Source organism: Mchenga conophoros, linkage group LG23 (assembly GCF_057382185.1).
Source record: "Mchenga conophoros isolate Kocher_MC1m ecotype Shallow Benthic linkage group LG23, M_conophoros_male_GT1.1, whole genome shotgun sequence".
NCBI lineage: Eukaryota > Metazoa > Chordata > Actinopteri > Cichliformes > Cichlidae > Mchenga > Mchenga conophoros.
In genome coordinates, this window is record NC_140547.1 from 50,889,050 (window position 1) to 51,033,228 (window position 144,179).

Here is a 144,179-nt window from a genome sequence, read left to right on the forward strand (position 1 = left end):
ACCATGTCACGGCGCTCAAATCATGTACGGCCTGCGCAGTCACCAGATCTCAATCCAGCAGAGCACCTTTGGGATGTGGTGGAACGGAAAGTTTGCTTCAAGTAAGAGCAGCTGACGAATCTGCAGCAACTGTGTGATGATGTAATTTCAATATGTCTTGAGAATCTTTGAGGAATGTTTTTAGCGCCTTGTTGTGCCACAAAAAATGAAGACATGTTTGATGGCTGAAGGTGGTCCAACTCGGTTCAAAGATGTACCTGATAAATGAGTCAGTGAGAGTATTTAAACTGCTGTAAGTGAAAATAAGAAGAAAAGAAATGAACAAATTACAAGAATAAAAAACACATAAGCAGGTCAATACAATGCTAACACAGTGCTGAATAACTGTGTCAGATAAAGAAACCAAAATGCATTTACCTTCCACAGTGACACTGATATGGACAATATATGTCCCTTCAGTGTTTGTACACTCACAGGTGAAGTTCCCACTATCAGCTGGTGTTAAACTGGTCAGCTCCAGAAAGGCAGTCTGATTTTCTTTTGTTATTGAGAACCTGGGGTCACATTCCTGAGTAACGTTCTCTCCGTGTCGATACAGCAGATGACACTCTCCTCCTGTGTCCCTCTGTCTTTTGATCTTACAGATAATCAAAACAATAGTAGTCTGACTTTCCTTGTTGCAAATCCGAGTGACATCGTGTTCTCTCCTGACTGTCTTCACAACAGTCTCTGTAAACAGGGACAGCAAAATACGGTAAATACAAGATTCAGCCTGTGTCAGAGAGGACTTTAGTTTCTATATTTTGTGAATGTTAAACCATCTTTTTAATCCCATAATAATGTGTTTAGTTTAAACTAAAAGCAAGGAGGTTATAAATTTAAAAATATTAATAATGCATAATGAAAATAGTTTCCTTGTATTACCTTCAGCATCATGGGACACAGCTAGTGGTAACAGCAAAATCAAGCAAAGTTTTGATACGTCCATGCTTGTTAACATGTCTGTGAGCCACCGACAGTGAAGAGGAAGATGTGCGGAAAGAAACAAGCTGAAGCTTTCCTGGCTAAGCAGACGTCAGACTGTTGCCCTTCACGGGGCAAGTGTGAAATGATGTAAAAAGGAAGTGTACTGACAGGACTTTCATATTAAAAGGCTGTAAAGTTGAAACACTGTGCGAGCTCCCACACAAAAAGAAAACAGGCTAGTTTTTCCTTTATCACAGAGGAATTATTACACTGCTAACTGTCATGTTCGCTGAAGCTGAAGGATGGATAATATTGTAAAAGTAACAACAAAACTACCATTTATCATAACATTATAAGCATTTTAAACTAAAATAGCGTGTTACGTCATCAAACCGCTTCATCCAATCACTCAGATACTTACAAAGTTTTGACTGCATTACCTTTAAAATTTGTACGAAGATGAGCATAAAATGAATAAAACTGACATGCTTGCATTTGTTGTGTAGTGCAACAGGTGTATGTGGCTGAGGGATTCCCATGATGCAATGCGTATTTCTCCTTCAGTCACCTTTCTCGCTCACTGTGTGTTAATGCAGCTCTCTGCATTGAATCATACCTGTTATTAACCTCTGTCTCTCTTCCACAGCGTGTCTTTATCCTGTCTTCCTTCTCTCATCCCAACCAGTCGCAGCAGATGGCCCCGCCCCTCCCTGAGCCTGGTTCTGCTGGAGGTTTCTTCCTGTTAAAAGGGAGTTTTTCCTTCCCACTGTCTCCAGACTGCTCACTCATAGGGAGTCATATGATTGTTGTGCTTTTTCTCTGTATGTATTATTGTAGGGTCTGCCTTACAATATAAAGCGTCTTGAGGCACTTTATATTGTTGTGATTTGTCGCTGTGCAAATAAAATTGAATTGAAAATTGAATTGTGAAGGCCACCCCAGAAGCCACACAATTGGGAAGTCAGTAACGTCAGACACCAGCATCTTTATTTTAATTTTAATGCACATTTCCACAAACATAAATAACGACACATGTCCCATAAACAATTTCTGGTTAAAGTTTTACTGGTGCTGGAGGTCTGTTGGACTGCTGAGGGTAACTGGAGAGAAAATGATGTGTTGTTTTCACTGGACGTTAAGGCGTCTGGGAAGGGATCTCAGACCATTTACATCCTGGGCCATCTGACCTCAGGAAATCACATGATAAGGTGGGGCCAGGTTTCACAATGAGCTCACCCGAAACCCTGGCTGATTAGGACCCACATCCGCTTTCACATCTTGGCTCGTGTGATTAGGTAGAGGATCATCAGGGGGTCCTTTGTCCCTCTTTGGGGGGAAACTCCCACTGGTTTTAAATCTGGGACTCCCCACCATTGACCCTTAGAACTGAAGAAGCTTCTCGAATGAGAGGTGAAACGTCTTCAAGCAACTCAAGAAGTCCAGACGCTTTTCCTTCCAAGCTCCTTAGACTACGATGACCTGGATGACTGAGAACCTTCACAGACTTAAGTATTAAATTAATAGTTGGTTTTCATTCTTTGTTTTTAGATATTTTATTTTCTATTCTTATCCCCTCGTGTATTTAACTGGCCAGTTCAGTCCAATTTACCGGTATCTGGTATAGGCCTCGATACCGCATTTTCTAAAGTACTCGTTAAAAGTTCCCCGATACCGAGGACTGATACCACGGTCTGAGACCTGTCTATATTTGAGCGGCATGTAAGGGGTTAATCACAGGCGCCGAGTGCCCGCCCCACAGGCCCCGGCTGCATCTCAGAGCTGGGAGAAGGCGAGGCGAGACAAGTCAGCCGTGTGGAACTATTTCAAAGTGAACGAAGACACGAAAACAAAGGCGGACTGCAAATTGTGCTCATCGAAATTGTCCAGAGGAGGCTCAAAAGGTAGCGCATTTAACACAAGTAATTTAATCAAGCACCTAAAATCCCAACACGACAACGAGTACAAAGAGTTTGCCCACGCTTATTTACCCACACTTATTAGCACAGAGGAGCATAGCTGATGCTAAAGCAGTGGGACGGAAAATAGTTGGGCATTTTAAACATTTTAAACGCCTTAGCCTACTCCCGCCTCGAGGACATTCAGGGACAGCTCAACCAGCCAATAAAGAGACTGCAGCAGGACATACAGACACGCTGGAAGAGCACGTATTACATGACATCAGTCCTATTTTTCCACATATTAATACATTTATGAATTTTGTGCAGGTATAAAGAGCGCTTCTTCTCCAACAACACTGCTCCAGAGGCCAAGCTGCACCTGAAGCAGGAGCTTCTAGAGGTGAGGCAGAGGGGAGTCGGGCAGAAGCTGCAGAACCTCCTGCTAAACTGTTCCTCAAGGCCCAGGCTGCCGCTGGCAGCAGGTGCTGCCATTGAGCTCGACACATACCTCGGAGAGGCCCCAAGCCCTCGTGAAGACAGTCCTCTGAAGTACTGGGGTGTCAACAAAATCAGGTTCCCCACTTTGGCTAAAATAGCCTGTAAATAGCTCTCAGCCCCATGTAGCAGTGTGGACAGTGAAAGGCTTTTTAGCTCAGTGTCACACATTATAGATGAAAACAGAAACAGTCTGACTGCTGATGATGCAGAAAAGCTACTTTTCTTAAAAAACCCTGCCACTCACTGTTTCTCTCCATTTAGTGAGTCATCTTAGACTTGATGTTAATACCTACCTCAGTTGCACTGACTGCCACAGTTCTATGTCAGTGGATGTTGTTAGTTTATTCACATATTGTGCACTAAATGGCAAAGATGTTTATTAATGCCCCTTGTGTTGTCCAAAGCGGCAGAGTTTAAAATAAACTGAAAAATACTTGAGTTGCACTGTCACTGTTTACATTTTTTTTATAATTATTTATTCTGTAATATGTTGCATACAACATGCTTTTCATTTTAAATAAATGTTCTTAATTCCAAACCAGTCCCTTGTTTGTTTGTTGTTAAATTATAGGACTAAAGCTGTTACCTGTAAATTTAAATCATGTTTTTATTAAGTACTCGGTATCGGCGAGTACTGAAATGCAAGTACTTGTACTCGTACTCGTTTCCAAAAAAGTGGTATCGGTGCATCCCTAATCTGAGGTAAACATTTTGCTTTTCATTTGACCCCTGACCTGTCTGCTGTAATGCAGGAGGCAGGTTTATGACCTATACTGCAGCCAGACACCACAGGAAGCCTTCCTCCATGTTTTCTTTACAGTAATTGATTCAGCCAGTTTAAGTCTCCTTTGTTTTTGTGCATTAGATCACTGTGTGGGTTGTGTTGAGTGCTTATGTATTTGTAAGTAGCCATTATGACTTGACTAGTGGTGTTTATCTCTTTTAAGGGTCTAGTATCATCAGTTAATTAGTTTTTACACTTTGCAGGCACTTTGCTGTAAATACAACAACACTGCTGAAAAGTCTAATTTAAATAATTACTACTGATGCACCTATCAAATAAACTAACATTTGCACAGGTGTTGAAATGCTGGACTCTTCCTCTCCTAAATCTGTGGCAGAGAAAAAATGCTGCAGGAGTGTTTTTTTTTACATGATATGTAAGAAAAATAAGAAAAAGAAAGAAACCCTGTGATTTTAATGTGAATGCATTACTGACATCTTATGCAAACACACATTGTGCACACCACTTTATCCCTTATTACAACTGCAGCTTTTATTAGTGCATGTTCACGGGACTTCTGATTCTATAGGGTCTTGACAAAAGTCTCTGCAATCAATTGATTACAATCAAGTGATTCAATTGAAACATGGAAATCAGCATTTCACCATTTTATACTATACATACATGTTTTGCTTTCAAGACTGGACAGGAGTGGCATGTGGGCGGCATTGTAGAGTGTGTTGACAGGAGGAAAACTTACACGCTCAGTAAATCACCCCCGTCACTACCTAAACCTCAAAGTCTCTAAACAGGAAGTGCATCTGCATGAAAGCTTCTGTTTTATATGCAGACAGATGACCTTTTGATGTAAAACCTTTCTCTGTATCTAGAGAAACACTTTAACTATATATTCAACTATATAGTTTAACATTTGGTCCGTAACTATCATTTAAAAACAATAAAAAGGTTTAAAAGAATATACATAGGCGGCTATAAAGACTGCAGGTCAAACATCGTGCAGATACAGAAGGACCTCCTGGGGTCCAAAATGTCGCACTATTACAGAGCAATGCTTACAATAGTCTTGCATGGTTAGCCAGTTAGACAGATGCAAATGTTAAAGTGCTAAAACAGACATGTAAATAAAATACAACATCATGTTAGCAGCTTATTGGTATTAATGTCTCTTAAAGCTCTCCATGACCTAGCTGCATCTTAACTCTCTGAGCTGCCACAGTCTTATAAACCCACCCGCTGTCTCAGGTCAGCTGATCAGCTGTTCCTGAATGTTCCCAGGACTGAGCGTAAACTTAGAGGACATCGTGCTTTTGCTGCAGCATCTCTGAAACTGTGACACGATCTGCCTTTAGAGATTAGACAGGCTTCTTCTCTGCCTGTTCTTAAATCACTCCTGAAAACTCATCTCTTCACCCTGACCTTTGACACCTTGTAAGATGTTGGTTTTTAGTTTGAGTTTTTTAGTTTATTTTTGCTGTTTTATCTTGTTTTGAAATATAGGGCTGTTTACATTTTTTATGTATTATGTGTTTTATTTTTTTACTGTTATGTTTTATTCTATTGTTCTTAACTCATTTACTGTACAGCACTTTGGTTTTGTCCTGGGTTTTTTAAAGTGCTTTCTCAATAAAGATGGATTGGATTGGACTGGAAGATAAACACTTTAGTTTGCAGTACTGTGGTGAGTTCACAGTAAAGCACTGTGTTGGACTGGCGCACAGTGACTGTGGCGTTCATGGTCAGTGTTAGGTTACCTCAAGTACAGTGGATTCATTTGCATTTAAGCTGATGATGCTTCGATTAAGTCATCAAATTTCACCTTTATATCAGCTCTATAAGCCAATTCTCAGGATACTGTTAGTGTAGGAAATTTAAAGACAACCAAGATATCTGTGAAACGTCTGCTTACATCTTGAATTCAGCTCCGGCGTATGTGGTAAGTTGTTAATGAGTGACTTTAATTTATTCTTTCTTCAGATGTGGCTATACACTCTACTGAGAATAAGCATACTGTCATGATATGAGTGGATCTTCAAAATAGACATCGAAATAGGTCATGGAGAAAATAAGTATAAAAAGTAAAGATCTTCTTAGGAATAATACTGTTTGGATAATTATAACCATCATAAGCAACCGAATCATCTCAACATGTATTTGCTCAAAAATGTATTTATTACCACAAACATGTATTTAATTATCAACAAAAGGAAAATCAACAGTTTCTAGAACTCCAACAGGGGCAGGACTTGGAGGTACTGGGATTTCAGGAGGCAGCAGAATGGTACACTGGTCAGTGTCATTATTATTGACCTGTGATGGTGGATGGCCTTGGAGGGAGCTGAGAGGTAACTCAGACCTCTTGTCTTCAGGACACATAAAGCAAACATACTCCTTCTCAGCAGCTGGAGACTTAGAGACATCCCAACTCATCAGTCTCATGCGTTTGGGCATCAAATGTTCCTCTTCATCATTAACAGAAAAAGCAGTAGAATACCTGCGCTTTCTGCAGAGACCTACCTCTGCAGTGGGTGGAGGTCTCGGAGGCAGAGGAACATCGCTAGGACACATGAAAAATGTCACTTCATCATCCAGGGATGAACGATCGTTTTTCAAATCTGGATTAATGATCTTGTCTGTGTCCTTTGCATGAAAGCTGGCATCAGCAGGTGGAGGATTTGAAGAAACTGGTACATCAGAACTCATCAGCCTCATGCGTTTGGGCATCAAATGTTCCTCTTCATCATTAACAGAAAAAGCAGTAGAATATCTGCGCTTTCTGCAGAGACCTACCTCTGCAGTGGGTGGAGGTCTCGGAGGCAGAGGAACATCGCTAGGACACATGAAAAATGTCACGTCATCATCCAGGGATGAACGATCATTTTTCAAATCTGGATGCATGATCTTGTCTGTGTCCTTTGACTGAAAGCTGGCATCAGCAGGTGGTGGACTTAGGAGCTCACATGCAGGTGCACTGATAGGTCGGAACATGAAAGCGGGAACTTCATTGTCCAGAGCACAACGGTCTGCACTGGATGAGCGTGGGAGCTTCTCCTTTGCCTGTGGAGGAGGCAGACTTTGACTTTGTGTTGCAGAGGAACATTTAAGTCATCTGACGTTTTGCTCTGTTACATATTATTATTGTTGTTGTTGGATTTTTCTTTAAAAATTCACACGATTTAATGTTTAGAAACAGACACAGTGAAGGGTAACTTACCACAGCTCGAGCCATTTTAGGCGTCTGTCAAGGCAAAGACGCAGGATTTGGTTTCTCTGTGTAAGATTACAGGACAGTTGTCAGTTTCATTTTCAAGTCAGTTGGATAAATTCATATCAAACTTCTCAAACTGTATCATTAAAGCATTGTTTAGGTGGACAAATATGAAAGATATGAAGATAAAAACAGTAACAGCTGGCAATCAAGGGAAAACAACCTTACGAAAAAGGTCTTAATCATTATTGTTTAAAAGTAAATCTTTCAGTCCTTACTTCAGTGATTGTTTGAAGTCTCTGTGCTTGTTGTCAGTCGCAGATTTGTGTAAAATATTTGCAGTTTGTGAATAAAGTTTGCAGGAGCTCCAAAGTTTGTCTGTTCAATACCAAAGTAATGAGGAGACTGAGTGCAGGTTTGGAATCCTCAGTGACAGAAGAATGCAGCAATGTTTGAATTTGAATTTGTTATTGTTTTATTAACAACAACTACCAGGATCATACCATAGCAACACAGTGATGCCCAATCAAATGTCAGGTACAAGGGATAGCCCACATACACATCCAACAGCACAGTAAAGCAATGGGCACCAATGCCACCAGTCAGGCCTTAAAAATACCTGAGTTATATAACAGCACACTGACAGTGTCTCATCCAAAAATATAAAATGTATAAATACAGTTAATATCATTTTCATTTAAATTTTATTTAATTCTCTTCATATAGTGCCAAACAGATGTCTCAAGTCGTCACTGTTACAACATAGATAAACATGAACATGAAATCCATTATTTAATTCTCTTCCATTCACTCCAGTTCAATTCAATAGCTATATAGATGGATAGACAGATACTGTATTATATACTATATTGATTCCAAATGGAGAATTAATGTGTTATATCACCAGGATAATGAATTCAAGTAGTACAATCTCCAATAAACAGACAACACAGTTCAAGTTCAAAGTGCAATATGTGCAGGATCCAGGCTTTATATTGTAAGATGCAAAATGTTTATATATACATAATATTGTTGAAAAACTAAAGAAAGTTAAAAATCAAAATAAGTTTATTGTCACTGTGGCTGATGTGATTGCAATATGAACCCGGAAGCAGACAAGGGAGAGATGGAACTGAATCTTAACAAAAAAACAAACCATTTATTAGGTTGAAAAACACGAACACAAAACAAGGCCCAGCAAACAGGGGCGGAAACTAAAACGAAAACCTATCCTGGGAATAACTCGGTATGACTATGACAACTATGACAAGAAAAACATGAACATGAATCCGAGGAGGTGCATGCGAGAAACTCTGATGAAAAAACATGAACATGAACATGGACCTAAACAGAATCAGGAGATAACCTGAAACCCGGAATAACGTGAACGGAGGAAAACGCACCAACACTGCCCAGAGGAAGACAGCGGACTTAAATACACAGAAGAGAAAGGAGGGAAGTGGAAACACAGCTGACACAAATGAACCTGACACCACAGGGGAAACAAAATGAAACACACTGAACATGGAAACACAACCCTTTCATAATAAAAGACGAAACAAGGAGAGACGTGGACGTGTGATGGGCTGAGTTGCCAAATGGCTGGTAGGCTTTTAGCTAGGCTTTAGCTTCAGCCAAGTGGAAGCTAAATTGGCTAGTCATTCATATGTAAATTAGGTTGTTACCTGAGAATTCTGGAGGGGAGTGGGGGTGTGTGAATGATTGCTGATTTCTAACTGCCAACTGCCTCTTTGTTTGTCTGGGGGGGAGCTGCTAAAAGCGGTGAACTTCCTTTTGTGTTCGTCTTGATGCATTCTCAATCATCCAGGAAATTAAATCTCCAAAAGTCACCAACTTGGAGTGGTTAGTTTCCTGAGCCACAAGGAAACTTGTGTTTCAGTTTGCCATCTTAGGGAGAAATCAACACACATGGGTGTATGTCCTTTGTTGCTGAGATTTATTGATAAAAACAGTACAAAAAAACCAACCATTTGTACACATATTTACAAATAATAATAAAAAGTGAGTGAGTACATTTCAACATTTTCAGCAATCACTCACAATCCTGGCACTGCCATGGTATCTGTAGTCTGCATTTACCACATGTGTATCTGTAGCAGTGAACACATCGCACAGTGGCATGATTGTTCTTGCATTTGTGTTTGACCTGACACATGGCTCTTTTTCCAGGGCTCGGTGTGGAGGGTTGTGTCCGAAGCAACTGTTCTTTTCTTGCCTTCTTCCCAGCTACATGAGAGTGAGCCAGCTCTCTTGCAAGCTCCACCAGGAAGTCCACCCGTCTTTCCTTCGTCCCGGTGCATGCTTGATACAGCACATCCTGCGGAGCTCCATAGGATAATTCTAAAAAATGCTTTAGTTCCTCACATTTTAATGCAACCCACTGAATTAAAGCTGAAACTACATCTGAGTTGTATCATTTCAAATTCATTGTTGTAATTTACAGAACCAAAGTTAGAGAAAGTTGTTTCTGTCCAAAGTCTTATAGACATAACTGTATGATTTTCAATGATTTCAAGGACAGCTGAAGATAAAAAGTATTCAACAAGGAGAGACCAGGAATTAGTGACGTGCAGAGTTTGAATAAGAAGCTGTAATTAGACTGAATGCAAGACGAGAGCAAAGCCATGGCAACAGCAGGAAGTGGAGCAGGACCTGCGTGTGTCCATGAAGCTCGATGTTTTTGTGCACAGATCACATGCAGTCTGAAATGTTGTGCAGTCCAGACTGTATATTTTGCTGAGTGAAATACAAAAGCTTCCTTCATGGATGGAAAAGAAACTGTTTCAGTGTCAAATGAAACACGTTCTGTTGATTTCAACTCCCAGAACTGAGTTCAGCTGAGCTCCACGGTGCAACAATTAGACTCCACTATGTTTTCTCTGCTTTGTAACAGCAACAGGCTGTTTAGGGCAAGATTTGCTAAAAGGCTCAAAACAGCGCTTACAGACATGGTTCGTTTTTTGGGCCAATTACAAAAGTTCTGCTGTTTTCTAAACACAGGAGATGTGAGTTCAAATGTATAAAACACAAAAATAAGACATGCTTATTTGTATTAAATATCTGGATAATGATCTGTAGATGTTAAAAACATTCATAACACAGTTTGAATGTCCAGAATTGGGTCTTCATCAGGGTCACAAAAATCTTTGAGATTCTGTCTCTGACACACAATCCTGTCGCTGCGCTCGATTTGTAAACACTAACAGCTCTTTGACTCCAGAACCCAGTTTGTGTTGGTGCGAGGCATTAGTGGATCTCTCTCTTAGAGTAGAGTTAGAGTTACTACAGTTTCTTAGGAAACTGAAGAAGGCCCGTCTCCCTCCTCCAGATTCCCGTGCAAATGTCAGACAATTCAAAATCCTGTTTGACTTTATAAAGGAGACACAAATGTGCAAAAATCTTGACAGAGTGCCACAGTGTCACAGACAGTTGCACTGCCTTTGATGAGAAACACTGAATGATAGTAAAACTAAACAATCACTGCAACACACTGATACAGGAGAAGTTGTGATTGTTCTTTTCATTTGTCCTGTTGTGTAGTTTGGCTGTAGTGTGCCCCCCACCCACCCCCCTTTCAAGAAGCCAGCTGTAGGATCGTCCACATTAAGAGAAGGAGTTAAAAGTGGGAGTCAAAACCTCCAACTTAAAGTGGAACATTAATGTCACACAAATGCAGACACAGACTCGGTGCCATTTTTATATTGTTAGATTCAGAGATTTTATTGAAGTTCTCAGTTATATTAGGGACATACAGAATGCTTTCTAATGGAATAAGAGGAGAGAGTGAAGCAACTGTGCCACCCTAAGGACCATGGAGTGGGATTAATGATGAGTTGTGCTCATTTGATACCAACTAATGTGTGTTGGGTGCATTGTGAGCGCCGTCCAGGAGCGAACCAAACCCCAAGACTGGCAATTGGGACATTGAATGTCACCTCTCTGGTGGGGAAGGAGGCTGAGTTAGTGCGTGAGGTTGAGAGGAACCGGCTAGATATAGTCAGGCTCACCTCAACACACGGCTTGGGCTCTGGAACCAGCCTCCTGGAGAGGGGCTGGACTCTGTCTCAGTCTGGAGTTGCCCCTGGTGAGAGGCGGCGGCCTGGGGTGGGTATCCTGGTGTCCCTTCAGCTTGCTGCCTGTATGTTGGGGTTTCTCCCAGTAGATGAAAGGGTTTGTTATCTGTGCCTCCGGGTTGGGGTTCAGAGTACCCAGCCTTCTTGGAGTCCCTGGGTGGGACACTGGAGGGTCCTACTGGGAGACTTAAATGCTCATGTGGGCAACAACAGTGAAACCTGGAGGGGCGTGATTGGGAGGAATGGACCCCAGGACCTGAACCCGAGTGGTGTTTTGTTATTGAACTTCTGTGCAAACCACAGCTTGGCCATAACGAACACCATGTTCGAACATAAGAGTGTCCATAAGTGCACGTGGCACCAGGACACTCTAGGCCACAGGTTGGTGATTTGTTGAGTCTTCTCAGTTTGTGCTAAATCATTGAGTTGATTCTCAGTACTGTTCATTAGAGTTCCTGACCTGTTCTTTCCTGTACCTAGATTTCCTGGACGCGTCCCTGACCCTGTGTGGATTGCCTGTTGCTGGATTGGCATGAGAGTGTAACGGTGTGAGGGTGAGTGGCTGAAGAGGAGTGAGCGTGCGAGCCTGGAAGAGGTGAGTGTAACACAGACGATGCGACGAGGAGCACAGGCAGACAGGAGGGGACACAGCTGGAACTAATGGGCATAACGAGACACAAACCTACAAAGTAAAACAGGAAACTCACAGGCTGTTTCACAATACCAACTTGGGGACACGAACAGAACACAGAGGAAAGACACAGGTAGGGACAATAGAAACACTAAACACACAACTCAAACCCTAAGAACAAATACAAAACAGCAGAAACTGGAAAATAATACCAACAAACTCAAAACACTGGGTCAATGACTCAGGACCACGACAGATCTGCCCTGTTTCACACTTAACACTTTGTGCCCACAGAAATTGGGCGCACCCACAGAAACGCAAAGCAGGAGATGAAGCATCGCTGAATATATGTCCAAACCAACTTCATTCTAAGCCAAAGACTAGAAAATATGGTGAAGCATATTTTACATGTAGTTGTTTTTTCCTGTGTAATAATATTCAACATTGCTATCAATACCTACCTCGGCACTTATGCAGGTGAAACCAAAGGGAAGATAATCACACCGTGACGCCTCTGCCTTTGTAAATGGAGGGACAGCAACTGCATGTGTGTAATGTAAGTGTGTAAAACCTGCAGATAGTCAGATTAACAGTATTTTGTCTCTATCTGCCATTCTGCAATTCATCTCATGTAAAAAAGAATGTGCGCACAGCGTGACGTGAAAAAAAGGCACATATCTTTGACGTTGCGTGACCAACTCTGTATTCCTCGTCCACACGTAAACGCAAAAAAGGAGTTTTAAAAAATCTCAGTTTTCGGTGATTCGAAACGCCGTTTACATGTGGACGAAAGGTCCAAACGCATAGAAACAGCTGCGTTTTCAAAAATCCCCGTGTAGATGTGGACGTAGCGTAAAAGAGTTAGTAGTTTATTTTCTTACTACCTGTAATTTATTGCAGATTATTTGTATTTGCTTAATTGTTTACTAAATGTTTGAGGTGTGAAATAAACCGCAATGGAGCAAAATATGGGCGTGTGTGGTTGGAGGTTGTGTTTGTGCGTGCGCGCGCGAGGGGGGGCGTGAACATTTATCTTGTAAAACAAGAGGGGCCCAGCAAAAAAAAGTTTGGGAACCATTGCTTTAGGGTTTCCTGACCGCCATGCGCCAGGAGACGACACGCTCCAACCTGTCCAGGGGCTGGGCCTTGGACATGGTCACCCTTAGCAACGATGTCACCAAGATGATGAGGGAGGTCGTCTAAGCTCTGATGTTCTGATATTTTCCATTTTTCTTCAGCACCAAACATGTTTGTAGGTTTTTAGTCTGTTAAATTTATGAAAATCAAAATGTTTCCACCGCTTCTCTCTGCAAGTCTCTAATAATAATAATAATAATAATAACATTAATGATCGTGTATGTGACCTCACACAGTAAAGCTGATGTGAGGATCATCACAGTTTTGGTGGTTGTATGAACTTAGAATGCATAAAATAATAATTTGTTTTAATTAAAAAACTTTCCCTCTGTCATTTCCTGAGTGTTTCAAAATAAAAGTCCTTTCTTTCATGTTTTGAATGTGAGGCTGTTCCTGTGATGCCTTCAAATCTGTTTCAGTCTGCAGTTTTTTACAGTTCAGACCCAAAGTGACTCAAACATTTACTTAAGAGGTTTTTGTTCGTCTGGGTTTTCCTGCTCAGCAGCTCTAAACAGGCAAAAGCAGAAAAACACAAACAGAAAGAAACAGGAAAATATGTGTTTCTGTGAACAATGCAGCAGCAAAATGAAAGACCAGGATTTATCTTTTAATGACTGACAAAAACATTAAATGATCATGTTTATTTTCACATAAATGTTCCATCGGTCCTTCTTTTACAATAAGTTTAGAAATTAAAAATACTAATAACACACCAGGAAAAAGGCAACAGCACGAGTCCTGAAAGGCTTAAAGAGAAAATAAACGCACAAAGAATGAAACAAAAAGGCACAAAACCTCAAAACAAGAGTGAATTAAATCTGAGCGACACACAAAGATGCTAAAAGCCCCAAACATGAACCTGTGAGGTCATTAATACCTGTGTGTGTGCATGTTTACATGTCTTTGTGGGGACCAAAATGCCCGTCCCCACAAGTTTGAAGACATTTGTGAGACTCAGAATGTGGTTTTAGTGTCAGGGACAGTCAGGTCAGGGTTAGGCATTCAGTCTTAATGGTTAGAGTAAAAGGCTGAGGAGAGCATGATGTCAAATAGATGTCCCCACAAGGATATGAAAACACAACCGTGTGTGTGTTACTGTGAGTTTGTGAGACAAGTGAAGATTTGAGAATCAGTGAGAAATGTTTCACTTCCTGTTGGTGAAGAAGAGCAGACTCCTCTTCAGCCACAGAAATGAAGAAGCTTTTATTTTGTCAGCCTGACAAACACGAGCTCAGCCACGAGCAGAGGCGACCCTGCAGAGGTGAAGGTCACAGTCAGAATCAGCGCCAGAGAACCGCACAAGGACGGCCTCATTGGTCACGGCTGAGTTCATTATGTGATGGTAACAAGCTGATTATTACAGAACAGGAAACACACGTCTGCTCATCAAACACCAGCTGCTGCTGCTTTTATCAGTCTGACAACAAAACCTCACAAGAAAGAAGTTTTTGTGAGTTTGCAGCGTTCCTCTAAACTGAAAACTAAAACAGCCTGAAAATGGGAACACGCACCCACACTCGAGAGTCAGGCAGCTTAAATGTGTTTGTCTTCATCTGTAGTTACGTTTCATTGGCTGGAAATGTGCTAACTGGAATCCTTCATGAGTCCAGATGAACAAAAACAAGTGTTTACTGCTCCACGCTGCACGAATCTGAATCAAAATCACTCAGACGCGCCCACGTAGGCATTCCACTAAAACCATGTGACCACCTTCACCTTTAAACCTGTCGTGAATATAAATTTAGACTTTTCACTTTATTTTGAAAGAACAGATTTGCAGGAAGTGCGGCTGCTGCAGAAACTCTTCACTTTTCACTGGCTTTAATCTTGAAGGTTTCTCCAGATGTGGAACTTTCATGCTAAACATTCAACATCTGACGACCGTCTCCGTGTAAAACACTGACAAACTCAAACTTTATACGGTAACTGACAGATTTATTCCTCCATTTTCAGGCATTTCACAATGAACTTGGATTAGTTTGATGATTTTATTCACGTTGGTGAATAAAACCAGCCAAGAGGCTGATTCCTGCAGAGGAGGAGGCAGAGTGGAGGAATCTGCAGGTTCTGTCTCTAACACACAACCAGAGCTTCAATCATAACGTGCACATAATAAAACCATGATCCCCCCTGATCGACTCTTTTAGCCTGTTTCCTCTGGATCGAACAGGATCTAACAAACCCCAGCTTCTGCTGGGACACTGGTCATCATGGGAGGAAAAAGATGGCTGCCGTGTTGCCGTTTCCTGTCTTACACCAGCGTTATACTTCCTGTATCTGTGGGTCTGAGTTTTTAATCAGAGGATGAACTTAAAGCTTTCAGTCTGCTCTACAACCCACCACCTATCCACACGTCTGCTAAGTGGACTGGAAATCAGTAAAACTTCTACCAGACTTTAGTAAATATTGCATTAAGATGAGCAGACAGATTTTAATCTCAGCATCGTGCACACAGATTTTTCAGGACACTGGAAGAGTTCCTGCCGTGGATTTAGATGTTAGTGTTGTGTGGATGATCCCATTCTGTGATCTTTGTGTTACTAACACTGATGACACCACCGTTATTGGACTCATCTCGGACGGGGATGAGTCTGCCTACAGGAGGGAGGTTGAACGTCTGGTGTCCTGGTGCAGCCACAACAACCTGGTGCTGAATGCCCAGAAGACAGTGGAGATTATTGTGGACTTCAGGACGCACACAGCTCCACTCCCCCCCATCATCCTGTCTGACACCCCCATCACCTCTGTGGACTCATTCCGCTTCCTGGGTACCACCATCATCCAGGACCTGAAGTGGGAGCCCACCATCACCTCCGTCATTAAGAAAGCCCAGCAGAGGATGTACTTCCTGAGGCAGCTGAAGAAATTCAACCTGCCAACACGGACGATGATGCAATTCTACACTGCAATCATCGAGTCCATCCTCACCTCCTCCATCACTGTGTAGTACGCTGGAGCCACTATCAGGGACAAACAGAGACTGCAGCGTGTTGTGCGCTCTGCTGAGAAGGTGATTGGCTGCAGACTCCCATCTCTGCAGGACCTGTACACCTCCAGGACACTGGGGCGTGCAGCTCGGATCTCAGCTGACCCTTCTCACCCTGGACACAGTCTGTTTGACCTGCTCCCCTCAGGCAGGAGGCTCCGGTCCATTCGCACCAGAACCTCTCGCCATAAGAACAGTTTCTTCCCCTCTGCTGTCGGACACATGAACAATAACCGTATGACTGTTCCCACCACTAACACCCTACGCTGTGTTCACTGCATCATTCCATGTTTGGCACTGATCACCACCTGCACTCATGTATATATCATGTATATATCTATCTACTTAGCACTTTTAATTCTTATTCTTATTTTTATTTTCGTGTCTATTTAAGCGTAATTTATGACAGTATGTTTGCACTGAAGCACCGCAGCAATTTCCTAATGTTGTAAACCTGCTCAACATTTGGCAATAAAACCCTTTCTGATTCTGATTCTGATGCTTTTACACTTTAGGACCCTCGAGACCTCTGCTGCTCAGCCGTCCTGATCGCTGCCTCCACTTTAACCAGAGGCTGTAACCTCTGATCATTTCACCTGCACCGGCAGTAAAACTCTTCTCCAGAACCAAACGTGCCATAAACCCATCACAGCTTCATCATCAGCTCAGTCTCAGCAACATGCAGACGACCGAGCAGCAGAAACTCTGCAGGGAACGTCTGAAGTCTGTTCTTCAGTTTTCCCAGCTCACTGTTTATTGAACATGAGACAGAAAAATAATTTCACCTTTAATGTGAAACTTTTATCGCCTGTGACATGTTTGCAGGAAGTTTACATGCTGTGATTTAGTGTCACAGCCATAAATATCACACAAGGTAAAAACTACAAGTCCCAGCATCCTCTGTGTTTAGGGAGGAGCAGTGAAAGTGAAAGTGTTGATCCTCCGTTCAGAGCAGCAGGAGGAGGAAGGTGGAGCTGATGCAGGCGAGTGTTAACATGAATATGTTTCTTCTTATGACATAAAATAATTCCACGCTGTTCGTGTCTGTGGGTGAAACGTGAGGCCGGTCGGCTCCTCTGAGCGCTGGTTTCCTGTAAGTAGAGAGGAAGTGAGTTTAGCTGAGAGAGCAGGAGGAGAGTGAGAGCTGTGCTGAGGCAGGTGAGTGTTAACACCGCTCTGACATTACTGTGTCTCTGTGGCGGGAACAACAGGCTCCGTCAGTGGAGGCAAAAATAATCAGACTTTGGTTTTTCAAAGGAAACTACTTTATGTTGGGAGAAGCCGCGCGCTCATTGGATAACGACTTGTCAATCTGAAGTTATTAGCCAATGAGCGCGCAGGTTCACAGTAAGACCCGCCCTTATCACGACAAAAAAATGGCGACAGAAACTCCTTTCAGGCTGACTTTAAACTGTTTGAGCCACTTCCTGTTCTCAGTCCCGGCGTCCTGATCACCGAGGTTTCTGTTGCTCTGATGTCTGATATTGATTATATCGGTAAACAGGCTGTAGGCAGAAACATCAGGTCTGATCTGAAAATCCCTTCAGAAACAAACTTTAAGAGTTTTATGTCCGTGTGAGGCCGCACGCTGATTGGATAACCACCTGTCAGTCTCAAGTTATTAGCCAATGAGCGCGCAGATTCACAGTAAGACCTTAACACAGCATTTTTTTTAAAACTAAAACATCAACAGTGAAACTGTAACGTGTCCTGTGATCCATAAACACTCTGTGATGAATAATCTGAAGTCATTTTGAGCCTGACAGTAGTTTCCTGTCACAGAGCAGAAGCTGCAGGCAGTTTTTGGCACCTTTATATTTAATTTATTCCAAAATAAATCAATAAAGGTAGAAAAGAACTCTCAGTGACATTAAAAATCTATTTTTAAAGACAGATGTGACCAAGTGCAACAAATATAAGATGAGATGTTTACAGATATTTGAAGTATTGATCATATGTAGAACACAGAGCAGGTCCAATAACAGAGTCATGCTGCTCACAAACAGCAGTTTGGTTTCATGAGCTCACTTCCTGCAGTGATCCTCAGCTTCTCTCCAAAGGAGCCGTAACATGTGGGCTCCTCACCATGATGATGATCCCAAACACACTGAGTTCCTTCATCCACCTGATCATGTACTTATTAAATAATGTGATGGTTTTGGTGTTTTTTAAAGACTTTGAGCCTCTAAAATAACTGGTTTGGACTTTAGGGCCAAAGCTCCAACATTAGAAAGCCGTCAGTGTGATGCTTCCAGTACAACAGCACCTCTGAGTGTGTGTGTTTACCTCTCAGACTAACTCCACCCTGACATCAAGAAGATGGAGGAAGAGGACGGAGCAGCATCCAGCTGTGTATCTGTGAGGAGTGACTGGTCCAGAGACAAACCTCCAGAGTTCAGTCATGAACCTGCAGCAACAATGTTCTTCAATCATGGAGCTCAGCTGACCATGTAAGAGAGCTGCTGACTCAGAGTTCAAAGGTTGTTTCTATAAATGTTCTGCCAGTGACATCATAACTTAACCTAACACTGGTCTGTGTATGAAGTATCATTTAGTGGCAGTTGTTAAAGTTGTATAATGATGATGCTAGTTTGGGGTGTATTTTCCTGCTGATGCAAATGCATCTACTTTGCCCTTTGTCTGGTGCTTTGGACAAAGACGTCCAATGAAACTCAGAACAACACAGTTTGCACCACCAGCAGGCAGAGGAAGTGGCTGACATCCAGAAATCCTACCAGCGGCTGAACAAAGCTGGACTGAAAGACAGCACAGAGGCACTAATCATGGCAGCACAGGAACAAGCTCCGAGCACAAGACCCATAGAGCCCGGGGTCTACATGGCTCTTTTTGGGGGGGTTGTGTGGTATTCATAGTGACTTTGTTTCTTTGGACCAAAATCTTTTGTTTTTTAGTTCAGTTGCAACATTGACTAACACTAATGCAGGGGTCGGCAACCTGCGGCTCTTTAGTCCTTACAGTGCGGCTCCTCGTGGTTTGGGAAAATAAATTAGAAGTATTTAGCTGAAGTGTATTTTATTTATGTTCTTTTTTAACTTGTAGTTCTAAATTGGAAGATTATTGTGATATTGAAATATAAAAATAAAATTATATTTTATTATTTTTTCATCGCTCAAATAAGCGTCACACTCGTGGAAGCCGGTGTACCCGCCGAAACGCCGTGCATTTATCGAGACTTTCAGCCCCAGGTAGGCCAATTATGGATCTTGGATCCACATTATGTCAGCAGCTGTTCTCCACCATGAACTACGTTAAAAACAAACACCGCTCACGCCTCACAGACGACAGCTTACAGTCCTGTAAAGATGAAAGTGACTTCGTACAGCCCCGACCTGCAGACGCTGTGCGCAGAGGTTCAGGAGCAGAAGTCCCGTTGTAAACATATCACGGCAGACCCGACGATGTTTGCATGAACACGCTTTTCAGCTTCTCTTTATTGACCACTTTTCACACACGGTTGCTGTACGCACACAGCCGGCTGTAGCTTTGCAGCTCACAGCCCGACACACACCAACACAACAGCACAGACGTTAAGGCGGCGAGGCGTGATTGCGGGTGCCGCTCAGGTGCGTCCGCCTCCCCTGCAGCGGCACTGCAGACCACGCCCCGCCACACACATTAACCAGGTAAAATACATATTTAGGCAGAATTTTGCAAATATCTATTTTTCATCTTTCAGCAGCATAGAGCTTTTTTTCCAATTATTTTTTAAAAGTCAGGTCAAGGCTCCAAAAGCCCAAAGGAGATATAAGGGTGGCGGCTCACAGCAGTTTTTGTTTGCTACATCATTTTAGTTCAGCTGGGTGTCTTTCCTTTTGTTATATTTCTTTAAGAGTTCAAATGTGTTCATTACATAAATAACATGTAATTTTCTCTGTAGCACTTCATGGATTTCATAAGCAGCACACCTTAGTTGTTCACACAAAGCATAAAGGTAAAAACAGTATATACAGTGTTATCTTCATTCTAGATGTCAAAAAGTATTTGTGGCTCCCAGTGTTTTCTTTTGCGTGGAAACTGGCTCCAAATGGCTCTTTGGGTCCTGAAGGTTGCTGACCCCTGACCTAATGGTATATTTTTTTAGCTGGATCGTTCTATAAAAACATGAATCAAATCTGAGAAAAGTTTCCACCTGACCTGTTGAATGTTATTGACGCCAGAAGTTTGCCTTCATACTGTGTTTCTTGCATGCCTTTTGTGGTGTACTAATTGATGTGAAATGAATGCAATGTGGTTGTGTTTGCAGAGGTCAGAGGTCACAGTCTCCAGCATCCAGCTGTGTGTCTGTGAGGAGTGACTGGTCCAAAGAATATCCTCCACAATTCAGTCATGAACCTGCACCAACAGTGAACTTCAATCATGGAGCTCAGCTGACCATGTAAGAGAGCTGCTGACTCAGAGTTCAAAGGTTGTTTCTATAAATGTTCTACCAGTGACATCATAAATGATTCCTAATGGTGGTCCGGGTACGATAATGCTAGTATCAATCGTAGTAGTAATGCAATCCAAGGTAATGATTTCTTCTCTGTTGCTGTGAACGTCTCTGCAGCCGTCTGTACTCTAATCTGAGACAACTATTACTGACAGAAACCATCACATCATCCAGTTTGTGTGTTTGCAGCTGCTTAAAAGATTTTAAACAGAGATTAATCAGTAATTCATGTGATGTGTTTGTGTTTGCAGAGGTCAGAGGTCACAGTCTCCAGCATCCAGCTGTGTGTCTGTGAGGAGTGACTGCTCCAAAGACATACTTCCTCCAGACTTCAGTCATGAACCTGCAGCAACAATGTTCTTCAATCATGGAGCTCAGCTGACCATGTAAGAGAGCTGCTGACTCATTTACTGGTGTTTGAAATTCTGTGACCACTTTGTAATTTTAGTTTATATTTTAAAGTGTTTTTATTTGTAGTTGCCTGTATTTTTATTACACTGTGTGTAACGTGGTGGTTTGTGCTGTTTGGGATTGTTTTGGTGTATTTGTGTCAGAACATCAGATAAATGATTTCATCACATTTTAAAAGAAAGTATCAGGATAATAATCTGAACTGAGTCATCAGAAATAGAAAGATGGTCTCAACAGGCCACTGAGCTGATCTCCAAAGAAATGCAGAAGATTGAAGAGTCCGAGGCTGTTTATTTGTCACAGGCATCGTCATACACGTACAACACAGTGAAATGTGCTGAGCTGCTCCTGTGACTGAACAAAACATTAGAAACAATCATTAAATGAAATAATGAAACATTGTGCAGATGTAATGTTAAAGTGCTTTGTGCCACATTAGCACAGCATGTACTGACAGAGCAGTGCAAGCAGAACAAAGCAAATGAGCAAAGTGATGTAAACAGAGTAACTGAACAGAGTGAGCAGAGTAATATCAGCAGTAATGAAGCAGCAGGATCAGTGTAGCAGCGTGTGACGTCATAATGAATCAGGTATGATCTGAAATATGACAGTGAGACAAGAACATGATGTAAGGTCCTGTTTAAACCCTGATGGTGATGCTATGAGGGGAGCATGTTCTGATTTAGGACTTGGATGGTCTGAGGATAGAAGCTCCTCTCTGTTTGTGTCCTGATGGTGCAGAAGCTTCTGCCTGATTGTAGAAGGAGCTGAAGCCAGCATCATCCCAGAGGTGAAGCTCCTCTGTGTGCAGACCTGAGGTCAGATTCCTCCAGGCTGATGTTCAGGATCTACAGAAACGTGTGGTTGTAGTTATTGCTGCACTGTGTGCTGACAGCAGATACTCAGAACAAAGCGCTGCACACGTGTTCTTTACAAACATCTGTACATAGAAAATATGGATCATGGCAGTGAATGAACACGTTTCTGTCATTTGTTTCATTGGCTTCTTTTTTCTGCCTGTGTTCATGTGATTAATGTCTAACACATAAACAGGTTTGTAATCAAACATCACATCATCAGGGAGGCATCATGAAACAAAGTTACTGCTGGAGGCTGAACTCAATTTGGTGGCAATGTTCAAAAATATCACTCAGATCATTTCAAAGCTTTTAGTTCTTCTTCTTCACTTCTGTAAAATAATAGAAAGGAAATCAGAACCCAGAAGTTCACTTCCTGATGACTGAACTCTTTCAAAATAAAGCTGAAAGCTCTGAATGTGACACCGCTGCTCCACCACAGTTTTTAGAGGAGGTCAAAGGTCAGTTCAGAGTGATGGATCCCAAACTTCCAGTACATCCAGTGAAGGACATAATCAGCTCTGTGATGAAGGCTTTTACTGTGGAGTTTGTAGGCTGATCACTCTGTGTTTAATAAGACAGGCAGGAACAGCAAAGGAAACTTGGATTCTGAACTCAAACACAAGTTTCTCCACTTTGACTTTTCTCTGTGACCATCAGAGCTTCTGCACAGTGTCATCAAATCTGGATGTTTGTCACTGACAGTCAATGATTTTAGTGATAAAGAAATGTGTTCACAGAGGGAGGAAGAGGAAGAGGAGTGGTGTCTGTGAGGAGGAGCAGCTGTCCTGCTGTGCTTTGTGTCAGGACGTCCTGAAGGATCCAGTCTCTACCAGCTGTGGACACTGGTTCTGCAGACAGTGCATCTCCTCATACTGGGACCAGTCTGCTTCATCAGGAGACTGGTCCTGTCCCCAGTGTGGAGAAAGATCCAGAAGCAGAGCTGGACTGCAGACAGCCAGTCAGAGCAGCTGTGTACAAAGTAAGACTGAACATCTGTCTGCTGATGGACTCATTTCTGAAAACTGGACTTCTTGTTGTTGTTCAGACATTGAAGAGTTTTCTGTCTGTTTTTCTTTCTTTCAGCAGATGTTGGTCTGCAGGAGGTTTTAGATGAACATAAGATCAGTCTGAGGAGGAGATGTGAACGTGTGACTGAAGGAAGTGATGAAACAGGAAGTAGAACCCTCCTCAACAGGATCTACACTGAGCTCTACATCACAGAGGGACAGAGTGAAGAGGTTCATAGCCAACATGAGGTGAGGCAGCTGGAGACAGCTTCCAAGATGGACGCCCTCCATGACACTCCAATCAGGTGCCAGGACATCTTTAAAGCCTTACCTGACCAACAGAGACCCATCAGAGTGGTTCTGACCAACGGCGTGGCTGGTGTTGGAAAAACCTTCTCAGTGCAGAAGTTCACTCTGGACTGGGCAGAGGGCTTGGAGAACCAACATGTCAGTGTGGTGGTTCTGCTTTCATTCAGGGAGCTGAACCTGATCAGAGAGGAGCAGTACAGTCTTCTGGAGCTGCTCCATGTTTTCCATCCAACACTACAGAAGGTCACAGCAGAGAAGCTGGCTGTCTCTCAGCTTTTGTTCATCTTTGACGGCCTGGATGAAAGCAGACTTTCATTGGATTTCACCAACAGGAAGCTGCTGTCTGATGTCACACAGAAGTCATCAGTCAGCCAGCTGCTGACAAACCTCATCCAGGGGAATCTGCTTCCCTCGGCTCTCGTCTGGATAACTTCCCGACCTGCAGCGGCCAATCAGATCCCTCCTACATGTGTTGACAGGCTAACAGAAGTACGAGGCTTCACTGACGCCCAGAAGGAGGAGTACTTCAGGAGGAGATTCAGTGATGAAGAGCTGTCCAGCAGAATCATCTCCCACATGAAGACATCCAGGAGCCTCCACATCATGTGTAGAATCCCAGTCTTCTGCTGGATCACTGCTACAGTTCTGGAGCACATGTTGACTACAGAGCAGAGAGGAGAGCTGCCCAAGACCCTGACTGACATGTACTCACACTTCCTGCTGGTTCAGACAAAGAGGAAGAAGAACAAGTACCACGAGGGACATGAGACGAGTCCACAGGAGCTGACGGAGGCTGACAGGGAAGTTCTTCTGAAGCTGGGGAGGCTGGCGTTTGAACATCTGGAGAAAGGAAACATCATGTTCTACCAAGAAGACCTGGAGCAGTGTGGTCTGGATGTGACAGAGGCCTCGGTGTACTCAGGAGTTTGTACAGAGATCTTCAAAAGAGAGTGTGTGATCTTCCAGAAACCAGTCTACTGCTTTGTTCATCTGAGCATCCAGGAGTTTCTGGCTGCAGTCTACATGTTCCACTGTTTCACCAACAGGAAGTCAGAGGTGCTGAAGGACTTCCTGGGAAAAAAATACAAAGAGTCATCTCTGGATGATTTTTTGATGGAAACACTAACAAAATCCTTCAGGAGTAAAAATGGTCGTCTGGACCTGTTTGTTCGCTTCCTTCATGGCCTCTGTCTGGAGTCCAACCAGAGACTCTTAGGAGGTCTGCTGGGTCAGACAGAGAACAGTCCAGAAACCATCCAGAGAGTCATCAAGAATCTAAAAGGAAGGAAGACAAAATCCTCTCCTGACAGAAGCATTAACATCTTCCACTGTCTGATGGAGATGAACGACATCTTATTATCTCAGGAGATCCAAGAGTTCCTGAAGTCAGAGAACAAATCAAAGGAACTCTCTGAGATCCACTGCTCAGCTCTGGCCTTCATGCTGCAGATGTCAGAGGAGGTTCTGGATGAGTTTGACCTGCAGAAGTACAAAACATCAGCAGAGGGACGACGTCGACTGATTGCAGCTGTGAGGAACTTCAGAAAGGCTCGGTGAGTCCAGATGTGATCATTAATATTATCAATTAGTGATAGTTTAGTTACTCAGTCACACAGTAATAAATTCTGCTTTATTTTGTGTTCACAGTGAAGAGTTGTTTTCATGCTTTTAAAAATGTTTTGGTTTTTATCAGAACACTACATTTGTATTATTCTGGCAGAGACCTTGGTAGGAGAGTGCACCTTCACATGTATGTGGGTGTGTAACTGTGAGCTTTTCACCACGTCGTCGGTTTTTAGTCTTACGCTGAGTTTGCAGTCTGACATGTTTTATCTGTGTGCTGTTTCCGCCTGGTCGTGTTAACACGGTGCAGCAGACAGTAATGAGACTGTTGCTCATGTCTGTGCTGCTGTTGGTCTGTTAGCATTGCTCCTTAGGAGAGAAGACTGAAGTGAGACTTTACAAAGAACGTGTTTGTAGTAAAGTGAAACTGTGTGAAACAGTGAAGATGGTCCAAAGCAGCCTCTGTTTGTGCTTCTGATCACTGCTCTTTCTGTCTGATGTTATTGTCTTTATCTGGGCTCTGATTGCACTTTCTTAATTTTTCCAACTAATTATTGAACGTGTGAACAATCACATTATCTGTGACATCATCACCATCAGCATATGTGCTTCAGTTCTTTAGTTTTTCTTTCCTCTGTACTAAAGAGCTGAGATGGACAGCAGTGTGCCAGCATACATCCAAAATTAGAGTCAAAGGTCACTGCAGGTCATTATTTTTATACTGTCACCACTCGTGACTCCGCCCCTTTACAACAAAAGTCCCACAAACAGCGTGTGAGGTCACGAACACACCACAGCATCACCAAGTCACAAGGACGAGGCTCTGACAGGGACGACTCACAGCAGGAAGAGGTCAGTCTGTGCCCGTTGGCAGAGTGTTGGGCGTGATCACGTCGTATCTGCATTATTTGGTACGATCATCATAGAAATGATCAGAAATCATCACCAGACGAGAAGCTGAGCTTTGATTACTTGATGCCAGCATCATCATCATCATCCCTGGTGGTTGGTGACGTGTAGCAGCAGTGAGTGGGCCAGAGTGATTTGTGTGTTTGTTTTTCTTAAAGTGGATTGTTGAGTCATTCTGGCTCGTTTTGGTTTCACAGCCATCCTCCTCACCTGGATGCTGACTTGCCACTTAGTGAGAGCTCTGTGGAGATCTTCAGGTTCGCCAGTATAGTCGAGAGTCACTTTTATTCTTTTGGGACCCGACGCTGGAGATGTGGAGCTCACAGGGGCCTTACTTGCCGAGTTCTTCAGCGTGATTTCTCCACGGTGAACAGGTTCAGGTTCAATTAGAGTCAAAGGTCACTGCAGGTCATGAACAGGTTCACCGTGGAGCACAAGAAAGCTGACCTTATTGCTTCGATGGAAACGGAGTAAGGCCGAGTTTTAGGACCACGGTAAGAAAAATATTCCCGATCATTTTAAGATAAAGTCGAGGTTAAAGTCAAAATTGTATTTGGAGAAAAAAGTTGAAATGTGGAGATTTGATGTTTCAAGACAAACTGCCAGGTTTGCTGTCCCCTCTACAAAACGCTTTGTTTAGATGAGTTAGTGAAACAAAGTGATCCACCGTCTTATGATAATAACTTTATTTCTAAAGCGCTTTCAAACAAAGTGCTGAACCAATATTTCATCATCCAGTTTTGCAGCATCCATCCTCTTTATTGTATGAAGGTGGAACCATCGATAACCTCGCATCCGTCCATTACAAGACATTTGATTTTGTACAAATCTTCCAGATTTGTGTTTTTCAGCTTTCTGCACCATCCTTTCAGCATCTTTATACTTTTCACCACACTGTGTTTATATAACACATGGATGTGTAACAGGAATCATTTCCCTTCTTTAGCTAACACCACTGCTGAAGTTTCACTGACTCAGAGAGTACAGCAGCTGTGGCACTTTGTCCTGAAACAGCAAATCTCCACATTTCTTCTTTATTCTCAAAGTCATTTTCACCTTTAATGTTGAAATTAAGGACATTATTTTTTCCTTAATGTGGCATGGGCCTTCTGTATAACAGAGACCCAGCAGTAACTAGTGAAGCCCAGTGTGAGGGTCTCTGTCTTTAAAATAATGAGAGCTGGTGATAAAGTGGTGGTGAGGGAATCACGGCTGAGACTGAACTTCGATCCGCCTCCCTGCATCCTTTTTACTTACCAAGAGAGTTTCCACAGATCCTTGTTACTGATGTGTACGTTCAACTGAGGGCGAATGTGGAAGTCGCCACTCAGACCACAGTAACGTCACACCAGACGCTCCCAGTTTATTTTGTCATTTTAATCAATGTACAGTTGGGAGGTCGCTCGCTGACGTTTGTTATGGCTCCATCAAGGAACCTAATAAATCTTTCTGTAGAGCTCTCTGTGGCATGTTTGACTGAAATGTGTTTTATTTGGTTCCCATCATGAAATCTGTCTTAAAGAGAACTAAACCTCAGTGCTGGTTCTGGTGTGGTCAGCGAGTCCATCCAGACCCTTCAAGACTGTTTTTCTTGGACTGATTAGGACTTATTTCAAAATGCTTGTGTGACTTGGATAAATTTACAGACTGTGCACATGTGCACTGGCTCCAGACGTGGGGTTGTCCTGCATAGTCAGTGGTGTCAGTAAATCATTAAGTAAAATAATATGTAACTAGATTCCTTTGAAAGAGCAACCATGGACGACAAAGCTGGGCGGAGTCTGCTCTAAGACACCAAATGAGCAAATGTTTGCTGACCTGTATCAGTGATCACCTTTTTGTTGGCCTGGTCCCCCAGTCCTCCCACTCCCCCTGGTCCTCTGTGGATGCTGTCACTTCCTCTGACACTGGCTCACCATTTATGTTGTGTCAAAAATCAAACGTGAAGATCTAATTTACTCTAAACTCTCTGACTGTTACTAATATAGTCATAAAATATGCAACAACCACTGGAGATGGAGATGAAGCTTCAACTTGCAGAAAATAGTTTATTAAAATCAGTTTGAATAAACCCAAGGCTCAGAGCAAAAGAGACAAAAGCGCCCCCAAGTGGTCAGACTGTAGACGAACAGAATAAACCCTATCAAAGACAAACACGCTGGAAGCATCTTTTCTAACACTCCAGTATTTATTAGCATTTATTATAAATTTATTGTGACTTTGAAGACGTTCAGTGTTTCCTTTGGTATAACGGAGGTCTGACTACAGTCCAGTAAACACACTGATTAGGATTATAGATTAAACTGCAGTAATACTTTCACAGTGTGCAGTGATGCACAGGTCCGAGTGGTTTTACACTGAAATTCTCAACAACAGGAAACTATAAGAATTTGTTACTCTAATAATAAACAAAGAAGAAGAAAAACATTTTTCATTTAGAGTTGATGAATATAAATGAATTTGAACTTTACAAACCAATCAAAGACAAACTGATCCATGTGAGTTTATAACAATATTCAAAGGCTGCTGCTGGACACAGACAGGTAACATCATTTTGACTTGCTGTCACCTGGATCTGGAGTCATAAACACTGAAGCGCTGAACATTAATACAAGTCTGTTTCTGCCAACTAGTGATAAACCTGCAGACTAATGGCTCAGAAAGCTAAAACGAGCCAATCATTTCTGTGTTTAGTTCCCCTGAAATCAGATGTGATATCAGCAGCTCTGAGTTCATTCATCATTATTGTCCAGTGATGAGATTTCTGCTCCGTTTGGTGACAGTCAGCAGATTTTTCCTGAGTGTGGACGTGAACAGTCGTACCTGACAGCAGCAGGTAGCAAACAGAGATCGTCTTTCCAGCTGGAACTCTTCACTGAGCTGAGCTCATTCAAAATGTTCTAGATTCAAGACAGGAAACAGTCCACATGTGTGTCTTCACTTTGACTCTGGATCAGATCTCAGTGACAGACTGTGGACATTATGGAAGCCTAAATGTGACGCCATCTTCCTCCTTCATCTGCAGATTAAAGCCAAACAAAGATTCTCATTAAAAGTCTGCAGGTCTGAGAGAGACTCAATCGTTGTGTCATGTCAAACACAGTAAGAGGAGCTGAAGCACAGATGTGAAGAGCAGATGTTCATCAGATTATGACCTCACTCTGTTTTGTCTTCATATACATTCAGTCTGTGTTTATAATGCAGACTTTCTGCTTTTATAATAACACATTTTATATTTTCTGTAATCTCAGACTGACTCAGTGTCGACTCTCAGGGACTCACTGTGAAGTTGTGGCCTCGGCTCTGAAGTCCATCCCCTCCCATCTGACAGAACTGGACATGAGTGAGAACAAGCTGCAGGATTCAGCAGTGAAGCTTCTGTGTGCTGGACTGGAGAGTCCAAACTGTCGACTGGAGACTCTGAGGTGAGTTCACTGACTGCAGCTGTTGTTGTTTTTCTATATTTCTGATCTTTGATATTTGAAACGTTCTTTAGTTCCTAAATGTTCAGGATGTGTCTGAAGACAAATGTGAAGACGTTTGAGTGCTTTCAGAAATGTTGTGTCTTTCCAAACGACTGAACAACAGTTTTTCCTCTTGGCTCCAAATAGAAGTGACAGACTTGAGCAGGGTTCATTTAAAGGCTGACAGAAGTGGAGTGGTGACGGGGAGATGTTTGTCAGGACAGCTTTTCAGCCTCCACAGGTTCATGTTGTGCTCCGTCAGTCAGTGAAGATGAAGTCAGTACTGGTGAGGCTGTAGAGTGTGTGAGGGATGTGAATGAGGCTGTTGGAGATCTGATGATAGCAGATAAAAACAGGCTGCAGAGACTTTGAGCTTGTGTGGAAACAGACAGAGAAAAGAAAGACATGAATGTCAAAGCTAATAAAGGTGAAGTTAGGAGCTGTGATGATGTTCATGTATCAGAAGCTGATCGGGCTGCTACAGAGACGACCCACACAGCTGCTGTGGTGAGGTTTGTGTTAAAGCAGAGGAACACAGGCCCAAACATGACAGCAAAGCAGGTTTCAGGCTCTGTGAGAGGATTTCAAACAGAAGCTGGAGAAGAGAAAGGACTACAGAAAGAAGGCAGCTGAGACCAGTCCAAGTGTTTCCATGGAGCCCAGTCTAACATTCATTTATACACTAACGTACAGAAGTGAACGGGAAAATGAATCCATAGTTTCAAATGTAGAAATAGTTCTCAGTTCATTTACAGAGTTTAATACAGTTCATGAGGAAATGTTCAAAACAGCAGCTGAGAAAAAATCTTCTTCACAAAGTTGGATCCAATTCCAATAGTTTGTGATGCACTTTAACGCAGCGTGAGCAGTTCACTGCCTAACCCCACAGAGACTGTCAGTCTGGACTTTTCTTTATTGCTATTGGCTGTCAGTGAGATTTCAGAGCAATCAGAGACTGTGGGTCTGTGTATGAAGTATAATTCATGTGCAGTTGTTGAAGTTGTAGAATGAGAAATAGCAGTTTGGGGTATTTCCTGCTTTCATTGTCCTGCTTGTGCTGATGAAAATGTTTATTGACGTGTGAATTCATTCTTCAACGCTCGATTCTGCCTGAACAACGAGAAACTTTGCTTATTTTTGTGTAACACAATTCAAAGTAGGGCTGGGTATCGTCACTGATTTCTAGAATCGATTCGATTCAATTCGATTGGAATCTGGGAAATGTTGCCTCAGACAGTCAGAAATATTATAATTCAGATCAGTATATTTACATATTTTTGTATCTATAAAAGGGAAGCTGGCACTTTCGCGACTTTATCAAAGGTGTGAGCATCACAGCAGAGGCCTTTGTGTCAAAGTAGCTGAAGATAAAACACAGAAAAACATGAAGCTGATTTTTCTGGGATTTTATAAAAATATTCTGCAGTAGATCAAAAACACATAAACATTACCTGATGCTGCTGAAGTGAAGCAGAGCAAAGTTACACCGTTTTTATTACAAACACAGCGTTTTGCAGTTTTGCATAATTTTAAAAAGTTTAAATTTGTTCAGTATTGAACGGCAGAAATGAGGCTTTCTTTTCGAAAGTAAGTAAAAGGAAAAAAACAGCGGCCGACAGCGCTGTAAACAACGGTAGACTTGTGCGTAACAAGCAAGCGAATAATGCAGAAAACAGATTTTTAGATGGGAAACTGTTCTTGAAGTACAGAGAGAGAGAGAGAGAGAGAGAGAGAGAGAGAGCGAGCTGTGCATGTAGTGTGATTTTATCCTGGTGGAAGCAAAACAGCAAAAGTCAGAGTGAGTTCATGACGATGTTTATGTGAAGCGTAGTTTGGATCTTCTTTTGCTGCTGGTTCAGTCAATATTGTTTGGAGAGAGATAAAACTAACAGCTTTAGAATCAGTGTAAAAAGGACGTAATAGAATAGAATAGAATAGAATAGCCTTTATTGTCATTGTACAGAGTACAACGAAATTGGAGTGCCACTCCCTTGGTGCAAGATTCAAAAATAAATATAAATGTAAAATATAAAAAGTACAATAAAACAATCGCAAGTATTCAAACAATAGTAAGTAAGATATATGCAGAATAGCAGCATTAATATAATTACAGTATGAATAGCAGCATAATATAATGGCAGTGACGGTATGGTATAGCTAAGCAGGTTCAAACAGGTTAAACACAAAGCTCGGAGCCGCTGAAACATCAGAATCAGCGAGCTGTCGGCTTTCAACCCCGACTGTGTCCGTGCCATCAGGTGAGAAAAGCGACATCTCACTGATTCTGATTCGCGGGTCGCGCTGTGTGTTTAAGTCTTTGTGCAGAATCCGTGTTCCTGCTCTCATTTACTGTCTTAGCTGTTGTTGAGATTTTGTGAGATTTCACCAGAAATTCTGGAATTTCAAGCAAAATAAATTTATATTAAAAAATAGATTCAGGATTTTAATTAATCGATTTTACGTTATCCAAGCCAGAATCGATTTTAATCGATAAATCGATTATAAGAACCCACCCCTAAAAGCAACCTATTAGACCCATTAAACACTAACATAGATGAATACTCAGATTTAAACCTTTATTGTTTCACAAAGGGTTAAAAAGGGAACGTCCACAGTTTAGTGTGCAGCAGATTTTATTAAAGCAGTTTGACAGGAGCAAAGCAAAAACACAAAGAATAAGTGTTTCACATATTAATACATATAACATAATAATAAAAGAAAAGCAAAATAATGATAAAAAAGAATGAAAAAGTTGTCCAGAGCAGCAGGATGTCTGAGGTCTGCAGAAACACAAAAACACAGCAGCTAAAAATAGTTGTTGAAAGAAAACGAGGTGGGAGCTGCTGATTCCTGAGCTTTGATACTGGATTAGCTTCAGTAGTTATTCCCATCACTGCTGTAGGAGCTACATTTAGTCACAGCTGATTGTCTCCTTTGACCAATCAGAAGACTACTGTTGTAAAAACAAGCAGACAAAGAACCAATGAGAGTGAAGAACAGGATAAAGAGCTCGTGTGATGGAGGCAAAGCAATAATCAGCAGACTGTAGCAGTTTCTATCTGGATGAAAGTAGAAGGAGCTCAGCGGAGCTCAGTCCCATATCTTTGGTTAGAAACAACATCAGTGATTTCCTGCTGCTCGAGATGATTCCAGCAGCTCTCATTCCAGCAGCTGATGAGAGAAACAGCTGATGGCTCACAGCTCGTGCACTGTTGGATCTCCAGATGTTCACGTGGCTGAAGTCTGTGAAGAAACTGTGGTCCACGTAGTTCACACGGCCTCAGATTGGACCGAGCTCCCTGGATCACTGCAGCATCCTCAGCTGGTACATGGACGTCTCTGCTCCTCAGTCTTGGAGCCCCTGCAGGTCCGTCCACACCACCAGGGTCTTCTCACTCACCTTTCCTTTGTCCTCGTCCTTCATCGGCCGTGCTGTGTCTTTGTTCCTGCGGTGTTGTTCCCACGATGCAGTGCTGATGTTCCCCCCTTGAATGCACAACAAGTACGGTGCTGGTCTTTCTCGGGTGAAGCAGAGACAGATTGAAGTCTTTCAGGCTTTAGTGCCGACTTCCCTGACAGAGGCTGGACTCCATGGTCTGCACAGGAGGCTTCTACACTGTGTGGAGGTGACTCCTGGACTTGAAGACAGGCTGCAGGTACATGTGTGATGAAGAGGAGCTACAGCAGTGTGATGGAGCTGCAGGTGTGAAGGAAGTCCTGCTGTCCTGTCCCACCCTCATCTTTGCTTCCTCTGTCTTCTCTGGACTTGTCCTCCTGTTTCAGAAACAGCACTGCTTCATGCCGAGGGTGGACGGGAGCGTTGGCTCTGATTCTTTTACCGTCCACCACAAGGAGACACTGATGCTGACCTCCTGATTCATCTGCATGTGTTCTGCTTCACACTGCTCACCTCCACCAAAGACTTCACAAACATCTTCTTTCTTTGAGTCCAGTTTGTCCCACAAACACTTCCAAATCTCCTCCTCTGAGATTCTGCAGCTTCTTGCAGTGTGACTCAGCTGACTTCTGACAGACCACAGACTGGCACAGCATCCACATGTGTCTCCTTTCAAACAGGCTCTTGATGTTTCCTCCCACATCATTCTGGCCTCTCAGTCTCCTTTGTTCTCCAGCTCTGTAGCTCCAGCTGGTGAAGCTTCAGTTTTCCATGTTGGTAACAGTAAACTACAGCCTCTGCTGTCAGCTGGGTAACTAAACAGAGCTGCAGCACGTCTCTGCGGTGGTGCTACATCCAGCCTGCAGACGGCCGTCTACATGTTGTAGTGGTTTACAGTCACCAGGGGGCGCTGTCCCAGCCATGCAGGCAGTGGGCTGCTCTGCTTGTGCTGTTGTTGGTGAAGCTGAAGTGAAAGCGAGAGTTAAAACACTGAACAGTGTCCACTGAGCTTCTCATGCTATTCTCATGCTCAAAGAAGTTTAACAGGAAGGACGACTCGTCCATCAGGCGTCCAGCTGTCCGTGACCGTGTCCACAGCAGAGTGTGACCGAGGCTTCATGCTAACACGCACACATGAAGCTAAAACCACCACGAGCAGCTGCTCAGTGGATTTGGAGGACAAATGTCTGCAGCTTCTCACAGGCAGTATGCAGAATGTGGATCTCCACAAAGACTGTGGAGAGCTCGTCCCACACTCTAAATCCACACTTGTCTGCACAAAACTTCTCACACGTTCCCGTCACAAGTGTCTTCTAAGTGAAGCTACCAGGTTCAGGTCCAGCTTGTTTATCTGGAGCTGCAGGAGATGATCCATCCTCACAAAGCAGCACAGACAGCAGATATGCAAACGCACAACACAACCAAAGGATTCTCTCTGCATGTCTGTGGCTGATGCTGCTGGAACGAAGCTGTTTGAAACCTTGTTGTTCTGCACTTTGGGACCAGAAGAGGAAACTGAAGCTCTGTGCAGAGGGTCCAATGGAAGCAGCCAAGCGCTGTAAGTGTCTGCTGTACAGGGATGCTGGTTCAGCTGTGGCTCAGTTTGAGCCTCAGTTTGTCAAAATGAGCTTGTAGTTTGTCTGCTTTAATAATGTGACTGGAAAAAGGTGTTGGACTTCAAATATGTCCATTTCTGTCACACTTCACCTTTAAAAGTGAAGCCATGTGGTTCCTGGAAGGAAAAACACGACTTTTTCAAGCTTTTTTCCTGTTTTTATGAGAAATGTACGACTTTAATATTCTTTTTTTTTTAACTCAATTTTTATTATAATTTACAACATTGCAACTTGTACTTGTCAATGTTCACAAGTAGGACAGTTACAGGAACTGCAATGCAGAAATGTAGGTTAAAATAAGAACTGCAATTAGGAAGCACAAAACAAAACTGGGAAGCAAAACAAAACCCAAGCAAGCAAACAAGCAAACAGACAACAACAAAAACAAAAAGAAAACAAAACAAAAACTTTATGTAATATTAAATAACATGTGACAAACTTAGCCGTAAATGGACAAAACGAAACAGACCTATGCTAAATTATTGAAACAGTAAAGCATGTATGGGTCGCCAACGCTCAGTAAACAATTCTCTCTGAATCCGCAGAGCAGATGTTGTTTCCTCCATCTGGTAAATTTATCTTGCTTTATCAATCCACATATATGAAGGTGGGTCAAGATTCAGCCATTTAATAGTGATACACTTTAGTGCTGCTGTAAGATTCTTAAGAGATACGTTTTATTGTTTCCCGCAAAACCCTTTGGTAAGACTCCTAAAATGGCTAACTGTTGGTCTTTTGTTAATGGTTGTTGGAAAACTGTACTGAGAACTTTAAATATGTCATTCCAAAGTGAGCAGATTTTTGGGCATGACCAGAATATATGTGAGTGGGTTCCTAAAGAAGTACCACAATTTTGCCAGCAGGTGTCAGGATTTGTAGGCTTCATTTTGGCAATTATCTCTGGGGTTCTAAAATATCTCATGACCACCTTCTATTTAAATTCTCTCCACAGCCCAGAATTAGTCACCAGATGGGCTTCACCGAACACCTCTTCCCAGGTGTCCTCTGAGATTTGAGTGCCAGTCTCAGCTTCCCACCTTGCCTTAATATCCAAAGTTGCATTTGTATTGAAACTCATAAATGCGTTATAAAAATGACTGATTAATTTTGGGGAGGAATTACTTTGAAATATTTTTAGAAATATTTCCTCAATGGGTGAGGGCTCCAAAACTTGCCTCCATTCTTTATGTTTTGTCAAAAAGCTTCTTAGCTGCAGAAATCTAAAAAAGTCAGAAGAAGGAAGCCGAAACTGACCTCAACTGTTCAAATGAGCTCAGGTGCCCATTCCTCACAACATGACAAAGTTTATGAAGCCCGCTATGTGACCATGCTCTGAAGCCAGAGTCTTCCACAATAGGAGAAAAACCCTGCAGGGAGGAGAGCCTTGATAACATTGAAATTTCTTTTGGAAGACCAAATGATTGTTTGATTCTACGCCAAATCTTTAGTGTGACCCTCGTCCGTTCCCCCATATGCACATTTTTAATTGAAATGTTAGAAAAAAGCAGGGATTCCAATGATCTTTTGCACATTGTCTTCTCAATGTTTAGCCACTGAGTTTCAGACAAATCCCGCACCCATACAGTCAGGGGTCTCATCTGAGCTGCCCAGAAATAATATTTCAGGTTTGGAACAGCCAATCCCCCCTGCAGGTTTGACAGTTTTAATGTTTGGAACTTGATCATCCCTCATGTGTATTTAGTCTCTGTGTTTCATGTCTCTGTGTCGCGTCATCTGTGTTCCCACCCTCCATATTTTCATGCCCAGTCTTTTGTATTCTTAGCCATAGCTTTCTGTGTCTTCATGATTTATTATAGTATTAGTTCCCCAGTTTAGTTCTCTTCACTGTGATTCTGCCTTGTTTGATGTCTTCAGCCGAAATAAAGGCTCGCTTTTCGTTCAAAACTCAGTTTCATGTCTGCGCCAGTGTCTGCGCCTGAGTCCTCCACACACTCTCCATACGGTCAGCTACTGTGACCGTGACACTAAACTACATGCTGTGTGCAGCCACTCTCCTGAGCCTGTATTATATACACAGCGGTTACAATGACAAACTGAATACAATCTCATATCTACAAAACAAGCTGAGTCAAAGTTGCAGCTACGCTTATGAACATGGAGAAAAAACAGGCGAGTTATCAGCTCACCAGCTACGACTAAGAACAGCTAACCAACTATCCTTGAGATCTACAATGACCAGGGAATAAGGTCTACAGACAACCAAACTATCCTTGAGATCCACAATGATTTCAATAAGGTGTTTGATATTCCCTCCTTGGGAGAAGATGCGATCGCTAGTCTGGAGGAACCTGTCTCTAATGTTGGAATTGAAACGGCCGTACGGAGCATGCAGTCTGGAAAATCTGCTGCCCCGACGGGTATCCATCTGATTTTTTCATAAAGTTTTCTGACCGACTGAATTCACTGTTAAAATCAACTTTTGAAGAATCCTTCCTCTCACAGTCGTTGCCTCCAACAATGCATCAAGCAGTGATGTGTTTAATTGTAAAACAGGAAAAAGACCATTTAGATTGTCGTTCATGTCGTTTAATATCTTTGTTCAACACAGACACCAAGATCCTGGCTCAAGTGTTGGCCCGTCGCTTACACAAGTATTTGTCCTCCATTATTTCACCAGACGGGCTTTATTAGGCACTCTTTTTTGAACATTAGAGCTCTATTAAATATCATTTATACCCATGTTAAAGGTGATACATTGGAAACTGTCATTTGGCTTGACGCAGAAAAGGCGTTGGATCAAGTGAGATGGGATTTTTTTTTTATACGCTTAAAAAATGTGTCTTTAATTTTGTATCTTGGATAAAAGTATTGTATTGCTCCCCTCTAACAGCCGTCCAGACTAACAATAATCTGCCCTCCAGGACAGGGATGCCCTCTGTCTCCTTTTTGCCATTGAACCGCTAGCTGTTGCTCTGAGACAATGTGTTGGTGTTGAGGGAAAACATCGAGGGGGTATCGAACATGAAGTCTCTCTTTATGCCGACGACATGATTTTATTTATTTCCAACCCATCGAACAGCCTCCACAAATTTTTGGATAGACTTACAATAATAATAATAATACGTTTTATTTATAGGCGCCTTTAAGAGCCTCAAGGTCACCTTAATGCATACTTAAGGAATTTGGGACAATTTCTGGATATAAAGTGAATTTTGGGAAGAGCGAGGCAAAGTCTATCTGTACGACAACTGGGAGTTTTGTGTATTTTAGTCCCTTTTAAACCCAGCTATAACAAGTTTAAGTACTCGGGCATCTGGGTGACAAGAAAACCACAAAGACTTGTATAAAACTATCTTCCTTTATTGTCGAAGCTTAAAGAGGATTTTGGAAAATGTGAGTTTTGCCCCTTTATATTTATGGTGGGGATGCAGAACAAGGAGCAAAGATGAATGTGATGCTGAATCAGCAGAAGACTTGGACTCATTTGATTCCAGCTTTGATATCATTGATTTCAATATGTCCATTTCTGTCACACTTCACCTTTAAAAGTGAAGCCATGTGGTTCCTGGAAGGAAAAACACGACTTTTTCAAGTCTTTGTCCTGTTTTTATGAGAAATGTTCGACTTTAATGTGAAACATTCAGAGTTTTTTCTCTTGTTGTGTTTGTTTGAAGCTGCTTCCTGTTGGCTTCAGCTGTTTGGAGTTTCCATTTTCTAAACTTCTACATTCTGAACCTTCTTCAGCTCTGAAAAGATGATGAAACACTGAATGATTTCAAGCACTTTGTCTAATAAACTTACATCTTTCATTCTTTATACAGATTGAAGAGCTGTGGTTTGTCAGAGATCAGCTGTGATTATCTGGCAGCAGCACTGAAGTCCAACCCCTCCCATCTGAGAGAGCTGGACCTGAACTTCAACAACAAGCTGCAGGATCCAGGAGTGAAGCATCTGTGTGGTTTCCTGGAGAGTCCAGGATGTAAACTTGAAACTCTGAGGTCAGTCAGCATGTTTTAGTTGTGCTGAGATGAATATGATGTGAAAGTTGTGCTGACACTAAACTGCAGACATCAGGCTGATATTATACTGATCCACACTGAGGATCTTCATGGTAAAGTCTGTTTTCTTCTTCTCTGGTTTAGTCCATTGACTGCAGCAGAACAATGTTCACATTTCAAACAGTGATGCTCAACGTATGGCCCGCGGCCCACACGCGGCCTGCCCACCTTTCCTGATTCAGAGAGAGGGGACCCTGATTAACTGTGTAGCTTCTTCCTCACAGTTCTAAGTATCAGACACAACAATGAATAATCCACAGCTGACTGTCTTTAGAGGGTCAAAGGTCACGGCACACAGCAGACAGTCAGAAATATTCTAACTCTGATCATTTATCAGTTGTGACACTGTGAGACTTGATCAGAGGTGTGATCATCACAGCAGAGGCCTTTGTGTCAAAGTCACTGAGGATCAAACAGAAACACATGAAGCAGATTTTCCTCTTCTGGCTTTTTATAGCAGATAACCTTCAAAATATTCTGCAGTCGATCAAAAACTGAAGCAAACCATGAAGCAACATGTGAACATGAGCTGATGCTGCTGAAGTGAAGCAAAGTTACAGAGGTTTGATTACAGACACAGCTGAGAGTTTGTAATCTGTCATCATTTTAAAAAGTTTCCATGGAACAGCAGAAATGAGGCTTTACTGTCAGAGGCCGACAGCACTGAACACAACAGCAGACTGGTGGCTAATAAACAGTGAATGATGCAGAAACAGATGTTTGAAGCTGTTCTTGGAGTACACTGAGAGAGAGAGAGCTGTGCAGGCAGGAACAGCCAAAGTCAGAGAGAATTCATGAGCATATTGATCAAACGTGAAGCAGAGTTTGGATCTTCTTTTGCTGCTGCTTCACTCAGTTTTGGTTGGAGACAGATGAAACCTGCAGCTTCAGGATCTGTGAGCTGTCCACTTTCAGCCCCGACGGCGTGTCCGTGTACGTGCCGTCGAGTGAACGATCCACGCTCTGTGTTTCCATCTTTGTGTGTTTAGCTGCTCTCATTTACTGTTTTATCTGTTTGCTGCTTGTTGAAATAGTTTGTGAGCTTTAACCTGAGATTCTGGCAAAATACATTTATATTAAACATCGATTCAGGATTGAATGAATCAACATCGTTTTATTCAAATTAAAACCATTTAAATGGGAACATGAATTTTTTACAGCCGCCTCTAATGCTGGGTAATGTCAGCTGGTCCATGTGCAGCTGGCTGTGAGGCTCAGGGAGCGTCTACAAAGTGCAACACTGAAAGAACATCATCCATAAATATTGAGTAAGAACTGGACTCTCATACAGCGAGACTCAAATGCCTTTAAACATCAGCTTATCCTGCTGATCCAAGTCCAACACTGAGTTTGTAAAAACATGTTTGTCAATCATTTTGTTTGGTTTCTGAGGAAAAAGATTCAATAACTTGCTGCTAATACACAACATTTCATCATATTTCCTCATAACCCTCTTTTGTCTGACCATTTGATCCCATTTGAATTTGCAATAAAGGATCCACAGAGTTTGGTGACAATAATGACAGTAGATGTTTGTGTGAAAGTGCTGGAAGCAAATGAGTGTGTGATGTTCTTTCAGTGTTGCACTTTGTAGACGCTCCCTGAGCACTGGTCTCACAGCCAGCTGCACATAGAGACCAGTGTTGTTAGTCCAGGTCAGAAGATGACTTGTTGGAATGAAAATGAGCTTGTAGTTTGTCTGCTTTAATAATGTGACTGGAAAAAGGTGTTGGACTTCAAATATGTCCATTTCTGTCACACTTCACCTTTAAAAGTGAAGCCATGTGGTTCCTGGAAGGAAAAACACGACTTTTTCAAGTCTTTGTCCTGTTTTTATGAGAAATGTACGACTTTAATGTGAAACATTCAGAGTTTTTTCTCTTGTTGTGTTTGTTTGAAGCTGCTTCCTGTTGGCTTCAGCTGTTTGGAGTTTCCATTTTCTAAACTTCTACATTCTGAACCTTCTTCAGCTCTGAACAGATGATGAAACACTGAATGATTTCAAGCACTTTGTCTAATAAACTTACATCTTTCATTCTTTATACAGATTGAAGAGCTGTGGTTTGTCAGAGATCAGCTGTGATTATCTGGCAGCAGCACTGAAGTCCAACCCCTCCCATCTGAGACAGCTGGACCTGAGCGACAACTACAAGCTGCAGGATCCAGGAGTGAAGCATCTGTGTGGTTTCCTGGAGAGTCCAGGATGTAAACTTGAAACTCTGAGGTCAGTCAGCATGTTTTAGTTGTGCTGAGATGAATATGATGTGAAAGTTGTGCTGACACTAAACTGCAGACATCAGGCTGATATTATACTGATCCACACTGAGGATCTTCATGGTAAAGTCTGTTTTCTTCTTCTCTGGTTTAGTCCATTGACTGCAGCAGAACAATGTTCACATTTCAAACAGTGATACTCAACGTATGGCCCGCGGCCCACACGCGGCCTGCCCACCTTTCCTGATTCAGAGAGAGGGGACCCTGATTAACTGTGTAGCTTCTTCCTCACAGTTCTAAGTATCAGACACAACAATGAATAATCCACAGCTGACTGTCTTTAGCAGGTCAAAGGTCACGGCACACAGCAGACAGTCAGAAATATTCTAACTCTGATCATTTATCAGTTGTGACACTGTGAGACTTGATCAGAGGTGTGATCATCACAGCAGAGGCCTTTGTGTCAAAGTCACTGAGGATCAAACAGAAACACATGAAGCAGATTTTCCTCTTCTGGCTTTTTATAGCAGATAACCTTCAAAATATTCTGCAGTCGATCAAAAACTGAAGCAAACCATGAAGCAACATGTGAACATGAGCTGATGCTGCTGAAGTGAAGCAAAGTTACAGAGGTTTGATTACAGACACAGCTGAGAGTTTGTAATCTGTCATCATTTTAAAAAGTTTCCATGGAACAGCAGAAATGAGGCTTTACTGTCAGAGGCCGACAGCACTGAACACAACAGCAGACTGGTGGCTAATAAACAGTGAATGATGCAGAAACAGATGTTTGAAGCTGTTCTTGGAGTACACTGAGAGAGAGAGAGCTGTGCAGGCAGGAACAGCCAAAGTCAGAGAGAATTCATGAGCATATTGATCAAACGTGAAGCAGAGTTTGGATCTTCTTTTGCTGCTGCTTCACTCAGTTTTGGTTGGAGACAGATGAAACCTGCAGCTTCAGGATCTGTGAGCTGTCCACTTTCAGCCCCGACGGCGTGTCCGTGTACGTGCCGTCGAGTGAACGATCCACGCTCTGTGTTTCCATCTTTGTGTGTTTAGCTGCTCTCATTTACTGTTTTAGCTGTTTGCTGCTTGTTGAAATAGTTTGTGAGCTTTAACCTGAGATTCTGGCAAAATACATTTATATGAAACATCGATTCAGGATTGAATGAATCAACATCGTTTTATTCAAATTAAAACCATTTAAATGGGAACATGAATTTTTTACAGCCGCCTCTAATGCTGGGTAATGTCAGCTGGTCCATGTGCAGCTGGCTGTGAGGCTCAGGGAGCGTCTACAAAGTGCAACACTGAAAGAACATCATCCATAAATATTGAGTAAGAACTGGACTCTCATACAGCGAGACTCAAATGCCTTTAAACATCAGCTTATCCTGCTGATCCAAGTCCAACACTGAGTTTGTAAAAACATGTTTGTCAATCATTTTGTTTGGTTTCTGAGGAAAAAGATTCAATAACTTGCTGCTAATACACAACATTTCATCATATTTCCTCATAACCCTCTTTTGTCTGACCATTTGATCCCATTTGAATTTGCAATAAAGGATCCACAGAGTTTGGTGACAATAATGACAGTAGATGTTTGTGTGAAAGTGCTGGAAGCAAATGAGTGTGTGATGTTCTTTCAGTGTTGCACTTTGTAGACGCTCCCTGAGCACTGGTCTCACAGCCAGCTGCACATAGAGACCAGTGTTGTTAGTCCAGGTCAGAAGATGACTTGTTGGAATGAAAATGAGCTTGTAGTTTGTCTGCTTTAATAATGTGACTGGAAAAAGGTGTTGGACTTCAAATATGTCCATTTCTGTCACACTTCACCTTTAAAAGTGAAGCCATGTGGTTCCTGGAAGGAAAAACACGACTTTTTCAAGTCTTTGTCCTGTTTTTATGAGAAATGTACGACTTTAATGTGAAACATTCAGAGTTTTTTCTCTTGTATGCTGTACGGCCACAGTCCAGATGTATATGCGGATAACGGCATATGAGCACACACATAGCAGTCCGTCCTATTGTTCAAGTGAGCAGTTGTATTCATAAACTGCCACCAAAAGTTTGTAGAATAGCCATGAGGGTATTGGGTGTGGTTTCCTTGGACATACAGGGTCTCCACAGCTGACCATGATGACATCAAAGCCATTACACCCAGCAGGGTAGACAACACTTTACCAGCCATTCTGATGAGTACCTGTGGCTCAGTTGGTTTCTTCACCGGATTGAGACGAAGGGCCCTAGAGGCTTTCCCCCCCTTTGTACCCGGTCTTCCTGCCACTTACTCCGAGCTGGCCTGGATGTGTGTCACCTTTTTGCAGTGGCTTTGGTGTATCCAGGTGGGTCGTTCTGCAATCTTCACAGCAGTTGGTGTTGTCAGCAGAGCCTGGTATGGTCCGTCCCACCGTGGCTTCGACCAGCACTTCCTCTTTATGACCTTTATCAGTACCCAGTCCCCTGGCTTCAGACGTTCTTCCTGTACAGAAACAGAATCATCTGGCAGATTATTTGCACTCATGACTTCTTTGCTTTTCAGCATTTTAATCATCCAGTCTGCTAGTGTGTTTTCTTCTTCTGCTTTATCATTATCATTACAAAACACTGGAACTCTAAATGGCCTGCCATATATTATTTCAAAAGGCGTTAGGCCATTATCAGTTGGCGTGATTCTCATATACATTTTCACTAGCTCAATGCAGTCTACCCATGTTCTGCCTGTTTCCTCCATTGTTTTCCTGAGTCTCAGCTTTACTGTGCCATTAGTCCTTTCAACCAGCCCTGCACTTTGTGGGTGATATGAGCAATGGTTTTTCAGCGTTATCCCCAGATGTTGTGACATTTTCTCAATTACTTCATTCACAAAATGAGGACCATTGTCACTGTAAATAGTCTGGGGGATCCCATGCTCTGGGATCACATTTTTGCATATCACTTTAGCCACTGAAATAGCATCTGCTTTCTTAGTGGGGACAACTTCTACCCACTTTGAGAACGGGCACACAATCACCAGGCAGTACCTGTAGGTGTTACAGTTAGACAACTCAATGAAATCCATATGGATTACTTCAAATGGGTAGCTGGGTCTGGGAAACTTTCCTCTCCTAGGTCTGAGGTTTCCCTGAGCATTATGTTTACAACATATTAAACATGCTTTACAAAAATGTTTTGAATAAGCATTGAATCCCAGTGTGAAAAACTGCCGTTCGACTGCTGCCACCATCCCAGCTGTCGAGACATGGCAGAGCCCGTGGCTCAAACTTGCAGCAGTCCTATGTAGGTTCTTAGGCAATATAGGTTTATCACAAAGATAGTAGACATCACCTCGCAGGCTTGCTCCTTTAGTGAGCCACAGCTGCTTCTCAGCTGGAGGTGAGTGTGACTGCATGTCTGCTAACACATCATGTGTGATGGGCGTAGTTTGCTCCTGTGACGCCAGAACATGAACCCCATGTGTTCCAAGGGCCGCTTCCTTTGCAATTTTATCTGCAAAGGCGTTGCCTAGTACAATGGGGTCAGTGCCACGTGTGTGTGCTGCACATTTACAAACCGCAACTTTACTAGGCAGTAAGACTGCTTTCAACAGGGCCTGCAACAATGTCGCATGCTCCACAGGTTTACCTGTTGATGTTGTCATGCCTCGTCTTGACCACTGAGCGGCAAAGAAATGAAGTGTAGCATATGCATACTGACTGTCAGTATATATAGTCACTGCCTCCTGTCTCTTCTGCGCCTGTTCTAACCACAATTTAGCGGACGCCACTTGTAACTCTCTCTCCTGTTTCAATTTCCCTGTCGCACAAGCTGCTTTCACTGTCAACTGGTCTACTAACATTTGACATTGTCCTACAACCAATTTACCTTCAAAATCATATTTCTTGCGCCAATGTCCTAAATACTTTGCGCTACCGGGAGCGAATTTCACCATAAACTTCTCGTCACCCTCTGACACACTCTTGGTTGCTTGGGAACCCATAATAACAACAACAGCTGCCGACGTCACAGACCACGTGTTCTGCTCCGCACACACTCACACAACAACAACAACAACAAAAAATATCCTCACACACAAACAACAAAAATTAGGCCTATTGTCTCAACGCAGTCTCACACAGTGACTGCGTGCTTTGTCGCACACAGTGGCAAAGACTTACATAGCAGTGATCACGCGCTTTATCGCACACAGTGATAAAGACTTTCAACGCAACCTCACACAGTGGATGCGCGCTTTGCTGCACACAGCGGCAAAGAATAGTCGCACACAGTGACTACACGCTTTATCGCACACAGTGATAAAGACTTTACAACTCAGCCTCACACAGTGGCTTAGATTTTTCACATACCTACTTGGTGTTGCTTATTGCGAGTAGCATCAGTCCCGAATCCCGTCAATCGTCATCCATCGAGGAGAAAAAACAGACGGCTAATCCACCGGCTCGATGACGAATTCTCACGCCTCGGGACTTTGCTGCAGGACCTCTATAAGTCCTGGCTGACGTCAGTCTGTCGGCGTGTCTCTTTTCCCCTCGGTGAATGTCGACTCCAGGGATCCGGCTCTCGAAGGACCAATTAATGATAGGTTTGTAGTTTGAACCTATCCACTGGAACGTTAAGGACAATCTGCTACGCAGCAAAAAGCAAGACACAAGGCACCAAAGTTCTCTGGTTTACTCATGCATGAGGGAGACCTGGCTGGAGCCAAGCGTCGTTCCACCACTTGACCACCATCAGACTCTCAGCCAGGCTCCCCATAGCACTCCTTTTATTGTGGTTACATGAATATGCATAGGGTCATTAACATATAGCATCTCACATAGGTATACATGTGAACAAAGAATACTGTGTGTGTGTGTGTGTGTGTGTGTGTGTGTGTGTAGTACTGCTGATCAAAGGGTCATATAACATCCTTGGTCAGGAAGAGGGTAGACCCCCCTTCACCCTAGATGGTTCACCCTAGATAACATGGTGAGGAAGTCCAGCAGTTCATCTAAACAAAAAGCACTTAGACTAGAACAGACGTAGCTACGTTAATCCTGCCATAAAACAATAAGAGAAGGTACGACCTCTCTCGTGCTCCCAGGATGTGGGTGTGCATTCTAGTGTGGAATACACACCAAGCCCCTGCAGCCTGCTAAAGATCACACATCCTATCACTACACAATTGATTATACACCTCTAAGAATATATGGTTAAATATTTCCTAATACAAATGACAATAATAAAATCTAAACCCATCAGAAAGCGAGAGTTAAAACACTGAACAGTGTCCACTGAGCTTCTTATGCTATTCTCATGCTCAAAGAAGTTTAACAGGAAGGACGACTCGTCCATCAGGCGTCCAGCTGTCCGTGACCGTGTCCACAGCAGAGTGTGACCGAGGCTTCATGCTAACACGCACACATGAAGCTAATACCACCACGAGCAGCTGCTCAGTGGATTTGGAGGACAAATGTCTGCAGCTTCTCACAGGCAGTATGCAGAATGTGGATCTCCACAAAGACTGTGGAGAGCTCGTCCCACACTCTAAATCCAAACTTGTCTGCACAAAACTTCTCACACGTTCCCGTCACAAGTGTCTTCTAAGTGAAGCTACCAGGTTCAGGTCCAGCTTGTTTATCTGGAGCTGCAGGAGATGATCCATCCTCACAAAGCAACACAGCAGATATGCAAACACACAACACAACCAAAGGATTCTCTCTGCATGTCTGTGGCTGATGCTGCTGGAACGAAGCTGTTTGAAACCTTGTTGTTCTGCACTTTGGGACCAGAAGAGGAAACTGTGCAGAGGGTCCAATGGAAGCAGCCAAGCGCTGTAAGTGTCTGCTGTACAGGGATGCTGGTTCAGCTGTGGCTCAGTTTCACAGTGTGACTCAATAAAAGCAGCAGGAAATCAAAGGTTGATGCTTTCATCAGTGTGGAAATAAGAAAGTTTCCTGTGACAGACGCTGGAGCTCTTTCACTCTCAGCTTCACAGTTTCAGCTTCAAACTTCTTCCAACATGTTTCTAACACGGCCACATTCCACCTTAATGGAGCTGATATCTTGTGCATCAGCACATTTTCTAAAGGCAGCGATCACATCTTTAGTTTTGGATGTTTAACTGCAGATTGTTTATGTGTTTATAGCACATTAATTACAGCAGCAGCGTTGACCACAGTGCTGTACAAGAATCCAAAATAACTATTAAAATAACTCCTAATATTAATATCACACATCAAATATCAAATAACTCTCATGCTGTATTAAAAGCCAGTGAATACAAATGTGTTTTAAGAGCAGATTTACAGAGACTGACAGCAGGAGCTGGGGCTGTTCGATAGAACGATGTATATATGATGACCATATGAAAACGTCTATCGTTTCATATCACGCTCTTTGTTTCCTGCTTATGTGTTTGTGTTTTCCAGATAAAGCTTTCAAAATAAATCTGAAGATCCTGTTGAGAGTTTTCAAAATAAACACAATACATTACTGCGGTCGCTCGTTTATCGAGTTACGTTCTAAAAATAAGTCTCAGAATGAAGTAGCAGCTTTATGTTTTACAAGTATTATAGAAGTTTTAAGGCAGTTAAACCCTCACTGCACACTTTCTACACTTTTCTCAGACAGGCATGAACATTTTCACACTTTTCTCTCTTGTTTAAACAAAGTTCAAACCTTCATAGAAAAATAAGTTCATTATTAAAGAGTGAAAGCAAAGTGTTTCTGAAACGTGTCAAATCAGCCTTTGCTGGCATTAAATGAGCTTCTGTGTGAGGAGCACTCGTCCATGGCCTGGGCTCCTCGCTGTCAGGTAAAGTTGCATAAAGCTTTTGAGTTTTTCTGCAGATAATGTTGGTGTCCAGCACGATGTTCTTTTTCCTGCGGTCACTGAGCCACAAAGCCAAAGCTGACTCCATCCTTACGATGTTCTTGTTGTGGACAGTTACAACCTTTTTGCCTCCTTGTTGAAACTATGATGGTCAGCATCTTCCTCTGCCTTTGGCTGCTACCACAGGTGCAAAACGTCTCATCATCATTGTTGTTTGTTGGGACAAAACGTACAAACATACAGTGCAGCACTGCAGAGTCACACTGCTGTAAATTTGAACACATTCTGTACTGTACAGGAGACACGGCACGAGATTGGCTGACAATGGTCTACAGCCAATCAGGACGCAGAACACAATGCGCTGTAAAAAACAAAAACATGCAAAATTGCACAAAAAAGATCAGCGAAACAGCGAGGCCGCCAAAGGTGAACTGTGTTACAGCGAGGGACCAGCGTATATGTGGTTGTTGGGACGATAAATGTCTTTGAGCTTGTGTCAGAAGACGAGCTGCAGCTTTCTGGACCAGCTGCAGTCTTGCCAGGCAGGTCCCACTAACTCCAACATATAAGGAGTTACAATAATCCAGCTGGGACGTCATGAAAACGTGGATCGCCCGTTCAAGGTTTTTAAAAGATAGAAATGATCTCACCTTAGATAAAAGCCTCAGTTTGAAGAAAGACCGCTGTACAACTGAGCTCAGCTGTTTTTCAAATTGCCGTCAAATATAAGCCCCAAATGTAATAATGCGATTTAATAAAAGAGCTGAACCAGTCTAATAGAGCGCCCTTGATGCCGCCATGCTCCAATGGTGAGATCAAGATGCTGTGGTCAAGGCAGCGGTCAGATCCAAAAGCACAGCTGAGTCTGAGTCTGGTAGTAGTGACGCTCGGCTATGACGGCGTGCGGGTTACCAGCTGGCTTTCTCAGGATAGGGCTCCTGTGTGAGCGGTCGACAATAACGTCTTTATCCATACCCAGCACTTCACGTAGTAGCACGGATCAGGTTTTTTAGTACAGGCTGTACAACAGCATGTTTAAAACAGGCTGTACAACACCTGAACTAAGACTGCTGTTAAAAATCGCTAAGATGTCGGAACCAACAACCTTTAACATCTTTTTAAACACGTGTTGGAACAACATCATTTGGAGAAGATGATGTCTTTATAGCATCACATCGTTCCTCCACCTGATCAAACCACACAGGCTCAAACTGTCACGGCTGGGAGCAGTCGTATGGTGTATGAAAAAAGGATCCAAAATGCAGGTACTGGATGAGGTGCGAGTGAGTGTTTATTTACAGCAGTGAGAAGGTGACAAAACAGGAAGAGCAGAGCAGGGAGTAAACAAACCTAAACTGGGAAAACTAACGAACAAAACTTAAACCAAACACGCACGGGAGGAGGAGCAAAATGCACAAAGACAGATGGCAGAGAGACGCAGAATGAATACCGGGTAACAGAATAATGCAGACTGACATGGAATTAAAAAGACGACGCGACAGAGAGCACAGGAAAACACAGGGCTTAAATACACGGGGAGTAATCAGGGAATGGGCCACAGGAGAGAGACACAGCTGGGAGCAATTAGGCTAACGAGACAGGGGAGAGGTAAAACTGAACACACTGACATGAGACATGAACTTTCAGAATAAAACAGGAAACTAACAGACACAGAGAACCAGACAGGACACTGAACTTGACAGGCAGACTCGTGAGCAGACACAATAACACCATGGACAGACAGAGAGAACACAAGCAGGCATGAAACAAAACCACTAACACATAGCAAACCTAAACAAAAGACAAAACAGAATAACCGAGAACAAAGAATAATATTAGTGATGGGCAGATGAAGCTTCATGAAGCACTGAAGCTTTTCATCCAATTGCTTCACCCCAGCACAGAGCTTCTTGAAGCTTCATTTGCTCTAGTAGGACACCTACTGGACGTAAAAATATTAGTTGGCATGAATTTGAAGAGTGTGGCCTTTTGCACACAGCCTGTAAATGTCAACAACAAAAGGAGTGTGTAAAGCATCTATATTGTAGTGATGCAGTATACTGTGTATATTTATACTGGCAGTATGGAAAATTATTATTTGGAAATGCTTAAAATGGAAATGATCATTTACTGTGAGGTGAGGTGTGGTTGGGGTGTGGACAGTGGTTGTGCTTTTGTAACGTTGAGGTATGGACAGCTACACACTGAGGCTTTGAGCCTCAGTCCTGCCTGTTCACATTTTATTCTGTAAAAACTAAATTTTCACTGCTTTTATGACCTTTTTAGTGGGGAGAACATAGCTAGGATTTAATGATTTAACAAATCTTTTGAATCCTTTGTCCTCCACAATGCTAAATGGCTGGGAGTCCTCAATCACCATGGTAACCAGGTCTTCATCTATTTGAGATTGTTCTCCTGAGGAAAGACAATAAAGACAAAGCACAAATATAAATATCACACACGTAACTTATAACAGTTGTATAATATTGTTATATCATTTAGTAACATTACTGCATCCTATATTATCATGGCATTTGATGGCTCACCTGGTCTTGCTCCACAATCAGTGTTCCCCCTTATTCTCATGCAAAGCTCTGTAGTGCCTAAGCATGGATGAGGTGTTGTTATATCCCAGCTCCCTGGCACATAGCAAACACTTCACCTTGTACAAAAGTCAAGACAGCTTAACATAAATTGTATTGCACCATCAGTATTATGAAAATACATCTTCTGTAGAAATTTGCATACCTTGTTGGGAGGAATAAGATCAAAATGTTCCCACACAGGGGAGGACATCCTCCTCTTCTTAGCTGGCTCCATTCTCTCCTGACTTTCTCTCCTCACTCTCATAAACCTCCAAACTGTCTCCAAACTCTCACTAACCGCAGCTCTCCATCAAACACCTACATTTTGAATGAAGTCTGAGGGGTTTGTATCGCTGTCATATCTCGCAGCAAAGTTCGAACCACTTCATGAACCAGTCACGTGGTACAGCCGGGCAGCGAGGCTTCGGACGTCATCATTTTCAGCTCCTCCCATATATGAAGCAAGCCTCGATACGCGCTTCGCGGAAACGCCCCCTCCATTACTCGACACAAGCTTCGAAGCCTCGATACAGAACGTCACATCACTAAATAATATAAAGAAACACAATACACCGAGTCCTCAGACTCAGGACCATGACACAAACTGATCAAAAACAGCTGAGCAGGTGAATATTTTAGCCCCGGTGCGATCTCGTGCGGCGAAGTTGATGGAGTAAAGGTTACAGTGAAAGAAGCTGAGGATGGGCTGTCAATGTGGAGCGATGAGGTGACCACCCTGCAGTCTACAGTAGAGAGTATGAAGGAGGAGCTGTCTGACCTGAAGGATAAATGTGATGAAGGCAGGAAGCGGAGAGCTAACATCCACATCATAGGGATCCCAGAGGGCCTGGACTCGAGCTCCTCCACGGCCGTATCCGTGCTACTACGTGAAGTGCTGGGTATGGATAAAGACGTTATTGTCGACCGCTCACACAGGAGCCCTATCCTGAGAAAGCCAGCTGGTAACCCGCACGCCGTCATAGCCGAGCGTCACTACTACCAGGATTGTGTGGCTACGCCGTGCCAGGGCCCAAGCCCCGCTTGAGTTTAACGGACAACCTATTGCAATATTACGACTGGGCGATATGACCCAAAGTTCATATCTCGATATTCTTTAGCTGGATGGCGATATACGATATATATCTCGATATTTTTAAAGCCAGAAAGTACGAACAAAAAGAGAGTTCTTAGTCAAAGCTGTGTCCCAAATCTCACACAGGCACATTTATTAACATACAGCGTAGATGTACATGAAACAATTACTCAGAAATAAATGATCAGCATTTATTAAATAATAATGCTCCATAAATAAAAGAAAACAATGTTGTTTTTGTGCATAACAAAAAGCTCACAATCGTGCAGTCAAAATGTAAACAGACGCTGAGCATAATAACAAGCAGCTGCTCTGTTCCCAGGTTCTACTGCGTGACTGACAGCCTGGAGTTTGAAACCCTCTTTGTAACCGTGTCTCTTACAGGTGCCATTTATGGTCCTTATACACACTCAATACAGTAATATTACGTTGAAGCAGAGTACGTATCACTCCGCGAGGCTCCTCGTAGCTGTAATGCTCCAACAATCCATCAAGCGGTGCGGCCTCGTAGCTGAGCAAAGTCGTACCAAAACATCTTTTGAAAGGTTTCTGAGCGCCGTGTAGCACATAAAATCGGTTCGAGGTCAGTAAGCACAACCAGAATTCATCCATAAGGCGCACTGTCGATTTATGAGAAAATTACAGGATTTTAAGTGCAGAAAATATAGTTTATGGTTTTCCTTTGATCTTAGCAAATATCTACGCCTCTAATTGGGACGATCACAGATTTTTCACTAATGTCTTTGCGCGGCTCCCCAATATGTCATCACACAATATCATCTTTGAGGGAGACCTAAACTGCTCATTATCTGCTATGGACCACAGTTCACACAAAAGTACACTTAGTCCACGCTCTTTGTTTCCATCTTTGTGTGTTTAGCTGCTCTCATTTACTGTTTTATCTGTTTGCTGCTTGTTGAAATAGTTTGTGAGCTTTAACCTGAGATTCTGGCAAAATACATTTATATTAAACATCGATTCAGGATTGAATGAATCAACATCGTTTTATTCAAATTAAAACCATTTAAATGGGAACATGAATTTTTTACAGCCGCCTCTAATGCTGGGTAATGTCAGCTGGTCCATGTGCAGCTGGCTGTGAGGCTCAGGGAGCGTCTACAAAGTGCAACACTGAAAGAACATCATCCATAAATATTGAGTAAGAACTGGACTCTCATACAGCGAGACTCAAATGCCTTTAAACATCAGCTTATCCTGCTGATCCAAGTCCAACACTGAGTTTGTAAAAACATGTTTGTCAATCATTTTGTTTGGTTTCTGAGGAAAAAGATTCAATAACTTGCTGCTAATACACAACATTTCATCATATTTCCTCATAACCCTCTTTTGTCTGACCATTTGATCCCATTTGAATTTGCAATAAAGGATCCACAGAGTTTGGTGACAATAATGACAGTAGATGTTTGTGTGAAAGTGCTGGAAGCAAATGAGTGTGTGATGTTCTTTCAGTGTTGCACTTTGTAGACGCTCCCTGAGCACTGGTCTCACAGCCAGCTGCACATAGAGACCAGTGTTGTTAGTCCAGGTCAGAAGATGACTTGTTGGAATGAAAATGAGCTTGTAGTTTGTCTGCTTTAATAATGTGACTGGAAAAAGGTGTTGGACTTCAAATATGTCCATTTCTGTCACACTTCACCTTTAAAAGTGAAGCCATGTGGTTCCTGGAAGGAAAAAACACGACTTTTTCAAGTCTTTGTCCTGTTTTTATGAGAAATGTACGACTTTAATGTGAAACATTCAGAGTTTTTTCTCTTGTTGTGTTTGTTTGAAGCTGCTTCCTGTTGGCTTCAGCTGTTTGGAGTTTCCATTTTCTAAACTTCTACATTCTGAACCTTCTTCAGCTCTGAACAGATGATGAAACACTGAATGATTTCAAGCACTTTGTCTAATAAACTTACATCTTTCATTCTTTATACAGTGTCTGTGGTTTGTCAGATATTGGCCTTGATTATCTGGCAGCAGCGCTGAAGTCCAACCCCTCGTATCCCACAGAGGTGGACCTGAGTGGAACCTACAGCAACCTGCAGGATCCAGGAGTGAAGCATCTGTGTGATTTGCTGGAGAATCCACGATGTCGATTTGAAACTCTGAGGTCAGTCAGCATGTTTTAGTTGTGCTGAGATGAATATGATGTGAAAGTTGTGCTGACACTAAACTGCAGACATCAGGCTGATATTATACTGATCCACACTGAGGATCTTCATGGTAAAGTCTGTTTTCTTCTTCTCTGGTTTAGTCCATTGACTGCAGCAGAACAATGTTCACATTTCAAACAGTGATACTCAACGTATGGCCCGCGGCCCACACGCGGCCTGCCCACCTTTCCTGATTCAGAGAGAGGGGACCCTGATTAACTGTGTAGCTTCTTCCTCACAGTTCTAAGTATCAGACACAACAATGAATAATCCACAGCTGACTGTCTTTAGAGGGTCAAAGGTCACGGCACACAGCAGACAGTCAGAAATATTCTAACTCTGATCATTTATCAGTTGTGACACTGTGAGACTTGATCAGAGGTGTGATCATCACAGCAGAGGCCTTTGTGTCAAAGTCACTGAGGATCAAACAGAAACACATGAAGCAGATTTTCCTCTTCTGGCTTTTTATAGCAGATAACCTTCAAAATATTCTGCAGTCGATCAAAAACTGAAGCAAACCATGAAGCAACATGTGAACATGAGCTGATGCTGCTGAAGTGAAGCAAAGTTACAGAGGTTTGATTACAGACACAGCTGAGAGTTTGTAATCTGTCATCATTTTAAAAAGTTTCCATGGAACAGCAGAAATGAGGCTTTACTGTCAGAGGCCGACAGCACTGAACACAACAGCAGACTGGTGGCTAATAAACAGTGAATGATGCAGAAACAGATGTTTGAAGCTGTTCTTGGAGTACACTGAGAGAGAGAGAGCTGTGCAGGCAGGAACAGCCAAAGTCAGAGAGAATTCATGAGCATATTGATCAAACGTGAAGCAGAGTTTGGATCTTCTTTTGCTGCTGCTTCACTCAGTTTTGGTTGGAGACAGATGAAACCTGCAGCTTCAGGATCTGTGAGCTGTCCACTTTCAGCCCCGACGGCGTGTCCGTGTACGTGCCGTCGAGTGAACGATCCACGCTCTGTGTTTCCATCTTTGTGTGTTTAGCTGCTCTCATTTACTGTTTTAGCTGTTTGCTGCTTGTTGAAATAGTTTGTGAGCTTTAACCTGAGATTCTGGCAAAATACATTTATATTAAACATCGATTCAGGATTGAATGAATCAACATTGTTTTATTCAAATTAAAACCATTTAAATGGGAACATGAATTTTTTACAGCCGCCTCTAATGCTGGGTAATGTCAGCTGGTCCATGTGCAGCTGGCTGTGAGGCTCAGGGAGCGTCTACAAAGTGCAACACTGAAAGAACATCATCCATAAATATTGAGTAAGAACTGGACTCTCATACAGCGAGACTCAAATGCCTTTAAACATCAGCTTATCCTGCTGATCCAAGTCCAACACTGAGTTTGTAAAAACATGTTTGTCAATCATTTTGTTTGGTTTCTGAGGAAAATGATTCAATAACTTGCTGCTAATACACAACATTTCATCATATTTCCTCATAACCCTCTTTTGTCTGACCATTTGATCCCATTTGAATTTGCAATAAAGGATCCACAGAGTTTGGTGACAATAATGACAGTAGATGTTTGTGTGAAAGTGCTGCAAGCAAATGAGTGTGTGATGTTCTTTCAGTGTTGCACTTTGTAGACGCTCCCTGAGCACTGGTCTCACAGCCAGCTGCACATAGAGACCAGTGTTGTTAGTCCAGGTCAGAAGATGACTTGTTGGAATGAAAATGAGCTTGTAGTTTGTCTGCTTTAATAATGTGACTGGAAAAAGGTGTTGGACTTCAAATATGTCCATTTCTGTCACACTTCACCTTTAAAAGTGAAGCCATGTGGTTCCTGGAAGGAAAAACACGACTTTTTCAAGTCTTTGTCCTGTTTTTATGAGAAATGTACGACTTTAATGTGAAACATTCAGAGTTTTTTCTCTTGTTGTGTTTGTTTGAAGCTGCTTCCTGTTGGCTTCAGCTGTTTGGAGTTTCCATTTTCTAAACTTCTACATTCTGAACCTTCTTCAGCTCTGAACAGATGATGAAACACTGAATGATTTCAAGCTCTTTGTCTAATAAACTTACATCTTTCATTCTTTATACAGATTGATGGACTGTGGTTTGTCAGAGATCAGCTGTGATTATCTGGCAGCAGCACTGAAGTCCAACCCCTCCCATCTGAGACAGCTGGACCTGAGTAATGACTCCTTGTCTTTGAATAAGAACAAGCTGCAGGATCCAGGAGTGAAGCATCTGTGTGGTTTCCTGGAGAGTCCAGGATGTAAACTTGAAACTCTGAGGTCAGTCAGCATGTTTTAGTTGTGCTGAGATGAATATGATGTGAAAGTTGTGCTGACACTAAACTGCAGACATCAGGCTGATATTATACTGATCCACACTGAGGATCTTCATGGTAAAGTCTGTTTTCTTCTTCTCTGGTTTAGTCCATTGACTGCAGCAGAACAATGTTCACATTTCAAACCTTCAAAGAAGAAGAAAAATCCTCCACTGGAAAATTCACTGTGAAACTCTCAAACTCTTCATTGCACCTTAAAGTCTGTCTGACACTGAAATCCAAAGCAAAATGTGCGTTTGCTTTACAGACAGCAGTCCAACACAAACATACACACATCATCCAAAACACAGTCCAACATCCAAATCTCCTCCACTGCCAGCATGAATGATGGGAAAGAGAAGGAGGAACACTCTGACATTCAGGGTTAGAATGAGTTTCATCAAGCAGACTGTGAAGATCAAAGCTGCATTAGAAAGCTTACATGAATGAATGAGTGGACAGAAGTGGACAGAGATCATCTGAAGCACTTCAAAGGCTTTAAATCAGCACATTTCTCTTTATTCTTTATCAACTCTGTTAGTTTCTCTCAGTTTTCTGTGGAATGAAGCTAACAGCAGGCTAATAAGATGCTGACCAATAGGTTTCTATTAAAGGTTGTAATTTGTATATGAAAAAGTGCTTTGGCTCAGCAGGGATCAGCTTACAGGTAGAATACAGCTGCTGGATGGGATTAGCATGTCATAGCTATCTACCAAACTGCTAACTGGGGGATTTCAGGCCATCTATGGATCATTTTTGCTAACTGTTTATTCAGCTTAGGCTCACAGGGCTGCAGCCTGTGCCCTAGCTGTCATAGGGCAAGAGGCGTGGTCCACCTGCACAGGTGAGCAGTCCATCACAGGGCCAACAGAGAGCGACAGAGAAGCACTCCCTCACATCCACACCTACAGCCAATGTAGAAGCACCAATGAACCTAAGCAGCATTTCATTGGACTGTGGGAGAACATCCAACCTCCACAGAAAGGCCCAGCTGACCAACAAGCTTCAACCTACAACCTTCTTGCTCTAAGGCACTAGTGCTAACCACTTTTGCCCATTTCAGCCCAAATCCTGCATCTTCCTGTTTCTGACTCCAGGCCAGCTCCACTAACACTTTCTCATCAGACACTGCCACCTAGTGGAGGAAGTCTTAGTTCCATTTGAAGCTTCAGATTACAGTTAGTTCCTTTACAAAGAGGTGGAGGTGGTGGGGCCACAGCACCATCATCACTGAGTGCCATAGGACACTTAACCTTTGTTTCCATATGCTGGGAACTTCCTGTTGTTCCAAGGAGGACTGGAAAATGTGTGAAAATCTCCCAGTCAGTTCCTCACAGCACACTTCAATCATTTCCCTCCCACAGCATCAGGACCAGGGCTTTTTCTCTCTTTGGTCCCACTAAGAGATTTCCACACAAACACCTCATCAGTGGGACTCTCAGAGCTACCAGCCCTTTGCTACAATCACAAAGCTCTTCATTGAAATCAATGATATCAAAGCTGGAATCAAATGAGTCCAAGTCTTCTGCTGATTCAGCATCACATTCATCTTTGCTCCTTGTTCTGCATCCCCACCATGGACTTCATTCCTTTCCAAGCCAGCCTTGAGTGTCCTTTATTCAGCTCATCCTCTGCTTTACTTTTACACCTGATTTTAGCTGCTTTATCTCTCTTTCAACAGGTTTCTGTGCCTCAATCTTTTTCTTCTCTCCCTCATAACAAGACAGCTTCTTCTGCCTGAGAACATGTTGGAGTGATTTACTAATCCAGGGCTGCTTATTGGGGAAAATACTTCCTGTTTCCAAAGTAATCCCCATTTTTCCCAGAAAGAAATGTCAGTAGAAATCGATGATCTAAGTGAGAACATGAGCCTTTAAAAAGTCCCAGTGGGTGCAGTCAAAGCAGTCCCTCAGTCCCAGTATGGAGTCTTTGGTCCAGACTGGAACAGCTGTGTGCCCAGTTTGAGCTCTCTTCAGTGCTGTGACCTGACAGACCCAGAGGGGCCATCACATCACATTTAGAAGCTCCCCTGATGGAGCCACAACACATGTCCAATACTTAGTCTCTCTTGTTGGACCAACTGGAAGAAATGATTCAAGGACTTAGTCACAGAACAGAGATTCAAATCTCCAAAATCCAACTGGCTGCATCAGGACATATAGTCTGAAACTCTGCACAGTTTCCTGTTTGAAGCTGCTTCCTGTTGGCTTCAGCTGTTTGGAGTTTCCATTTTCTAAACTTCTACATTCTGAACCTTCTTCAGCTCTGAACAGATGATGAAACACTGAATGATTTCAAGCACTTTGTCTAATAAACTTACATCTTTCATTCTTTATACAGATTGGAGGACTGTGGTTTGTCAAAGATCAGCTGTGATTATCTGGCAGCAGCACTGAAGTCCAACCCCGCCCATCTGAGAGAGCTGGACCTGAGCTCCAACAACAAGCTGCAGGATCCAGGAGTGAAGCATCTGTGTGGTTTCCTGGAGAGTCCAGGATGTAAACTTGAAACTCTGAGGTCAGTCAGCATGTTTTAGTTGTGCTGAGATGAATATGATGTGAAAGTTGTGCTGACACTAAACTGCAGACATCAGGCTGATATTATACTGATCCACACTGAGGATCTTCATGGTAAAGTCTGTTTTCTTCTTCTCTGGTTTAGTCCATTGACTGCAGCAGAACAATGTTCACATTTCAAACAGTGATACTCAACGTATGGCCCGCGGCCCACACGCGGCCTGCCCACCTTTCCTGATTCAGAGAGAGGGGACCCTGATTAACTGTGTAGCTTCTTCCTCACAGTTCTAAGTATCAGACACAACAATGAATAATCCACAGCTGACTGTCTTTAGCAGGTCAAAGGTCACGGCACACAGCAGACAGTCAGAAATATTCTAACTCTGATCATTTATCAGTTGTGACACTGTGAGACTTGATCAGAGGTGTGATCATCACAGCAGAGGCCTTTGTGTCAAAGTCACTGAGGATCAAACAGAAACACATGAAGCAGATTTTCCTCTTCTGGCTTTTTATAGCAGATAACCTTCAAAATATTCTGCAGTCGATCAAAAACTGAAGCAAACCATGAAGCAACATGTGAACATGAGCTGATGCTGCTGAAGTGAAGCAAAGTTACAGAGGTTTGATTACAGACACAGCTGAGAGTTTGTAATCTGTCATCATTTTAAAAAGTTTCCATGGAACAGCAGAAATGAGGCTTTACTGTCAGAGGCCGACAGCACTGAACACAACAGCAGACTGGTGGCTAATAAACAGTGAATGATGCAGAAACAGATGTTTGAAGCTGTTCTTGGAGTACACTGAGAGAGAGAGAGAGCTGTGCAGGCAGGAACAGCCAAAGTCAGAGAGAATTCATGAGCATATTGATCAAACGTGAAGCAGAGTTTGGATCTTCTTTTGCTGCTGCTTCACTCAGTTTTGGTTGGAGACAGATGAAACCTGCAGCTTCAGGATCTGTGAGCTGTCCACTTTCAGCCCCGACGGCGTGTCCGTGTACGTGCCGTCGAGTGAACGATCCACGCTCTGTGTTTCCATCTTTGTGTGTTTAGCTGCTCTCATTTACTGTTTTAGCTGTTTGCTGCTTGTTGAAATAGTTTGTGAGCTTTAACCTGAGATTCTGGCAAAATACATTTATATTAAACATCGATTCAGGATTGAATGAATCAACATCGTTTTATTCAAATTAAAACCATTTAAATGGGAACATGAATTTTTTACAGTCGCCTCTAATGCTGGGTAATGTCAGCTGGTCCATGTGCAGCTGGCTGTGAGGCTCAGGGAGCGTCTACAAAGTGCAACACTGAAAGAACATCATCCATAAATATTGAGTAAGAACTGGACTCTCATACAGCGAGACTCAAATGCCTTTAAACATCAGCTTATCCTGCTGATCCAAGTCCAACACTGAGTTTGTAAAAACATGTTTGTCAATCATTTTGTTTGGTTTCTGAGGAAAAAGATTCAATAAGTTGCTGCTAATACACAACATTTCATCATATTTCCTCATAACCCTCTTTTGTCTGACCATTTGATCCCATTTGAATTTGCAATAAAGGATCCACAGAGTTTGGTGACAATAATGACAGTAGATGTTTGTGTGAAAGTGCTGGAAGCAAATGAGTGTGTGATGTTCTTTCAGTGTTGCACTTTGTAGACGCTCCCTGAGCACTGGTCTCACAGCCAGCTGCACATAGAGACCAGTGTTGTTAGTCCAGGTCAGAAGATGACTTGTTGGAATGAAAATGAGCTTGTAGTTTGTCTGCTTTAATAATGTGACTGGAAAAAGGTGTTGGACTTCAAATATGTCCATTTCTGTCACACTTCACCTTTAAAAGTGAAGCCATGTGGTTCCTGGAAGGAAAAACACGACTTTTTCAAGTCTTTGTCCTGTTTTTATGATAAATGTACGACTTTAATGTGAAACATTCAGAGTTTTTTCTCTTGTTGTGTTTGTTTGAAGCTGCTTCCTGTTGGCTTCAGCTGTTTGGAGTTTCCATTTTCTAAACTTCTACATTCTGAACCTTCTTCAGCTCTGAACAGATGATGAAACACTGAATGATTTCAAGCACTTTGTCTAATAAACTTACATCTTTCATTCTTTATACAGATTGAAGAGCTGTGGTTTGTCAAAGATCAGCTGTGATTATCTGGCAGCAGCACTGAAGTCCAACCCCTCCCATCTGAGAGAGCTAGACCTGAGCTTCAACAGCAAGCTGCAGGATCCAGGAGTGAAGCATCTGTGTGGTTTCCTGGAGAGTCCAGGATGTAAACTTGAAACTCTGGGGTCAGTCAGCATGTTTTAGTTGTGCTGAGATGAATATGATGTGAAAGTTGTGCTGACACTAAACTGCAGACATCAGGCTGATATTATACTGATCCACACTGAGGATCTTCATGGTAAAGTCTGTTTTCTTCTTCTCTGGTTTAGTCCATTGACTGCAGCAGAACAATGTTCACATTTCAAACCTTCAAAGAAGAAGAAAAATCCTCCACTGGAAAATTCACTGTGAAACTCTCAAACTCTTCATTGCACCTTAAAGTCTGTGTGACACTGAAATCCAAAGCAAAATGTGCGTTTGCTTTACAGACAGCAGTCCAACACAAACATACACACATCATCCAAAACACAGTCCAACATCCAAATCTCCTCCACTGCCAGCATGAATGATGGGAAAGAGAAGGAGGAACACTCTGACATTCAGGGTTAGAATGAGTTTCATCAAGCAGACTGTGAAGATCAAAGCTGCATTAGAAAGCTTACATGAATGAATGAGTGGACAGAAGTGGACAGAGATCATCTGAAGCACTTCAAAGGCTTTAAATCAGCACATTTCTCTTTATTCTTTATCAACTCTGTTAGTTTCTCTCAGTTTTCTGTGGAATGAAGCTAACAGCAGGCTAATAAGATGCTGACCAATAGGTTTCTATTAAAGGTTGTAATTTGTATATGAAAAAGTGCTTTGGCTCAGCAGGGATCAGCTTACAGGTAGAATACAGCTGCTGGATGGGATTAGCATGTCATAGCTATCTACCAAACTGCTAACTGGGGGATTTCAGGCCATCTATGGATCATTTTTGCTAACTGTTTATTCAGCTTAGGCTCACAGGGCTGCAGCCTGTGCCCTAGCTGTCATAGGGCAAGAGGCGTGGTCCACCTGCACAGGTGAGCAGTCCATCACAGGGCCAACAGAGAGCGACAGAGAAGCACTCCCTCACATCCACACCTACAGCCAATGTAGAAGCACCAATGAACCTAAGCAGCATTTCATTGGACTGTGGGAGAACATCCAACCTCCACAGAAAGGCCCAGCTGACCAACAAGCTTCAACCTACAACCTTCTTGCTCTAAGGCACTAGTGCTAACCACTTTTGCCCATTTCAGCCCAAATCCTGCATCTTCCTGTTTCTGACTCCAGGCCAGCTCCACTAACACTTTCTCATCAGACACTGCCACCTAGTGGAGGAAGTCTTAGTTCCATTTGAAGCTTCAGATTACAGTTAGTTCCTTTACAAAGAGGTGGAGGTGGTGGGGCCACAGCACCATCATCACTGAGTGCCATAGGACACTTAACCTTTGTTTCCATATGCTGGGAACTTCCTGTTGTTCCAAGGAGGACTGGAAAATGTGTGAAAATCTCCCAGTCAGTTCCTCACAGCACACTTCAATCATTTCCCTCCCACAGCATCAGGACCAGGGCTTTTTCTCTCTTTGGTCCCACTAAGAGATTTCCACACAAACACCTCATCAGTGGGACTCTCAGAGCTACCAGCCCTTTGCTACAATCACAAAGCTCTTCATTGAAATCAATGATATCAAAGCTGGAATCAAATGAGTCCAAGTCTTCTGCTGATTCAGCATCACATTCATCTTTGCTCCTTGTCCTGCATCCCCACCATGGACTTCATTCCTTTCCAAGCCAGCCTTGAGTGTCCTTTATTCAGCTCATCCTCTGCTTTACTTTTACACCTGATTTTAGCTGCTTTATCTCTCTTTCAACAGGTTTCTGTGCCTCAATCTTTTTCTTCTCTCCCTCATAACAAGACAGCTTCTTCTGCCTGAGAACATGTTGGAGTGATTTACTAATCCAGGGCTGCTTATTGGGGAAAATACTTCCTGTTTCCAAAGTAATCCCCATTTTTCCCAGAAAGAAATGTCAGTAGAAATCGATGATCTAAGTGAGAACATGAGCCTTTAAAAAGTCCCAGTGGGTGCAGTCAAAGCAGTCCCTCAGTCCCAGTATGGAGTCTTTGGTCCAGACTGGAACAGCTGTGTGCCCAGTTTGAGCTCTCTTCAGTGCTGTGACCTGACAGACCCAGAGGGGCCATCGCATCACATTTAGAAGCTCCCCTGATGGAGCCACAACACATGTCCAATACTTAGTCTGTCTTGTTGGACCAACTGGAAGAAATGATTCAAGGACTTAGTCACAGAACAGAGATTCAAATCTCCAAAATCCAACTGGCTGCATCAGGACATATAGTCTGAAACTCTGCACAGTTTCCTGTTTGAAGCTGCTTCCTGTTGGCTTCAGCTGTTTGGAGTTTCCATTTTCTAAACTTCTACATTCTGAACCTTCTTCAGCTCTGAACAGATGATGAAACACTGAATGATTTCAAGCACTTTGTCTAATAAACTTACATCTTTCATTCTTTATACAGATTGAGTGTCTGTGGTTTGTCAAAGATCAGCTGTGATTATCTGGCAGCAGCACTGAAGTCCAACCCCTCCCATCTGAGACAGCTGGACCTGAGCTCCAACTACAACCTGAAGGATCCAGATGTGAAGCAGCTGTCTGATCTTCAGCAGAGTCCAGACTACAGACTGGAGACTCTGCTGTAAGTAGAGTGATGGAGTGAGTGGGTGGTGCTGTCAGCAGTATTGTACTAAACACAGTCAGTATGAAACAAAGATCCAGTGTTTCCTGTAAAGCTGCAGCTTCTCAGTGAAGCTGTGAGAGGAGAACGGTGACAGGCTTCAGGATTGGACACAAACACTTCCTGTTTCTCACCTTTATGGTCACCATAGTAACGGCTGACACGCTCTGATCAAACACTGTCAACAGCCAATCAGCTCTCTGAACAAAGCAGCACGCAGACCAATGACTGCATTGATTTCCAAGTTTAAAGCAGTGAAGAACACAGTCTGTAGGTGAGGAAGAATTTAGTGAGAGCAGATGTTTGGATGGAATTCCTCCAGTTAACAGCTGGAACCGTCCATCTGGATTGTTGGGCTTGTTGTTGGGGTTCCTACAGAGCTCAGAGTGGACACACCAAGGTTCTTCTAATGAATGAAAGTCCAAACTCAAACTAGGAGGGAAAAACATTTTCAGCAACTTCAATAAAAATCCAAAGATTAGAAAAAGTGAAGCAACAATGAGTCCTAGTACAGTCCCAGCACTGACGTCCCTGCTGCTCTTTATACTGGATGTGCTGCATCACTGACTGACAGCTGATGAAGAGTCTCTGGAAACACTCGTTTATCTCCTCTGCTCTTCCTCCTTCTCTCTGCAGGTGGAGCTGATGATGGTAAACAGGACGGTGTGTGTGCTGAGAGAGGAGCAGCTGTGTCCTGATGATCCAGAGAGGTTGAAGCAGCAGCAGCTTGTGTGTAGAGACTAGAGATGGACCGATCCGATATTACGTATCGGTATCGGTCCGATACTGACCTAAATTACTGGATCGGATATCGGAGAAAAATAAAAAATGTAATCCGATCCATTAAATATCATGAAAGCACCTCACAAAACTTGCAACACGCCGTAACTCACCTCAGAACGTTAGCACTCGTAGCAGTATGCATCACGTGATAGAGCAGCTGTGGCATGCGGGACCTGTCGGTGGTCTGGATAGCATTTGGAGCTTCGCTAGCAACCCGGCATTTCATCTCCGACAAAGTTATCCCAGAGAGAAGTAAAGCAAGTGTGTAAGTCCATCTCTGAATGTTTGTAAAGCATTCCCACGTTAAGCTTAACGAGCGACTGCCTCTCGCTCTCCAGCTGCTACTTCAATCATGAAACTGCTTAAATGATCAGCTGATCGGCTTTTCTGTCGCGAGTCCGCCTCACTTGTTTGTTTTTGGTCCACTTTGCGCCAGAAAGAGGAAACCAGCGGCTGAACAACAGCAGCACGTTTAAGCTCTATAAGCTGTTGTTACAATTTATTTAATATTTCTTTCTACACCAGGATCTTTTTCTACAGCTGACGCTGGTAACTGTGCAGGGGCGGATCTAGCAAAGTTTAGCCAGGGGGGCCGATAGGGCATTAACAGGGAAAAGGGGGCACAAAGACATACTTTTCTTTCTTATTCTCATTTAAAATGTCTAGCTTTTAATAAATAATTATCTGACACCCAAAGTTTTAATTTGATGCAAAATGAATAGAAGTCCATTACTGTATATAGTGACTATTAAGTCTAATATATATACCCTAGTAAGCTATAGTACTTTTTCCTTTGGGAAGGTACCATCTGTGCAGTCTGCAATTTTGTTGAAGAAAGATGTTGAATCTATTTAATATTTCTTGAAAAATAATTGATTTCTGTGCATTTTTTTTCACACTGCATCAAATTAAGGTTGATTACGTTGATTAAGCATCATGAGGTGGCGCGTGAGGGGTGGTTCCCTATTTTTTATTTATTTATTTTTGTTGTTGCTGGGAGTTGGAACCCTATTAGTTAGGTTGCTTAATATATATGCTAAGTACTCTTTAAAATACCAGAATAGGGAGGATGGTGTAGGTTTATGTTTATTAGATTGATCAGTGTTGCTGAACTATGAAATATTTTTTTATGTATAACAGAATAGCTTTAGTGTAGTTGTTGTTTTAAACTTGAGTATGAACTTGCAGACTTGCAAAATGCAGCAAGATATTTAAAAAACAGTTTTGTTGATTAAAAAACACTATATTGGATTCATATCGGTATCGGCAGATATCCAAATTTATGATATCGGTATCGGACATAAAAAAGTGGTATCGTGCCATCTCTAGTAGAGACGCTCTGACTGGGCCATGTTACTGGGAGGTGGAGAGGAGAGCTTCATCCAGCAGTGACTGACAGAGGAATGAAGTGCAGATGACTGTCAGTGCTGCAGAGTGAACTGCTCTGAGAACAGCTCCACTGTCAGACACAATGTAGAGTCCAGCATCAGCCCTGTGTGTCCCTCTGGATCTGACAGAGGATCATCAGTGTATCTGGACTGCTCTGCTGCTGCTCTGTCCTTCTACAGTCTCTGCACAGTCTCTGTCTCACTCTGGAAAGATTTTACAACTTGTTGTAATTACAGAACGTTAATATAATATTCAAACATGTGATCTTCTCTTTATTTCTGAATCTTTACCAAATAAAGAAAAACCAAACTAACAAACAGAAGCTGTCGTGTCCTTTTTCACCACATCTGTGAATCTTTTCTGTGTTTTTCCTCTTTTCCTCCTTCCTGCAGCTCCATCTTCATCATTCTGTGTCCAGTATATGTGAACACGTCCAAAGCATCTGAGCCTCATGTTACCCGTTTGTGTGAGTTACGCCTGTCGTTGTGTTGTGGTGTATAAATAAGGGGCAGGAGACAGCGCTGGATCTCTGAGTTCTTTACTCTCAATTTCTGCAACATCTGCAATATCTAGAAATGCAAACCTGTGAGCTGTGTGTGTTGTGCGTCTGCTCGGCCACCTCTCCTCCGGCCATGCTGGAAGCAGCTGTGCGTTTGACAGTTTTATCGACTCGACAATAATCGAACAAATTAAATGTTCAAAAATATCAACTTAAGCACTTCAAAGTCAACAAAAAGCTTAAAACAATGAAATAATATTTCACTGACAAAACAACAGCTCATAAGAACGATACACAAAATAATACAGAAACAAACAAATAAAAGTTATTAACCAGGATCCATGTTTTTGTCACAAACACTGAATCAGCTGATTCACTCTTTATGTTTCTGAGTTTGTTTTGTGATTATAGTTCTGGTTTCTGTTTCTGTGTCTTCACTGTGTCCCACGTCTCCTTACTTTGGACTCTGTGTTATATTTCCTGTTTTACTTTGACAGTCCTGTGTTACTGTTTCCTGTCTCGTGTGTGTAATTGGTCCCAGCTGTGTTTCCCTCCTCTCCCGTTCCCTGATTACTAAACTGCGTCCACGCCGCCGGCGCTCCTCTCCACAGCTGGATTCCAGGATTTCAGAGCATCCAGCTGTGGTGAGTGATGGAGACACTTTCTCTGCTCCCTCAGTAATCAGGACAGTTTATTGAACATCAGAGGACATAAAGGACTGTTTTTCACCTGCCCGTTCTGAACCTGGACATTAAAGACTGCTGGCTTCAAGGACATTAATCCCAGTGTCAGCCAGCCAATAACAGCCTGTGTTTTTCAGCTCTTTAGGAGTCAGAAATGAGAAAGACACAGACTGCTAACCTCTCCCTGCAGGAAATAAGCTCCGCCTCTTCCTGTCCTGTATATGAGTGATTCTGACATGAGACACAATGAGTTTCCTGTTTATTGTGACTTAAAGCGAGCAGCAAAGACACTAAACTGTGTGTTTCCAGCTGAAGCTGCTTTTTGTGTTGCTCCCACAATCTTGTCAGAAACAGTCAGTGAGGAAAACTCAATGTGACTTCAGAGTGACAGAGGTAAGCGACTCATGTTGTAACTGACGTCAGACGCCGGAGATTTTGGCGTAAAATTAAAGCGAATGGTAGTTTAGAATTGAACAAATTCCTTTAAGCTTCAGTATTACCAAATACACTTATCAATAGTCTTCTAACTAACAGTATTTGTCTAAATCATCTCCAACACCCTGGAGAACAACGGGGAGAGTTTAGAGGCTCTCCAAGATTACATTGATCAGTGCTTCCAGGATCTTGTGATGAAGAAGGCTCAGAGTGCAAAAACTTCATCAAAACCCACCTGAAGCTGCTGGAGGACACGGTGAAGAACATGGCCTTTGATAGAGTGCATCGCATCGGCCCCATGCGGGCTGCGACCGGGAGACCACGTCCTACTGTGGCCAAGTTCGGCCACTTCAAACAAAAGGAACAGGTGAAAAGTCTCCGTGTCCATCGGTGTTTCTCCACGTCTCTCTGCCTTCTTCGTGTCATCTCTGTGTTTCCCTGCTGCCCTCATGTTTTCTGCTTTGTCTGTTAGTTCTTCCCAGTTTAGGTTGATGTTCACTTCTTCCCTCACCTTTGTTATTTTCACTGTAAATAAATCTCCACTCGCATCTCCACCGCCGTCTGCATCTTGGTCCTCATTCACTCCACCACACGACTGCTGCCCCAGCCGTGACAACTTTTGATGTTTCCTCTACATTTACCTTTAAAAATTATTTACTTTGCCTTGTTTGGTATCATTTGGTATCAGATGGCCGACTTCTAAATGGCCACCATGGTCACCACCGAACTTGAGGAGTTTGCCCCCTCACATATACTAATGTGCCACAAACAGGACTTTAACATCACCAACCATTCCTATGTTATTACGGTGTATCCATATAACTGGCCCACCCTGTACAGTTATGCTTTCATGTTGACATACTGTATTAACACAATTCAGGGAGGATTCTAGGATCAGAGCTTCGGGGGGCTGAGCACCCAGAGAGCTGCCCAGCCAGCCAAGATACACTTTACTCGTCACAATGAGACTTCTTCCCCGTCTCTGTCCCTGCATCCTCCCTGTCCTCATCGTCTGTTGTCTTCGTCTCCTTTATCAGTCATCATAATTTTACCATCTCTGTGCAAGTCTGCAAATTTCTTTATTAAATCAAAAGATTATTAAATCCATCAAGTCTCTCTGTGCCTGGGTCCTCGTCACAAAACATGACATCACTGTTTTGTACTTTTTAACAATTTAATCCCACATTTGTGAAAGAAAAGCAAAACACTTTTTTGAAAAGTCTGTAACAAAACCATCAATTCTGATCAAGGTTATTTAAATGCTGCCAAAGAAGAATGGATTGGAATAAAAAAAATACATATCCTAACCTTAATTACTGGAGGAGAATAATGAATGATGCTCATAGTGAGTAAGAAGTAAACTGAGTGCATATTTTGGACAGAGATTCACTTTTAATGTGTTTGTATAATATAATACAGATGCATAAAAACACTCCTGAAACAGAATAAATTATTACAAATAAATTATTACAAAATATTAAAAAATATTATGGATACTTTTGTTGTTAAAATGTTACCTCTCAACCAAGTTCTGCCTTTTATATTTTTAGTAGTGTGTCACACAAACAGGAAATATTGTCAAAAAAAAGTAAGTAAGTGCTGAAGCACCCCCAAAAATGAACCAAAGCACCCCAAAAATGGGCTAAAATCGCCCCTGTTAACAAATAATAGCCCAACAGTCACTTTTATGCTTACTGTAGCTGTTAGCTAAAAACACTAATTTAGCCTAGTTTGCCCTGAATTCAGCTTTGACAGACATGATCGACTGTTTCCAGTAGAATTCCTCGTTGTCATCTTGTTCCCTCTCAGAGCCCCGTATGCTTGCAGAGACCCCTACAGTAGGGAAATGTGCCAAAGAACGTCCAAAACATTGCATTTTAGGTTTATTTATGCCTTACACACAATCCCAACTCTTTAGCTAACTTAACAACTTTGGCTAAAGTCTGTAGTTAGTCTTACTCGTTTGTACAACATTTCTGGATCGCCACTGTTTGAAATGATATGACATATGACTCTCACTGAAACAGCAAACTTTGTAGAAAACACAACACTTCTGATTCTCTATCTAGCTGTTTGGTCACAGCTGTAGATTACATTATAAGTGGTTGTTCACTCTTGTCAATAATTACATTTCTAAATTCTATTTGTGCAGTTACATGTAAACAAAGTCCAATATTGTATCTAAATGATTGTGTTATGGTGGGACAGTTTCCAATTTTGTTGTATTATTGCACTAGGTATGACTGTGCAAGAGTTATCTTATCTTCCTTGCTTGCACCACACTCTTTGCAGAAATGGTGCACAGCAGCACTGCATCATGTTATTGTGTTGTATAATATACCAGAACTAATACAAAGCAACATCCATGTACACTATAGGTCCATGCCAATGTGCCCAAATGGGACCTCCATAAATGGTAAGGGGCGCAAAGGCACTTTAAGACCAGTGGGCACACCATCGGTGCACATCCGCTCGGATGCTTTTTTCTATTCATTTATTTCCCTGTTTATTTATCGATGCACAAAAGCAATTATCTCAGAGACACCATCCTCTTAACAGAGACTCAAATCAGGAACCTGCAGATTATTAGTCAGCAGCTTTAACTTCCTGTCTTTGTCTCACTAAACCTTCCACGTGGAAACTTGAGCTGCCCACTCAAGCACAGTAGGCTTTAACTGGCTCTGCTCAAGTCACTTCAGTATCTGAGAAACTGTCTCGATGCATGCCAAAGAACACTTTGACAATACGCTTGTGTTGAGTCAAATCCACCACAAGCATATTCTATGGCAGTTTAATTCCACTCCACATAAAAATAGTCACGTATTATTTCCCCCCACCACACTTCCTGCCAGTAGCTGGTGCCCCCACCCACAGTGCATTAGTGGTTCTCTGTGTTTAGTGGCTCACTCTGGGCGGCTGCTCGGTGGGGCCCGGCCCCCTGGCTCTGTTGGGCCTGTGCTGCGGGTGGGGTGCCCTCAGGTCTCGGCCCTCTGGGCCCATTTACTGCTCAGTAACATTTAATATCTATTATTTACTACTACTTACTAGCCTACTTACTGCATATTATTGGTTGTTGCTGTGGGTTCCCCACTGTGTTGGTTTTTCCTTGTGTTTTTCAGCAGATGATGAAATAGATTTTCAGTATTTTTTCCCTCTTCCTCTCCATCTATTTCTCTTCTTCTCTATTTTTCCCTCTTCTTCTGTTAACTTTCTCCCCAGCTTATCTTTTTTCTTCTTTCCTGACCCCCGTTCTGATTCTAATGACTCAAAATAAAGTAAAATCATCATCAAATATGACTATCAAGTGGACCAGTATAGCAAAAACCATAATGGTGGCAGAGGCCACAGAGCCAAGTGGCAGGATTTTCAACGTTCAAACCAGATAAAAAACAAATTAAATGGTGTTAAAAGCCATGAATTAAGGCAATTCATTCACAACATAATTACAAGTTTTACTGGACGTTAATATTTTTCTCTTTTTTCAGTGCAAAACAAACTAACAGTACACATGATGCTGGCAAGTTAAAATGTCAGTGTCTTTTATAGATAGCATGTCTAGCATCATAGTTTTATAGATCACGTAGTCAGGATAAAAACTCCATCTCTGATTATTATTGTACATGACTGTGACATGCAGTGGCCTCAGCATCATGATGAAGGCGACCGGAGGAGATAGTTTGGTAGACATCGATGTTTTGCCGATGAAGGCTCATGTAGCGGTCCTCTTTGTCCTAAACAACAATTTACACTGTCATTTACATTTAATTAAAGTGCAGCTTAAAACACAGACATAATGCACTGCAGCCTCGGCACAATTAAGTGTAAAACAGAACTATGGAAAACTCACAAACATCTGGCGAGTTTCAGATCCTGTTAAGTTAGTTAGACCTGATCTGTTTTCTCTGTTAGGATAAAAACATCAGAGGTCATGGGGTGAAAAATACCTCAAAAACAAGACTAGCTATGTCTACAACTAATGTGTGGTGTTTTAAAAGAACCTATGAGATACTTTGAACACCACAGTGGCTGCTGTATGCAGTAATGTGCTCAAGTGATTTCAAAGGGTCATTTCATGAGTTTAAGTGCGTCAGTAAAAGTTTTCACCTGCGAGGATTTCTCCTCAGGCTGTAACCACAGGTTATCACAGCCACACTGATGAGTGAAGCAGCAGCAGAAATGATGGGAACTGTAGCCATGAACTTCATGCCAGAAGAATCTCCATCGTCTGTTGAATGTTTCCACACACACACAAAAAAACTTCATTTTGAAAACGTGAAAAGTCACGAAATTTGCATTAACCTGTTATATTAAAGTGGAAAACATGTTTATCTTTTCATTACATTAGAGTTTCAATTGCATCATTCAAACACTTCACTGATGAAATAACACCAAAGTTGTGATTGGAGCAGTTTTATAATGAAATTTTAAACAAATTAGCCAGAAGAAGAGCTTAAAAACATTCCAGATGTTCATCTCCTGACTGAAACCTTTCATTAATCCGCTGCAGGCGGGAATGACGACCTCAAACCATGTATGACAGAAAAGAAAGTGTTAACGCAGTTCCAAACATCCACCTTGAATCTGCGGTGTGGGTATAAATAGAAAATGTTTTTACCTCTCACAGTCACACTGAGATGGAGAACATACAATCCACCACGAAATCCACACTCACAGGTGTAGTTCCCACTGTCTTCAGATGTTAAGTTGAGCAGGTGGAGAAACACAGTCTCATTTTCTTTGATCAGTGTGAACCTGGAGTCACAGCCATGAATAAAGCCTCGGTCGTAACGATAGAGCAGACGACACTGTTCTCCTCGGCTCCTCTCTGTGCTGATCTCACACAGTATCATCACAGTAATATTCAGAGTTGTTTTGCTGCATATTTGAGTGGAATCGGGTTTCTTTCCAATTGTCTTCACAAGAGTCTCTATAAATTGTTCCAGTTAAAATGAAACAAAATCGGGATTATAGTTTCTATATATTTGTTGTTGTGGGAAAATCAATCACATATATTATTTCACTAACCTAACTAAAGCTTTCTTCTTAAACACCTGGCTTTACAGCTTTTCTTTTTTAATTATATATATTTACCTTCACTGCTAAAAACCACAAGCAGAAGCAGGAGAAAGCAGAGTTTCCGTGCAGTCATGCTGGTGAGGAAGTAACTGTGGCTGACAGTGTGAGGTAGACTATAGTGAAAGCAGGAAGACTTGCACCCTCCTTATTTCACCTCTTGTGTCTACACTGAAACTTTTACTATGTCTAAAATAGAAGTGCATAAAAGTGGAAGGACAGTAGAAGGTAAACCACCAACATTGTTTAAGCCAGACTGATCTCTCTGTTTATCTGGATGGACATTGTGTTCAAATTATGATGAGATGTTTGTTCAAAAACAAAACTAGTCTGATACAAAGAGTCATGTTTGCCACAGTTTATTGTGTTTGTATTGTATTAAATCTGAGAGCCTGAGTTGGAGTATTATGACTGAATGGTCTCCATTACTGGGAAACAACTATCCAGTGTGAAAAGATGGACGTTTATTATAATATATGAATATTATTATATTAGTATGTCACCTAAAGTTTTATATACTTTAAAATGTTTCATAGAGCTTTATTATCCACTCCCACAGTTCCTGTGCTTCTTGCTGAGCGTGTCTTGTTGTCGTGTTGATGGTTCACTGAGATGATAGTCTGGTAGGAATCACTCGATGGCTGCTGAAGGTTTGTATAGGGCTGATCTGGCTCATCGTCATCCTTTAGAAAAGTGAAATATTTTAGGTATTAATCAAGTTCAACCCGGTCTACCCACACACTCTATTGATCTTTAAATCTCTCCATCTGTTGCCTGGATTATTTAATGTTTCTGCTCATTTCTGTAAGAGCTTCTTCACAAAATAAAGGACACTGAAGTTGGCACTAATAGTATTATAACACTAATCTGTAATTATCTATATAAGTAACATCCTAAAACATAAATGTACATGTTTTACCAAGTCTGGCAGAGCTCATATTATATTTTTACATGCTGTAGTGCCATTTTTGGGAGCATTTAAAGTTCATATACATCAATACAATCATTATAGCCCAAATTCTAATAATATGTCTGCATTAAGTGCACAGTAATTACATAAATTGCAAAAAAATGCAATAAACTACCAAAAAATTGAAAATCGTTTTGGTTTTTGAACATATATTTCTAGTTAGAGAAATTTAAGAGGCTTATCTCTCAAAACTGTAAATACAAAATAGTTGCACAAAATAGTTTCCCACCACAGGAAATTTATTTTGAGTGTCTTCATAGTTTTATTTCTGAAACACACCAATTTTTATATAATGCAGGAAAACAAAAATAAATATTATAATGCAAAATTAATCATCAAAATAAACTATTTCCAGCAGTGCAATATGAGTTCTAAGCATCCCAGAAACGACACAGAAAGTCATAAAGTCAAACATAACTTTTAAAAACACCAGTATAGGCTCATAAGGCCCTGATGGTAAAAAACTACATTTCTGCAAACTTTTAACTAGCTGCTGTAGATCGTAGCAATAAATTGCTCACCAAACCGTTGGGATTTTCAGGTACAGACACTCCAGATGTTCCTGACCTTAAGCAGCCACGTTGATAAGAAAGGATGTCAGCATTAGTGTAACACTATTCACATTCAAACAGAGAAAAATCAAGTAAGAACATCTACATTTATATTATCTTCTCTCTTAATAATGATAATTATTTTTGGAAGGATAAAAAGTGTTCATTCTAGACATGATGTTTAACATACACCGAATTCTCATTTATTGAAATGCGATGTTTCCTTTTACTTTCTCTACATCTATATCATCTTTGAATTACTGCAGCAAAAATAGTCTCACCCATTACTTTTCCTCCAGTAGATAAATCCCACGATAACTCCAGTTATAAAGATGATCACAACACCGGGCAGATAAACGGAAAAAGATTTGTCTGCTGAAGTGTGGGCCTCGTTTGTGTCTAAATCATTGAAAAGATGCATTTGTCAGTAAAATCATTTACTTTCATTTCCTGGAAATCAAAACACAAATCAAACACAGTTTACGTCTACTGAAACTCTGAGTGAAGTAATGAAACCCCAGTTTTATAACCACAGAGCTTTAAATATTGTCACTGTGCTCTTTTCTTTTGTCTTCTTCTTCTTTTGCATCTTTTCTGAATATTACTATGAACTGAAATTGGTCCAACTGCTTATATACATTCACTGGCCACTTTATGAGGTATACTTGTTCAGGGTGTAACACAAATATTTCAGTGTTCATTTCATTTGTCAATCACATGTCAGCTTCATCTTCCTGGTTAAATAAAGGTTAATAAAATAATAAAATGTCAGCAAATCAATGCTCAAACAGAGCAACATGGCACATGTTACTGGTCCCAGTGCTTCACAAACTGCTGATCTGCTGGGATTTTCCCACACAATCATCTCTGTTCACAGACAATGGTCTGAAAAATAGAAAATATCCAGTGAGCTGTGATTCTCTGGGTAAAAATGCTGTTTACACATCAAACCTTGAGGCAGAGCGGACCACACTGGATATCACTGCTGTCCTCTAACAACAGCAAGCTGAGGCTACAGTTTGCAAGTCTGGACAACAGAAGACTAAAAAAACGATGCCTTGCCCGATGAGTTGATTTCTAACAGTTCAGACTGCTGGTGGTGTAATGCTCTGTGAAGGATTTTCTTTGCAAACTTTGGACCCTGTAGTAACCACTGAGCATCATTTAAACACCACAGCCTGCCTGAAGGTTGTTGCTGACCACATTCATGTCTTTATGCCCAAAAAATACCCATCGTCTGATGGCTGCTTCCAGCAGGATACCACACCATGTCACGGCGCTCAAATCATGTACGGCCTGCGCAGTCACCAGATCTCAATCCAGCAGAGCACCTTTGGGATGTGGTGGAACGGAAAGTTTGCTTCAAGTAAGAGCAGCTGACGAATCTGCAGCAACTGTGTGATGATGTAATTTCAATATGTCTTGAGAATCTTTGAGGAATGTTTTTAGCGCCTTGTTGTGCCACAAAAAATGAAGACATGTTTGATGGCTGAAGGTGGTCCAACTCGGTTCAAAGATGTACCTGATAAATGAGTCAGTGAGAGTATTTAAACTGCTGTAAGTGAAAATAAGAAGAAAAGAAATGAACAAATTACAAGAATAAAAAACACATAAGCAGGTCAATACAATGCTGACACAGTGCTGAATAACTGTGTCAGATAAAGAAACCAAAATGCATTTACCTTCCACAGTGACACTGATATGGACAATATATGTCCCTTCAGTGTTTGTACACTCACAGGTGAAGTTCCCACTATCAGCTGGTGTTAAACTGGTCAGCTCCAGAAAGGCAGTCTGATTTTCTTTTGTTATTGAGAACCTGGGGTCACATTCCTGAGTAACGTTCTCTCCGTGTCGATACAGCAGATGACACTCTCCTCCTGTGTCCCTCTGTCTTTTGATCTTACAGATAATCAAAACAATAGTAGTCTGACTTTCCTTGTTGCAAATCCGAGTGACATCGTGTTCTCTCCTGACTGTCTTCACAACAGTCTCTGTAAACAGGGACAGCAAAATACGGTAAATACAAGATTCAGCCTGTGTCAGAGAGGACTTTAGTTTCTATATTTTGTGAATGTTAAACCATCTTTTTAATCCCATAATAATGTGTTTAGTTTAAACTAAAAGCAAGGAGGTTATAAATTTAAAAATATTAATAATGCATAATGAAAATAGTTTCCTTGTATTACCTTCAGCATCATGGGACACAGCTAGTGGTAACAGCAAAATCAAGCAAAGTTTTGATACGTCCATGCTTGTTAACATGTCTATGAGCCACCGACAGTGAAGAGGAAGATGTGCGGAAAGAAACAAGCTGAAGCACAAACATTCCGCCTTAGCCTACTCCCGCCTCGAGGACATTCAGGGACAGCTCAACCAGCCAATAAAGAGACTGCAGCAGGACGTACAGACACGCTGGAACAGCACGTATTACATGACATCAGTCCTATTTTTCCACATATTAATACATTTATGAATTTTGTGCGGGTATAAAGATCGCTTCTTCTCCAACAACACTGCTCCAGAGGCCAAGCTGCACCTGAAGCAGGAGCTTCTAGAGGTGAGGCAGAGGGGAGTCGGGCAGAAGCTGCAGAACCTCCTGCTAAACTGTTCCTCAAGGCCCAGGCTGCCGCTGGCAGCAGGTGCTGCCATTGAGCTCGACACATACCTCGGAGAGGCCCCAAGCCCTCGTGAAGACAGTCCTCTGAAGTACTGGGGTGTCAACAAAATCAGGTTCCCCACTTTGGCTAAAATAGCCTGTAAATAGCTCTCAGCCCCATGTAGCAGTGTGGACAGTGAAAGGCTTTTTAGCTCAGTGTCACACATTATAGATGAAAACAGAAACAGTCTGACTGCTGATGATGCAGAAAAGCTACTTTTCTTAAAAAACCCTGCCACTCACTGTTTCTCTCCATTTAGTGAGTCATCTTAGACTTGATGTTAATACCTACCTCAGTTGCACTGACTGCCACAGTTCTATGTCAGTGGATGTTGTTAGTTTATTCACATATTGTGCACTAAATGGCAAAGATGTTTATTAATGCCCCTTGTGTTGTCCAAAGCAGCAGAGTTTACAATAAACTGAAAAATACTTGAGTTGCACTGTCACTGTTTAAATTTTTTTTATAATTATTTATTCTGTAATATGTTGCATACAACATGCTTTTCATTTTAAATAAATGTTCTTAATTCCAAACCAGTCCCTTGTTTGTTTGTTGTTAAATTATAGGACTAAAGCTGTTACCTGTAAATTTAAATCATGTTTTTATTAAGTACTCGGTATCGGCGAGTACTGAAATGCAAGCACTCGTACTCGTTTCCAAAAAAGTGGTATCGGTGCATCCCTAATCTGAGGTAAACATTTTGCTTTTCATTTGACCCCTGACCTGTCTGCTGTAATGCAGGAGGCAGGTTTATGACCTATACTGCAGCCAGACACCACAGGAAGCCTTCCTCCATGTTTTCTTTACAGTAATTGATTCAGCCAGTTTAAGTCTCCTTTGTTTTTGTGCATTAGATCACTGTGTGGGTTGTGTTGAGTGCTTATGTATTTGTAAGTAGCCATTATGACTTGACTAGTGGTGTTTATCTCTTTTAAGGGTCTAGTATCATCAGTTAATTAGTTTTTACACTTTGCAGGCACTTTGCTGTAAATACAACAACACTGCTGAAAACTCTAATTTAAATAATTACTACTGATGCACCTATCAAATAAACTAACATTTGCATAAGTGTTGAAATGCTGGACTCTTCCTCTCCTAAATCTGTGGCAGAGAAAAAATGTTGCAGGAGTGTTTTTTTTACATGATATGTAAGAAAAATAAGAAAAAGAAAGAAACCCTGTGATTTTAATGTGAATGCATTACTGACATCTTATGCAAACACACATTGTGCACACCACTTTATCCCCTATTACAACTGCAGCTTTTATTAGTGCATGTTCACGGGACTTCTGATTCTATAGGGTCTTGACAAAAGTCTCTGCAATCAATTGATTACAATCAAGTGATTCAATTGAAACATGGAAATCAGCATTTCACCATTTTATACTATACATACATGTTTTGCTTTCAAGACTGGACAGGAGTGGCATGTGGGCGGCATTGTAGAGTGTGTTGACAGGAGGAAAACTTACACGCTCAGTAAATCACCCCCGTCACTACCTAAACCTCAAAGTCTCTAAACAGGAAGTGCATCTGCATGAAAGCTTCTGTTTTATATGCAGACAGATGACCTTTTGATGTAAAACCTTTCTCTGTATCTAGAGAAACACTTTAACTATATATTCAACTATATAGTTTAACATTTGGTCCGTAACTATCATTTAAAAACAATAAAAAGGTTTAAAAGAATATACATAGGCGGCTATAAAGACTGCAGGTCAAACATCGTGCAGATACAGAAGGACCTCCTGGGGTCCAAAATGTCGCACTATTACAGAGCAATGCTTACAATAGTCTTGCATGGTTAGCCAGTTAGACAGATGCAAATGTTAAAGTGCTAAAACAGACATGTAAATAAAATACAACATCATGTTAGCAGCTTTTTGGTATTAATGTCTCTTAAAGCTCTCCATGACCTAGCTGCATCTTAACTCTCTGAGCTGCCACAGTCTTATAAACCCACCCGCTGTCTCAGGTCAGCTGATCAGCTGTTCCTGAATGTTCCCAGGACTGAGCGTAAACTTAGAGGACATCGTGCTTTTGCTGCAGCATCTCTGAAACTGTGACACGATCTGCCTTTAGAGATTAGACAGGCTTCTTCTCTGCCTGTTCTTAAATCACTCCTGAAAACTCATCTCTTCACCCTGACCTTTGACACCTTGTAAGATGTTGGTTTTTAGTTTGAGTTTTTTAGTTTATTTTTGCTGTTTTATCTTGTTTTGAAATATAGGGCTGTTTACATTTTTTATGTATTATGTGTTTTATTTTTTTTACTGTTATGTTTTATTCTATTGTTCTTAACTCATTTACTGTACAGCACTTTGGTTTTGTCCTGGGTTTTTTAAAGTGCTTTCTCAATAAAGATGGATTGGATTGGACTGGAAGATAAACACTTTAGTTTGCAGTACTGTGGTGAGTTCACAGTAAAGCACTGTGTTGGACTGGCGCACAGTGATTGTGGCGTTCATGGTCAGTGTTAGGTTACCTCAAGTACAGTGGATTCATTTGCATTTAAGCTGATGATGCTTCGATTAAGTCATCAAATTTCACCTTTATATCAGCTCTATAAGCCAATTCTCAGGATACTGTTAGTGTAGGAAATGGAAAGACAACCAAGATATCTGTGAAACGTCTGCTTACATCTTGAATTCAGCTCCGGCGTATGTGGTAAGTTGTTAATGAGTGACTTTAATTTATTATTTGTTCACATGTGGCTATACACTCTACTGAGAATAAGCATACTGTCATGATATGAGTGGATCTTCAAAATAGACATCGAAATAGGTCATGGAGAAAATAAGTAGAAAAAGTAAAGATCTTATTAGGAATAATACTGTTTGGATAATTATAACCATCATAAGCAACCGAATCATCTCAACATGTATTTGCTCAAAAATGTATTTATTACCACAAACATGTATTTAATTATCAACAAAAGGAAAATCAACAGTTTCTAGAACTCCAACAGGGGCAGGACTTGGAGGTACTGGGATTTCAGGAGGCAGCAGAATGGTACACTGGTCAGTGTCATTATTATTGACCTGTGATGGTGGATGGCCTTGGAGGGAGCTGAGAGGTAACTCAGACCTCTTGTCTTCAGGACACGTAAAGCAAACATACTCCTTCTCAGCAGCTGGAGACTTAGAGACATCCCAACTCATCAGCCTCATGCGTTTGGGCATCAAATGTTCCTCTTCATCATTAACAGAAAAAGCAGTAGAATACCTGCGCTTTCTGCAGAGACCTACCTCTGCAGTGGGTGGAGGTCTCGGAGGCAGAGGAACATCGCTAGGACACATGAAAAATGTCACTTCATCATCCAGGGATGAACGATCATTTTTCAAATCTGGATTAATGATCTTGTCTGTGTCCTTTGCATGGAAGCTGGCATCAGCAGGTGGAGGATTTGAAGAAACTGGAACATCAGAACTCATCAGCCTCATGCGTTTGGGCATCAAATGTTCCTCTTCATCCTCCACAGAAAAAGCAGTAGAATATCTGCGCTTTCTGCAGAGACCTACCTCTGCAGTGGGTGGAGGCACTGGGATTTCAGGAGGCAGCAGAATGGTACACTGGTCAGTGTCATTATTATTGACCTGTGATGGTGGATGGCCTTGGAGGGAGCTGAGAGGTAACTCAGACCTCTTGTCTTCAGGACAAGTAAAGCAAACATACTCCTTCTCAGCAGCTGGAGACTTAGAGACATCCCAACTCATCAGCCTCATGCGTTTGGGCATCAAATGTTCCTCTTCATCATTAACAGAAAAAGCAGTAGAATATCTGCGCTTTCTGCAGAGACCTACCTCTGCAGTGGGTGGAGGTCTCGGAGGCAGAGGAACATCAGTAGGACACATGAAAAACATCACGTCATCATCCAGGGATGAACGATCGTTTTTCAAATCTGGATGCATGATCTTGTCTGTGTCCTTCGAATGAAAGCTGGCATCAGCAGGTGGTGGACTTAGGAGCTCACATGCAGGTGCGCTGATAGGTCGGAACATGAAAGCGGGAACTTCATTGTCCAGAGCACAACGGTCTGCACTGGATGAGCGTGGGAGCTTCTCCTTTGCCTGTGGAGGAGGCAGACTTTGACTTTGTGTTGCAGAGGAACATTTAAGTCATCTGACGTTTTGCTCTGTTACATATTATTATTGTTGTTGTTGGATTTTTCTTTAAAAATTCACACGATTGAATGTTTAGAAACAGACACAGTGAAGGGTAACTTACCACAGCTCGAGCCATTTTAGGCGTCTCTCAAGGCAAAGACGCAGGATTTGGTTTCTCTGTGTAAGATTACAGGACAGTTGTCAGTTTCATTTTCAAGTCAGTTGGATAAATTCATATCAAACTTCTCAAACTGTATCATTAAAGCATTGTTTAGGTGGACAAATATGAAAGATATGAAGATAAAAACAGTAACAGCTGGCAATCAAGGGAAAACAACCTTACGAAAAAGGTCTTAATCATTATTGTTTTAAAGTAAATCTTTCAGTCCTTACTTCAGTGATTGTTTGAAGTCTCTGTGCTTGTTGTCAGTCGCAGATTTGTGTAAAATATTTGCAGTTTGTGAATAAAGTTTGCAGGAGCTCCAAAGTTTGTCTGTTCAATACCAAAGTAATGAGGAGACTGAGTGCAGGTTTGGAATCCTCAGTGACAGAAGAATGCAGCAATGTTTGAATTTGAATTTGTTATTGTTTTATTAACAACAACTACCAGGATCATACCATAGCAACACAGTGATGCCCAATCAAATGTCAGGTACAAGGGATAGCCCACATACACATCCAACAGCACAGTAAAGCAATGGGCACCAATGCCACCAGTCAGGCCTTAAAAATACCTGAGTTATATAACAGCACACTGACAGTGTCTCATCCAAAAATATAAAATGTATAAATACAGTTAATATCATTTTCATTTAAATTTTATTTAATTCTCTTCATATACGGCCAAACAGATGTCTCAAGCCGTCACTGTTACAACATAGATAAACATGAACATGAAATCCATTATTTAATTCTCTTCCATTCACTCCAGTTCAATTCAATAGCTATATAGATGGATAGACAGATACTGTATTATATACTATATTGATTCCAAATGGAGAATTAATGTGTTATATCACCAGGATAATGAATTCAAGTAGTACAATCTCCAATAAACAGACAACACAGTTCAAGTTCAAAGTGCAATATGTGCAGGATCCAGGCTTTATATTGTAAGATGCAAAATGTTTATATATACATAATATTGTTGAAAAAATAAAGAAAGTTAAAAATCAAAATAAGTTTATTGTCACTGTGGCTGATGTGATTGCAATATGAACCCAAAAGCAGACAAGGGAGAGATGGACCTGAATCTTAACAAAAAACAAACCATTTATTAGGTTGAAAAACACGAACACAAAACAAGGCCCAGCAAACAGGGGCGGAAACTAAAACTAAAACCTATCCTGGGAATAACTCGGTATGACTATGACAACTATGACAAGAAAAACATGAACATGAATCCGAGGAGGTGCATGCGAGAAACTCTGATGAAAAAACATGAACATGAACATGGACCTAAACAGAATCAGGAGATAACCTGAAACCCGGAATAACGTGAACGGAGGAAAACGCACCAACACTGCCCAGAGGAAGACAGCGGACTTAAATACACAGAAGAGAAAGGAGGGAAGTGGAAACACAGCTGACACAAATGAACCTGACACCACAGGGGAAGCAAAATGAAACACACTGAACATGGAAACACAACCCTTTCATAATAAAAGACGAAACAAGGAGAGACGTGGACGTGTGATGGGCTGAGTTGCCAAATGGCTGGTAGGCTTTTAGCTAGGCTTTAGCTTCAGCCAAGTGGAAGCTAAATTGGCTAGTCATTCATATGTAAATTAGGTTGTTACCTGAGAATTCTGGAGGGGAGTGGGGGTGTGTGAATGATTGCTGATTTCTAACTGCCAACTGCCTCTTTGTTTGTCTGGGGGGGAGCTGCTAAAAGCGGTGAACTTCCTTTTGTGTTCGTCTTGATGCATTCTCAATCATCCAGGAAAATAAATCTCCAAAAGTCACCAACTTGGAGTGGTTAGTTTCCTGAGCCACAAGGAAACTTGTGTTTCAGTTTGCCATCTTAGGGAGAAATCAACACACATGGGTGTATGTCCTTTGTTGCTGAGATTTATTGATAAAAACAGTACAAAAAAACCAACCATTTGTACACATATTTACAAATAATAATAAAAAGTGAGTGAGTACATTTCAACATTTTCAGCAATCACTCACAATCCTGGCACTGCCATGGTATCTGTAGTCTGCATTTACCACATGTGTATCTGTAGCAGTGAACACATCGCACAGTGGCATGATTGTTCTTGCATTTGTGTTTGACCTGACACATGGCTCTTTTTCCAGGGCTTGGTGTGGAGGGTTGTGTCCGAAGCAACTGTTCTTTTCTTGCCTTCTTCCCAGCTACATGAGAGTGAGCCAGCTCTCTTGCAAGCTCCACCAGGAAGTCCACCCGTCTTTCCTTCGTCCCGGTGCATGCTTGATACAGCACATCCTGCGGGGCTCCATAGGATAATTCTAAAAAATGCTTTAGTTCCTCACATTTTAATGCAACCCACTGAATTAAAGCTGAAACTACATCTGAGTTGTATCATTTCAAATTCATTGTTGTCATTTACAGAACAAAAGTTAGAGAAAGTTGTTTCTGTCCAAAGTCTTATAGACATAACTGTATGATTTTCAATGATTTCAAGGACAGCTGAAGATAAAAAGTATTCAACAAGGAGAGACCAGGAATTAGTGACGTGCAGTTTGAATAAGAAGCTGTAATTAGACTGAATGCAAGACGAGAGCAAAGCCATGGCAACAGCAGGAAGTGGAGCAGGACCTGCGTGTGTCCATGAAGCTCGATGTTTTTGTGCACAGATCACATGCAGTCTGAAATGTTGTGCAGTCCAGACTGTATATTTTGCTGAGTGAAATACAAAAGCTTCCTTCATGGATGGAAAAGAAACTGTTTCAGTGTCAAATGAAACACTTTCTGTTGATTTCAACTCCCAGAACTGAGTTCAGCTGAGCTCCACGGTGCAACAATTAGACTCCACTATGTTTCCTCTGCTTTGTAACAGCAACAGGCTGTTTAGGGCAAGATTTGCTAAAAGGCTCAAAACAGACAATTCAAAATCCTGTTTGACTTTATAAAGGAGACACAAATGTGCAACAATCTTGACAGAGTGCCACAGTGTCACAGACAGTTGCACTGCCTTTGATGAGAAACACTGAATGATAGTAAAACTAAACAATCACTGCAACACACTGATACAGGAGAAGTTGTGATTGTTCTTTTCATTTGTCCTGTTGTGTAGTTTGGCTGTAGTGTGCCCCCCACCCACCCCCCTTTCAAGAAGCCAGCTGTATGATCGTCCACATTAAGAGAAGGAGTTAAAAGTGGGAGTCAAAACCTCCAACTTAAAGTGGAACATTAATGTCACACAAATGCAGACACAGACTCAGTGCCATTTTTATATTGTTAGATTCAGAGATTTTATTGAAGTTCTCAGTTATATTAGGGACATACAGAATGCTTTCTAATGGAATAAGAGGAGAGAGTGAAGCAACTGTGCCACCCTAAGGACCATGGAGTGGGATTAATGATCAGTTGTGCTCATTTGATACCAACTAATGTGTGTTGGGTGCATTGTGAGCGCCGTCCCGGAGCGAACCAAATCCCAAGACTGGCAATTGGGACATTGAATGTCACCTCTCTGGTGGGGAAGGAGGCTGAGTTAGTGCGTGAGGTTGAGAGGAACCGGCTAGATATAGTCAGGCTCACCTCAACACACGGCTTGGGCTCTGGAACCAGCCTCCTGGAGAAGGGCTGGACTCTGTCTCAGTCTGGAGTTGCCCCTGGTGAGAGGCGGCGGCCTGGGGTGGGTATCCTGGTGTCCCCTTCAGCTTGCTGCCTGTATGTTGGGGTTTCTCCCAGTGGATGAGAGGGTTTGTTATCTGTGCCTCCGGGTTGGGGTTCAGAGTACCCAGCCTTCTTGGAGTCCCTGGGTGGGACACTGGAGGGTCCTACTGGGAGACTTAAATGCTCATGTGGGCAACAACAGTGAAAGCTGGAGGGGCGTGATTGGGAGGAATGGACCCCAGGACCTGAACCCGAGTGGTGTTTTGTTATTGAACTTCTGTGCAAACCACAGCTTGGCCATAACGAACACCATGTTCGAACATAAGAGTGTCCATAAGTGCACGTGGCACCAGGACACTCTAGGCCACAGGTTGGTGATTTGTTGAGTCTTCTCAGTTTGTGCTAAATCATTGAGTTGATTCTCAGTACTGTTCATTAGAGTTCCTGACCTGTTCTTTCCTGTACCTAGATTTCCTGGACGCGTCCCTGACCCTGTGTGGATTGCCTGTTGCTGGATTGGCATGAGAGTGTAACGGTGTGAGGGTGAGTGGCTGAAGAGGAGTGAGCGTGCGAGCCTGGAAGAGGTGAGTGTAACGCAGACGATGCGACGAGGAGCACAGGCAGACAGGAGGGGACACAGCTGGAACTAATGGGCATAACGAGACACAAACCTACAAAGTAAAACAGGAAACTCACAGGCTGTTTCACAATACCAACTTGGGGACACGAACAGAACACAGAGGAAAGACACAGGTAGGGACAATAGAAACACTAAACACACAACTCAAACCCTAAGAACAAATACAAAACAGCAGAAACTGGAAAATAATACCAACAAACTCAAAACACTGGGTCAATGACTCAGGACCACGACAGATCTGCCCTGTTTCACACTTAACACTTTGTGCCCACAGAAATTGGGCGCACCCACAGAAACGCAAAGCAGGAGATGAAGCATCGCTGAATATATGTCCAAATCAACTTCATTCTAAGCCAAAGACTAGAAAATATGGTGAAGCATATTTTACATGTAGTTGTTTTTTCCTGTGTAATAATATTCAACATTGCTATCAATACCTACCTCGGCACTTGTGCAGGTGAAACCAAAGGGAAGATAATCACACCGTGACGCCTCTTCCTTTGTAAATGGAGGGACAGTAACTGCATGTGTGTATGTAAGTGTGTAAAACCTGCAGATAGTCAGATTAACAGTATTTTGTCTCTATCTGCCATTCTGCAATTCATCTCATGTAAACAATAATGTGCGCACAGCATGACGTGAAAAAAAGGCACATATCTTTGACGTTGCGTGACCAACTCTGTATTCCTCGTCCACATGTAAACGCAAAAAAGGAGTTTTAAAAAATCTCAGTTTTCGGTGATTCGAAACGCCGTTTACATGTGGGCGAAAGGTCCAAACGCATAGAAACAGCTGCGTTTTCAAAAATCCCCGTTTAGATGTGGACGTAGCGTAAAAGAGTTAGTAGTTTATTTTCTTACTACCTGTAATTTATTGCAGATTATTTGTATTTGCTTAATTGTTTACTAAATGTTTGAGGTGTGAAATAAACCGCAATGGAGCAAAATATGGGCGTGTGTGGTTGGAGGTTGTGTTTGTGCGTGCGCGCGCGAGGGGGGGCGCGAACATTTATCTTGTAAAACAAGAGGGGCCCAGCAAAAAAAAGTTTGGGAACCACTGCTTTAGGGTTTCCTGACCGCCATGCGCCAGGAGACGACACGCTCCAACCTGTCCAGGTGTCATGGTCTACGGTGGGTGGCTGGAGTTTCCATTAGGCTCCTGAACTGACCTGGGATCCGCCCCTGGGCAGGGCCAACTCCAGCTCCTGCACACCTGGAGCCTATTGCAGGCTATCAAGCCAGAGGGATTTAAACCACACATCGATGTTCACTCACTGCCAGTTCGTCATCAACCCATTTGCTGTACCCACCCTGGCTCACTCCACCTCCGGACTCGGAATACCTAGTGATCATTTTGGAAATCCCTCTGTGCCTCACCTGCCTGCCCTCCTGCCATCACACTCCATCTGGAGCCCCGGATCTCAGGTCAGCCTTTCCACGCCACTCAGCCTCCCCTGGATCTTCATCATCCCCCTCTCAAACACTCCAGGTCCCTAACTGCAAGTAAGAATTGCTGCTCTTATACTGGCCACTTCTGAGCTGCCTTCACTACCTGCCTAACTTCTATATCCTCTCCCCTCAGTGTGACTGTTCCCCACTCAGCTCCGTTCCACTTCTCAGGCCTCGTTCCCTCGCCCTAGCCACGTTCCCCTGGGCACGCCACACCAAGGCTCCACGTCTCGTCATTTTCTGTCTTTGCCACGTTTCCCTTTTTTGTTCCCCTTGCACTTAACCGTAATAAACTATTAAATCATCTACCGTCTCCGCTCTGGGTTTCTGCACCTGAGTCCTATTCAGTACCGGCCATCCGTCGCCGTGACAGTACGAACTGGCCAACAAATGGACTCAGCAGACCCAGTACATGCAGCAGTCTTCAAGCAGGGAGCCATTTTAGGGGCTCATGAGCAAGCGTTGCAGGTTCTCGACACCCGGTGTCAAGCCATAGGCGAGACCCAGGCTAGGATCTTAGCTTCCCTGCAGGAGATTCAGTCGGCTCTTTCCCCTCCTCCAGGCCCATCCTCCGCATCCCCTGCGCCCGTGGCAGAACCTCCCCAGTCCTCCCCAGCTCCGACCCCTTCGGGCTCCGTGTTTCGCGATGCTGCATTCCCAGAACCCGAGCCGTACTCTGGGGAGCGGGGCCGCTGTACGGCCTTTCTACTGAAATGTTCTCTCGCGTTCACGCATTCACCCCGTTCATTTACTAGCGAATCAGCTCGGGTAGCATATCTGGTGGCTAAGCTACAGGGCAAGGCGCTGTTATGGGCCGAGGCGTACCTGTCGGCTCACCCGCTCCCAACCTGCTCGTTTGATGATTTTCTGTGCGAGTTTAAAAAGACCTTTACTCACCCAGTATCGGAGGGTAGTTCTGATGAAAGGTTGCTCGGGTTGCAACAGGGGAGCCGGAGTGTCGCGGAGTTCATTATCGACTTCCGTACTGCAGCCGCCGAGGCCAATTGGCCCGATCATGCCCTTCGGGGAGTGTTCCGTCGCGCCTTAAACGACGAGCTCAAAGACCACGTTTTCACTTGCTCCACCGTCACGTCCGGTGTCAACATCCGCTCCCGTTTCCGTGGAAACGGACGCCGCTCCGGAGCCTATGCTAATCGGCCGCTCTCGTCTCACACCAGAGGAGCGAGAACGACGGCTTCGGTCGGGCGCGTGTTTTTACTGTGGCTCAGTGGAGCATAGGTTAGCGCAGTGTTCGGTTCGGCCAAAAGGCTCCGCCCGCCGGTAATTTCGGGGATACAGGTGGGCGGATCCTCTTTCAGTTCCAAACCCCGGTTAATTCTACCAGTCACCCTGTGTCTAAATAAGGTTTCTCACCCCCTCCATGCTCTCGTTGATTCCGGAGCAGAGCAAAATTTAATAGATTTAGCTCTCGCTAGACGCCTTCATTTGCCACTCAAGACTCTCGATCGCATTAAACGATCAAATATTCTCTCAGATAACCCATCAGGCTGGCCCCGTAACCCTCGTCACCTCTGGAAACCACCATGAAGCCATTACCTTATTCACCTTCTCTTCTCCTGATTCACCACTCATCCTAGGCTACCCCTGGCTACAGAAACATAACCCTCATATAGACTGGTCTGGAAGTAAAATCGCTAGTTGGAGCCCTTTTTGTCTAGCCCACTGCCTCAAGTCTGCCCTACCGCCGGGTGCCCCTGACACTAACACCTCGGGCGTTGATCCGGTTGACCTCACACTCGTCCCACCTGAGTACCATGACCTCCAGGAAGTTTTCAGTAAAGACAGAGCGTCGTCCTTACCACCCCACAGGCCTTATGACTGCGCTATCGACCTTCTACCTGGTGCTCCGCTTCCCTCTAGCCGGCTATTCAACATCTCCAGACCAGAAAGAGAGTCCATGGAAAAGTACATCCACGAGTCATTAGCTGCAGGTATCATCCGCCCATCCTCCTCTCCAGTGGCCGCCGGCTTCTTTTTTGTGGAAAAGAAGGATAAATCACTCCGTCCATGCATAGACTACAGAGGGTTAAACGACATCACCATTAAAAACAAATATCCTTTACCCCTTATCAGCTCAGCCTTCGAACCCCTCCATGAAGTCACCATATTCACCAAACTGGATCTCCGCAATGCCTACCACCTTGTCCGCATCAGGGAGGGGGACGAATGGAAAACGGCTTTTAATACGCCCCTGGGTCATTTTGAGTATTTGGTCATGCCGTTTGGGTTAACCAATGTCCCCGCTGTCTTTCAGAACCTGGTCAACGACGTGCTCCGTGATTTCCTGAACCAGTTTGTCTTTGTTTATCTTGATGACATACTCATTTTCTCCAAGACCCCCCAGGAACACCATGTCCACGTCCGAGCAGTCCTCCAACGCCTCCTGGAAAACCGACTTTACGTCAAAGCCGAGAAATGTGAGTTTCATGCACAATCTGTCACTTTTCTTGGCTATATACTCGCAGGAGGGCAGGTGAAGACTGATCCAGCCAAGATCCGCACGATCCTAGAGTGGCCCACGCCCACGTCACGCAAGCACTTACAACGTTTCCTCGGCTTTGCCAATTTCTACCGGAGGTTTATTCGCAACTACAGCCAGGTAGCCACTCCTCTCACTACACTCACATCCACCAAAAGACAGTTCATCTGGACACCTGAAGCTGAGGTAGCATTCAGTAGGCTCAAGCGCCTATTTACTTCAGCTCCAGTATTGTGTCACCCAGATCACTCCAAGCCATTTGTTCTAGAGGTAGACGCGTCCGACGTCGGCGTCGGAGCGGTCCTTTCACAGCATTCAGGTTCCAAGGCCAAGTTACACCCATGTGCCTTTTTTTCACGTCGACTCTCGTCAGCTGAACGCAACTATGATGTAGGAGACAGAGAGTTGCTGGCTATTAAGTTAGCCCTGGAAGAGTGGCGTCACCTATTGGAAGGAGCTGAACACCCATTCACCATCTTCACAGATCATAAAAACCTTACTTACCTCAAAACAGCTAAGCGTCTAAACGCCCGCCAGGCCCATTGGTCTCTGTTCTTTGATCGCTTCAAGTTTGCCATCTCTTTCCGTCCAGGTTCCAAGAACGCCAAGGCTGATGCCCTGTCTCGTCTTTACGACCCAGACGCGGAACCCACCGAACCAGCTCCTGTGCTTCCTGCCTCCTGCCGCGTAGCGTTTTTATCCTGGGACATAGAGGAATCCATCCAGCGTGCTTTACTGGATGAACCAGACCCTGGCACAGGTCCTCCGGGCCGCCGCTTCGTTCCCACAGCAACCCGTTCGGCTGTAATTAAGTGGGCTCATACCTCCCAGTTTTCCTGCCATCCTGGAATCGGCCGCACCATCGCACTACTACGTCGTCACTTCTGGTGGGCAACTCTGGAACATGATGTGCGGGACTATGTCTCTGCCTGTGACGTGTGCGCCAGGAACAAGACCCGAAATCAGCGACCATCCGGTCTTCTGCAACCTCTAGCCGTACCTTCTCGACCTTGGTCCCACATTTCCCTGGACTTTGTCACTGGACTGCCTAGGTCAGCAGGTAAAACAGTGATACTCTCTGTGATCGACAGGTTTTCAAAAGCAGCTCACTTCGTTGCCCTGGAGAAACTACCCACTGCCACGGAAACTGCAAGACTGATGGTTGACCACGTCTTCAAACTCCACGGGATTCCTGCCGAGGTCACTTCTGACAGGGGACCTCAGTTTACATCCCAGGTTTGGAAATCTTTCTGCTCTGCCCTGGGTGCTCGAGCCAACCTCAGTTCTGGTTACCACCCTCAAACCAACGGGCAGACTGAGAGGCTCAACCAAGAGCTGGAGTCCATGCTCCGCTGCATGGTTTCCCATAACCCGGCTACCTGGTCAGCACATCTCCCATGGGTGGAGTATGCGCACAATTCTCATGTTTCCGCATCCACTGGTCTCTCTCCATTTGAAGCGTCCCTGGGCTATCAGCCTCCCCTCTTCCCTGAGGAAGAGGCTGATTTGGCTGTGCCTTCCGTCCAGCACCATCTCCAGCGCTGCCGCCGCGTCTGGACTCGGACCCAGGAGGCACTGAAGAAAGCTGCTGCCCGCCACTGCCGCTATGCAGATCGTCTACGGTCGCCAGCTCCTCGGTACGCTCCAGGGCAGAAGGTGTGGCTGTCGGCTAAGGATGTTCCCCTTAAAGTTTCCTCCCGCAAGCTGGCTCCTCGGTTTATTGGGCCGTATGTCATCCACTCGGTCATCTCGCCCTCTGCTGTGAAGCTCGAGCTTCCTCCCAGTCTGCGGATTCACCCGGTTTTTCATGTTTCCCAAGTCAGGCCTGTGCTGTCCAGCGTGCTGTGCCCGCCTTCCGACCCCCCTCCGCCCGCCCGGCTCATCGATGGTCATCCGGCCTATACGGTTCAGCGGATCGTTGACGTCCGTCGCCGTGGTCGGGGTCGCCAGTTTTTGGTGGACTGGGAGGGGTATGGGCCTGAGGAACGTGCCTGGGTTCCTCGCTCGTTTATCCTTGATCCTGCTCTTGTCTCTGATTTTTTCAGGTCACGTCGCGGGCTGGGGACCGGTCGGCCGCCGGGTGGCGTCCCTTGAGGGGGGGGTACTGTCATGGTCTACGGTGGGTGGCTGGAGTTTCCATTAGGCTCCTGAACTGACCTGGGATCCGCCCCTGGGCAGGGCCAACTCCAGCTCCTGCACACCTGGAGCCTATTGCAGGCTATCAAGCCAGAGGGATTTAAACCACACATCGATGTTCACTCACTGCCAGTTCATCATCAACCCATTTGCTGTACCCACCCTGGCTCACTCCACCTCCGGACTCGGAATACCTAGTGATCATTTTGGAAATCCCTCTGTGCCTCACCTGCCTGCCCTCCTGCCATCACACTCCATCTGGAGCCCCGGATCTCAGGTCAGCCTTTCCACGCCACTCAGCCTCCCCTGGATCTTCATCATCCCCCTCTCAAACACTCCAGGTCCCTAACTGCAAGTAAGAATTGCTGCTCTTATACTGGCCACTTCTGAGCTGCCTTCACTACCTGCCTAACTTCTATATCCTCTCCCCTCAGTGTGACTGTTCCCCACTCAGCTCCGTTCCACTTCTCAGGCCTCGTTCCCTCGCCCTAGCCACGTTCCCCTGGGCACGCCACACCAAGGCTCCACGTCTCGTCATTTTCTGTCTTTGCCACGTTTCCCTTTTTTGTTCCCCTTGCACTTAACCGTAATAAACTATTAAATCATCTACCGTCTCCGCTCTGGGTTTCTGCACCTGAGTCCTATTCAGTACCGGCCATCCGTCGCCGTGACACCAGGGGCTGGGCCTTGGACATGGTCACCCTTAGCAACGATGTCACCAAGATGATGAGGGAGGTCGTCTAAGCTCTGATGTTCTGATATTTTCCATTTTTCTTCAGCACCAAACATGTTTGTAGGTTTTTAGTCTGTTAAATTTATGAAAATCAAAATGTTTCCACCTCTTCTCTCTGCAAGTCTCTAATAATAATAATAATAATAATAATAGTAACATTAATGATCGTGTATGTGACCTCACACAGTAAAGCTGATGTGAGGATCATCACAGTTTTGGTGGTTGTATGAACTTAGAATGCATAAAATAATAATTTGTTTTAATTAAAAAACTTTCCCTCTGTCATTTCCTGAGTGTTTCAAAATAAAAGTCCTCTCTTTCATGTTTTGAATGTGAGGCTGTTCCTGTGATGCCTTCAAATCTGTTTCAGTCTGCAGTTTTTTACAGTTCAGACCCAAAGTGACTCAAACATTTACTTAAAAGAGGTTTTTGTTCGTCTGGGTTTTCCTGCTCAGCAGCGCTAAACAGGCAAAAGCAGAAAAACACAAACAGAAAGAAACAGGAAAATATGTGTTTCTGTGAACAATGCAGCAGCAAAATGAAAGACCAGGATTTATCTTTTAATGACTGACAAAAACATTAAATGATCATGTTTATTTTCACATAAATGTTCCATCGGTCCTTCTTTTACAATAAGTTTAGAAATGAAAAATACTAATAACACACCAGGAAAAAGGCAACAGCACGAGTCCTGAAAGGCTTAAAGAGAAAATAAACGCACAAAGAATGAAACAAAAAGGCACAAAACCTCAAAACAAGAGTGAATTAAATCTGAGCGACACACAAAGATGCTAAAAGCCCCAAACATGAACCTGTGAGGTCATTAATACCTGTGTGTGTGCATGTTTACATGTCTTTGTGGGGACCAAAATGCCCGTCCCCACAAGTTTGAAGACATTTGTGAGACTCAGAATGTGGTTTTAGTGTCAGGGACAGTCAGGTCAGGGTTAGGCATTCAGTCTTAATGGTTAGAGTAAAAGGCTGAGGAGAGCATGATGTCAAATAGACGTCCCCACAAGGATATGAAAACACAACCGTGTGTGTGTTACTGTGAATTTGTGAAACAAGTGAAGATTTCAGAATCAGTGAGAAATGTTTCACTTCCTGTTGGTGAAGAAGAGCAGACTCCTCTTCAGCCACAGAAATGAAGAAGCTTTTATTTTGTCAGCCTGACAAACACGAGCTCAGCCACGAGCAGAGGCGACCCTGCAGAGGTGAAGGTCACAGTCAGAATCAGCGCCAGAGAACCGCACAAGGACGGCCTCATTGGTCACGGCTGAGTTCATTATGTGATGGTAACAAGCTGATTATTACAGAACAGGAAACACACGTCTGCTCATCAAACACCAGCTGCTGCTGCTTTTATCAGTCTGACAACAAAACCTCACAAGAAAGAAGTTTTTGTGAGTTTGCAGCGTTCCTCTAAACTGAAAACTAAAACAGACTGAAAATGGGAACACGCACCCACACTCGAGAGTCAGGCAGCTTAAATGTGTTTGTCTTCATCTGTAGTTATGTTTCATTGGCTGGAAATGTGCTAACTGGAATCATTCATGAGTCCAGATGAATAAAAACAAGTGTTTACTGCTCCACGCTGCACGAATCTGAATCAAAATCACTCAGACGCGCCCACGTAGGCATTCCACTAAAACCATGTGACCACCTTCACCTTTAAACCTGTCGTGAATATAATTTTAGACTCTTCACTTTATTTTGAAAGAACAGATTTGCAGGAAGTGCGGCTGCTGCAGAAACTCTTCACTTTTCACTGGCTTTAATCTTGAAGGTTTCTCCAGATGTGGAACTTTCATGCTAAACATTCAACATCTGACGACCGTCTCCGTGTAAAACACTGACAAACTCAAACTTTATACGGTAACTGACAGATTTATTCCTCCATTTTCAGGCATTTCACAATGAACTTGGATTAGTTTGATGATTTTATTCACGTTGGTGAATAAAACCAGCCAAGAGGCTGATTCCTGCAGAAGAGGAGGCAGAGTGGAGGAATCTGCAGGTTCTGTCTCTAACACACAACCAGAGCTTCAATCATAACGAGCACATAATAAAACCATGATCCCCCCTGATCGACTCTTTTAGCCTGTTTCCTCTGGATCGAACAGGATCTAACAAACCCCAGCTTCTGCTGGGACACTGGTCATCATGGGAGGAAAAAGATGGCTGCCGTGTTGCCGTTTCCTGTCTTACACCAGCATTATACTTCCTGTATCTGTGGGTCTGAGTTTTTAATCAGAGGATGAACTTAAAGCTTTCAGTCTGCTCTACAACCCACCACCTATCCACACGTCTTCTAAGTGGACTGGAAATCAGTAAAACTTCTACCAGACTTTAGTAAATATTGCATTAAGATGAGCAGACAGATTTTAATCTCAGCATCGTGCACACAGATTTTTCAGGACACTGGAAGAGTTCCTGCCGTGGATTTAGATGTTAGTGTTGTGTGGATGATCCCATTCTGTGATCTTTGTGTTACTAACACTGATGACACCACCGTTATTGGACTCATCTCGGACGGGGATGAGTCTGCCTACAGGAGGGAGGTTGAACGTCTGGTGTCCTGGTGCAGCCACAACAACCTGGTGCTGAATGCCCAGAAGACAGTGGAGATTATTGTGGACTTCAGGACGCACACAGCTCCACTCCCCCCCATCATCCTGTCTGACACCCCCATCACCTCTGTGGACTCATTCCGCTTCCTGGGTACCACCATCACCCAGGACCTGAAGTGGGAGCCCACCATCACCTCCGTCATTAAGAAAGCCCAGCAGAGGATGTACTTCCTGAGGCAGCTGAAGAAATTCAACCTGCCAACACGGACGATGATGCAATTCTACACTGCAATCATCGAGTCCATCCTCACCTCCTCCATCACTGTGTGGTACGCTGGAGCCACTATCAGGGACAAACAGAGACTGCAGCGTGTTGTGCGCTCTGCTGAGAAGGTGATTGGCTGCAGACTCCCATCTCTGCAGGACCTATACACCTCCAGGACACTGGGGCGTGCAGCTCGGATCTCAGCTGACCCTTCTCACCCTGGACACAGTCTGTTTGACCTGCTCCCCTCAGGCAGGAGGCTCCGGTCCATTCGCACCAGAACCTCTCGCCATAAGAACAGTTTCTTCCCCTCTGCTGTCGGACACATGAACAATAACCGTATGACTGTTCCCGCCACTAACACCCTATGCTGTGTTCACTGCATCATTCCATGTTTGGCACTGATCACCACCTGCACTCATGTATATATCATGTATATATCTATCTACTTAGCACTTTTAATTCTTATTCTTATTTTTATTTTCATGTCTATTTAAGCGTAATTTATGGCAGTATGTTTGCACTGAAGCACCGCAGCAATTTCCTAATGTTGTAAACCTGCTCAACATTTGGCAATAAAACCCTTTCTGATTCTGATTCTGATGCTTTTACACTTTAGGACCCTCGAGACCTCTGCTGCTCAGCCGTCCTGATCGCTGCCTCCACTTTAACCAGAGGCTGTAACCTCTGATCATTTCACCTGCACCGGCAGTAAAACTCTTCTCCACAACCAAACGTGCCATAAACCCGTCACAGCTTCATCATCAGCTCAGTCTCAGCAACATGCAGACGACCGAGCAGCAGAAACTCTGCAGGGAACGTCTGAAGTCTGTTCTTCAGTTTTCCCAGCTCACTGTTTATTGAACATGAGACAGAAAAATAACTTCACCTTTAATGTGAAACTTTTATCGCCTGTGACATGTTTGCAGGAAGTTTTCATGCTGTGATTTAGTGTCACAGCCATAAATATCACACAAGGTAAAAACTACAAGTCCCAGCATCCTCTGTGTTTAGGGAGGAGCAGTGAAAGTGAAAGTGAAGCTCCTCCGTTCAGAGCAGCAGGAGGAGGAAGGTGGAGCTGAGGCAGGTGAGTGTTAACATGAATATGTTTCTTCTTATGACATAAAATAATTCCACGCTGTTCGTGTCTGTGGGTGAAACGTGAGGCCGGTCGGCTCCTCTGAGCGCTGGTTTCCTGTAAGTAGAGAGGAAGTGAGTTTAGCTGAGAGAGCAGGAGGAGAGTGAGAGCTGTGCTGAGGCAGGTGAGTGTTAACACCGCTCTGACATTACTGTGTCTCTGTGGCGGGAACAACAGGCTCCGTCAGTGGAGGCAAAAATAATCAGACTTTGGTTTTTCAAAGGAAACTACTTTATGTTGGGAGAAGCCGCGCGCTCATTGGATAAGACTTGTCAATCTCAAGTTATTAGCCAATGAGCGCGCAGGTTCACAGTAAGACCCGCCCTTATCACGACGGGTTTTAAAACTAAAATGGCGACAGAAACTCTGTGAGTGGAGTTCAGGCTGACTTTATGAAAGTGCGACGTTTGAGCCACTTCCTGTTCTCAGTCCCGGCGTCCTGATCACCGAGGTTTCTGTTGCTCTGATGTCTGATATTGATTATATCGGTAAACAGGCTGTAGGCAGAAACATCAGGTCTGATCTGAAAATCCCTTCAGAAACAAACTTTAAGAGTTTTATGTCCGTGTGGCTGTAAAACTGTAACGTGTCCTGTGATCTATAAACACTCTGTGATGAATAATCTGAAGTCATTTTGAGCCTGACAGTAGTTTCCTGTCACAGAGCAGAAGCTGCAGGCAGTTTTTGGCACCTTTATATTTAATTTATTCCAAAATAAATCAATAAAGGTAGAAAAGAACTCTCAGTGACATTAAAAATCTATTTTTAAAGACAGATGTGACCAAGTGCAACAAATATAAGATGAGATGTTTACAGATATTTGAAGTATTGATCATATGTAGAACACAGAGCAGGTCCAATAACAGAGTCATCCTGCTCACAAACAGCAGTTTGGTTTCATGAGCTCACTTCCTGCAGTGATCCTCAGCTTCTCTCCAAAGGAGCCGTAACATGTGGGCTCCTCACCATGATGATGATCCCAAACACACTGAGTTCCTTCATCCACCTGATCATGTACTTATTAAATAATGTGATGGTTTTGGTGTTTTTTAAAGACTTTGAGCCTCTAAAATAACTGGTTTGGACTTTAGGGCCAAAGCTCCAACATTAGAAAGCCGTCAGTGTGATGCTTCCAGTACAACAGCACCTCTGAGTGTGTGTGTTTACCTCTCAGACTAACTCCACCCTGACATCAAGAAGATGGAGGAAGAGGACGGAGCAGCATCTGCAGCATCCAGCTGTGTGTCTGTGAGGAGTGACGGGGTTACACAAACACCTCCACCTTACAGTCATGGACCTGCAGCAATAATGTAAGAACACTACTAACTTTATTAGTCATTTCAACATAACCATGACAGAATCATTGATCTGTGATTGGTTCAAACTGTTTGATCTGAGTTTGCTTTTTATTGACTTGTTTTCTTGCTAAGATCTGAACTCTGTAAGTTTAAGTGAAGTCAGTGCAGCAGAATCAGAGAGAAGAGCTGAGAACAAACTGAGTTCATTCAGAGACAGAAAAACTGGCTGATGATTGGCTGACCTGTCAGCGTTATGAGGCAGACACAATATCACAGAGGGATCAGCTGATCATATGGCTGTCAGAGAGAACTGATCAGTTATTGATGTTTGTGTTTGCAGAGGTCAGAGGTCACAGTCTCCAGTATCCAGCTGTGTGTCTGTGAGGAGTGACTGGTCCAAAAACACACCTCCAGTCTTCAGTCATGAACCTGCACCAACAGTGAACTTCAATCATGGAGCTCAGCTGACCATGTAAGAGAGCTGCTGACTCAGAGTTCAAAGGTTGTTTCTATAAATGTTCTGCCAGTGACATCATAACTTAACCTAACACTGGTCTGTGTATGAAGTATCATTTAGTGGCAGTTGTTAAAGTTGTATAATGATGATGCTAGTTTGGGGTGTATTTTCCTGCTGATGCAAATGCATCTACTTTGCCCTTTGTCTGGTGCTTTGGACAAAGACGTCCAATGAAACTCAGAACAACACAGTTTGCACCACCAGCAGGCAGAGGAAGTGGCTGACATCCAGAAATCCTACCAGTGGCTGAACAAAGCTGGACTGAAAGACAGCACAGAGGCACTAATCATGGCAGCACAGGAACAAGCTCCGAGCACAAGACCCATAGAGCCCGGGGTCTACATGGCTCTTTTTGGGGGGGTTGTGTTGTATTAATAGTGACTTTGTTTCTTTGGACCAAAATCTTTTGTTTTTCAGTTCAGTTGCAACATTGACTAACACTAATGCAGGGGTCGGCAACCTGCGGCTCTTTAGTCCTTACAGTGCGGCTCCTCGTGGTTTGGGAAAATAAATTAGAAGTATTTAGCTGAAGTGTATTTTATTTATGTTCTTTTTTAACTTGTAGTTCTAAATTGGAAGATTATTGTGATATTGAAATATAAAAATAAAATTATATTTTTTATTTTTTCATCGTTCAAATAAGCGTCACACTCGTGGAAGCCGGTGTACCCGCCGAAACGCCGTGCATTTATCGAGACTTTCAGCCCCAGGTAGGCCAATTATGGATCTTGGATCCACATTATGTCAGCAGCTGTTCTCCACTGTGAACTATGTTAAAAACAAACACCGCTCACGCCTCACAGACGACAGCTTACAGTCCTGTAAAGATGAAAGTGACTTTGTACAGCCCCGATCTGCAGAATTTTGCAAATATCTATTTTTCATCTTTCAGCAGCATAGAGCTTTTTTTCCAATTATTTTTTAAAAGTCAGCTCAAGGCTCCAAAAGCCCAAAGGAGATATAAGGGTGGCGGCTCACAGCAGCTTTTGTTTGCTACATCATTTTAGTTCAGCTGGGTGTCTTTCCTTTTGTTATATTTCTTTAAGAGTTCAAATGTGTTCATTACATAAATAACATGTAATTTTCTCTGTAGCACTTCATGGATTTCATAAGCAACACACCTTAGTTGTTCACACAAAGCATAAAGGTAAAAAACAGTATATACAGTGTTATCTTCATTCTAGATGTCAAAAAGTATTTGTGGCTCCCAGTGTTTTCTTTTGCGTGGAAACTGGCTCCAAATGGCTCTTTGGGTCCTGAAGGTTGCTGACCCCTGACCTAATGGTATATTTTTTTTAGCTGGATCGTTCTATAAAAACATGAATCAAATCTGAGAAAAGTTTCCACCTGACCTGTTGAATGTTATTGAAGCCAGAAGTTTGCCTTCATACTGTGTTTCTTGCATGCCTTTTGTGGTGTACTAATTGATGTGAAATGAATGTGTTTGCAGAGGTCAGAGGTCACAGTCTCCAGCATCCAGCTGTGTGTCTGTGAGGAGTGACTGGTCCAAAAACAAACCTCCATATTTCAGTCATGAACCTGCAGCAACAATGTTCTTCAATCATGGAGCTCAGCTGACCATGTAAGAGAGCTGCTGACTCATTTACGGGTGTTTGAAATTCTGTGACCACTTTGTAATTTTAGTTTATATTTTAAAGTGTTTTTATTTGTAGTTGCCTGTATTTTTATTACACTGTGTGTAACGTGGTGGTTTGTGCTGTTTGGGATTGTTTTGGTGTATTTGTGTCAGAACATCAGATAAATGATTTCATCACATTTTAAAAGAAAGTATCAGGATAATAATCTGAACTGAGTCATCAGAAATAGAAAGATGGTCTCAACAGGCCACTGAGCTGATCTCCAAAGAAATGCAGAAGATTGAAGAGTCCGAGGCTGTTTATTTGTCACAGGCATCGTCATACACGTACAACACAGTGAAATGTGCTGAGCTGCTCCTGTGACTGGACAAAACATTAGAAACAATCATTAAATGAAATAATGAAACATTGTGCAGATGTAATGTTAAAGTGCTTTGTGCCACATTAGCACAGCATGTACTGACAGAGCAGTGCAAGCAGAACAAAGCAAATGAGCAAAGTGATGTAAAGAGAGTAACTGAACAGAGTGAGCAGAGTAATATCAGCAGTAATGAAGCAGCAGGATCAGTGTAGCAGCGTGTGACGTCATAATGGATCAGGTATGATCTGAAATATGACAGTGAGACAAGAACATGATGTAAGGTCCTGTTTAAACCCTGATGGTGATGCTATGAGGGGAGCATGTTCTGATTTAGGACTTAGATGGTCTGAGGATAGAAACTCCTCTCTGTTTGTGTCCTGATGGTGCAGAAGCTTCTGCCTGATTGTAGAAGGAGCTGAAGCCAGCATCATCCCAGAGGTGAAGCTCGTCTGTGTGCAGACCTGAGGTCAGATTCCTCCAGGCTGATGTTCAGGATCTACAGAAACGTGTGGTTGTAGTTATTGCTGCACTGTGTGCTGACAGCAGATACTCAGAACAAAGCGCTGCACACGTGTTCTTTACAAACATCTGTACATATAAAATATGGATCATGGCAGTGAATGAACACGTTTCTGTCATTTGTTTCATTGGCTTCTTTTTTCTGCCTGTGTTCATGTGATTAATGTCTAACACATAAACAGGTTTGTAATCAAACATCACATCATCAGGGAGGCATCATGAAACAAAGTTACTGCTGGAGGCTGAACTCAATTTGGTGGCAATGTTCAAAAATATCACTCAGATCATTTCAAAGCTTTTAGTTCTTCTTCTTCACTTCTGTAAAATAATAGAAAGGAAATCAGAACCCAGAAGTTCACTTCCTGATGACTGAACTCTTTCAAAATAAAGCTGAAAGCTCTGAATGTGACACCGCTGCTCCACCACAGTTTTTAGAGGAGGTCAAAGGTCAGTTCAGAGTGATGGATCCCAAACTTCCAGTACATCCAGTGAAGGACATAATCAGCTCTGTGATGAAGGCTTTTACTGTGGAGTTTGTAGGCTGATCACTCTGTGTTTAATAAGACAGGCAGGAACAGCAAAGGAAACTTGGATTCTGAACTCAAACACAAGTTTCTCCACTTTGACTTTTCTCTGTGACCATCAGAGCTTCTGCACAGTGTCATCAAATCTGGATGTTTGTCACTGACAGTCAATGATTTTAGTGATAAAGAAATGTGTTCACAGAGGGAGGAAGAGGAGTGGTGTCTGTGAGGAGGAGCAGCTGTCCTGCTGTGCTTTGTGTCAGGACGTCCTGAAGGATCCAGTCTCTACCAGCTGTGGACACTGGTTCTGCAGACAGTGCATCTCCTCATACTGGGACCAGTCTGCTTCATCAGGAGACTGGTCCTGTCCCCAGTGTGGAGAAAGATCCAGAAGCAGAGCTGGACTACAGACAGCCAGTCAGAGCAGCTGTGTACAAAGTAAGACTGAACATCTGTCTGCTGATGGACTCATTTCTGAAAACTGGACTTCTTGTTGTTGTTCAGACATTGAAGAGTTTTCTTTCTGTTTTTCTTTCTTTCAGCAGATGTTGGTCTGCAGGAGGTTTTAGATGAACATAAGATCAGTCTGAGGAGGAGATGTGAACGTGTGACTGAAGGAAGTGATGAAACAGGAAGTAGAACCCTCCTCAACAGGATCTACACTGAGCTCTACATCACAGAGGGACAGAGTGAAGAGGTTCATAGCCAACATGAGGTGAGGCAGCTGGAGACAGCTTCCAAGATGGACGCCCTCCATGACACTCCAATCAGGTGCCAGGACATCTTTAAAGCCTTACCTGACCAACAGAGACCCATCAGAGTGGTTCTGACCAACGGCGTGGCTGGTGTTGGAAAAACCTTCTCAGTGCAGAAGTTCACTCTGGACTGGGCAGAGGGCTTGGAGAACCAACATGTCAGTGTGGTGGTTCTGCTTTCATTCAGGGAGCTGAACCTGATCAGAGAGGAGCAGTACAGTCTTCTGGAGCTGCTCCATGTTTTCCATCCAACATTACAGAAGGTCACAGCAGAGAAGCTGGCTGTCTCTCAGCTTTTGTTCATCTTTGACGGCCTGGATGAAAGCAGACTTTCATTGGATTTCACCAACAGGAAGCTGCTGTCTGATGTCACACAGAAGTCATCAGTCAGCCAGCTGCTGACAAACCTCATCCAGGGGAATCTGCTTCCCTCGGCTCTCGTCTGGATAACTTCCCGACCTGCAGCGGCCAATCAGATCCCTCCTACATGTGTTGACAGGCTAACAGAAGTACGAGGCTTCACTGACGCCCAGAAGGAGGAGTACTTCAGGAGGAGATTCAGTGATGAAGAGCTGTCCAGCAGAATCATCTCCCACATGAAGACATCCAGGAGCCTCCACATCATGTGTAGAATCCCAGTCTTCTGCTGGATCACTGCTACAGTTCTGGAGCACATGTTGACTACAGAGCAGAGAGGAGAGCTGCCCAAGACCCTGACTGACATGTACTCACACTTCCTGCTGGTTCAGACAAAGAGGAAGAAGAACAAGTACCACGAGGGACATGAGACGAGTCCACAGGAGCTGACGGAGGCTGACAGGGAAGTTCTTCTGAAGCTGGGGAGGCTGGCGTTTGAACATCTGGAGAAAGGAAACATCATGTTCTACCAAGAAGACCTGGAGCAGTGTGGTCTGGATGTGACAGAGGCCTCGGTGTACTCAGGAGTTTGTACAGAGATCTTCAAAAGAGAGTGTGTGATCTTCCAGAAACCAGTCTACTGCTTTGTTCATCTGAGCATCCAGGAGTTTCTGGCTGCAGTCTACATGTTCCACTGTTTCACCAACAGGAAGTCAGAGGTGCTGAAGAACTTCTTGGGAAAAAAATACAAAGAGTCATCTCTGGATGATTTTTTGATGGAAACACTAATAAAATCCTTCAGGAGTAAAAATGGTCGTCTGGACCTGTTTGTTCGCTTCCTTCATGGCCTCTGTCTGGAGTCCAACCAGAGACTCTTAGGAGGTCTGCTGGGTCAGACAGAGAACAGTCCAGAAACCATCCAGAGAGTCATCAAGAACCTGAAGAATAACAAGAAGTTTAAATCCTCTCCTGACAGAAGCATCAACATCTTCCACTGTCTGATGGAGATGAACGACCTCTCAGTACATCAGGAGATCCAAGAGTTCCTGAAGTCAAAGCAAAGGTCAAAGGAACTCTCTGAGATCCACTGCTCAGCTCTGGCCTTCATGCTGCAGATGTCAGAGGAGGTTCTGGATGAGTTTGACCTGAAGAAGTACAACACAACAAAGGAGGGACGACTGGGACTGATTCCAGCTGTGAGGAACTGCAGAAAGGCTCGGTGAGTCCAGATGTGATCATTACATCATTGATCAGTGTCGGTTAATAGTTTAATGTTTAAATTAAAAACACAGTCCTTGGTTATAAAGTGCTTTACAAACACCAACATTACGGCTAACAGCTGGATTCTCCTGTTTCAGTGCAGCTAGCCAAACAACAAAGAGCCACTTGCTGCTAAAGACAGAGTGAAAGTGGACGGTATATCCTCCATTCTTCATGTAAAACACATGCAATGAATTGTAATGCACCATCTGTGTTTACCTTCATGCAGTTTTCTCTTTATGGTAGACTTGGATATTTAAATGTTTACCTCCTGGAGAGTCTTGTTCACTTGATTAGTTTTTGTGAAGGGGATTCTCCTCACCCCGTCTCCAAGGGAGACACCAGCTACCCTTCAGAGAAAATTTATTTGCCCCACTGGTAACCATGATCTGGTTCTTCCAGTCACTGCCCACAGCTCGTGACCATAGGTGAGGGCAGGGACGTAGATCGACCGGTAAATTTAGAGCTTCGCTGTCACGCTCAGCTCTCTCTCTCTTCACCACGACAGACCAGTACAGCGTCCACCTCACTGTTACCGCAGCAACAGTCTGTCTGTTGATTCCTGCTCCCCTCCCCCTTCTTTACACGACCCTGAGATACTCAGACTCCTCCACCTGGGGCAGGAACGTCTCTGACCCAGAGTGGGCACTCCACCCTTTCCCAGCTGAGGACCATGGCCTCAGATGCTGATCCTCATTCACACGGCTTCACACTCTGCTGAGAACAGCTCCACTGTGAGCTGGAGGCCATCACCTGATGAAGCCAACAGAACCACATCCTCTGTAAAAACAGAGACCAGACTCTGGCTGTATCCCAATTCAGGGTCTGCAGCCTTAAAGGACGCATTTTAAGGCCGATTACATCACAGCGACGGGACGAAGGTCGCTGCTCGAAATGCGGCCCTCAAATGCGTCCTTAATTTCGCTGAATTTTAAGGACGTGGCGGTGTAGACTTCATATAGTATACTACTATACTATACACTATTATTAGTGTAGTCTACTATTATACTATACACTATTATTAGTGTAGTCTACTATTATACTATACATATCTGTTTTTAACAGGGAATCTTGATCCTGTTACATTTGACTTCTGTTGAGCTACTTGAATTGTCACCTTCAGTTCCTTTCCTTTACTCTTCCAGTGTCTTTGGTTTAAATGTATTTACCCTGATAACTGCATATGAAACAGTTCACCTCTTTTCACTCACTATTATCTGTTTGCCATAAAAGTGTTGGTGATGTGTTGGGAGAATCATTATTTTCAGTCTCTTCTTATAAACATAGTGAGGCAAAGATGTGGGTCGTGGTCCCTGATAATCAGACGTGTCTGTGTTCTGTTACATGTGACGTTAGAGAGGTTTTAGTGGAGATAAAAACAGGACCAACATCACTCGTGACTGCTTTCCTGTCTTCACAGTGTGTTTACTGTTGGAGCTCGTCCTCCTGTTGCATCTGTCACAGCTGTTACGCTCCTCTGTGACTCCTCCTCTATCTGCTGTGACACTGCAGGAGTTTTTGGTCATGGCGTGTGAATAACTGCCGAGGTCGGCTAGGACGACGCCACCACTCGTTGTCAGACCCTGTCACGCTGTCTGTTTTCATCTTTAGCCGAGGTTATTAAGAACTTCAAAATGAAACCAGTCTCTGTTTTCAGTCTCCGCCCTCTTTTGCAGCTTTGAGCCAGGTTGTAACACCTGTTAAAGTCACCACCTGTTGTGACCGGGGAGTGAGATGAGTGTGAGAAAGATGAAAACAACGTCTCATTCTGACTAGTTACTGGGAACTGATGTGTGATGATGCAATAACAAAGATGACTGTTTCTATGATTTTCTGTTTTATTACAGTTTTTGCCCGTTGCTTGAACACATTTGGCAAAACGTCGCTCATTGTGCCAAAACTCTAAACACAAGTAAACACGACACAACACTGGGAAATATACCATACACATCTGTGCCAAAATGAAACTCCACTCCCAAAACCTAAACTCTGCTGTCAAAACCTAACATTCCTCTGTCAAAATGTAACTCTGTTGACAAAATGACACATACTTGCATCATATGCAAACACTTACAGATCAGGGGGAACACACTAGTCTTCTTTACATAAAACACTGCAGTCCTTGATTTCCATTGTGTATTCAGAAGGCACATTTACAGGAGACACATTTCCAAACAACCAAAAACGCAAATAGACCTACTCAATAGTGTACATCGCAGTACCATGAATTCAGATAAAGCAAAAAAAAAAAAAAAACACAACACAATAATACTGCAATAGAAAAAACACTATACTGTAAACACAAAAAACCATGACAATTGTGCATAAGTGGGCTCATGGATCCCGCCGTCTGTTGGGGTCTGGCCACAGGACCTCATCAACATCGCAAGCAGTGTCCTCTCCCGCTGGGCACCGGGGAAAATATCCTCTTGCATGTCGAAACCCTGTCACTGTTCCTCTCGAATGGGACTCTGTAGAGCTGCTTCATGGTGATGCTGAGTTTACCCAAGATGCGTCTGATGGTGGTGATGCTCACATGGTTTATGTTGCTGAACACTCGCCTGTCTGCAAGTATTTTCCGTCGTAGCTGGTGGAGACGGATGGCATTGTCTGCCCTCACTAGGTCCACAACGGCAAGTTCCTGCTGTTGTGTGAACAGGCGTTGGCGTCCTCCCCCAGAAGGTCTTCGGGTCATTCTGTAGGAATACAACCACATATTGTCATCGGTTTGCTTATTTTTCTTACAGTACTTTACTGTATGTACTGTGTCATCCACTGTACAACACTGTACTTCAATATGAGGAATCAGCCACTTTGGCTGCAAAAGGAGCATTAGCACCCCGTACACTTGATATGGTAATGTGATATACTGTAGAACAGTGCTATAAAACCATCTGAGTAGAGCAGAAGGTATGGAGGTGAAGACAGACCTGTTTTCTAGTCGGAATGTTCGTATTACAGATGCCACTGTGAAGTAGAGATGGCACGATACCACTTTTTTATGTCCGATACCGATACCGATATCATAAATTTGGATATCTGCCGATACCGATATGAATCCGATATGGTGTTTTTTAATCAACAAAACTGTTTTTTAAATATCTTGCTGCATTTTGTATAAGTTCATACTCAAGTTTAAAACAACAACTACACTAAAGCTATTCTGTTATACCTGTATGCAAAAAAAAATATTTCATAGTACAGCAATACTGATCAATCTAATAAACTTAAACCTACACCATCCTCCCTATTCTGGTATTTTAAAGAGTACTTAGCATAAATATTAAGCAACCTAACTAATAGGGTTCCAACTCCCAGCAACAACAAAAATAAATAAATAAAAAATAGGGAACCACCCCTCACGCTCCACCTCATGATGCTTAATCGACGTAATCAACCTTAATTTGATGCAGTGTGAAAAAAAAAAATGCACAGAAATCAATTATTTTTCAAGAAATATTAAATAGATTCAACATCTTTCTTCAACAAAATTGCAGACTGCACAGATGGTACCTTCCCAAAGGAAAAAGTAGTATAGCTTACTAGGGTATATATATTAGACTTAATAGTTACTATATACAGTAATGGACTTCTATTCATTTTGCATCAAATTAAAACTTTGGCTGTCAGATAATTATTTATTAAAAGCTAGACATTTTAAATGAGAATAAGAAAGAAAAGTATGTCTTTGTGCCCCCTTTTCCCTGTTAATGCCCTATCGGCCCCCCTGGCTAAACTTTGCTAGATCCGCCCCTGCACAGTTACCAGCGTCAGCTACGTAGAAAAAGATCCTGGTGTAGAAAGTAATATTAAATAAATTCTAACAACAGCTGATCAAGCTTAAACGTGCTGCTGTTGTTCAGCCGCTGGTTTCCTCTTTCTGGTGCAAAGTGGGCCAAAAGCAAACTAGAGACATGACTCGCGACAGAAAAGCCGATCAGCTGATTGATCGTTAAGCAGTTTCATGATTGAAGTAGCAGCAAGAAGAGGCAGTCGCTCCATATATCGTTTGTTAAGCTTAACGCAGGAATGCTTTACAAACATTCAGAGATGGACTTACACACTTGCTTTACTTCTCTCGGGATAACTTTGTCGGAGATGAAATGCCGGGTTGCTAGCGAAGCTCCAAATGCTATCCAGACCACCGACAGGTCCCGCATGCCACAGCCGCTCTATCACGTGATGCATACTGCTCCGACGTGCTAACCTGAGGTGAGTTACGGTGTGTTGCAAGTTTTGTGAGGTGCTTTCGTGATATTTAATGGATCGGATTACATTTTTTATTTTTCTCCGATATCCGATCCAGTAATTTAGGTCAGTATCGGACCGATACCGATACGTAATATCGGATCGGTCCATCTCTACTGTGAAGCGGCTTAGATGTGGGTCGACTCTCTGCCCAGCTTCCCTCATAGTCAGGCCATGGTTGATGACATGGTCCACCAAAGTTGCTCTTATTTCATCAGAAATATGGGTCCGTGCATGGCCTCTTCGGCCTCCTCCTCCTCTTCCTCTTGCTCTCCCTCCATCCATGCTTGCAAAGTTCTTGAAATGGCTAAACTGAGGGCTTTTTGTGGTTGGCTAATTGGTGTTCAGTTTTGCAAGTAAGTGCCTTCAGGTGTATATTTGAGTGGTTGCAATTACCCGATGTGTTTTGTATTTTGGATACATGTGTTTTCCAAATGGCACCCTGAAATTTCATTTTTGAATGAAGTGTCTTATGTATGAAATAGAGTGTAGTATGCAGGACCATGTGTGTTGCATAAAGGAGTAAGTGTGTTGCATAATTGCAACCAGAGTGCAAAGCAGCACTTTTGTTTGAGGTATGGTAACAAAAGCTTCAAGTTGTGTTACTTTAGTCTAAGCATGGGTTTATAGTGTTCAAGCAACGAGCAAAAACTGTAATTGTTTTTATTGATGATAAGGACAGGCAGAGGAGATTGGATGGATTTACTTCGTTTTATTCTTTTGCACTGAAATGGAGTCCAGTGTACAGTCCTTGGCGTTGCACATATGTTTTAGCTGAGACTGTAGTGGGCACTCTTTAAATGTCGGGTCAGTTTGTCACGTTAGAGCCTATTTGTGCCTGTTAGTGCTGACGATGACTTTAGACCGAGCTGACTGAGGGGTCTAAGCTCATGATGCCACCAGCAACACCCGGGTCATGCTGCAGAGTTTTCAAACCCCGCTGACACTCGACATAATTTACTCAGGTTATATCAGGTGATCTAAGAAAGGCCGCTTAGAAAGAAAAGCGAGTGCACTGCTTTAAGTTTCTTGAAGATGTTTAATCCGAACATTCAGCTTCTTCACTTCTAAAACCAAAAAGTGGAGAGTCCCAGATTTTAATCCTAGTGGGAGTGTCCCTTAAGAGGGTCGCTGACCAACTATTGATCATGTGGCTCATCACATGAGCCAAGCTGTGAAAAAGGGTGTGGGTGATTATCAGCAGAGGTTTCGAGAGATGAAACGTCTTCAAGAAACTTAAAGAAGTCACTTTTCTTTCCAGGCTCCTTAGATTACCATGACTGTATGATGAGAACCTACACAGACATATCAGGTGAAGGTTTCAGTGTTTTGGTTCAGTTTAATGTAAAAATGGAGATGAAACACATATAAAGGCTGGTTTACACCACTGAGCCCTGCTCTAAAACACTGACACAGATCTGTCTGTGAAGCTGGCTTTAACAAATAAGAGCTTAAAGTTTTAAAAACATGTTTAGCGCCGAACTGTCCACTTTACTGTCTGTAGCAGGAAGTGGCTGTTTGGCACTGAAACGGGAGAATCCAGCTGTTAGCCGTGATGTTGTGTTTGTAAAGCTCTTCATAAACGAGGACTGTGGAGGAGGAGAGCCTGTGTGAGTCAGGTGGTTCACCGGCCGAGTGTATCAGCGGCAGAAACAGCTGATCAGCGCCGTTTTATGCAGTAAAATAATCTTTCTGTTCCCAAACACATCCACACAGTTTACAACATAACAGCCCACTACATGCACATCACACCGCAAACATGCATAAACCTGAACATAAAATATGTCCTGTACCTGTGTGATCTCTTTAAGTAACTCACAGAATATCAACACTAACGCCACAAGTTTGTTGGTATTTTAACATTTTAACCATTGATTTTGAATTAAAACCAACAGTTAAAATATTTTTACACCAGAGGAAAGAGCAGCAGAAATATTAAGACAGATAAATCATTCTGTCTTCAGTCTCCATGAACAGCATCAACATCCTCTGGTGAAATTTCTCTTTCCTCCTTAAAATATATTAAATGTCAGTTTAATTCCAAATTAATGGTTAAAACATGTATGTCACATATGAACATCAGGAAATAAAGAAAAGTGACTGATTCAGTTCCATATATGCTCCAGGGAGGCGTTAAGGTTCATTAAAATTGTTCAGTTATTAAAGTTTAATCTGAGCCGAGCTGACTTCCTCAGGAACAAATAAACACCGAGATAAACTTCACCTTACAGATATAATCTAAATGAATCATATCCAATCTCAGAGAGTTGACAGTCAGCTGTCTGCTGGGAGACATGTTTGTCTGCAGTGTACGAGCTCCCCAAAAATGTCGGAGTGAATACATTAATATTAAAAGTGTAGCTGGTGACACAGAAACGATTAGTTATGTCTATAACTTCTGTTCCCTGAAGGAGAGGAACGAGGTACAACACATAAGTATGGGATATCACGCCCTCGCGTGTCCTGGCTGAAGAAACCTTTATTCACGCCTTTACGGCAGATGACGTGTGATGACACGCGCAAGGCCCCGCCCGCACATATAGCCGCTGCCATCACCGTCATCCCTCAGTTCGATAGCCGCTCTTCACCGAGCCAACTGCTCAGTGGGGCCACCCTGTGTTGTACCTCGTTCCTCTCCTTCAGGGAACAGAAGTTATAGACATAACTAATCGTTCCCTTTCAGTCGATTCACTCGGTACAACACATAAGTATGGGACCTATATACACGCCCCGCAGAGCAGCCACCGAACCGGAACGGGACCACCACATCCTTAGTGAGTGGTAGACCCAGCAGAAAGGACAGCATGAGCCACCGAAGGGGCTGTAACGTCCAACCGATAAAACCGCACAAAAGTGTGCGGCGACGCCCAATTAGCCGCTGCACAAATATCAGCCACAGGCACCCCTCTAAAAAGAGCCCATGAGGTCGCCATCCCCCTGGTGGAATGAGCTCCCACCCCGTGGGGCAACGCAAAACCTCCGGTGCTGTATGCCAGCGAGATAGCTTCTACAATCCAGTGGGACAGCCTCTGTCTGGACAGAGCTCTACCCCTATTCGGATTAGCGAAGCAGACAAACAACTGGTCACACAAACGCACATCCCGAGTGCGCTCAATGTAGGTGCGTAGCGCACGCACCGGACAAAGAGAATGCACCCTCCTCTGCTCCTCAGATTCAAAAGGAGGGGAGCAAAAGCTCAGCAACTCAAACTCCATTGAACTATAAGATGCAGGCATGACCTTGGGAAGATAGGCGGCATTCGGACGCAATACGACCTTGCGGCCATCAGGAGAAAACTGTGTGCAGGCAGGATGCACAGACAGCGCATGAAGGTCCCCCACTCGCTTCGCCGAGGCCAAAGCGAGAAGTAATGCGGTCTTATACGAAAGAAGTTTCATATCTACCGACTCAACGGGTTCAAACGGAGGGCCACAAAGGGCCTCCAGCACCAAAGACAAGTCCCAAGCCGGGACACTGGACTTAAGCACGGGCCTCAGCCGGCGAACCCCTTTCAGAAAACGCACGGCGAGGGGATGCGCACCTGGTGTCACCCCGTCAAAACCGATATGACAAGCAGATATAGCCGCTAAATAAACCTTGATCGTCGAAAACGAAAGGCCTTTATCCAACAGCTCCTGCAGGAATGTCAAAACATCCACAATAGAGCACTGAAATGGGAGAGTGTGGCGGTCCTGGCACCATCGCTCGAAGGCTCGCCATTTGTAAGCGTACAAGCCTCTAGTAGACGAGGCCCTGGCGCTCTGAATCGTCGCTACCACACTAGGTGGCAGACCCTTAGCAACCAAGTTTAACCTCTCAGCAGGTAAGCATGAAGGTGCCACAGATCCGGGCGCGGATGAAACACTTCCCCCCCCGCCTGAGAGAGGAGATCCCTGCGGAGAGGAAGCTGCCAAGGACTTGCTGCAAGCAGGCTGATTATTTCTGCATACCACGACTTCGCGGGCCACCAAGGGGCCACCAGGATCAGAGAGAGGGAATGCCGACGCACCCTCTCCAGAATTGGAGATATCATTTCCACTGGGGGAAATGCATACAGGAGCACGTCTGGCCATTGGTGCGCTAGCGCGTCCAAGCCCAAGGGTGCATCGTGGTCGATTATGGAGAAGTACAGGGGGCAGTGAGCATTCACCCTGGAAGCAAAAAGATCTATTTGCGCCTCGCCAAATAGATCCCAAATCTGAGCCACTATTGAAGGGTGTAACCTCCATTCTCTCACCAGAGGACCCCCCCTGGAGAGAAGGTCCGGCCCCAGGTTCAGGTGGCCCGGGACATGGGTGGCTCTTAGAGTCAGAAAATGAACACTGCACCATAACAGCAGAGAGCGAGACAGCTGCAACAGGGGAAGAGAGCGTGTTCCTCCCTGCCTGTTTATATAAGACACCACTGTTGAATTGTCCGTCCTGACTAAGACATGCTGGCCCTGCAGGACTGGACGGAAACGCTTTAGAGCTAAGAACACTGCTAACAGCTCTAAGTGGTTGATGTGCAGCTGGCGCTGAGCCGCGGACCAGATCCCTCTCACTGACGCACCCTCGCACAGCGCTCCCCACCCACTTAGGGAAGCATCTGTGGACACCACCTTGCGAAACAACACCCTCCCAATCCGAGAGCCCTGGTGCAGTAGCCCGGGCTCCCTCCAAGGACGGAGAGCTAGCATGCAAGACGCAGTCACCGGCAGCCTCCTCCGGAGGTGACGCGAAGCACACAAACGGTGAGAGAGAGTCCAGCGTTGAAACGCTCTCATTTTCAACAGCCCAAGCGGCACTACGGCGATCATAGATGCCATCATGCCCAACAAGCGCAATATCGTCTGGAAACGCAGTCTGCGTCCCAGCTGAAATTGAGCGAGGCAGCGATGAAACGCGGCCACTCTGTGCTCTGACAACCGTGCGCGGCTGGAAAGAGAGCATATTTCCAGACCGAGAAAAGCGATCTGTTGACCTGGGATTAGCGAGCTCTTCTGAAAGTTCACAGAGAACCCCAGTGTCTGAATGTGTGACAGAACCCGCGACAGCTGCGTCTCCGCCTGTTCTCTGGAGCAAGCCACGAGAGCCCAGTCGTCCAGGTAGGCCAAGATGCGGATGCCCCTCTTCCTGAGGGGCGCTAGCGCTGCCTCGGCACATTTCGTAAAGGTGCGGGGAGCGAGCGACAGCCCGAACGGCAGCACTAGGTATTCGTAGGCTACGCCCTCGAATGCAAACCTCAGAAACTGCCTGTGTTTCGGGTGTATAGCGACATGAAAATAAGCATCTGTTAGATCGATTGTCGCAAACCAATCTCCCGGGCCGACTGCACTCAGGAGCTGTCTGAGTGTTAGCATCCTGAACCTGTACGTTCGCAGGTACGTGTTCAAGACTCGCAGGTCGAGGATGGGACGAAGCCCTCCCCCTTTCTTCGGAATGACAAAATAACGGCTGTACCAACCTTTGTCCGTCTCCGAAGCGGGGACCACCCGTATTGCTCTCTTCTGTAATAGCGCCTGTATTTCCTCTCTGAGTACCAAGGCTGCCTCGGGGTTGACAATCGTGTTCACGACTCTTTGGAAACGAGGCGGCTTGACCCGGAACTGCAACCGGTAACCCATGGCAACGGTTTGCAGCACCCACGGAGAGGGGGCGCAAGCGCGCCACTGAGGGAAGTGAGCAGCCAGCCGGCTGGCCTGCAGCACTGACGGCGGGGCGCCGTCGCCCCCCAGTGTGTCTGCAGGGGACTGCATCCCCTGCCTGACCTGGCTCATTTCGCCTGCAGGTTGAGCATTTGAGATTGTTTGAGAGTAAACAACACTCTTTATTGATTGCAACATGGGAACATGTACATTTATACATTTTGTTGGGTGCACCTTTTCCGGGGCATAACAATGAAAAACAGCGGGAACACTCGATGTGGTCGCTTGAACATTCACCACATCTGAACCGTGTGCAGGGGTTATGTGCTTGGGAGACCGCGATAGGGAAGTGCAGCGCCTTCTGGGGCTGACAACCTGAACAGAACTTAAGCGGCACCTCTTGTGCGGCAACAGAGGGGTAAGAGCAGCGTCTCCCTGCTGCCGGATCCCTTCCCCACTCGCAATCACAGCTAGGAGGGCTGAGGCTTCTTCCTCCTGGGCGTCGGGTCCCGTCGGGGGCCCGGGGGAGGGCCTTTGCCCCAGGCCGACTGGCGTGGAGCTCGGGCCGGAGTACGTGCTCTCGCCGGCGGCCCTCCCACTCCAGCAGTGGGCGCCGGTCTCTTGCCAGCTGTCAGAGGAGCGGCGGGCCTGTGAGAGCTAGCAGTGGGCTTGGGCTGGGGCTGGCGTCTGGGGATGATGTCGCGCAGAGCTTCCGTCTGCTTCTTCCTCAGATCGAATCTAGCCTGAATGGCTTCAAGTGAATGTCCGAATAACCCAGCCGCAGACACTGGTGCGTCCAGATACACAGCTCTGTCTCTATCAGGGACGTCGGAGAGGGTCAGCCACAGGTGCCTCTGCGCCACCACTGTCGAAGCCATCCCTCTGCCCAGGGAGAGCGCTGCACAGCGAGACGCACGGAGGATGTAATCCGTGGTGACTCTAACCTCGTTAAGAAGAGGTGACAGCGGGCTGTCCTCCGGAACCAGCGATCCAAGCTCCGCCAGGCACATTGCTTGGTACGTCTGGAGCATGGTGACGGAGCTCATGGCTCGAGCGGTGCCGGCCTGAGCCCGATAAATCTTCTCCAGCTGCGAGGCCGAGAATCTGCAGTGCTTGGACGGCAGAGTTGCGGGGCCACCGACACCATGGTTATGGGACGGGGCCAGATAAGCAGCCAGAGACGGCTCCATAGGGGGTGGGTTAGCTAAACCAGCTCCCTCGGCGCCGTCCAATTCCATGTACTGTCCATAGCCGGGCACAGTGACGCGGGTAGACAGAGGTTTGTCCCATGACGCTGTTAGCTCGCAGAGAAAGTCTGGGAACATGGGGAGGCAGTTTTTGGCCGTTGCGGGCTCCGGTGGAAGGAAAAAACCCGCAAACCGCGACGGCTTCCGAGCTGGTGGAGGAGAGGGCCAGTCCACCTGCAGCTTCTCAGCGGCACGGCGAAACAGGGAGAAAAGAGAGGTGTCATCGTGGCCGACCGGCGCAGCAGCGGCGGCATATTGGGTCGACAATGAGCTCTCCTGCTCATCCTCCGACAAACCATGGATGTCCAGGCCGATGTCCAGCACGTCATCGTCTTCCTGGGGAGCGCTGGCGGGCTTCAACCCAGGCTGAAGCCCGTCAGCGCTCCTGCATGGTTCCGGTCCGTCATCGGCTAACCCGTCAACGTATTCCATGTGGTCAGCCCAGCTAATCGCGGGGACATCGACCTGAAAATTTTCGTCTTCGGACTCGGACGAAGCCGGGGCTCCAGACTCGGAAAGAAGAGGGTCATGCCGTGCGACAGCCGAGCGTCCCAGCACTCTTTCCACAAACGTCACCCGTCTTTCCAGGGTCGAGCGTCGGAGCTGGCGACAAAACGCACAAGCTTCGGGCTCCGTCAACGCTCTCCTAGCGTGGACGATCCCCAGGCAGACAGGGCAGGCATCGTGCTGGTCGCTGTCGTGCAAAGAGAAACCACATCCCTGAGGACAGGGGCGAACAGAAGATTTCTGCTTTGCTCGCTTCGGTTTGGAGTCCATTCCCAAAACGCAAAGCGAAACGCTGCACAAGAAAAACTTGAAAATAGCGCTCCGCGGGCAGCCTACGCACCAGCTGGGCGGTGGAGGCTAACACCAACAGGGGCAGTTAAGCTAGGTTCAAGTTGGCAGACAACGGAGCTAACTAGCAGTAGCTAGCTAGCCCAACTCAGCAGAGGTGTTCTCAGCGAGGTGAAGAGCGTAAGAACTGAGGGATGACGGTGATGGCAGCGGCTATATGTGCGGGCGGGGCCTTGCGCGTGTCATCACACGTCATCTGCCGTAAAGGCGTGAATAAAGGTTTCTTCAGCCAGGACACGCGAGGGCGTGATATCCCATACTTATGTGTTGTACCGAGTGAATCGACTGAAAGGGAACAGAGGATTTAAGAAGTTTAAGTGTAGGTCGGGTCCACACATGTCCAAACACCTGTGCGTAGTCCTGCTTGTTACTGAGAAACGCACACTAATAAAATGGCCATAAGGCCAAAGCAATGGTTTTGACTGGGGTTGACCCCGCCCCCACCCTGAGTGTGGATGCTGAGAGAAGGGCCAGCTGTGAATATGAGGCTGTGGGAGCAGATGGAGAGAGAGTATGTCGGGGTATCCCAGTACAAACTTTACTGGGGTCAGAAATTAGACAGACTCCAGTTCCTTTGTTTGATTTATCTAGTTTGATGTTAGGAAAGAGATTCATGAGATGGAAAAACCTCCCAGTCTACTGAGATTCAGAAATGATTTGTACACATGGAAACTCCCTGAGTGGGAACAAAGAGTGTCCTGTCAGGAAGAGCATTTGGAATATGGATGTTGAGGATGTGACAGTGCCTGAAATCCTGCTGCTGTTCTGAACCATAGTTTCTGATCTGAAGGTCAAACAGAGTCATGATGGTTGTTTCTATTTGTTCCTTTTTAGTTTAGTTCCCCTGAAATCAGATGTGATATCAGCAGCTCTGAGTTCATTCATCATTATTGTCCAGTGATGACATTTCTGCTCCGTTTGGTGACAGTCAGCAGATTTTTCCTGAGTGTGGACGTGAACAGTCGTACCTGACAGCAGCAGGTAGCAAACAGAGATCATCCTTCCAGCTGGAACTCTTCACTGAGCTGAACTCATTCAAAATGTTCTGGATTCAAGACAGGAAACAGTCCACATGTGTGTCTTCACTCTGACTCTGGATCAGATCTCACTGACAGACTGTGGACATTATGGAAGCCTAAATGTGACACCATCTTCCTCCTTCATCTGCAGATTAAAGCCAAACAAAGATTCTCATTAAAAGTCTGCAGGTCTGAGAGAGACTCAATCGTTGTGTCATGTCAAACACAGTAAGAGGAGCTGAAGCACAGATGTGAAGAGCAGATGTTCATCAGATTATGACCTCACTCTGTTTTGTCTTCATATACATTCAGTCTGTGTTTATAATGCAGACTTTCTGCTTTTATAATAACACATTTTATATTTTCTATGATCACAGACTGGCTGACTGTGGACTCTCAGGGACTCATTGTGAAGTTGTGGCCTCGGCTCTGAAGTCCATCCCCTCCCATCTGACAGAACTGGACATTAGTAACAACAAGCTGCAGGATTCAGCAGTGAATCTTCTGTGTGCTGGACTGGAGAGTCCAAACTGTCGACTGGAGACTCTGAGGTGAGTTCACTGACTGCAGCTGTTGTTGTTTTTCTATATTTCAGATCTTTGATATTTGAAACGTTCTTTAGTTCCTAAATGTTCAGGATGTGTCTGAAGAGAAATGTGTCTTTGAGTGCTTTCAGAAATGTTGTGTCTTTCCAAACGACTGAACAACAGTTTTTCCTCTTGGCTCCAAATAGAAGTGACAGACTTGAGCAGGGTTCATTTAAAGGCTGACAGAAGTGCAGTGGTGATGGGGAGATGTTTGTCAGGACAGCTTTTCAGCCTCCACAGGTTCATGTTGTGCTCCATCAGTCAGTGAAGATGAAGTCAGTACTGGTGAGGCTGTAGAGTGTGTGAGGGATGTGAATGAGGCTGTTGGAGATCTGATGATAGCAGATAAAAACAGGCTGCAGAGACTTTGAGCTTGTGTGGAAACAGACAGAGAAAAGAAAGACATGAATGTCAAAGCTAATAAAGGTGAAGTTAGGAGCTGTGATGATGTTCATGTATCAGAAGCTGATCTGGCTGCTACAGAGACGACCCACACAGCTGCTGTGGTGAGGTTTGTGTTAAAGCAGAGGAACACAGGCCCAAACATGACAGCAAAGCAGGTTTCAGGCTCTGTGAGAGGATTTCAAACAGAAGCTGGAGAAGAGAAAGGACTACAGAAAGAAGGCAGCTGAGACCAGTCCAAGTGTTTCCATGGAGCCCAGTCTAACATTCATTTATACACTAACGTACAGAAGTGAACGGGAAAATGAATCCATAGTTTCAAATGTAGAAATAGTTCTCAGTTCATTTACAGAGTTTAATACAGTTCATGAGGAAATGTTCAAAACAGCAGCTGAGAAGAAATCTGCTTCACAAAGTTGGATCCAATTCCAATAGTTTGTGATGCACTTGAACGCAGCGTGAGCAGTTCACTGCCTAACCCCACAGAGACTGTCAGTCTGGACTTTTCTTTATTTCTATTGGCTGTCAGTGAGATTTCAGAGCAATCAGAGACTGTGGGTCTGTGTATGAAGTATAATTCATGTGCAGTTGTTGAAGTTGTAGAATGAGAAATGGCAGTTTGGGATATTTCCTGCTTTCATTGTCCTGCTTGAAAATGTTTATTGACGTGTGAATTCATTCTTCAACGCTCGATTCTGCCTGAACAACGTGAAAACTTTGCTTTTCTTTGTGTAACACAATTCAAAGCACTGAAGCATCGACTTCTTTCATTATTACACAACAGCAGACTGGTGTCTAATAAACAGTGAATGATGCAGAAACAGATGTTTGAAGCTGTTCTTGGAGTACACTGAGAGAGAGAGAGCTGTGCAGGCAGGAACAGCCAAAGTCAGAGAGAATTCATGAGCATATTGATCAAACGTGAAGCAGAGTTTGGATCTTCTTTTGCTGCTGCTTCACTCAGTTTTGGTTGGAGACAGATGAAACCTGCAGCTTCAGGATCTGTGAGCTGTCCACTTTCAGCCCCGACGGCGTGTCCGTGTACGTGCCGTCGAGTGAACGATCCACGCTCTGTGTTTCCATCTTTGTGTGTTTAGCTGCTCTCATTTACTGTTTTAGCTGTTTGCTGCTTGTTGAAATAGTTTGTGAGCTTTAACCTGAGATTCTGGCAAAATACATTTATATTAAACATCGATTCAGGATTGAATGAATCAACATCATTTTATTCAAATTAAAACCATTTAAATGGGAACATGAATTTTTTACAGCCGCCTCTAATGCTGGGTAATGTCAGCTGGTCCATGTGCAGCTGGCTGTGAGGCTCAGGGAGCGTCTACAAAGTGCAACACTGAAAGAACATCATCCATAAATATTGAGTAAGAACTGGACTCTCATACAGCGAGACTCAAATGCCTTTAAACATCAGCTTATCCTGCTGATCCAAGTCCAACACTGAGTTTGTAAAAACATGTTTGTCAATCATTTTGTTTGGTTTCTGAGGAAAAAGATTCAATAACTTGCTGCTAATACACAACATTTCATCATATTTCCTCATAACCCTCTTTTGTCTGACCATTTGATCCCATTTGAATTTGCAATAAAGGATCCACAGAGTTTGGTGACAATAATGACAGTAGATGTTTGTGTGAAAGTGCTGCAAGCAAATGAGTGTGTGATGTTCTTTCAGTGTTGCACTTTGTAGACGCTCCCTGAGCACTGGTCTCACAGCCAGCTGCACATAGAGACCAGTGTTGTTAGTCCAGGTCAGAAGATGACTTGTTGGAATGAAAATGAGCTTGTAGTTTGTCTGCTTTAATAATGTGACTGGAAAAAGGTGTTGGACTTCAAATATGTCCATTTCTGTCACACTTCACCTTTAAAAGTGAAGCCATGTGGTTCCTGGAAGGAAAAACACGACTTTTTCAAGTCTTTGTCCTGTTTTTATGAGAAATGTACGACTTTAATGTGAAACATTCAGAGTTTTTTCTCTTGTTGTGTTTGTTTGAAGCTGCTTCCTGTTGGCTTCAGCTGTTTGGAGTTTCCATTTTCTAAACTTCTACATTCTGAACCTTCTTCAGCTCTGAACAGATGATGAAACACTGAATGATTTCAAGCACTTTGTCTAATAAACTTACATCTTTCATTCTTTATACAGATTGAAGAGCTGTGGTTTGTCAGAGATCAGCTGTGATTATCTGGCAGCAGCACTGAAGTCCAACCCCTCCCATCTGAGACAGCTGGACCTGAGCTCCAACAATAAGCTGCAGGATCCAGGAGTGAAGCATCTGTGTGGTTTCCTGGAGAGTCCAGGATGTAAACTTGAAACTCTGAGGTCAGTCAGCATGTTTTAGTTGTGCTGAGATGAATATGATGTGAAAGTTGTGCTGACACTAAACTGCAGACATCAGGCTGATATTATACTGATCCACACTGAGGATCTTCATGGTAAAGTCTGTTTTCTTCTTCTCTGGTTTAGTCCATTGACTGCAGCAGAACAATGTTCACATTTCAAACAGTGATACTCAACGTATGGCCCGCGGCCCACACGCGGCCTGCCCACCTTTCCTGATTCAGAGAGAGGGGACCCTGATTAACTGTGTAGCTTCTTCCTCACACTTCTAAGTATCAGACACAACAATGAATAATCCACAGCTGACTGTCTTTAGCAGGTCAAAGGTCACGGCACACAGCAGACAGTCAGAAATATTCTAACTCTGATCATTTATCAGTTGTGACACTGTGAGACTTGATCAGAGGTGTGATCATCACAGCAGAGGCCTTTGTGTCAAAGTCACTGAGGATCAAACAGAAACACATGAAGCAGATTTTCCTCTTCTGGCTTTTTATAGCAGATAACCTTCAAAATATTCTGCAGTCGATCAAAAACTGAAGCAAACCATGAAGCAACATGTGAACATGAGCTGATGCTGCTGAAGTGAAGCAAAGTTACAGAGGTTTGATTACAGACACAGCTGAGAGTTTGTAATCTGTCATCATTTTAAAAAGTTTCCATGGAACAGCAGAAATGAGGCTTTACTGTCAGAGGCCGACAGCACTGAACACAACAGCAGACTGGTGGCTAATAAACAGTGAATGATGCAGAAACAGATGTTTGAAGCTGTTCTTGGAGTACACTGAGAGAGAGAGAGCTGTGCAGGCAGGAACAGCCAAAGTCAGAGAGAATTCATGAGCATATTTATCAAACGTGAAGCAGAGTTTGGATCTTCTTTTGCTGCTGCTTCACTCAGTTTTGGTTGGAGACAGATGAAACCTGCAGCTTCAGGATCTGTGAGCTGTCCACTTTCAGCCCCGACGGCGTGTCCGTGTACGTGCCGTCGAGTGAACGATCCACGCTCTGTGTTTCCATCTTTGTGTGTTTAGCTGCTCTCATTTACTGTTTTATCTGTTTGCTGCTTGTTGAAATAGTTTGTGAGCTTTAACCTGAGATTCTGGCAAAATACATTTATATTAAACATCGATTCAGGATTGAATGAATCAACATCGTTTTATTCAAATTAAAACCATTTAAATGGGAACATGAATTTTTTACAGCCGCCTCTAATGCTGGGTAATGTCAGCTGGTCCATGTGCAGCTGGCTGTGAGGCTCAGGGAGCGTCTACAAAGTGCAACACTGAAAGAACATCATCCATAAATATTGAGTAAGAACTGGACTCTCATACAGCGAGACTCAAATGCCTTTAAACATCAGCTTATCCTGCTGATCCAAGTCCAACACTGAGTTTGTAAAAACATGTTTGTCAATCATTTTGTTTGGTTTCTGAGGAAAATGATTCAATAACTTGCTGCTAATACACAACATTTCATCATATTTCCTCATAACCCTCTTTTGTCTGACCATTTGATCCCATTTGAATTTGCAATAAAGGATCCACAGAGTTTGGTGACAATAATGACAGTAGATGTTTGTGTGAAAGTGCTGGAAGCAAATGAGTGTGTGATGTTCTTTCAGTGTTGCACTTTGTAGACGCTCCCTGAGCACTGGTCTCACAGCCAGCTGCACATAGAGACCAGTGTTGTTAGTCCAGGTCAGAAGATGACTTGTTGGAATGAAAATGAGCTTGTAGTTTGTCTGCTTTAATAATGTGACTGGAAAAAGGTGTTGGACTTCAAATATGTCCATTTCTGTCACACTTCACCTTTAAAAGTGAAGCCATGTGGTTCCTGGAAGGAAAAACACGACTTTTTCAAGTCTTTGTCCTGTTTTTATGAGAAATGTACGACTTTAATGTGAAACATTCAGAGTTTTTTCTCTTGTTGTGTTTGTTTGAAGCTGCTTCCTGTTGGCTTCAGCTGTTTGGAGTTTCCATTTTCTAAACTTCTACATTCTGAACCTTCTTCAGCTCTGAACAGATGATGAAACACTGAATGATTTCAAGCACTTTGTCTAATAAACTTACATCTTTCATTCTTTATACAGATTGAAGAGCTGTGGTTTGTCAGAGATCAGCTGTGATTATCTGGCAGCAGCACTGAAGTCCAACCCCTCCCATCTGAGACAGCTGGACCTGAGCTCCAACAATAAGCTGCAGGATCCAGGAGTGAAGCATCTGTGTGGTTTCCTGGAGAGTCCAGGATGTAAACTTGAAACTCTGAGGTCAGTCAGCATGTTTTAGTTGTGCTGAGATGAATATGATGTGAAAGTTGTGCTGACACTAAACTGCAGACATCAGGCTGATATTATACTGATCCACACTGAGGATCTTCATGGTAAAGTCTGTTTTCTTCTTCTCTGGTTTAGTCCATTGACTGCAGCAGAACAATGTTCACATTTCAAACAGTGATACTCAACGTATGGCCCGCGGCCCACACGCGGCCTGCCCACCTTTCCTGATTCAGAGAGAGGGGACCCTGATTAACTGTGTAGCTTCTTCCTCACACTTCTAAGTATCAGACACAACAATGAATAATCCACAGCTGACTGTCTTTAGCAGGTCAAAGGTCACGGCACACAGCAGACAGTCAGAAATATTCTAACTCTGATCATTTATCAGTTGTGACACTGTGAGACTTGATCAGAGGTGTGATCATCACAGCAGAGGCCTTTGTGTCAAAGTCACTGAGGATCAAACAGAAACACATGAAGCAGATTTTCCTCTTCTGGCTTTTTATAGCAGATAACCTTCAAAATATTCTGCAGTCGATCAAAAACTGAAGCAAACCATGAAGCAACATGTGAACATGAGCTGATGCTGCTGAAGTGAAGCAAAGTTACAGAGGTTTGATTACAGACACAGCTGAGAGTTTGTAATCTGTCATCATTTTAAAAAGTTTCCATGGAACAGCAGAAATGAGGCTTTACTGTCAGAGGCCGACAGCACTGAACACAACAGCAGACTGGTGGCTAATAAACAGTGAATGATGCAGAAACAGATGTTTGAAGCTGTTCTTGGAGTACACTGAGAGAGAGAGAGCTGTGCAGGCAGGAACAGCCAAAGTCAGAGAGAATTCATGAGCATATTGATCAAACGTGAAGCAGAGTTTGGATCTTCTTTTGCTGCTGCTTCACTCAGTTTTGGTTGGAGACAGATGAAACCTGCAGCTTCAGGATCTGTGAGCTGTCCACTTTCAGCCCCGACGGCGTGTCCGTGTACGTGCCGTCGAGTGAACGATCCACGCTCTGTGTTTCCATCTTTGTGTGTTTAGCTGCTCTCATTTACTGTTTTATCTGTTTGCTGCTTGTTGAAATAGTTTGTGAGCTTTAACCTGAGATTCTGGCAAAATACATTTATATTAAACATCGATTCAGGATTGAATGAATCAACATCGTTTTATTCAAATTAAAACCATTTAAATGGGAACATGAATTTTTTACAGCCGCCTCTAATGCTGGGTAATGTCAGCTGGTCCATGTGCAGCTGGCTGTGAGGCTCAGGGAGCGTCTACAAAGTGCAACACTGAAAGAACATCATCCATAAATATTGAGTAAGAACTGGACTCTCATACAGCGAGACTCAAATGCCTTTAAACATCAGCTTATCCTGCTGATCCAAGTCCAACACTGAGTTTGTAAAAACATGTTTGTCAATCATTTTGTTTGGTTTCTGAGGAAAATGATTCAATAACTTGCTGCTAATACACAACATTTCATCATATTTCCTCATAACCCTCTTTTGTCTGACCATTTGATCCCATTTGAATTTGCAATAAAGGATCCACAGAGTTTGGTGACAATAATGACAGTAGATGTTTGTGTGAAAGTGCTGGAAGCAAATGAGTGTGTGATGTTCTTTCAGTGTTGCACTTTGTAGACGCTCCCTGAGCACTGGTCTCACAGCCAGCTGCACATAGAGACCAGTGTTGTTAGTCCAGGTCAGAAGATGACTTGTTGGAATGAAAATGAGCTTGTAGTTTGTCTGCTTTAATAATGTGACTGGAAAAAGGTGTTGGACTTCAAATATGTCCATTTCTGTCACACTTCACCTTTAAAAGTGAAGCCATGTGGTTCCTGGAAGGAAAAACACGACTTTTTCAAGTCTTTGTCCTGTTTTTATGAGAAATGTACGACTTTAATGTGAAACATTCAGAGTTTTTTCTCTTGTTGTGTTTGTTTGAAGCTGCTTCCTGTTGGCTTCAGCTGTTTGGAGTTTCCATTTTCTAAACTTCTACATTCTGAACCTTCTTCAGCTCTGAACAGATGATGAAACACTGAATGATTTCAAGCACTTTGTCCAATAAACTTACATCTTTCATTCTTTATACAGATTGCAGAGCTGTGGTTTGTCAGATATTGGCCTTGATTATCTGGCAGCAGCACTGAAGTCCAACCCCTCGTATCCCACAGAGGTGGACCTGAGTGGAACCTACAGCAACCTGCAGGATCCAGGAGTGAAGCATCTGTGTGGTTTCCTGGAGAATCCACGATGTCGATTTGAAACTCTGGGGTCAGTCAGCATGTTTTAGTTGTGCTGAGATGAATATGATGTGAAAGTTGTGCTGACACTAAACTGCAGACATCAGGCTGATATTATACTGATCCACACTGAGGATCTTCATGGTAAAGTCTGTTTTCTTCTTCTCTGGTTTAGTCCATTGACTGCAGCAGAACAATGTTCACATTTCAAACAGTGATACTCAACGTATGGCCCGCGGCCCACACGCGGCCTGCCCACCTTTCCTGATTCAGAGAGAGGGGACCCTGATTAACTGTGTAGCTTCTTCCTCACAGTTCTAAGTATCAGACACAACAATGAATAATCCACAGCTGACTGTCTTTAGCAGGTCAAAGGTCACGGCACACAGCACTCTGTGAAACAGTTTGGAGCAGGAATTCTTGCACATTTACAAACTGACACTGCTGCACGGCATGCTGGGTAATGCTAGCTGCTCAGGTATGGGCGTACTAACGGCTGTGAGGCTCTGTGGCTGCAGAACACCGAAGAAGAGAAAAGAGAGGTGGAGGATGAAGAAAAGAGGCGGAGATGAAGCAGAAGTTTTGCTCCAGAGAGGAGCTGTGTCTGTGTGGGCAGGGCTCAGACAGCTCCGCCCACACAGTGACAGTGAAGCAGGTGAAGAGTAATAAATGAAGACAGCAGACAGTATTTGATAAGCTGATGTACAAACATGTAGGTCGTGTCCAAATTCATGGGCTGCATCCTCCTGAGGCCGCATTTGTAGACCGATTACGTCACAGCGACACGTCGAAGGCTGTCCAAATTCGTAGACTCCTCCGAATGCAGCCAACAAATGCGTCCTCCTTTTCCCCGAATTTGAAGGATGGGTCGGGTGTGTCCTTCGTGGCCTACCATATCCCAGAATTCATAGCGCGGCCCAGCCAAACTCCAGTTTCCAACAATGGCGGCCGCTACTAAGTTTTAAAATTACTCATACTAATCTTTTTCGGTCACAAAATAAACTTTTAACATATTTTCAGGCGAGAAAGTAGCTGTGTAAACATCAAATATCTGCTCGGTTTATCAAGATACCGCATATTTGCAAAAGTGCTTCGACGTTTTCGGAGACGTCTGCTACCCACCAGCTCGATAGCTCGCCGGGAGCTCGAGGGTCACTGAAGCCGCCGAGAACGGCACAACTCCCGGCACATCATTTTCAGATCACCGCGGACTTTCGCTACTCAGGTTAAACGTGATATATAAGTCACTTAGACAACCTCAAAATGTTATTGTTGGGCTTCTTTCAGTGTTTTGTTTGTTCGTGAGTAAATCGGTTTGGCTGAGATTAAAGTTATTAGATTAGATTAGATAAAATAAAACTTTATTAATCCCCCAGGTGGGTTCCTCCTTGGTCTTTACAGAGCTGACTAAACGTCAAACAGAAAACTGATTAAACAGAAGTATGAGACGGTCGAGAATTTACGCCAGTGTCCTGTTATATTTTAGATAGCAAGGAGCAGACGGCTGAGTTTATTAAACTCCACCGAGACAGCGGTGACGCTAATCAGAAGGCTAGACCGTCCAATTTCCCCAGCCGTTTATTTCCAGCCTACCCGACCTTCTGAGGACCCAGCCCACGTAGACCGCAAAGGCCGGGTCCTCGGGAGGATGCAGCCCATGAATTTGGACACGACCGTAGAATGATGGTGGCAGCTACAGAAACAGGTCCATACAGACTGAAGCGTGTCTCAGTCTGAATGTACACTGCTGTTATAAGAGCTGTGGAAACTCAGGTCAAAAGGACGTAACCACACTGCTGACAGTTCCAGGACATTCACAGAGTTACAGCATCATTTGTGACCATAAAGACAGAAAGCTCATCCAAATCCTGGGATTAAAAGTCTGTCCTGGTGGTGTCCAGTCAAACACGTCTCTGTGAAAGCTTCAATCCAACAGGCTCCAAAGTCCTTCTGCTCATTTCCTCGCCGGGTTCTTGATGCTCCTGTACCATCTCTCTGTCATCCTCCTCGCTCCCTCTTTGCACTCACAGTCTTTGTGCATCATTAACACTCACATGAGGAAAACCAAAGTTTTACTGGGCAGAAGATGATCATCAGTGACGCTGTCTTTAAAACACTCTTGTTAGAAATGTTCGACTTTAATGTGAAACATTCAGAGTTTTTTCTCTTGTTGTGTTTGTTTGAAGCTGCTTCCTGTTGGCTTCAGCTGTTTGGAGTTTCCATTTTCTAAATTTCTACATTCTGAACCTTCTTCAGCTCTGAACAGATGATGAAACACTGAATGATTTCAAGCACTTTGTCTAATAAACTTACATCTTTCATTCTCTATACAGATTGGAGAGCTGTGATTTGTCAGAGATCAGCTGTGATTATCTGGAAGCAGTGCTGAAGCTCAACCCTTCGTATCCCAGAGAGGTGGACCTGAGCTACCACAAGCTGCAGGATTCAGGAGTGAAGCAGTTGTGTGTTCTTCTGGAGAATCCACAACATCAAATTGAAACTCTGAGGTCAGTCTCCACGTTTTAGTTGTGCTGACACTGTCGATCTGTGGAACTAAAACCTTTATACAGGAAGTCTGGTTCAGCTCTTTGTAGACCTTCTAATCTCTGATGCTCTGAGTCTTACTCAGTAGATGATGCAGAGTTGTGAAGCCGATGTGGGTGAGGACACTCGCCCAGCTCTAACTACTTTGACGTCCAGGCGGCTTCCCTGCTTGTCCTGATACAAACAAACCTGAGTAACCTTGCAGGTCAGATCTCATCAGTCACACCTGTTATGGCAGCTCTCCTCTAGATTGTAGTTCTTGTTAACCTGGGATGGTTTTAGAAGCCTGGACCACAGACTGCAAGGGAAGATATTACTGGGAAAGGCCAAAGCAACCTATTAGACCCATTAAACACTAACATAGATGAATACTCAGATTTAAACCTTTATTGTTTCACAAAGGGTTAAAAAGGGAACGTCCACAGTTTAGACTGCAGCAGATTTTATTAAAGCAGTTTGACAGGAGCAAAGCAAAAACACAAAGAATAAGTGTTTCACATATTAATACATATAACATAATAATAAAAGAAAAGCAAAATAATGATACAAAAGAATGAAAAAGTTGTCCAGAGCAGCAGGATGTCTGAGGTCTGCAGAAAGACAAAAACACAGCAGGTAAAAATAGTTGTTGAAAGAAAACGAGGTGGGAGCTGCTGATTCCTGAGCTTTGATACTGGATTAGCTTCAGTAGTTATTCCCATCACTGCTGTAGGAGCTACATTTAGTCACAGCTGATTGTCTCCTTTGACCAATCAGAAGACTACTGTTGTAAAAACAAGCAGACAAAGAACCAATGAGAGTGAAGAACAGGATAAAGAGCTCGTGTGATGGAGGCAAAGCAATAATCAGCAGACTGTAGCAGTTTCTATCTGGATGAAAGTAGAAGGAGCTCAGCGGAGCTCAGTCCCATATCTTTGTTTAGAAACAACATCAGTGATTTCCTGCTGCTCGAGATGATTCCAGCAGCTCTCATTACAGCAGCTGATGAGAGAAACAGCTGATGGCTCACAGCTCGTGCACTGTTGGATCTCCAGATGTTCACGTGGCTGAAGTCTGTGAAGAAACTGTGGTCCACGTAGTTCACACGGCCTCAGATTGGACCGAGCTCCCTGGATCACTGCAGCATCCTCAGCTGGTACATGGACGTCTCTGCTCCTCAGTCTTGGAGCCCCTGCAGGTCCGTCCACACCACCAGGTCTTCTCACTCACCTTTCCTTTGTCCTCGTCCTTCATCGGCCGTGCTGTGTCTTTGTTCCTGCGGTGTTGTTCCCACGATGCAGCGCTGATGTTCCCTCCTTGAATGCACAACAAGTACGGTGCTGATCTTTCTCGGGTGGAGCAGAGACAGATTGAAGTCTTTCAGGCTTTAGTGCCGACTTCCCTGACAGAGGCTGGACTCCATGGTCTGCACAGGAGGCTTCTACACTGTGTGGAGGTGACTCCTGGACTCGAAGACAGGCTGCAGGTACATGTGTGATGAAGAGGAGCTACAGCAGTGTGATGGAGCTGCAGGTGTGAAGGAAGTCCTGCTGTCCTGTCCCACCCTCATCTTTGCTTCCTCTGTCTTCTCTGGACTTGTCCTCCTGTTTCAGAAACAGCACTGCTTCATGCCGAGGGTGGACGGGAGCGTTGGCTCTGATTCTTTTACCGTCCACCACAAGGAGACACTGATGCTGACCTCCTGATTCATCTGCATGTGTTCTGCTTCACACTGCTCACCTCCACCAAAGACTTCACAAACATCTTCTTTCTTTGAGTCCAGTTTGTCCCACAAACACTTCCAAATCTCCTCCTCTGAGATTCTGCAGCTTCTTGCAGTGTGACTCAGCTGACTTCTGACAGACCACAGACTGGCACAGCATCCACATGTGTCTCCTTTCAAACAGGCTCTTGATGTTTCCTCCCACATCATTCTGGCCTCTCAGTCTCCTTTGTTCTCCAGCTCTGTAGCTCCAGCTGGTGAAGCTTCAGTTTTCCATGTTGGTAACAGTAAACTACAGCCTCTGCTGTCAGCTGGGTAACTAAACAGAGCTGCAGCACGTCTCTGCGGTGGTGCTACATCCAGCCTGCAGACGGCCGTCTACATGTTGTAGTGGTTTACAGTCACCAGGGGGCGCTGTCCCAGCCATGCAGGCAGTGGGCTGCTCTGCTTGTGCTGTTGTTGGTGAAGCTGAAGTGAAAGCGAGAGTTAAAACCCTGAACAGTGTCCACTGAGCTTCTCATGCTCTTCTCATGCTCAAAGAAGTTTAACAGGAAGGACGACTCGTCCATCAGGCGTCCAGCTGTCCGTGACCGTGTCCACAGCAGAGTGTGACCGAGGCTTCATGCTAACACGCACACATGAAGCTAATACCACCACGAGCAGCTGCTCAGTGGATTTGGAGGACAAATGTCTGCAGCTTCTCACAGGCAGTATGCAGAATGTGGATCTCCACAAAGACTGTGGAGAGCTCGTCCCACACTCTAAATCCAAACTTGTCTGCACAAAACTTCTCACACGTTCCCGTCACAAGTGTCTTCTAAGTGAAGCTACCAGGTTCAGGTCCAGCTTGTTTATCTGGAGCTGCAGGAGATGATCCATCCTCACAAAGCAACACAGCAGATATGCAAACACACAACACAACCAAAGGATTCTCTCTGCATGTCTGTGGCTGATGCTGCTGGAACGAAGCTGTTTGAAACCTTGTTGTTCTGCACTTTGGGACCAGAAGAGGAAACTGAAGCTCTGTGCAGAGGGTCCAATGGAAGCAGCCAAGCGCTGTAAGTGTCTGCTGTACAGGGATGCTGGTTCAGCTGTGGCTCAGTTTCACAGTGTGACTCAATAAAAGCAGCAGGAAATCAAAGCTTGATGCTTTCATCAGTGTGGAAATAAGAAAGTTTCCTGTGACAGACGCTGGAGCTCTTTCACTCTCAGCTTCACAGTTTCAGCTTCAAACTTCTTCCAACATGTTTCTAACACGGCCACATTCCACCTTAATGGAGCTGATATCTTGTGCATCAGCACATTTTCTAAAGGCAGCGATCACATCTTTAGTTTTGGATGTTTAACTGCAGATTGTTTATGTGTTTATAGCACATTAATTACAGCAGCAGCGTTGACCACAGTGCTGTACAAGAATCCAAAATAACTATTAAAATAACTCCTAATATTAATATCACACATCAAATATCAAATAACTCTCATGCTGTATTAAAAGCCAGTGAATACAAATGTGTTTTAAGAGCAGATTTACAGAGACTGACAGCAGGAGCTGGGGCTGTTCGATAGAACGATGTATATATGATGACCATATGAAAACGTCTATCGTTTCATATCACGCTCTTTGTTTCCTGCTTATGTGTTTGTGTTTTCCAGATAAAGCTTTCAAAATAAATCTGAAGATCCTGTTGAGAGTTTTCAAAATAAACACAATACAGTACTGCGGTCGCTCGTTTATCGAGTTACGTTCTAAAAATAAGTCTCAGAATGAAGTAGCAGCTTTATGTTTTACAAGTGTTATAGAAGTTTTAAGGCAGTTAAACCCTCACTGCACACTTTCTACACTTTTCTCAGACAGGCATGAACATTTTCACACTTTTCTCTCTTGTTTAAACAAAGTTCAAACCTTCATAGAAAAATAAGTTCATTATTAAAGAATGAAAGCAAAGTGTTTCTGAAACGTGTCAAATCAGCCTTTGCTGGCATTAAATGAGCTTCTGTGTGAGGAGCACTCGTCCATGGCCTGGGCTCCTCGCTGTCAGGTAAAGTTTCATAAAGCTTTTGAGTTTTTCTGCAGATAATGTTGGTGTCCAGCACGATGTTCTTTTTCCTGCGGTCACTGAGCCACAAAGCCAAAGCTGACTCCATCCTTACGATGTTCTTGTTGTGGACAGTTACAACCTTTTTGCCTCCTTGTTGAAACTATGATGGTCAGCATCTTCCTCTGCCTTTGGCTGCTACCACAGGTGCAAAACGTCTCGTCATCATTGTTGTTTGTTGGGACAAAACGTACAAACATACAGTGCAGCACTGCAGAGTCACACTGCTGTAAATTTGAACACATTCTGTACTGTACAGGAGACACGGCACGAGATTGGCTGACAATGGTCTACAGCCAATCAGGACGCAGAACACAATGCGCTGTAAAAAACAAAAACATGCAAAATTGCACAAAAAAGATCAGCGAAACAGCGAGGCCGCCAAAGGTGAACTGTGTTACAGCGAGGGACCAGCGTATATGTGGTTGTTGGGACGATAAATGTCTTTGAGCTTGTGTCAGAAGACGAGCTGCAGCTTTCTGGACCAGCTGCAGTCTTGCCAGGCAGGTCCCACTAACTCCAACATATAAGGAGTTACAATAATCCAGCTGGGACGTCATGAAAACGTGGATCGCCCGTTCAAGGTTTTTAAAAGATATAAATGATCTCACCTTAGATAAAAGCCTCAGTTTGAAGAAAGACCGCTGTACAACTGAGCTCAGCTGTTTTTCAAATTGCCGTCAAATATAAGCCCCAAATGTAATAATGCGATTTAATAAAAGAGCTGAACCAGTCTAATAGAGCGCCCTTGATGCCGCCATGCTCCAATGGTGAGGTCAAGATGCTGTGGTCAAGGCAGCGGTCAGATCCAAAAGCACAGCTGAGTCTCCTGATCAGTGGCTGATAAAAGATCATTAAGAACTTTCCAAAGTGCAGTTTCAGTGCTGTGAAGAGCTTTAAAACCAGACTGAAACCTTTACAACAGATTGCAGCTGAACAAATATAATCTTTTACAAAATCTTCGACAGGAAGGGAAGCTTTGAAATAGGCCTGAAATTTGAGCGGACAGAGGATCCAGATCAGGTTTTTAGTACAGGCTGTACAACAGCATGTTTAAAACAGGCTGTACAACACCTGAACTAAGACTGCTGTTAAAAATCGCTAAGATGTCGGAACCGACAACCTTTAAAATCTTTTTAAACACGTGTTGGAACAACTTCATTTGGACAAGATGATGTCTTTATAGCATCACATCGTTCCTCCACCTGATCAAACCACACAGGCTCAAACTGATCAAAAACAGCTGAGCAGGTGAATATTTTAGCCCCGGTGCGATCTCGGGCGAGAGTATCGATGATGGCCAAAGGGCAGCGTCCAGCTCTACGCCCGCTGAAGAGCAGACTCAACAGACGCGCGTGATGTGGATCCTACTGCTCTAAAACTGGAGCTTCTTCAATCCATTAAAGAGGACATTAGTACGCTGTTAAAAGAAGAAGTCAGAAATGCATTGAAAGAAGATTTTGACAATATAAGGGCTGACGTGCAAGGACTGAGAAATGAGATCGCTAACAGCATGGCGGCGACGTGCGGCAAAGTTGATGGAGTAAAGGTTACAGTGAAAGAAGCTGAGGATGGGCTGTCAATGTGGAGCGATGAGGTGACCACCCTGCAGTCTACAGTAGAGAGTATGAAGGAGGAGCTGTCTGACCTGAAGGATAAATGTGATGAAGGCAGGAAGCGAAGAGCTAACATCCACATCATAGGGATCCCAGAGGGCCTGGACTCGAGCTCCTCCACGGCCGTATCCGTGCTACTACGTGAAGTGCTGGGTATGGATAAAGACGTTATTGTCGACCGCTCACACAGGAGCCCTATCCTGAGAAAGCCAGCTGGTGACCCGCACGCCGTCATAGCCGAGCGTCACTACTACCAGGATTGTGTGGCTACGCCGTGCCAGGGCCCAAGCCCCGCTTGAGTTTAACGGACAACCTATTGCAATATTACGACTGGGCGATATGACCCTAAATTCATATCTCGATATTCTTTAGCTGGGTGGCGATATACGATATATATCTCGATATTTTTAAAGCCAGAAAGTACGAACAAAAAGAGAGTTCTTAGTCAAAGCTGTGTCCCAAATCTCACACAGGCACATTTATTAACATACAGCGTAGATGTACATGAAACAATTACTCAGAAATAAATGATCAGCATTTATTAAATAATAATGCTCCATAAATAAAAGAAAACAATGTTGTGTTTGTGCATAACAAAAAGCTCACAATCGTGCAGTCAAAATGTAAACAGACGCTGAGCATAATAACAAGCAGCTGCTCTGTTCCCAGGTTCTACTGCGTGACTGACAGCCTGGAGTTTGAAATCCTCTTTGTAACCGAGTCAGGAGTGGACAAACATCTTGAGAAAGTTGAGGGTAAACAGGAATGTTTCCTCTGGATGAGTCTGACTCTACCAGAGGAAAAGGGGAAAGATGCAGAGAAGACAGCGCGAATGTAACAGGTGCCATTTATGGTCCTTATACACACTCAATACAGTAATATTACGTTGAAGCAGAGTACGTATCACTCCGCGAGGCTCCTCGTAGCTGTAATGCTCCAACAATCCATCAAGCGGTGCGGCCTCGTAGCTGAGCAAAGTCGTACCAAAACATCTTTTGAAAGGTTTCTGAGCGCCGTGTAGCACATAAAATCGGTTCGAGGTCAGTAAGCACAACCAGAATTCATCCATAAGCCGCACTGTCGATTTATGAGAAAATTACAGGATTTTAAGTGCAGAAAACATAGTTTATGGTTTTCCTTTGATCTTAGCAAATATCTACACCTCTAATTGGGACGATCACAGATTTTTCACTAATGTCTTTGCGCGGCTCCCCAATATGTCATCACACAATATCATCTTTGAGGGAGACCTAAACTGCTCATTATCTGCTATGGACCACAGTTCACACAAAAGTACACTTAGTCCAAACTCAGCATGCGTCATTCAGAGCTTTCTTGATAATTATGGGCTGGCTGATGTATGGAGATTTCATAATCCTGCTTCACGTCAATACTCTTTTTTTCTAATGTCCATAAAACATATATTTGTATAGAAAAACGTCTCCCTTTAGTTACAGAATGTGATTCTAAGACTCTGGTGATTTCTCCTCTTGCTTTTTCAATGTGTATTCCTGATGCCTGCTCCAACTATCAGCCATGGAGATTCAACTCAGTGTTGTTAGCAGATGAAGAGTTTGTCAGTTACAAAAGGTCTCAAAGACATTTTTTTTCTATCAATCAGACCCCAGAGATGTCATCATCAGTCATTTGGGAATCTCTAAAAGCATCTGAGAGGCCAAATAATTTCATTTTGTGCCAAACAAAGTGCAATACTGAAAGAACATCATCCATAAATATTGAGTAAGAACTGGACTCTCATACAGCGAGACTCAAATGCCTTTAAACATCAGCTTATCCTGCTGATCCAAGTCCAACACTGAGTTTGTAAAAACATGTTTGTCAATCATTTTGTTTGGTTTCTGAGGAAAAAGATTCAATAACTTGCTGCTAATACACAACATTTCATCATATTTCCTCATAACCCTCTTTTGTCTGACCATTTGATCCCATTTGAATTTGCAATAAAGGATCCACAGAGTTTGGTGACAATAATGACAGTAGATGTTTGTGTGAAAGTGCTGGAAGCAAATGAGTGTGTGATGTTCTTTCAGTGTTGCACTTTGTAGACGCTCCCTGAGCACTGGTCTCACAGCCAGCTGCACATAGAGACCAGTGTTGTTAGTCCAGGTCAGAAGATGACTTGTTGGAATGAAAATGAGCTTGTAGTTTGTCTGCTTTAATAATGTGACTGGAAAAAGGTGTTGGACTTCAAATATGTCCATTTCTGTCACACTTCACCTTTAAAAGTGAAGCCATGTGGTTCCTGGAAGGAAAAACACGACTTTTTCAAGTCTTTGTCCTGTTTTTATGAGAAATGTACGACTTTAATGTGAAACATTCAGAGTTTTTTCTCTTGTTGTGTTTGTTTGAAGCTGCTTCCTGTTGGCTTCAGCTGTTTGGAGTTTCCATTTTCTAAACTTCTACATTCTGAACCTTCTTCAGCTCTGAACAGATGATGAAACACTGAATGATTTCAAGCACTTTGTCTAATAAACTTACATCTTTCATTCTTTATACAGATTGAAGAGCTGTGGTTTGTCAGAGATCAGCTGTGATTATCTGGCAGCAGCACTGAAGTCCAACCCCTCCCATCTGAGACAGCTGGACCTGAGCGACAACAACAAGCTGCAGGATCCAGGAGTGAAGCATCTGTGTGGTTTCCTGGAGAGTCCAGGATGTAAACTTGAAACTCTGAGGTCAGTCAGCATGTTTTAGTTGTGCTGAGATGAATATGATGTGAAAGTTGTGCTGACACTAAACTGCAGACATCAGGCTGATATTATACTGATCCACACTGAGGATCTTCATGGTAAAGTCTGTTTTCTTCTTCTCTGGTTTAGTCCATTGACTGCAGCAGAACAATGTTCACATTTCAAACAGTGATACTCAACGTATGGCCCGCGGCCCACACGCGGCCTGCCCACCTTTCCTGATTCAGAGAGAGGGGACCCTGATTAACTGTGTAGCTTCTTCCTCACACTTCTAAGTATCAGACACAACAATGAATAATCCACAGCTGACTGTCTTTAGCAGGTCAAAGGTCACGGCACACAGCAGACAGTCAGAAATATTCTAACTCTGATCATTTATCAGTTGTGACACTGTGAGACTTGATCAGAGGTGTGATCATCACAGCAGAGGCCTTTGTGTCAAAGTCACTGAGGATCAAACAGAAACACATGAAGCAGATTTTCCTCTTCTGGCTTTTTATAGCAGATAACCTTCAAAATATTCTGCAGTCGATCAAAAACTGAAGCAAACCATGAAGCAACATGTGAACATGAGCTGATGCTGCTGAAGTGAAGCAAAGTTACAGAGGTTTGATTACAGACACAGCTGAGAGTTTGTAATCTGTCATCATTTTAAAAAGTTTCCATGGAACAGCAGAAATGAGGCTTTACTGTCAGAGGCCGACAGCACTGAACACAACAGCAGACTGGTGGCTAATAAACAGTGAATGATGCAGAAACAGATGTTTGAAGCTGTTCTTGGAGTACACTGAGAGAGAGAGAGCTGTGCAGGCAGGAACAGCCAAAGTCAGAGAGAATTCATGAGCATATTGATCAAACGTGAAGCAGAGTTTGGATCTTCTTTTGCTGCTGCTTCACTCAGTTTTGGTTGGAGACAGATGAAACCTGCAGCTTCAGGATCTGTGAGCTGTCCACTTTCAGCCCCGACGGCGTGTCCGTGTACGTGCCGTCGAGTGAACGATCCACGCTCTGTGTTTCCATCTTTGTGTGTTTAGCTGCTCTCATTTACTGTTTTAGCTGTTTGCTGCTTGTTGAAATAGTTTGTGAGCTTTAACCTGAGATTCTGGCAAAATACATTTATATTAAACATCGATTCAGGATTGAATGAATCAACATCGTTTTATTCAAATTAAAACCATTTAAATGGGAACATGAATTTTTTACAGCCGCCTCTAATGCTGGGTAATGTCAGCTGGTCCATGTGCAGCTGGCTGTGAGGCTCAGGGAGCGTCTACAAAGTGCAACACTGAAAGAACATCATCCATAAATATTGAGTAAGAACTGGACTCTCATACAGCGAGACTCAAATGCCTTTAAACATCAGCTTATCCTGCTGATCCAAGTCCAACACTGAGTTTGTAAAAACATGTTTGTCAATCATTTTGTTTGGTTTCTGAGGAAAAAGATTCAATAAGTTGCTGCTAATACACAACATTTCATCATATTTCCTCATAACCCTCTTTTGTCTGACCATTTGATCCCATTTGAATTTGCAATAAAGGATCCACAGAGTTTGGTGACAATAATGACAGTAGATGTTTGTGTGAAAGTGCTGGAAGCAAATGAGTGTGTGATGTTCTTTCAGTGTTGCACTTTGTAGACGCTCCCTGAGCACTGGTCTCACAGCCAGCTGCACATAGAGACCAGTGTTGTTAGTCCAGGTCAGAAGATGACTTGTTGGAATGAAAATGAGCTTGTAGTTTGTCTGCTTTAATAATGTGACTGGAAAAAGGTGTTGGACTTCAAATATGTCCATTTCTGTCACACTTCACCTTTAAAAGTGAAGCCATGTGGTTCCTGGAAGGAAAAACACGACTTTTTCAAGTCTTTGTCCTGTTTTTATGAGAAATGTACGACTTTAATGTGAAACATTCAGAGTTTTTTCTCTTGTTGTGTTTGTTTGAAGCTGCTTCCTGTTGGCTTCAGCTGTTTGGAGTTTCCATTTTCTAAACTTCTACATTCTGAACCTTCTTCAGCTCTGAACAGATGATGAAACACTGAATGATTTCAAGCACTTTGTCTAATAAACTTACATCTTTCATTCTTTATACAGATTGAAGAGCTGTGGTTTGTCAGATATTGGCCTTGAATATCTGGCAGCAGCACTGAAGTCCAACCCCTCCCATCTGAGAGAGCTGGACCTGAGTAATGACTCCTCCTCTTCTTCAACCAAGAACAAGCTGCAGGATCCAGGAGTGAAGCATCTGTGTGGTTTCCTGGAGAGTCCAGGATGTAAACTTGAAACTCTGAGGTCAGTCAGCATGTTTTAGTTGTGCTGAGATGAATATGATGTGAAAGTTGTGCTGACACTAAACTGCAGACATCAGGCTGATATTATACTGATCCACACTGAGGATCTTCATGGTAAAGTCTGTTTTCTTCTTCTCTGGTTTAGTCCATTGACTGCAGCAGAACAATGTTCACATTTCAAACAGTGATACTCAACGTATGGCCCGCGGCCCACACGCGGCCTGCCCACCTTTCCTGATTCAGAGAGAGGGGACCCTGATTAACTGTGTAGCTTCTTCCTCACAGTTCTAAGTATCAGACACAACAATGAATAATCCACAGCTGACTGTCTTTAGCAGGTCAAAGGTCACGGCACACAGCAGACAGTCAGAAATATTCTAACTCTGATCATTTATCAGTTGTGACACTGTGAGACTTGATCAGAGGTGTGATCATCACAGCAGAGGCCTTTGTGTCAAAGTCACTGAGGATCAAACAGAAACACATGAAGCAGATTTTCCTCTTCTGGCTTTTTATAGCAGATAACCTTCAAAATATTCTGCAGTCGATCAAAAACTGAAGCAAACCATGAAGCAACATGTGAACATGAGCTGATGCTGCTGAAGTGAAGCAAAGTTACAGAGGTTTGATTACAGACACAGCTGAGAGTTTGTAATCTGTCATCATTTTAAAAAGTTTCCATGGAACAGCAGAAATGAGGCTTTACTGTCAGAGGCCGACAGCACTGAACACAACAGCAGACTGGTGGCTAATAAACAGTGAATGATGCAGAAACAGATGTTTGAAGCTGTTCTTGGAGTACACTGAGAGAGAGAGAGCTGTGCAGGCAGGAACAGCCAAAGTCAGAGAGAATTCATGAGCATATTTATCAAACGTGAAGCAGAGTTTGGATCTTCTTTTGCTGCTGCTTCACTCAGTTTTGGTTGGAGACAGATGAAACCTGCAGCTTCAGGATCTGTGAGCTGTCCACTTTCAGCCCCGACGGCGTGTCCGTGTACGTGCCGTCGAGTGAACGATCCACGCTCTGTGTTTCCATCTTTGTGTGTTTAGCTGCTCTCATTTACTGTTTTATCTGTTTGCTGCTTGTTGAAATAGTTTGTGAGCTTTAACCTGAGATTCTGGCAAAATACATTTATATTAAACATCGATTCAGGATTGAATGAATCAACATCGTTTTATTCAAATTAAAACCATTTAAATGGGAACATGAATTTTTTACAGCCGCCTCTAATGCTGGGTAATGTCAGCTGGTCCATGTGCAGCTGGCTGTGAGGCTCAGGGAGCGTCTACAAAGTGCAACACTGAAAGAACATCATCCATAAATATTGAGTAAGAACTGGACTCTCATACAGCGAGACTCAAATGCCTTTAAACATCAGCTTATCCTGCTGATCCAAGTCCAACACTGAGTTTGTAAAAACATGTTTGTCAATCATTTTGTTTGGTTTCTGAGGAAAATGATTCAATAAGTTGCTGCTAATACACAACATTTCATCATATTTCCTCATAACCCTCTTTTGTCTGACCATTTGATCCCATTTGAATTTGCAATAAAGGATCCACAGAGTTTGGTGACAATAATGACAGTAGATGTTTGTGTGAAAGTGCTGGAAGCAAATGAGTGTGTGATGTTCTTTCAGTGTTGCACTTTGTAGACGCTCCCTGAGCACTGGTCTCACAGCCAGCTGCACATAGAGACCAGTGTTGTTAGTCCAGGTCAGAAGATGACTTGTTGGAATGAAAATGAGCTTGTAGTTTGTCTGCTTTAATAATGTGACTGGAAAAAGGTGTTGGACTTCAAATATGTCCATTTCTGTCACACTTCACCTTTAAAAGTGAAGCCATGTGGTTCCTGGAAGGAAAAACACGACTTTTTCAAGTCTTTGTCCTGTTTTTATGAGAAATGTACGACTTTAATGTGAAACATTCAGAGTTTTTTCTCTTGTTGTGTTTGTTTGAAGCTGCTTCCTGTTGGCTTCAGCTGTTTGGAGTTTCCATTTTCTAAACTTCTACATTCTGAACCTTCTTCAGCTCTGAACAGATGATGAAACACTGAATGATTTCAAGCACTTTGTCTAATAAACTTACATCTTTCATTCTTTATACAGATTGCAGAGCTGTGGTTTGTCAGAGATCAGCTGTGATTATCTGGCAGCAGCACTGAAGTCCAACCCCTCCCATCTAAGAGAGCTGGACCTGTACTACAACTACAACCTGAAGAATCCAGGAGTGAAGTATCTGTGTGGTTTCCTGGAGAGTCCAGGATGTAAACTTGAAACTCTGAGGTCAGTCAGCATGTTTTAGTTGTGCTGAGATGAATATGATGTGAAAGTTGTGCTGACACTAAACTGCAGACATCAGGCTGATATTATACTGATCCACACTGAGGATCTTCATGGTAAAGTCTGTTTTCTTCTTCTCTGGTTTAGTCCATTGACTGCAGCAGAACAATGTTCACATTTCAAACAGTGATGCTCAACGTATGGCCCGCGGCCCACACGCGGCCTGCCCACCTTTCCTGATTCAGAGAGAGGGGACCCTGATTAACTGTGTAGCTTCTTCCTCACACTTCTAAGTATCAGACACAACAATGAATAATCCACAGCTGACTGTCTTTAGCAGGTCAAAGGTCACGGCACACAGCAGACAGTCAGAAATATTCTAACTCTGATCATTTATCAGTTGTGACACTGTGAGACTTGATCAGAGGTGTGATCATCACAGCAGAGGCCTTTGTGTCAAAGTCACTGAGGATCAAACAGAAACACATGAAGCAGATTTTCCTCTTCTGGCTTTTTATAGCAGATAACCTTCAAAATATTCTGCAGTCGATCAAAAACTGAAGCAAACCATGAAGCAACATGTGAACATGAGCTGATGCTGCTGAAGTGAAGCAAAGTTACAGAGGTTTGATTCCAGACACAGCTGAGAGTTTGTAATCTGTCATCATTTTAAAAAGTTTCCATGGAACAGCAGAAATGAGGCTTTACTGTCAGAGGCCGACAGCACTGAACACAACAGCAGACTGGTGGCTAATAAACAGTGAATGATGCAGAAACAGATGTTTGAAGCTGTTCTTGGAGTACACTGAGAGAGAGAGAGCTGTGCAGGCAGGAACAGCCAAAGTCAGAGAGAATTCATGAGCATGTTTATCAAACGTGAAGCAGAGTTTGGATCTTCTTTTGCTGCTGCTTCACTCAGTTTTGGTTGGAGACAGATGAAACCTGCAGCTTCAGGATCTGTGAGCTGTCCACTTTCAGCCCCGACGGCGTGTCCGTGTACGTGCCGTCGAGTGAACGATCCACGCTCTGTGTTTCCATCTTTGTGTGTTTAGCTGCTCTCATTTACTGTTTTATCTGTTTGCTGCTTGTTGAAATAGTTTGTGAGCTTTAACCTGAGATTCTGGCAAAATACATTTATATTAAACATCGATTCAGGATTGAATGAATCAACATCGTTTTATTCAAATTAAAACCATTTAAATGGGAACATGAATTTTTTACAGCCGCCTCTAATGCTGGGTAATGTCAGCTGGTCCATGTGCAGCTGGCTGTGAGGCTCAGGGAGCGTCTACAAAGTGCAACACTAAAAGAACATCATCCATAAATATTGCGTAATAACTGGACTCTCATACAGCGAGACTCAAATGCCTTTAAACATCAGCTTATCCTGCTGATCCAAGTCCAACACTGAGTTTGTAAAAACATGTTTGTCAATCATTTTGTTTGGTTTCTGAGGAAAAAGATTCAATAACTTGCTGCTAATACACAACATTTCATCATATTTCCTCATAACCCTCTTTTGTCTGACCATTTGATCCCATTTGAATTTGCAATAAAGGATCCACAGAGTTTGGTGACAATAATGACAGTAGATGTTTGTGTGAAAGTGCTGGAAGCAAATGAGTGTGTGATGTTCTTTCAGTGTTGCACTTTGTAGACGCTCCCTGAGCACTGGTCTCACAGCCAGCTGCACATAGAGACCAGTGTTGTTAGTCCAGGTCAGAAGATGACTTGTTGGAATGAAAATGAGCTTGTAGTTTGTCTGCTTTAATAATGTGACTGGAAAAAGGTGTTGGACTTCAAATATGTCCATTTCTGTCACACTTCACCTTTAAAAGTGAAGCCATGTGGTTCCTGGAAGGAAAAACACGACTTTTTCAAGTCTTTGTCCTGTTTTTATGAGAAATGTACGACTTTAATGTGAAACATTCAGAGTTTTTTCTCTTGTTGTGTTTGTTTGAAGCTGCTTCCTGTTGGCTTCAGCTGTTTGGAGTTTCCATTTTCTAAACTTCTACATTCTGAACCTTCTTCAGCTCTGAACAGATGATGAAACACTGAATGATTTCAAGCACTTTGTCTAATAAACTTACATCTTTCATTCTTTATACAGATTGAGCTGGTGTGGTTTGTCAGAGATCAGCTGTGATTATCTGGCAGCAGCACTGAAGTCCAACCCCTCCCATCTGAGACAGCTGGACCTGAGCGACAACAACAAGCTGCAGGATCCAGGAGTGAAGCATCTGTGTGGTTTCCTGGAGAGTCCAGGATGTAAACTTGAAACTCTGGGGTCAGTCAGCATGTTTTAGTTGTGCTGAGATGAATATGATGTGAAAGTTGTGCTGACACTAAACTGCAGACATCAGGCTGATATTATACTGATCCACACTGAGGATCTTCATGGTAAAGTCTGTTTTCTTCTTCTCTGGTTTAGTCCATTGACTGCAGCAGAACAATGTTCACATTTCAAACAGTGATACTCAACGTATGGCCCGCGGCCCACACGCGGCCTGCCCACCTTTCCTGATTCAGAGAGAGGGGACCCTGATTAACTGTGTAGCTTCTTCCTCACACTTCTAAGTATCAGACACAACAATGAATAATCCACAGCTGACTGTCTTTAGCAGGTCAAAGGTCACGGCACACAGCAGACAGTCAGAAATATTCTAACTCTGATCATTTATCAGTTGTGACACTGTGAGACTTGATCAGAGGTGTGATCATCACAGCAGAGGCCTTTGTGTCAAAGTCACTGAGGATCAAACAGAAACACATGAAGCAGATTTTCCTCTTCTGGCTTTTTATAGCAGATAACCTTCAAAATATTCTGCAGTCGATCAAAAACTGAAGCAAACCATGAAGCAACATGTGAACATGAGCTGATGCTGCTGAAGTGAAGCAAAGTTACAGAGGTTTGATTACAGACACAGCTGAGAGTTTGTAATCTGTCATCATTTTAAAAAGTTTCCATGGAACAGCAGAAATGAGGCTTTACTGTCAGAGGCCGACAGCACTGAACACAACAGCAGACTGGTGGCTAATAAACAGTGAATGATGCAGAAACAGATGTTTGAAGCTGTTCTTGGAGTACACTGAGAGAGAGAGAGCTGTGCAGGCAGGAACAGCCAAAGTCAGAGAGAATTCATGAGCATATTTATCAAACGTGAAGCAGAGTTTGGATCTTCTTTTGCTGCTGCTTCACTCAGTTTTGGTTGGAGACAGATGAAACCTGCAGCTTCAGGATCTGTGAGCTGTCCACTTTCAGCCCCGACGGCGTGTCCGTGTACGTGCCGTCGAGTGAACGATCCACGCTCTGTGTTTCCATCTTTGTGTGTTTAGCTGCTCTCATTTACTGTTTTATCTGTTTGCTGCTTGTTGAAATAGTTTGTGAGCTTTAACCTGAGATTCTGGCAAAATACATTTATATTAAACATCGATTCAGGATTGAATGAATCAACATCGTTTTATTCAAATTAAAACCATTTAAATGGGAACATGAATTTTTTACAGCCGCCTCTAATGCTGGGTAATGTCAGCTGGTCCATGTGCAGCTGGCTGTGAGGCTCAGGGAGCGTCTACAAAGTGCAACACTGAAAGAACATCATCCATAAATATTGAGTAAGAACTGGACTCTCATACAGCGAGACTCAAATGCCTTTAAACATCAGCTTATCCTGCTGATCCAAGTCCAACACTGAGTTTGTAAAAACATGTTTGTCAATCATTTTGTTTGGTTTCTGAGGAAAAAGATTCAATAACTTGCTGCTAATACACAACATTTCATCATATTTCCTCATAACCCTCTTTTGTCTGACCATTTGATCCCATTTGAATTTGCAATAAAGGATCCACAGAGTTTGGTGACAATAATGACAGTAGATGTTTGTGTGAAAGTGCTGCAAGCAAATGAGTGTGTGATGTTCTTTCAGTGTTGCACTTTGTAGACGCTCCCTGAGCACTGGTCTCACAGCCAGCTGCACATAGAGACCAGTGTTGTTAGTCCAGGTCAGAAGATGACTTGTTGGAATGAAAATGAGCTTGTAGTTTGTCTGCTTTAATAATGTGACTGGAAAAAGGTGTTGGACTTCAAATATGTCCATTTCTGTCACACTTCACCTTTAAAAGTGAAGCCATGTGGTTCCTGGAAGGAAAAACACGACTTTTTCAAGTCTTTGTCCTTTTTTTATGAGAAATGTACGACTTTAATGTGAAACATTCAGAGTTTTTTCTCTTGTTGTGTTTGTTTGAAGCTGCTTCCTGTTGGCTTCAGCTGTTTGGAGTTTCCATTTTCTAAACTTCTACATTCTGAACCTTCTTCAGCTCTGAACAGATGATGAAACACTGAATGATTTCAAGCACTTTGTCTAATAAACTTACATCTTTCATTCTTTATACAGATTGAGCTGGTGTGGTTTGTCAGAGATCAGCTGTGATTATCTGGCAGCAGCACTGAAGTCCAACCCCTCCCATCTGAGACAGCTGGACCTGAGCGACAACAACAAGCTGCAGGATCCAGGAGTGAAGCATCTGTGTGGTTTCCTGGAGAGTCCAGGATGTAAACTTGAAACTCTGGGGTCAGTCAGCATGTTTTAGTTGTGCTGAGATGAATATGATGTGAAAGTTGTGCTGACACTAAACTGCAGACATCAGGCTGATATTATACTGATCCACACTGAGGATCTTCATGGTAAAGTCTGTTTTCTTCTTCTCTGGTTTAGTCCATTGACTGCAGCAGAACAATGTTCACATTTCAAACAGTGATACTCAACGTATGGCCCGCGGCCCACACGCGGCCTGCCCACCTTTCCTGATTCAGAGAGAGGGGACCCTGATTAACTGTGTAGCTTCTTCCTCACAGTTCTAAGTATCAGACACAACAATGAATAATCCACAGCTGACTGTCTTTAGCAGGTCAAAGGTCACGGCACACAGCAGACAGTCAGAAATATTCTAACTCTGATCATTTATCAGTTGTGACACTGTGAGACTTGATCAGAGGTGTGATCATCACAGCAGAGGCCTTTGTGTCAAAGTCACTGAGGATCAAACAGAAACACATGAAGCAGATTTTCCTCTTCTGGCTTTTTATAGCAGATAACCTTCAAAATATTCTGCAGTCGATCAAAAACTGAAGCAAACCATGAAGCAACATGTGAACATGAGCTGATGCTGCTGAAGTGAAGCAAAGTTACAGAGGTTTGATTACAGACACAGCTGAGAGTTTGTAATCTGTCATCATTTTAAAAAGTTTCCATGGAACAGCAGAAATGAGGCTTTACTGTCAGAGGCCGACAGCACTGAACACAACAGCAGACTGGTGGCTAATAAACAGTGAATGATGCAGAAACAGATGTTTGAAGCTGTTCTTGGAGTACACTGAGAGAGAGAGAGCTGTGCAGGCAGGAACAGCCAAAGTCAGAGAGAATTCATGAGCATATTGATCAAACGTGAAGCAGAGTTTGGATCTTCTTTTGCTGCTGCTTCACTCAGTTTTGGTTGGAGACAGATGAAACCTGCAGCTTCAGGATCTGTGAGCTGTCCACTTTCAGCCCCGACGGCGTGTCCGTGTACGTGCCGTCGAGTGAACGATCCACGCTCTGTGTTTCCATCTTTGTGTGTTTAGCTGCTCTCATTTACTGTTTTATCTGTTTGCTGCTTGTTGAAATAGTTTGTGAGCTTTAACCTGAGATTCTGGCAAAATACATTTATATTAAACATCGATTCAGGATTGAATGAATCAACATCGTTTTATTCAAATTAAAACCATTTAAATGGGAACATGAATTTTTTAC

General features: G+C 43.4%; 3 protein-coding genes across 3 annotated transcripts in view; all 3 read left to right on the forward strand.

Moving 5' to 3' along the window:
- Window positions 1-13,138: 13,138 nt before the first annotated feature.
- LOC146548275 (NLR family CARD domain-containing protein 3-like) lies at window positions 13,139-60,143 on the forward strand. Its single transcript, XM_085263837.1, has 5 exons — window positions 13,139-13,231; window positions 22,686-22,860; window positions 22,968-24,750; window positions 28,921-29,094; window positions 59,948-60,143. Exons 1-5 carry the CDS (start codon window positions 13,139-13,141, stop codon window positions 60,141-60,143), a joined length of 2,421 nt encoding a protein of 806 aa, XP_085119963.1.
- Window positions 60,144-95,456: 35,313 nt separating this feature from the next.
- The window catches only part of LOC146548276 (NACHT, LRR and PYD domains-containing protein 12-like), a 50,912-nt gene continuing 2,189 nt past the window's right edge, over window positions 95,457-144,179 (forward strand). Inside the window, exons 1-8 of the mRNA XM_085265047.1 lie at window positions 95,457-95,473; window positions 98,371-98,461; window positions 100,111-100,339; window positions 100,468-102,253; window positions 115,667-115,840; window positions 118,434-118,610; window positions 120,718-120,894; window positions 133,628-133,804. Of these exons, the coding sequence (XP_085121173.1) occupies window positions 95,457-95,473; window positions 98,371-98,461; window positions 100,111-100,339; window positions 100,468-102,253; window positions 115,667-115,840; window positions 118,434-118,610; window positions 120,718-120,894; window positions 133,628-133,804 (2,828 nt within the window). The remainder of the gene's footprint in view (window positions 95,474-98,370; window positions 98,462-100,110; window positions 100,340-100,467; window positions 102,254-115,666; window positions 115,841-118,433; window positions 118,611-120,717; window positions 120,895-133,627; window positions 133,805-144,179) is intronic.
- LOC146548277 (ribonuclease inhibitor-like) lies at window positions 135,860-140,696 on the forward strand. The gene is made up of 4 exons (XM_085263838.1): window positions 135,860-135,876; window positions 135,912-136,109; window positions 138,217-138,393; window positions 140,501-140,696. The coding sequence occupies exons 1-4, from the start codon at window positions 135,860-135,862 to the stop codon at window positions 140,694-140,696; spliced, it is 588 nt and encodes a 195-aa protein (XP_085119964.1).

Bases quoted from the DNA above. Each gene is read 5' to 3' on its own strand.
- LOC146548275 (XM_085263837.1), top strand. From the start codon at position 13,139: ATGCGCCAGGAGACGACACGCTCCAACCTGTCCAGGGGCTGGGCCTTG. The intron at 13,232-22,685 runs GTCGTCTAAGCT...GCTTTGTGTCAG, and splicing joins TCACCAAGATGATGAGGGAG to GACGTCCTGAAGGATCCAGT. The intron at 22,861-22,967 runs GTAAGACTGAAC...TTCTTTCAGCAG, and splicing joins TCAGAGCAGCTGTGTACAAA to ATGTTGGTCTGCAGGAGGTT.
- LOC146548277 (XM_085263838.1), top strand. The intron at 136,110-138,216 runs GTCAGTCAGCAT...TTCTTTATACAG, and splicing joins TGTAAACTTGAAACTCTGAG to ATTGCAGAGCTGTGGTTTGT. The intron at 138,394-140,500 runs GTCAGTCAGCAT...TTCTTTATACAG, and splicing joins TGTAAACTTGAAACTCTGAG to ATTGAGCTGGTGTGGTTTGT.